At 47.3% G+C, this 131346-nt stretch overlaps 1 protein-coding gene and 5 non-coding genes across 6 annotated transcripts; 1 reads left to right on the top strand and 5 right to left on the bottom strand.

Annotated features, from left to right (window-relative positions):
• Positions 1–46540: 46540 nt before the first annotated feature.
• On the bottom strand, positions 46541–96736 carry LOC119433539 (glycine dehydrogenase (decarboxylating), mitochondrial). Its single transcript, XM_037700789.2, has 23 exons — positions 95227–96736; positions 87406–87484; positions 79454–79754; positions 77907–77984; positions 77185–77332; positions 75457–75653; positions 74090–74292; positions 71516–71655; positions 69086–69166; positions 68783–68883; positions 66919–67003; positions 66447–66488; positions 65655–65797; positions 64457–64532; positions 62802–62927; positions 59949–60028; positions 58413–58595; positions 56668–56927; positions 54228–54323; positions 50799–50906; positions 49900–49964; positions 48268–48348; positions 46541–48010 (listed from the first exon to the last, which is right to left on the bottom strand). Exons 1-23 carry the CDS (start codon positions 95437–95439, stop codon positions 47894–47896), a joined length of 3003 nt encoding a protein of 1000 aa, XP_037556717.1. The 5' UTR covers positions 95440–96736; the 3' UTR covers positions 46541–47893.
• A 20975-nt stretch (positions 96737–117711) lies between these two features.
• Positions 117712–117814, bottom strand: LOC119434220 (U6 spliceosomal RNA). The gene has a single exon (XR_005188592.1). It is a non-coding gene; the product is annotated as a U6 spliceosomal RNA (small nuclear RNA).
• Positions 117815–118985: 1171 nt separating this feature from the next.
• LOC119434169 (U6 spliceosomal RNA) lies at positions 118986–119088 on the bottom strand. The gene has a single exon (XR_005188565.1). It is a non-coding gene; the product is annotated as a U6 spliceosomal RNA (small nuclear RNA).
• A 1140-nt stretch (positions 119089–120228) lies between these two features.
• Positions 120229–120331, bottom strand: LOC119434223 (U6 spliceosomal RNA). Its single transcript, XR_005188595.1, has one exon. It is a non-coding gene; the product is annotated as a U6 spliceosomal RNA (small nuclear RNA).
• Positions 120332–122995: 2664 nt separating this feature from the next.
• Positions 122996–123098, bottom strand: LOC119434222 (U6 spliceosomal RNA). Its single transcript, XR_005188594.1, has one exon. It is a non-coding gene; the product is annotated as a U6 spliceosomal RNA (small nuclear RNA).
• A 797-nt stretch (positions 123099–123895) lies between these two features.
• LOC119434221 (U6 spliceosomal RNA) lies at positions 123896–123998 on the top strand. Its single transcript, XR_005188593.1, has one exon. It is a non-coding gene; the product is annotated as a U6 spliceosomal RNA (small nuclear RNA).
• The last annotated feature ends 7348 nt before the right edge of the window (positions 123999–131346 follow it).

The following is a 131346-nucleotide window of genomic DNA, read 5'->3' as shown; positions in this document are numbered from 1 at the left end:
GGCCACAAGTAAGCAAACATCCACCAATCAGAAACTGGTATATAGAAAGGTCGCGAGGCGAGGAAAGCGGAAAACACTTCCGACGTGGCTCGACGATTGTGCAGTTCTGATCTGGTCGAAAACCTCCAACCCACTGCCTGGGGCCCCGGCAACAGTCACGGACGCTGCGCGCGTTCGGTGCGCACGTGGGATAAACGCGGATGGCGTCGACAGCAGTTCTACGCGTTGCTGGTGCTGCTACATGGGCTCCCAGCTAGTGAAGAGTCCCGGTGAAAGTCGGGAGTATGAACGATGCGGAATAACGCTTGCTGGTTGTAGCCGTGGAAGCGGTCAGCGGATGCAACGAAGTAGCGGTGACGGGCATGAGAAGGGAGGTAAGGTCTGGCATTGTATGGGGCAGTGGGTCTTCAATGATGGCTGCTTTAGGGTGGTCAGTAGAGATGGTGCCGTGACGCCCGAAATAAAAGTCGAAGGAAAAATTGAGACCCTGGTGATTCCATAATTTCACTCAAAAGAATGGGGGATTGAACCAGTGACCTCGAGCAATGCCCTAGAAGGCAAGCTACCACGGCGGGCACAGAAGTGTTTATTTGACGTGCGACCGCTTCCGCCGTGTCGCTAGATCCTTCGGTGTTTTAATGCGGCTTTGCGTCTGCACGCCCTTCGTGAATTGTTCTCTTGACAAATTTGCACCGTGCTTTTCTTTTCAGAAATGGCAGAAGCATACCATATCATACCTTCAGTTTGCCCGCAACCACTGTTTCCTTGCCTTCACACGTCAACCTTTCCCTCTCTCGCCCTCTCTCCCTGCATGGGAACTGCCAGAGTCACAAGGCTGCTATTTACTCGTTTCGCTGTTATTTACTCGTTTGTGCCGACTGAGTCTAATTCAACGATACTTGGCACAATGGCGCCTAATTGGCGCTTCCGTCTTTAACATCTACGAAGGAGAAGATGCGCTGCGGTACATCACAGACGCTATTAGGGATAACTTCGGTACGAAAGAAAGAGTAGTTCAGTCAACAGATCCAGCCTGAGATCAAAATTTAGCATAGAAAGGTTTTATTAAAAAAAGGCCGCTGAAAATGTCCCTAATAGGACGGCAGCAGGACCCGGTGAAATCACAACACAACTAATCCTAGATCCAACTAATCCAACTAAACATCGGTCTAAAGTGCAAGGCACTGCTGACTAATGCCATAGAGCAAGTACTTAGAACGAAGAAAATTCCAGTTGGGTGGCGCGAAGGCAAGATGAACCTCATCTATAAAGGCAAAGGAGATAGGGCAAGACGAGCTCGTATACAGGCCAGTTAAAGTAACATCGGTGCTATACAGAATTGAAGCCATAAAATCATAATTGCCGAAGTGGGTGGAGAAAATTGATTTACTGGGGGAACTACAGAACGGGTTCAGGCCAGGCAGACACTTTAGGATATTTTGTGTGCGCTAACTCAGTGCATACTGATTTCAGTAGATCAGAATAGACCTTTATCAATAGCATTTCTAGATATTAAAGTAGCCTATGACAACCTAGACAGGGAATTGGTATGGGAGATTCTTAAGCAGGAAGGCATATATGACGATTTCGTGAAGCTGCTAAGGGAGATAGATGTACGTATAGAGACATACAAGTACACGTTGTATGGTAAGCTGGAAAAGGTAATGAAGTGAGGCGAATTCACAAAGGACTGAAGTAAGGATGTCCTCTGTCTTCATTGTTGTTCACACTTTATATTAGTAGTAAAGAAATACGACTGGAAAACTGCGAATTAGTATTTGATTTATCCTACATGTGCAATGTACAAATGGTGCAACAGAAGGTCCTTGGACTGATGTATGCGGAGGACATAGTGCTACTAGCGGACAATGCAAGACATTGCATTTTCTAGTTTCCAGGGACTTGCGAACCTGCGGTAACGTAGCGAACATCTAGGCCTTAAATTTAGCACAGAGAAATCAGGAATTATGACCTTTAATGACGAGACGAGTAATTACGTGGTGTCAATTCAACAAGTAATACCCGTATTCAAGCGATATAAGTACCTCACCGTATATATGAACCAAGAAAAGACTTACTCAAGCACCCATAAAATAGAATAGATTGCAGCAGCAAGATTAGCAATTAAATTAGAATGCAGCAGAGAAAAGCTTGATACGACCTGATTTCATCTGATCGTAGGTAGCGGCACAAGGCAGATGTTGAGGAAAAAAAAAGATTAATGAAATGTATACAAAAATGCTTGATAAAAGCATGCATATAGTGCAGTAAATAAATCAAACACGCTAGGTAAATAATTGGTCACCGCACCGTTTCAATGGGAGTGCTAATTAATCATCATCATCTTCGTCATCGTCGTATGGTCAATGCGCAAAGAACAAACGGTGCAATTGAACGTTCTCGGCCTGACGTATGGGGACGACTTAGTGCCACTAAAATACAATGCAAGATATTTACAGAAACTTCCGACTATGTGTGACAATGCAGCGCCAAATTTAGACCTTAAGCTTTGCATATAAAATCGGTAATTATGATCTTGAGAGACGAGTCTTCACGTGGTGTCCATTCAATAACAATACCCAAAGTGAAGCATTATAACTACTTCGCCGTATACATAAAGGAAGGAAAGACTTACTTGTGCACCCACCAACATAATCTGAAAATAAAGGGGCAGCAGTATGCAGAAATAATGAAACAGAGATCAATTGCGGAACAACTAATGAGGTGGTGCGTGGAATCTCGAAAGAAGTATAGGTAACAGCGCTTACGTTCGCAAACGCCATTCGGTTCTCAAAATAAGACATCTTGTAACGGCGAAAAGGTTGCGATATATTGGTAGGCCACTTGACTTTGAGAGCCCACTATAATACCACAAGTGAGACAGTGCAGGCTGATATGAGTCAGACCTGTTTTTGAAGTCATAGAATAACGGGGCGGAATTAGTTTAAGCTGCAGCAAGAAAACCTCAGACCTCTCTGCACATCCTTAAGTAATGACAAGCGATTGACTCAATGAGACTCTTAGTTAATGTGTACCTACCAGGGGCGCTTGAATATAAAGTTGCGGTCAGCATTCGAGATACGTAAGAAACGTTTAGAGGATTGATGCGAAAAAAAGCAACGAAGAGCTTCATACGACCGAATCCGGTCGTATACAACAAGGTGCACGAAAAGTGACCTCCATTCATATATGAATGGAGGTCACTTTTCGTGCACCTTGTTGTTGTGATTGAATGCTTGCGGTCTTATTAATGGGTTCGCATCATAGTCCAAGGGAATGTTTTCATTTTATTTTCTCTGCATTTTCTCTGCCAATGTTTTCATTTTATTGTAATTGCCTATTTTGTTAACCTCTCTTTGTCGACATGGATGAAATTATAATTAAACAACGGGATCCTTCGCACACAATTGGTGTTAGGTGCTGAAAATAAAGATGCTTCAGGCCGTTTGACTTCCGGCACAGAGCGAAGAAGTGGGCATGGTGCTAATATTGGAGGAAGAAAAACGACCACTTATTGGTGCGGCTTCCTTTGATTCGGCCCTGGTGATGAGCTTCTACTCAATGTCCTGCTATGTCGTCATAGAATCTTCGACATCTTTTGCCAACTTCTAAATCCAGAATACTAGAGACTCATAGCTTCTCACTGCAATACCTGATGGCTACAGATGGCAACTTTTCCCTTCTCTATTTGTTGCACGCAGTCTGCCACACGTACAAGACACTCGCCGCTCAGCACCGTTCTACTATGGAGCCTACATGCAATGCCGTTTTAGGGTAGTGACGGCCTTTGTAAGGGTACTTGCCGCCGCCAGCTTAATTGGCGGGTTAAATCTGGGGCACAAAATGGCGAAAGACCCGCCGACAGACCACCTTTCCCCCAACCCTTGGTGACGTGAAATAAATAACTTCTTTATTAAACTTTGGCCTCAGCAGCCAGAGACAAATGGCGCGTCAGAGCGCCGTACACAGCACGTCTACGTTTTAGTTAAACAGACTAGTAAGGACAGTCTTTATTACAGCACACTTCGAAAAGCACCCTTTATATATTATGTACAACTCGAAGGAAACGACAATGCTTAATGCAGTTCACATTCTTGGTGTGAGATAACACTACCACGAGCACGCCATCGTGCCTTATAACTTGTTGCTTTACATGTGTCGCACGACGTGCAATAGAAGAGCAAGTTTGATGTGTTAAAATAAACGGAAAAGGCCACTAGTATATTAAAGATGTATGCAGGTTTCTTGTGCGCATTGGCGCAAAACTAAAGAAATTTAATGGATCGCGTGCCCACATGAGTACATTAGAGCGTGACAAAAAGAGGCAGAAAGACTGGGGACCAAAATGGCTACCCACCAAATTTGGCGGTAAATCGTGGTCAAAATGTTGGTGTTGTCACCACCCGAAAACGGCGTTGCATTTAGGCTCCCTACGTTCTACTGAAATGCAGCGCCATTCTTAAATAATGATGCGGTGAAGTACTGAACTATGCTCCAGGCTGGTCGGCCAGCACACCTGCTCTTCTAGCCTCCATAGAAATATCAATATTTCCCCGCGATGACTACAGAAAACCATGTGAACCAATATCTACGGCTCAATCCAATTTATTATCCATATATGTCACACACTTTAATCGGAAAACACTTTCGGTAATGGCGCAGCTTTCAGAGAACGTTTCCGGTGTGCAATTGGATACAGTGAAGACGTTTTGAACGTATCACATGAATCTGAAAATTGGCACAAACTTTGTCGTCATTGACGTTTCATACAATACTAAAGCCAAGCTGTCGTGGAGTTGACGTTCATCTTCGTTTCTTCGATGGATATATTGTTTGGACATATAATCATGTATCATAAAATTAAATTATACGTTATATAATCTTACATTCTATATATACCAACAAAGACCAGTATACACATAGCCAGCACAGTATCTTGTGTCTCAAACTGTGCAAGCACAAGCATATATATATATATATATATATATATATATATATAAACGAGAAGGAAGGAAACTGGGGGGACCCATTTTTGTTAGTCATATTGTAAGAAGTCAACAAACAATGACAGAAAAGTCAGAATAGCGGATATAATTTGCAGTTCCTAATCGAAACGAAGAAAGTATAAATAAATGAAAATGAAAGAAGATGAAAAAACTGCTGGTTGGGGCTGAAATACGAGCCAACGTTTTCGCATTAGGCGTGCGATGCTCTTAACAAATGAGCCACCGCGGGACCGTTTTCCCCTCCACTTTCGGGAGTATTTGTGTCTGTCTACTTGTAATGCCAACCCTGGGAGTGTTAAGGAACGCCACCACTCACAGTCATAGTAGTGGATGTGGAACACATCTATGTACCGTTGGCGTCCCGTTGTGCGTGAATGTGTTCATAATTCTGGTACATCTATACATATTTATATCTTGGGGGCCCTTCACATAGTGCTGGGTGCATGGGTGGGTGCTTTAAAGACAACATCGGCGCTGCATATCTATACTGGGCATGTGCCAGTCTCGACTAATCCCTCAGCAGTGGATGTACTATAAAATAAGTGCCATAAATTGCTTAGTGCTATTACATGCGCGTTTTAGTTGCACAAGTGGGGAAGAAACGAGTATACTGCTGTGTATATGTGAGGTAAATAAGCATGAGCGTCAAAGACTTGCAGCTAGTGCAAGATACATTAGATTTATTGATTGTGTGTAATCGTTTGTAGTTATTTCAATGTTAGTGTTATTTTTATTTTCCCAACAAATATAACACCTTGGAAAACAATAAGCTGTTCTAGGATCACTAAGAGTTAAATTTTTCCTACGCCTTCAAAGTTTTCTTGCAGACACTTCACTGTTTGTACATACAGGAAGCTTTTCTAGGAGGCTCATTGCTTGGCCAATCTTGGATAGCTATTTTGCTCCACTGATGACATTCCTGAGTGCAATAAAGTATTTTTTACAAAGGCTACCTCCCAATAAAAGTATTTGAGGCACTTTTCGAACTACTGGAGATGTAGAATTCAGAAATGTAATTACACCTTGAACGCCCGAACGGACGCACAGTGCAATAATTTAAACTTGGCATCTGTTTCACTAATAACCCTTCCTTACAAACAAAAATTATACGAAATGGATGTGCGGAACCGCTCAGCTGACCCTATCCTGAATATCCCCGCCTGAGTGACGTTCGTAGTTATCCGTCTTCCTTCAGCGTAAATCAAGCGAGGCGCCTTTTCTTGTTGCTAACGAAATGCTTTCATGCTTACTAAATCTTATCAAAATTACCAGTGTTAACCATTTCATTTCCTGGAAATGTTTATAAGCCTATCCGATAGCGTACTAAAAGTCCTTAATTTGTATCTTTCCCACCGCTTTGTGGGAAAAAAGTGGGATGCATGCAATCAAGGCGAAAATACACAATAATAGAATTTAGAACACATTTGGAACACATTCCGTAAAAACGCTTTTTTATTAGATATCTTTCTAAAGCAGCTTTTATTTGACATACTTTTCATATATACGTGATAAAAATAATCTTGCGGCCTTTGTGACGAACCAATGCTGCTCTCATAGTTATAATACGGATGATGTATCCGTATTATCCGATGTATTAGTCTGTGCTCAGATATGGTATTTCAGTTTTTGGTTCCTGCTCACAAACGAAAGTAGATCGAGTGGATAAGCTATTGCATAGGAAAGCTGCGAGCATACTGTATGGTACTGCTCATGACTGTTCAGACAAAGACGCAAGAAGTAATATTGCAGGTGTTGAGTCCTTTTCAGATTTGTTTGTACAAGTGATACTACTTCGTAATATTTTCTCGAATCGCCACAAAATAATACAGAGTAAACCTAAAGCGCTAAGAAAAACATACCTTTATCAGTTACCGCGTATATACACCAACTACGGTAAAAAGTGTCGAGAATATTACGTTCCTTTTTATTTTAACCAGTTGCCGAAAGAAATACTTCAACAGCATTCCCAAAAAGAAGCCAATCAACAAATTAAAGAATGGTTACTTCATCGTCAAAATATTTGACACGTATTCTGTGCGTCTGTTATTTTTTTTTGAACAGTTCCTATTTTATTTCACGATTGTCTTGTAAACAAAATATTGTTTTTTTATATATGTATTTCTGTCATTTTTGCCATTTTCCCCAATAAATACCGGGAAATCTTTATTTTAGTTTCTTTTTTCTCACGCTACTAACAGTAAAATATCTCGTGTTCTTTCGAAGCTGTTGCCACATGTATAATATGTGTTGTACTTTTGTCTTGTTAGCAGTGAGCTAGCACCTCATGTCTGCCGTGACCCGCCGACAAGCGACTTGCGCTTATGCGGGCACGAAGTGTGTAATAAGTTGTGAGCTGCGGAAATAAAGGCGTATGTATGTATGTATGTATGTATGTATGTATGTATGTATGTATGTATGTATGTATGTATGTATGTATGTATGTATGTATGTATGTATGTATGTATGTATGTATGTATGTATGTATGTATGTATGTATGTATGTATGTATGTATGTATGTGGTAAGAATACGCTGGTAGGTGATTAGAAAATAGCGAAGCCTGCATTCCTGTTCAGAATGCGACATAGAGTTTATCAGAGCAAAGCTTCTGCAGCTTATGGGTATAATGATGAGTCCGGGGCTACCAAACATTTGCTTGATGCTAGAAATGTACAGAAAAATTTTGTGAATGATGAATGCACGACACATATTCATTGAAACCAAAACCGCTTGATATATATATATATATATATATATATATATATATATCAAGCGGTTTTGGTTTCAATGAATATGTGTCGTGCAAAGCCTCTGTTCAACTTGTTTACACTAATTTTACATCTAATGGGCTCTGCAAAGGAATCATGAGACAGGCGTTTTTTGTACGTGCTTTCATTTTGTGCTAGCTATTTGCTATATGTGAGCTAGAGCACTGCACGGGCTCGGGCTTACCCAAAAGCCCAAGCCCGGCCCGGCCCGTGGGCCGGGCCGGGCTGGGTAGCACAGTTTTTTCACGGGCTCGGGTTGGGCTCGGGCTCGGCGTGTGCTTTTTGACTCGGGCCTGGGCCGGGCTCGGGTTTTTTGACGCGGGCCCGGGCCGGGCTCGGGCTTTCTGGAGGTGTGCATGTAACGTGCAGCGAGTTATTCTCGGGTGTCTCAACTCTGAAAAACATTATTTTTCGGTCTCGGGCCGGGTTCGGGTCGGTTTCGAGTCGGGCTCGGGCCGGGCTCGGGCCTAAGGTAAAGGGGTGTCGGGCCGGGCCGGGCGGGTACCGTAGATTATTTCCGGGCCCGGGCCGGGTCTCGCCATAAAAGTTTTGATCGGGCTCGGGCGGGCCGCCGAACGTAAAAACGGGCCCGGGCCGGGCCCGGGCTGAAAAAATCGGCCCGTGCAGTGCTCTAATGTGAGCCGCTGTTGAATTCCTTCACGTAGCACCCGTGGCAGTTTTTTCAGAGTTCAGCTTCGAATAAACCTATTTCTGAGCGAAACGTTTCCATTTTAGCAGTTCCTGTTTCTCAATATTCGACAGAGTAAAATTTGAAGACAGCATGACGTCAATTCGACATGTGTTATGGTGTATGCGTTTCATTCCCGCCAAGGGCACCTCGACCGTGACACGCGCGCAAGACGCCACGGCTATACAAAGCAACCTTTCGGAGGCATCCGTTTTATTTTTTTTAGTTGCCGCTAAGACAGCACACTCCTTCTCAACAAGACGGATCGTATTGAAAGTCCCGCTCTATTCGGTTACCTTAAGAATCCTCTATACTCGCGGACAACTTCCTGCGGCAATGAAAGGAAAGCTACAGAGTTAAAGCGCTCATAAGTGAGGGTGCTTCTGAAAAGAGTGCCGCGCTTTAATCCACGTTGGCTTAGGCTGGGGAAGAGAAACCATAAACAGTCAAATAAAACAGAACACACCACTGAGTGTAAAAGTGTACTTATTTTGCAGCTTTTTCCTTCCGCGTTTGGGGAAATGCGAAACCATCGCAGAAGCTGCGTCCATTCGTCGTCTTTTCCGAGCTACCAAAATACAGTGTACTAGAATGTTTTACAGTGGGTCGAGGGCAGGCGCGTCCTATACACCTTTTCACAAACCGACGTTTGAGCAGCGCCATTGGTCACCACGTGCGACGTCTAGCGTCACATGTTATGCCGCCATTTTGGACTGTGCGCCTTGCGAGAGCAGGCCGGCCGCACTTCTGTTGTGTGAGCTTCGCCGCGCATTATTTCGATTGTTTTCTTCCGCATCGCTTGTCTTGTGCCGCTTGACTAGTTACGCGTTTCACGTGCTAGCGCGAACGCTCAGTGTAGTGTGCCATGGCAACAGCAAGCCCAGCCAGTGGATGGGTTGTTTCGTCGTCGGTTGAGGCGGCATCCGCGTCTGCTTCGCGGAGACCTGGCGTGCAAATCAGCGGTATATTTCATTGTTAGTGCTCGGCAAATGTGACCGTATCGTCGATTGAATCTGATCACCATTACGTATCGCGGTTGAGGGTTGCCTCATTTAGCGAAAGCAGGCGCGTACGTAGCTGTCGGGCAATGCTTAGAACCAGGCGCCGGCGGCCCGACGACGCGTGTCAGTGGTTACTAAATAAGCGGTGGTTACTCCATACGCTTCCGACGCAACTGAACAGCTCAATCATGCAAAATTTATTGGATCTGGTGCGGTGCAGGGTGCTTACAACCAAATGTCGAAGAGCGTGGCGATCGAGCAGCGCCGTACCTGCAGCGAACCGACGCGCGACAGTGATCACAGATGCCAGCGCAACTGATACAGCCCAGGTGCTAGATCTTTATTTTTAGTATTTAGTATTTATTTATTTAAACATACTTTCAATCCCAATAGAGATTATAACAGGACTTGTTGTAAAGATATATTTGTTTACCTATTTATTACGTTTGTTTACCTGGAATGGATTTTCTTTCAAATGTCTGAATTTGGAACAAGCTTCGCTCATGGTGAACTTTAACGTAGGTCGTGTGCAAAGTTTGTATTGAAAATATCGCGTACGGCAAGAATTGTTCGTGTGCGCTATCTCTGAAGCGAAATAAACCAATAATATTGCAGCGTTAGGGCCATCTCTGCTCTTTCTCTTCTTTCCCTTACACCGTCTCACTGTGCTATGCTCAAAATAAAGTAATGTCGAGTCTTAAAAATTGTCGAATAAACACATATGCATATGATTGTAAACCACTACTGACTGTGAGTGAAAAGCGCTTAGTGGTCAGCGAAGCGGTCACTGCATGCAAGTAAGTATTTCACTTGATCGACTGTGCGAATAATTTATTTAATAATAATTTAGCCGCGGGACGTGGAGGATCAAGCCCGGCTGGTGCAGGGCCACTGGTGTCCTCCTCCTACTCAACTCTTCGACCTCGACGCCATTCGTTCACAGACTTGTTGTTCTCTTCGCCCAGTCTCCTATCGGACTTCTTCCTTTTTCTCTTCTAGCCATCTTTTTGGTTCTTTCAGACCACGTCAGCCTTCTTCTTCTTCCTTCTTCTCTTTTCTCTTTTTCTTCCACTTCAGCTCGTGACACAGAGACGGCGCGGAGTCCGAGGTTTTATCTGTCGCCACGTTCGTTTGGGCTATTTCTTTACTCTGTTGCGTCGTTTCCAGCTGTTGTATTTTGTTATTTAGTCGCGCCTCTAACTCTTACATTTGCTTCTCCAGTGATTTTCGTTTGCGTTCGTCTTCTAAGAGCTGTTCTCTAAGTCGCGCGTTTTCCTTTTCCATTTTCTGAATGCGTTTATCATTTTCGCTAGTGTTCTGTTTTGGAGCCGTGGGAGAAACAACCGTCACCCAGCTCACCTGCTGTTTTTTAGGCAGTGGTGAATTCGACCGCTGCGAAGCCCTGGAGCTGGAGGGGTCCCTCGAGGGGGTATTGCTCTTTGCTGCGCTTCGATGTGGCGATCTGGATCTCGATCGGCGTCGACAGAAGTCCTCCTCCTCCGTCGACTCGAACAAGCGCCCCGGTGCCTTTTTGGTCCTCTATTCCGACCGCTCCCACGATCGAGACTGGCGAGTTGACTTCTCGCGCTTGGCGGCAATCAGTTTGTTCGGGCACCGAGGGGTCTCGTGCCCCGCCGCCCTGCACACGGCGCACCTCACGTCACATTCGTGTCCTTGTTGAAGTGGATTTTCGAGTGCGGAGCCCCGGCATATGTTCTTGGGGTTCGGACACGTCCGAGCGGTGTCCCTCTTGCATGCACTCCAGGCACATTTGGACTGTCGGCCTGAACTCCGTACACCGCATTTCTACTCCCATGTAGTACACGCATTTGGGGCGCGTGCCGCCAGAGAAGATGAGGAGAGCGGTGTTTGAACTTCCAAGCATTCGGGCCATTTCGATGGTCACTCCTTGGGTCCTGACTCGCAGGTGTTGCTGGAGATCTGCTGATTCGGTGTGTGCTGGGAATCCGTAAACCATCCTTTGTAGCTATCATCTGGATCCGCTACGTACACGTTGAAAGGGTGTTGGTTGCCTTGCAGCTCCATGCATGTTATTCGATGAATGACGTCCGCCACCTCCAGTGAGGGTGCGGAGACGATAATGATATTCGTCCCTTCTCGGATTCGTAGTATGAAGTCCTCTTCGGTAATTTTTCGTTGGTTCAGTCGGCTTCCTGGGATTATCGTCCCGGAAGAGCGAATAATCGCTTGTGGTATTTCTGTTTTTAGGTATTTCTTGAGAGCTTGTCCTTTGCGGGGTTTCAGTATTATTTTGATGTCATTCTTCGGTAATGGTGGTAGAGGCTTCCCCCTCACCGGGCGCATGTTGCGACGACCAATGCCCGTCTCCTTTCGTGCCGCCAGATGATGGCCCTCCGCGTCAGGTAGATTTTCACCAGGTCTGTGGCTAACATGAAATGTGAACTAAATTTCGTTGTTGCGCCAAAAGTCCGTCTTTCTCGGGTAGCAGCGCTCGGCGATTGGCGGGCGTGCTGGCGGCGGCGGCGCTGGACGACGGAACTGCGTCGTTACGGAGCCCTGGTGCGGGCGCGGAGGGGGATCTTGATGGCGGGCGACGGTGGCATATGTCATTGCTTCCAGCTGGGGTTCCGGCGACTGCGGCTGCAAATCGGGAACTCCAAGTGAGCGCTCAACTTCTTTGATGATGTCGGCGATAGATGCCTCTTGAGGCTGCGACCTGGGAAAGACGTTCTGCAGTTCCTCGCGAACGAACCCTCTGATGGTCTGGCGCAGGTCATCGCGGCCAAGTGCTTGAACGTCGATGTTGTTCGCGGCCAATGTTCGGCGGGTATATTGCCGTCTCCGCATGTCGAGCGTCTTCTCAATGGTTGTGGCCTCGGAAACAAATTCAGCAACAATCTTGGGCGGGTTGCGCATCAATCCGGCGAATAGTTGCTGTTCGACACCACACATCGAGAATCGAACTTGGCGGAACAGGCGAATCATCTTAGTGAAGATCGCGATGTTCTCGTTCGGCAATTGTACTCTGGTTTCCAACAGAACATCTGCCCTTTCCTTTCGTACGACACTCGTGAAGGTTCTAACGAAGTTCTTACGAAATAGCTCCCACGTAACGAGGGTGGTCTATCTGTTCCCAAATAAGGTCCGAGCAGCGTCATCCAACAAAAAATAGACATGGCGTAGCTTGCCGTCATCGCTCCATTTGTTGAACGTATTGGGCCTCACGTACGTCTCCAGCCAGGTTTCAAGGTCTTCGGCCGACGATCCACGGAGAGTTGGTGGGTCTCGAGGTTGTTGCAGCAGGAGGGGGGAAGCTGGGGCTAGAGCACTGCACGGGCCGATTTTTACAGCCCGGGCCCGGCCCGGGCCCGTTTTTACATTGGGCGGCCCGCCCGAGCCCGATCAAAACTTTTATGGCGAGACCCGGGCCCCGCCCGGGCCCGGAAATAATCTACGTTACCCGCCCGGCCCGGCCCGCCACCCCTTTATCTTAGGCCCGAGCCCGGCCCGAGCCCGACTCCAAACCGCCCCGAACCCGGCCCGAGACCGAAAAATACATGTTTTTCAGAGTTGAGACGCCCGACAATAACTCGCTGCACGTTACATGCGCACCATCAGAAAGCCCGAGCCCGGCCCGGGCCCGAGTCAAAAAACCCAAGCCCGGCCCAGGCCCGGGTCAAAAAGCACACGCCGTGCCCGAGCCTGGCCCGAGCCCGTGAAAAAACTGCTCTACCCTGCCCGGCCCGGCCCACGGGCCGGGCCGGGCCCGGGCTTTCGGGTAAGCCCGAGCCCGTGCAGTGCTCTAGCTGGGGCTGCCATTGGCTTTGTTGACTTGGCCTTGATTGCTGTGGTACTCCGGCAGCAGTCCTTGCTGCCTACGGCTAGCTCACTGGTCCTTGGCGACGCTGGTGTGGTCCTCTGGTTTCGGCTTGGATCGCGGCTTTTCGGTGGCGTGTGGTGCATGAACACACTAGCACCTCCACCAGATGTCACGTAGTAGTGACGGTGAAGAAAAGAGACGCAAAACTCCGAATGACGAGATGGTCTTTAATGCGCGAACCTGTGCCCACAAGAGCAAGTTGCACTCGAAGCAGAATGATAGCGGCGAAACGCGTCGGCTTTCATCCATGAGTCGTCGAAGATTCCAGAGTAATCCCTGGTTCCCGCGTGTCTTCCAGAAAGTTCTAGACAATTCACGTAGCTCATACAAACAGATTACATAAGCGTCGGTGACAACAGACAACGGATAGAAGCATCGATAGCGTTCGAGAAACTTCCGATACATGCAGGCGCGTCCTGTGCCTAGCGATAACGTTTCGCATGTGTTAGCCGGTGAAAAGCGGTCACCGGTGAAAGATAAACATGTACATGTATCAATGTTCCGTTGAATCATGACCGCTACATTTTCCTCGATGATTTCGCGCTCTTTATGAGACACGCGAAATGGCAGCCGGTGAACAATGCGGGAGCCGTCAGTGTGTACGCGATGAGTCGCAGCAGCTATCACACCGAGGGCTGGCGAATTGATGTCGAACAAGGAACGGTGTTTTTCTAATAGTGCGAGCTGATCGCGACTCTGGGCAGTGCTCAGGGCAGGGCTTATGGTTGCCGACAGCGGTGTGAAAAGAGCAGTGAGTGGCGACGACGTTGACTCTGGTAGCACTGGCGAAAGGGCAGCAACTGCATTAGGATGTGTATCAACAGGGTAAGTGACACTTGATGTACGGAGTAGCAGTCGAGGTTCGGTAGTCTGGTTTAACGCGGTAAGTAATGCAGAGCCATGAGAGAAGCGAACAAGGCTAGGAGTAATAAGAATTCCTCTAGATAGCTTATGACCGTAGGGAAGAAAGGGAACGTCGCCATCCCGAATGTCACTGGAATTGCCACATATAATTTCTTCTCTAGATGGCCAAGCAACATAATAGGAGGAGGTGACGAGGCGCATGCGTTCTTCATATTCAGGAATAGAGTAACCGGTGGCATTCAGGTGTACGAGTTGCTCACGACAAGAGATAGCAGCGGACGCCGAAGAAAAGAAGTCCCATCCTAAAATAACTTCAGGGAACACTCGGAAAGCACAGCAAAAACAATGTGATGACGCATTCCGTCAATGAACGCTCGAACTGTACATTGCGTGATGGCACAAAGAACGGCGTTGGTCGCTGCACGAAGAGATGGGCTGCAATAAGGCGTAATCACTTAGAGTAGGCGGGAATAAAAGTGTGCCCGAATAGTCGAAATGGCGGCACCTGTGTCAATGAGAGCTTCGACGGGCGCACCTTCCGCAAACACTTACAAGTTTGACGGTCACTCTGGTGGAATTGTAGGTTGTCCAGTAGATACAGTTTCCCCTCCTAAAACTCCGTCGGAGAGTTTTCGCAGTGGGCGTTGGGGACATGAGCAGCAGGTCGGAGCGGTGATACGGAATGACGACGTGGAGAAGGTGACCTTAAGCGAGACTCCCAAGAATTGAAAGGCGCATTGGAGAGGGTGATCGGTGAAATGAAGAGTGGTAGGAGGTTCTCTGGTAGCCCGTTGCTGGACGGACGCCTGTTCGCTCTTTGGGTGTATAACCAGGTTGCTCATCCTGTTGACGCCTTCGGCAGAACCGGGAGATATGTCTGCAGTGGCCACAGTAGTAGCAAATGGGTCGAGCAGGAAGCGGAGCGTAGCGGTAAGGCTGCACGCGCACTGGTGGCGACGACGAAGCCAGAGGGACATAGTGGTCCGTTGGTAGATGGGCGTAGTGACTGGAGGCAGAGCCGCGACGTCGGCATATGTTGGCACCTGTCGAGCGTAGCGACCGTCGGAGCATGCTAGACGTGACGCAGAGACGATCTCATTATTGATTATCTCACGTAAGCCGGTCGGAGAAGCGGCGACACCAGGTTCTGTCGCACAGGAAGAACAAAGCCCGTAAAGTTCCTCCCGAACGATATCACGTATGAGCGTGCGCAATTCTACTGCTGAAGGCAGACGGAGGTCTGTGTTATCCATGCATAGCCGTAAAGAATGAAGTTCCTCTAGGCGCTGGCAAGTGGCTATTACATCTTGGATGGCGGTAGGCTTTTGTGTGGCGAGTGCGCTAAAGGCGACGGTGTTCATGCCTTTAATAATGCGCTCTATGAGGTCGGTCTGGGACAGGGTGGTGTTCACACGTTTGCACAAAGTTAGCACATTTTCAATGTATGATGTGTACGATTCCCCGGGGCACTAGACGCGCTCACGGAGCTTCTTCTTCGCAACCTCAATGCGAACAGCGGAAGCGCCGAAGATCTTACGAAGTTGCTGCGTGAACCTTTCCTAGTCGGGGAGATCAGGCTGATGGTTCCAAAACCATGTTTTCACACCGCCAGGTGAGGTAGAAGGGGACATTGTACAACTTCTGTGAGTTATCCCACTTGTTGAACTCGCTTGCCAGGTTGTAGTTCTGGAGCTATTCCTCGACGTCATATCCCCGCAGACCAGCGAACGCTGGTGGGGCACGGTGGCGGTTGTGGATGGCCACGACGGATGGCGAAGGCTGTGTTGGGGTGATAGTAGCGGGCGTGCTCGGATCGTCTTGACCAGAAATGGCAGTGGGTGGTATGCGGCGACCCGAGCGGAGCTCCAGTGAGAAGGGTGAGCGGTCTCGGGGAACAAAAAGCACCTTCCATTACTTATAAGGAACCATTTATTCCAGCCGAGCTCGAGCTACGACGAAGTTGTGCGGCTGGTGATGATAAATTCAGATGAGGAATTCGTAGAAGTGATTGTGATGTGTAGCGATGAAGAAGAGTCAATCATGGCTCGCGCTCACTATATGCATATATATATATAGACAGATAGAAAGAGGGTTGGATGGTTTGGACAGCAATAGTAAACACGCCACTGATTTTACATTTACCTAGACTGGCCGTTCAACAATATGGTTGTCGTACTGCATTTCAGTTTGTGCAGAAATGGTTTTATATTTTTTTTATATATTTGTGCATCATGACGGAGAAATAAAGCACTAAAAGTTTCCATGACCTGTCTTTCATATTTCATCGGTAAATGGTTAAAGTGCAGCTTAATAGTTCCTCATCACGTAATTCTACTTGCATTGTGCGCCCGCTGCCATGAAACCGCGAATAGCAACGCAATCACTAAATCACCGCCATAGATCGTGGTTTCCTACACTACAGAAAGTGTTACTAGATTTTATATCCAGAATGAAGTAATGTTTTCAAAAAGAACGAGTCATGCCAAAAAGCCCATTTTGTTCTCACTTCAGGAGTAGTGACCGTCAACACTCCAGTCACAACACCCTTACATCCGTGATGCGACATTATCTGTCGAAGACCCGGCTGATAATACAACATATATATATATATATATATATATATATATTGTGATTTGGAATATATTGTGATGTGGAAGTACGGCACCGTGTCTAGGCTGCTTGGGCAAAGAGCGAGGTGCAAGAAGAGGAAGTTGGCAGATAATAGAACAGCTGGCCCAGGAACGGGTGCTGTCTCTGTGTCTCTCATTCCGTTACAATATATATATATATATATATATATATATATATATATATATATATTAGAAAGGGCCCTACGTCCTATGAATTTTGAGAACCGTGGCATTTCGCATCGATAAACCGAAATTCCGCATTCAGAGAGCTTTGCCACGACTTACCTAATTGAATTCTTTAATTTGAAAGTTACAGAATAATTGGAAAATTCACTAAGCGAATTGAATGCGTGGAACATCGCTCATATGAGCGCATTTGATTATCATGTTTGCTACCGAATTCCGGCATATTAGCATATATCGCTACGTAAAAAAGATAATGATGGAAATATGATGATGATGATGATAATGATGATGATGATGATCATGATAAATGGGGTTTTCTGGCGCAAAAACCAGTGGCAAAAATTGCTGCGCGAAGCACTCTTTGGAATACACACAGCGTGTTTCACTGTGGAGCTCCTATAAAAGCCTTTGAACTGATGGCCTTCTTCAAGGCAAAATAAAGAAAACAGTGATTTACCTTGTGCTCCGTGCCGATGGTATCGGATGCCAAGGATGGTGCTTCTCTGAAGGAATGAGATTTTCAAACAGATTTCGAGAACAACAAAACAAGCCGGGTACTAGTAAGTTCACTGCGGGGAAAAATTATTGTGCTGATAACAAGCTGTAACAAGTAACTAAACAGCTCACTTGCATATATGCTCCTTGAAAAGTTTTATTTATGTGCTTAAATGTGAATATTTTGCTAACAGCAATTCTCATATACAAGAATAAATGTTCCGCATTTTCTTTGGATGTACCACCTCCAAAGAAGACGATACATATAAACACCGGATGCTACATAGAAGTTTTCCTTTTCATCAGCCACGGCTTCGGCCTGAGTTCTCACAGTCCGATGTATAAATGGTTGTAATTCCCTTCTTAACATATTCAGAATATTTGTTATTACAGTCAGTTGGAACCGGTTGATTAGGATCCTTTACTACAAGATTGTAATACACTACTGGGTCTGTAAAAAAAGGTAATCAAAATAATTAGAAACGTGTCTAGGATATATTACACGGAGAAATGCATGTGTACACTATAAATAAGAGAATGAAACATTGTGAAGTCGCACTTTTATACTAACATAACCCTATCTTCTGCGTGATACCAATGTGAAAACAATCAGTACAATAGTAATCCTACCGAAAAAAATCGACCAATATTAAGAGAAGCTTTACCATCTGATAGTGAAGTGGTGTTTTTCATCTCTAAAGTTATAATAAACGGTAAAACAGAATTTCTTCTCAATTGAAAGACTTACACTGAGTGCTTATACAGGGTGTCTCAGTGAACACTTTCAAAAATTTTTTTAAGTTGCCCTTGGCAGAAAGCACAATTCTTTTTCATGAGATCGTCTATTCGAAGATGCGGACATTACTTGGGAAAAAAATTCATGCAGAATCGAATATTTAACAAAAATTATCCAATGAAATTTTTAACTGATTACCGTATCGCCCATATTGCAATTTACAAATTCTCGCCGTGGAGATCGCAAGGCGGATCCACCTGGAACGAATTTTCAATGCAACACTAGTTTCGAGATGTTAATTCCCGAACTTTGCGGAGAAATTTATAACTGTTCGAGTTACTTTCCTAAGAAAACGTTGTCTTAGTCATTGAAGCACAATAGTAACTGCAACGTCGATGCATTTCTCCGCAAAGTTCGGTAATTATTATCTCGAAACTGGTGTGATCCCGAGACTACGTTACAAGTGAATCTGCCTTGCGGAACTCCCGGGCTAGAATTTGTATATTGCAAAATGGGCAATAAGATAAAAGGTTGGAAACCCAATTGGTAAATGTTTGTTAATTTTTTCGTCATGCATTTCATTTTTCTGTGAAATAAATGTCCAGCTGTTCGAGTAGACCAGCCCATGAGCTAGAATTGTGTTATCTACCAAAAGCAACATTTATAAGAAATTTGAAAGTGTTAGCTGAAACACCCGGAAAATTTCATTTCTTAGAGAGATTTCTTTCCATTATAAACACATATATCCAATTGGGTACAAGGAAAAAAGTTAAAGAATACAGCAAATCAAGGCAATTATCAGAACAGTCTATCATGCTTCTGTTAGTTCGCAATAGTTTTAACTACGGCAACAGAAGAAATATTCTTTTTACATGACAGTAGGTATACGGCACACAAAGAGCAGGAACGTCATGGGGGCCCCTGTTTTGTACGTCTTTCTTTAATGGCTTGCGTTCGCGTGAGTGCCACTCACATAAGCGATGGGGTAATATAAACATAATTCTAGCGGCGCTGAACAGCGCACCTGGCACTTATATGTTGCTTTTTCGGATAGGTGCTAAGGGTAATATGAGATCCGCTTTAGTTTCCAAGGACAGGTGATTTTGCTGTCATCGCATATTTACACCACACATCCTATCGCGTATAAACAGGGCTTCTATTCTCTACAAGTACTGCTGCTAAATGAAGGCCATTTTTGACCACGTTTGCCTACTGTTTGGGTTTCGAGAGCAGCGTTTATTGAAATTTGTGCTGAAGAAAGAGACGCAATGCACAAAGCGCATCGGCGCTTTTATCAAGATGAGAAAACGTGACCTGAATCTGCGCACTTTCTCAAAGAACTTTTTTTTTATAGTGCTTGGCAGAAAAGCTGCGATATTAGCCTTCAAAAAAAGCGAGAGAACGGTTGTCTATCTGCGCGCTGCAATGTGTGTTTTCTGTAATATATAATTTGACGTTCTTAGCGGTCATCATGTCGGCTTGCTCATTACCGAAACAAAAATCATGTGAGTAACGTCCTTGGAACCGCCATGTTGCACCATCATATTCATGTTCCATCACATCGCACTGTGTTGCCATCTCAGTCATTCTCTGTCTTAATTCTATGAGGCACTGAGTGGCCCGAAAAGTGCTAATGAGCAGCCCTGCACGATGACGGCTGAAAAATTCCTGTATCGTCGCGTTAGAGCCGTCGTTGGCTTGGGGCCATCAAATGTATTTGTTCCTAATTCATGACTGCGGCGCTTGAGTGTGTCTCTAGAAGTGTCGGCAGTTTATTGTCATGGCGTAACTTTTTGCAAAAAGGAGCATTTATTTAGAAAAACGTTTCGTTCTGCATTACAGCACTCATCCGTCTTATCACACATTTCCGTGTGCCATAAGTTTTGTAATTTGAATATCTGTAAAACGAAGCTTTTCTGACGTGGGTACTTAAATACCGTAAAACTAAAGCGATGTGTCGAATATCCTTAATCGTCCTTCACAGAAAGTGTAATTTCACGCAATGTTTATGTTTAAACACCATACCTGTCGCCGCAACCTTAATGTGGCGAAATGTTAATGTTTGCGTACCACATTGTTCACAATCTAAGCCGAGATGCAAACAGAACATCATGCGAATGCGCACTATAAGACTGTGATATCACGAACACTAAGGTAATAATTGTGGAGATAATAATGGTGAGAAAATATCTATGCTGAAAGAAGTACGATGTGAAAAACAAGGGTCAGGTAGCTTACTAATTCGTTCGTGCGTCAATCTTCCTGCGTCCAAGCTGGTGCACATGCATACCGTCGCATAACCTGGTCTTAGGCTCCCGTGCTACTTGACGTGAGGCGCGTGTATATTCTGCAAGACAGCAGCCAGGGTTTGGAAACTAGAAAGTTCCCCATGGCATGTGCCGTGCGTTCAACTCTCATATGATTAGGAGTGGAAAGTCCTTTGATATTAATAGGGCTTACTGGATAACTCCTTATATTTCCGGTTGTTTGCGCGATGGTCAGCAATACGTGTTGATTATGCGCAAATTTGATCTCTTCTTGGTTCAGGACAGGGTCCGCAGTCCTGCTTCGCCAGCTGTTGTACCACAATAAAGCAACCTTTGACCTGAATGGCCGGTGATTTTTCTGTTGGGTTGACATACGTGATGTACTCTGGCAAACGAGGCTTACTTTTTTGTGTGTGAAGAAAAAATTCTTTGAGGGAGGTTCAAAGAGGCAGAGATTTTGTTGGAATGCTTTCTTCTTTTTTTTTTGTACCTCGGCAGTTCTACTGAAGAACTGCCGTGGCATTCAATCTATCTTTTGGTGGCGTCGTCATGTTGGTTGTTTGGGTCCTTGCTATCCGCTGGGGCTTCTCCTACATATGCGGTAGGTCTGCGACTGCTGCGTGGGTTGCGAATTCAATGCGTTCAGTGCGGATGGCGCTGTGCTCTACTTCCTTGAAGAGAGCCCCAAGCGCTCTCTTCAAGCTATATACGATTGTAGTGTTTACCCCATGATTGCCCAGCACGTGACCTCCACAGCACAGTACGTGCATTTCTGTCGCATAGGAAGGCAAGCACAGCACGTGCCATGTACGCAAAAACTGAAAAGCTGGCGTGGCGGCGCTGGTCGGGATGTGCGGAGGCGAGCACAATCTCCTGGTGTGCCAAGAAACCAAGCCCGTGTGAGCAAGACCTATCGTTAATGTATATGGCTCACGCAGGGATCCATATACAGTTCCTCTAGCAAAACCTCGGGAGCCTACGTGTAGGCTCCCTAGCAAGACTAGGAAGTGAGCGCCATCTGCTGGTGCTGCAAGAAACCCAGCAGCACGCACGCACAACCATCACAGCAGCAGCAGCGCCCGGAAAGTGGGGAGAAGAGGCAAAGAACGCTTCGCGTTAAAACTGTTGCGCTAAGTGGCGCAGAAAGGCAACGGCGTCGACGGGCGAATCTCGGTTTAGTCCTGTGAGAGATACGGCAGCCTAAAGCAGAACGCCTTCGTGCGTTCGCGGCGCACGTTTCCAACTCTGCCACTCAGATTCCTGAAGCTGAGCGCGTCGCAAGTGAACTGGCTGCCCGAGACACTACGGAGTCGGATCAAACTGCTCGTACCGTCGCCGAGGCGACTGGGCAGCTGGACGCCGCTCACCAACAGGACGTCGGGCGTCAGCAAACCTGCAACAAGGTCGCGGGACCGCCAATCGGGCGCCTTCACTGCAGCGGACCGTGAGTTCACGACTCAAACATGGAACAGCTTCTGTGAAGAAACGTTTCACTTTTGCGTCCCACCGATTCCTATGAAAGAGGGACCAAGCATAATTTTATATAAGTGTCACGCTTCTCTCTGCACACGCTTCTTCGAACAAATATGCGCACGACAAACATGATACATGGTATTTTTCCTAATCAGATTCCTTAATTGACTTCTTGCATTGTGAATGCGCATAAACTGGTGTTTGCATTTCGGCACAGCTCATGAAACAGTGTACAGAATAAACATAAACATTGCATGACTGTAAAGTTGTGCCCTGTGTGATTTATTTAAAAAATCTTAAAGAGATTACATCTTTGTCTAAAGACAACTTTATGCATTGAATTTATTTTATTGCGCTTAATTATTACATTGGCGAAACCTTCGTTTCACATAATTTCTCATATATGCGTTGTATCACCATTATTCTTTTGAAGTACAAGATATATGCGAAATGAAATATTTTTAAAAGATGAATTTTGCAGTCATCTGAGTGGCGTATTATTCAGCGTCATTTGATTGTATTTCGAGAAGCGCGTGCCCATTACCCCAGCAATTTTACGCACCAAAGAAGCGTTGAACGAGCACTCTTTTTTGATTTCGACAGTGGTTGCTCGAAACTTTGTTAAATGACAGACATCAAACAAGATTGACACAAAAACAAAGGGTCATTTACTTAGATGGTTTCACTCTGCGTATAAACCCTGTTCATCAACATGTGGTACTGTAATTGTGCACAGCTGTGCTGAGCTATTCTCACCTGTGATGCCAAACGAATGGTAATCAAAATGATTATCGCTTACAGCTTCAGTAAGCAGCGGGAGCTCTGCAAGAGATGAAGGTAATAAATATCCTGCGTCTTCTGTTGTTTGCGCGCCAATAAACGTATTTTAAAAGAAGCCACATGCTAGATATCGTGGAGCAAATATCAAACATCATTGCAGCAATAATATTCACTGTAATGTTACTTAGAAACAGGTATATTAGAGACACATAAGAGTTATAAGGTACGTGATGACATTTTCTTCGGTTTACGGGCAATGGTGGGCCGATGTGCCCAAATGTGGTATCAGCCGAGTGACTGCTAGTGTGTGCAGCACTAGAAGATACGGTAAAATTGAAACTGTTTTTGCGTGATAATATTTAAGCAGCCAGATGTTATTTTGATGGTGATGTCATCCAACAGGTCGAAAGTGAGAAGCGTACGAAAAAAAAAAACGTACGTTTTTGCCGGAAGTTGTCATACCACCGAATTTCCATGATTTCCCTTAAACTGTCCCGGGAATTTCGTGAGTCGCTTGCCAATAGACGCCCTGTGCTGTTGACTGTCCTAGCGGTGACGTATGCTGGAGCATACAATAATCTTAAAGGGAATAGCATTATTAGAAGGCAGATGTCAAATTGTATAGAAGTGACGTGAAGCAAAACAAATCAAATCTTGCACATCTGAAGCATTTTGCAATTACTGCTGGTTTAGATCAAACGTACCATCAAGCCATTTGTGTGCGCCTGTTCCAATATATATATATATATATATATATATATAGTTTAGCGGTGGAGGTAGCCTTGTGTTGAAGAAGAAAAGAATTGCCCAGACTCTGATGTCAAATCAAACGGAGAAGCCCAAACAAAGGGGAACATTTGTGAAAACTATAGACCAAGCGCTAGCAATATCACTAGAAAGCGCCTATAAGAAAACTGACCTGAAACAACAACACAGGTTCATGGTTGTGCTCTGTGGACTTCCATAGAAGATCATAGGAGGGACAAACGTCAAAGCTACTTCAACACGGTAGGGTGGCTGATTGGTCAGGTTCGTGATTTATAATCGCCACTGTACAGTGCTTGTACTTGCCACTTGTGTCATTCAGGTTAAACGCTGGTGCTGTACACTTACATCTACTTCCACAAAAAGCTCTTGGGCACCACCCAGGCGTCCTCCTGGGCTTTTATTGATTAAGGTTCGACGGAGCATCCTATCTTCTCCATTCCTGCATCCTGTCTTCTCTGGACATTCGCAACATATCAGTACATCCCGACAATTGTTTTCGTTATTAAATTCTTTAACGTGGCTCATTAGTTCACTGAAAAACAACCTTTGAGTCATGTGATCCCCTAATAGAAATTGATGATGCTTTTCACGTGGTCTTCGACAGCATTGAGGAACAGTTCATTTGGCGCACTAGTACGGTAAGGCATGACTTCCTGGTTGCAGCAGCGCGAATGGACATAGACTGAGCTAAACTGGGGATGCTGCATGCAATCATAACGATATGCCTAGTCACCCCATTTTCTATTCCACTGAAGGGAAGGGAGCAGGTCTGTTACGATAGCACTTATGATGTTCCAGAGGCTTTATTATCCCTCGAAGAAATATGAGAAAAACTGGAAGTCGCGTTAAACGGAGGATGTCGAGTAGACCTATAGACTAAAGAGGAAGCTTTAATTCGGGACTTGCTTGAGTTTTTTCTATTCAGAAACACGTTAAACGCAGAAATGCTTTAGTGAGACCACCGCTAGACAGATTTGAATGACATTTAGTCATGAGAAATTTTAATGACAATGTGGTCTCTGTTGATCATAAAGGCCACATTGACACAGCGGCTGTCCGCTACGTGTGGCCGACTCGCAGACCTTGTGTCGGAACCATGTGTTAAAACCGCCGCAATTTTGGTTTCTGTTTCGCTCTTCTAGCGAAGCATTCTTGTACGCCCAGAATTCCGCGTTGTCTTGCCTCACTCTCTTTGACGCTGTCTGTCCCGCAGGTGTTGCATCATTGTGGCTGCATCGCGTTTTTACGATGGTTGACATACATTAAACCTAAAGTTTTTATATTGTTGTAGCCGTCTGTCCTCTGTCCGAACAGTGGCCGCTTCATCAACGCGCGCCATGGAATCGGAACTGTAAAAATGCGATGATCGCCAAATCCACAGCTCCCGCACGAATCGGACCCCGCTAAGTGTCGCCGCTGCCCTTCGTCTCGTTTCAGGCGCCGGCCGCCTTGCATCGTAGTCGTCATCGAAATGGAGCCTTCAGACCTTTAGGCGGGTTTGTCTGAGCTGAGCCCAGACCGCTCACCCTTCGAACACGCAGCAGAAGAGAGGCTGCCGACGCTCTCATGTTCAGGACACTCGACGCGGTTTACGCGTTCCGGACACTCAATGGCAACTACATCGAGCATGCTGGTGGTGGTGGTGGTGGTGAAAAACATTTATTTGCTGTATTTACAAGTGAGAGATAGGGACGGCCTTAAGGGCCGACCCTTTACAAACTCTAGGAGGAGTCCCTAGTCCGGGACCCCTGTGGCTTCCGCAGCGGCGCGTGCCCTGGCCACGAGGGCTCTCTGGCCCTCCTAGGTCGAGCAGCCGAGCAGGGCAGCCTCCCAGCTCTATCCTTCTCTATCCGCGGAGGACAGGAAGTTTTTAAGAATCATGGACACTGAGTGCTACAAGAATAAATCGGGCAACTGGGTGGCGCCACTCCCTTTTCGTTCTCCGAGACAGCGGCTTCCTAACAACAAGTGACTAGCTCAGGTTCGCTTTACCACCTTGAAACGCACGCTCGAGAAGAAACCAAAAGCAATGGAGCCTTTCGTGGCATTCGTGGAAAAAATCTTCAAAAATGATCATGCGGAAGAAGCTCCACCTCTTAAAGAGGGGGAAGAATGCTGATACCTTCCTATCTTTGGCGTGTGCTATACACAGAAGCCACGCGAAACTAGAGTTGTGTTTGATTCTAGTGCGCAGTAGGAGAACACCTCTTTGAACAGCGTTCTGCTCACTGGATTAGACGTGACGAATAGTCTGTTAGGTGTGCTCATCCTTTTCAGGAAGGAGCTTGTCGCAGTGATAGCGGATGTACAATAGATGTTCTATTGCATCGGCGTGGACGGAGAATATAGAAACTACCTACTTTTCTTGCGGTTCCGCAATAACGACATTCACGACGTCATTGAAGAGTATCGGACGACAGTGCATGTTTTTGACAATAGTCCGTCGCCAGCTGTAGCCAACTATGCCCTTCACAGGATAGCACGCGAAGGGAAAGAGGAATTCTGCACGGATGCCATGCAGTTTGTGGAAAGAGAATTTTATGTTGACAACGGACTGAAGTCCCTTCTCACGGGGCAAGAAGCTGTCAGCCTACTGAAGCGCACACAACGCATGTTTGGAGCTTCGCACCTAAGCATGCACTAGATCGCTTCTAACAGCGTTGCAGTGATGGAGGCGTTCCGAAGGGACAACCACGCAAAGAACCTGACACCCCCCTCCCCCCCATCCAACGCAGTTTGGGATTCTGGTGGGACTTGAATGGAGACGTATTTACCTTCAGGGTTCCAAAACAAGAGAGATCATTCACCCGGCGTGGTGTCTTGTCGACCGTTAACAGCTTTGATGACCCTCTAGGATTTGCGGCTCCCGTCACGAGCAAAAGAAGGGCTCTTCTCCGTGAGCTTATCACAGAGACCTGTGACTGGGACACCTCACTCGCTGATGAGAAGAAAAAAGAGTGAGAAAACTGGAGGGATTCCTTGAAGGCGCTTGAAGATTTGCTGAAGAAGCGTACGTATGTACCCACATCGTTATCTACGGCCCGTCGGAAGGAAGCGCACATCTTTTCAGACGCTCATCATGGCGAAATATAAGCTGGCGCCACGTCCTGAACACACTGTTCCTAGGCTCGAGCTCTGTGGTACAGTCTTGGCCGTGGAGTTGGCAGAGATCATAGAAAGAGAAATGGATATAACGTTGGACTCTGTAGACTTCTACTGTGACAGCAAGGTCGTCCTAGGCTATATATATATATATATATATATATATATATATATATATATATATATAGTGAAACAAGGAGGTTCTATGTGTACGTCAGCAACCGAGTACAACGCACCAGAAAATCAACTCGGCTGGATCAGTGGCACTATGTTCCGTCAGACCTGCCGATGGAGCAGCTCAGCACAGACGCCCCTTTTACCTATGTGAGTCTGGATGTTTACATGCCATGGCAGGTGACTGCACGCCGTACTAGAGGTGGTGAAGCCCATGGAAAGCGATGGGCTGTGTTGATCACGTGCATTAGCGTCCGCGCAGTGCATATCGAAGTCATGAAATCCATGAATCCACGCTTCAAGTTTCATGAATGCTTTAGGAAGATTCTTTGCCATTAGAGGCCTGGCAAAAGAGGTACGCTCTGACTGTGGCCCAAATTTCATTGGAGCGTGCTCAGAGCTGCTGCTCAATGTGGGTGGTCGGGACACCGCAAGAGTCCACACATTTCTCTCGAACTTGGGATGCACTTGTGTATTCAACCCTCCCCACGCCTCTCATATGGGTGGAGTCTGGGAAATAATGATCGGCCTCGCCCGCCGCATCTTAGACTCCATGTTGTTAGAGCACTTCCCCGGCCGTCTCACCGACGAAGTACTCGTGACGTTTCTCGCTGAAGTTTGGCCATTATAAACGCAAAGCCTCTAGTCTCAGTCTCGGCAGACGTCGAGTGCTGGGAAATTTTTACTCCCGCAATGCTCCTGACCGAAAAGACAGGTGCAAACACTCTGGAACCTGGTCTCTAATTGTGCGGATTTTGATAGGCGTCAGTAGCGTCAAGTGCAATGGCTCACCGACTCTTTCTGGTGCCATTGGCGGCGTGACTTCTTGACCACGCTGCAGAGTCGCCGCAAGTGGCAGTTCTCAAAACGGAATAGCAAGTGTGGTGACCTAATGCTCCTCAAGGACAAGAACGTTTACCGCAACGAGTGGCCTAAGCACGTGTAGTGAAAACGTTTCTCAGTGTTGATGGGAAAGTGCATAAGGTTGAGATGAAGACGGCTTGCAGTGGTGTGCTGGAGGCATTTTCCCGTCCAGTGACCGAAACTGTTCTTCTTGTAACGCACGAGGACTGATATACTGTTGCTTATCCCGCATAGTAGTATCTTGTGATACCAGGCGGGAAGTGTGTCGGAACCATATGTTAAAACCGCCACAATTTCGGTTTATGTTTCGCTCTTCTAGCCTCGCAACCTTGTACGTCCAGAATCTTTCTTTGTCGCTGTATGTCCCGCCGGTGTTGCATCACTGTGGCACCACCGCGTTTTTACGATGGATGACATACAATAAATTTAAAGTTTTTATAGTGTTGTCGCCGTCTGTCATCTGTCCGAGGAGTGGCTGCTACATCAACGCGCGCTATAGAATCGGAACAGACCTGGCCGCACGTGTTCCTACTCTCCCATCGCCTTCTACCACGGCTCCGCAACATACTACATCAGCTGAACACACGTCTTCCATTTTCCTCACTCTCGTTGTGAATTACTCGTCAGGTATCCCCTTGGACAATACCTAAGCAAAGAAAAAGATCGCTTTGAAAGCGTTTTTTTTTTTGCCAAACACACATTCGTGTTTAGCCCACATACACAAAAGATGTTCAGGGCCACTAGAGATTACAGGGAGAGCTACTTGCTGCACGTTGAAATGCCACATTCTGAATAACACATCACGAGGAATTGTTCCTTGAAAATAACTTTAATTGCGAGAGCAATTAAGTGGACACTTCAAGTGCATTTCAATCATAGGCGTCGCCGTCGCCGTCGCCGTGAGGTTCCGTATAAAGTCCAACGGCGATAAATGGTCGCCGCGCTCCGTACGCTGTGTTTGCGAGCGAAAGCGTACGAGGGTGAGCCGGCATTCGTGGCTCAATGAAGCGCACGCGAGAGAGCAAGGCAAGCCGGAAGCGCGCGTTCTTCTTTCGCACTCGAGGCACGGGGGCGAGGCGACGCTGAGGGAGGGGGGTGCGTTCTGCTCCGCCTGCTTGCGCTCACAGCAATCCACGCGGGCGCCGCATCTTGAAAGGGATGTAGGCGAAGTTCGCGCCCGCCCGGGTCTCATCTATAAAGTGATCTGCGATGTGGACAAAGTAAATGCATGCGCCGAGTGCCGGTGGCTTCGTATGCACTGTGCTTTCGACGATTAGTTCGCGTTGTAGCGAGACAAAAGACAGCGGGAAGGTCAATTGGCCCGCTGCTGGCACGCTTTCTCACTCCGGCGTTTTCACAGCGAGTTTCCGCAGTCATCAATTGAGATGTGTTCATGTTTACCTGTACGCGCGTGACACCGTTCTTGTCTATTTAGTTAGTAAGCGAATTCTTACAACTTTAAAAGGCCCATTAAACTACTACCCTTGTTTCGTATAGCTCTCCAGTAATTTGCTATCGCAATCGATGCTTCGTCTTTAGGGCGAAACAGCGAATTTTTTGTGTTGCTAGTTTTATGTGGCTATACGTTGTCGTGGTGGCGGCCTATTTTCTGCCTACACAAGAAGGAAAACGTTATGTCCTAGTGGCTCAACTTCGTTTCCTCCCAACTTCGTTTTCTGGATATCAGAACGTATATCATAACGTATACATATATAACGTATTCCGGATGCTTAACGTATTGGAGTGTGCGCTCTACGCTTCATTACGGGAGGCGTGTTTTCACCCTTTATACCTGGTGGTATGGAGAACGTTGCAAAATAGCCACACCACGCTGCATAACCTCACTGAAACTGCCTACGACTGTCACAAAAAAGTCGCTGTTACGCCCGAGAGGCGAAGCATCGATGGCGATAGCAAACTATAGCAGAGAGCCATACGAAATAAGGGTAGTAGATTTATCGGCCGTGTCAACTTGTAAACATTCGTGGCTAACTAAATTAACAACCATGGTGTCAGCTCGCAGAGTAAACATGAAACCATCACACTGGCTGTCAAAACGCTGGCATGAGAAAACGCGGCCGCAGCAGCTAGTGAAGTGACCTTCGTGTTGTCTATCGCTTCAACGCAAACTCAGTGCCTAGAACACACATCACGCAGCTTCTGCCCCCCCCCCCCCCCCCAGATTGCTTTCAAGATAACCCCGCGCGACCCCGCGCAGCCACCACAGACGCAGTTGCAGCCGAAGTTGAATGCTGCCTCCCTACCCGCTCCCTCGACGCCCCCATGCCTCACAACGTTGGGTGCACGCATCCCGCACACGGGCGAGATTAAAACGTGATCGTTGGTTGTCCTTGCGTGCTTTCACTCGCACACACAGCGTAGGGCGCACGGCCACAGTGTTATCGCCCTTGGATTTTATACGGATACTCACGGCGACGGGGAAGGCAGAAATGCTCCTAGAGTGTCCATATAGCCGCCACCACAAAAAAAAAGCCTTTTATTGCGATGGCAATTATATGGACACTGCAAGCGCATTTCTGCTGTCGCGGTCACCGTAATGTTCCGTGTAAAGTCCAAACACGATAACATCGTGGCCACGCGCAGTACGCTCTATGTGAGAGTTAGAGCTTGGGGGGATGAGCGGACGATCGTGGCTCAATCTCGAGCACACGAGGGAGGAAGGCGGGGCTCGGCAGCACGCCTTCTTTCTCGCGCGAGGCAAAGGAGGACGCGAGGGTAGGGTTGAGGCGTTCTTCTCAGGCGGCTGATGCTTATGGCGCGGCCTCTCGGGTGCCGTATCCTGGAAGCGATCTGCGACGTGCACAAAGTACGCCACACCGAGTGTCGGTAAGTTAGTATGCGCCGTGCTTGCGAAGTTTAGTTCGCGTTGAAAAGAGAGACAGCACGAAGGTCAATTTGCTCGCTGCTGCTGCCGCGCTTCTCTACATCACCGTTTTCACAGGAAGTTTGCGCGGTCACACAACGAGGTATGCTCATGTTTACGTGTGCGCGCTTGACACCGTGCTTGTTAATTTAGTTACTAACTGAATGTTTACAAGTTTATACGGCCGATAAAACTAATATCATTAGTTTGTATATTTACCCAATATTCGGCTAACACAATAGATGCATAGCTGCGAGTCGGCCTAGTTGGAACAGATTCATTTTCTCAAAATTTTTGCGCGCAAATAAACAGGGACGAAGAAAAGGAGACACAAGGACGAGCGCTTTCTAACAACTGATGTTTATTATTGAAGAACCACCGGCTTAAATACCCACAGATCTGCGCGATCCTGTCAATAGAACATGTCAAGAGCGCATAAAATAACGCTTGTCATGAAATGCCGCTACGCGGTCAGCATAAAAAGCAGCAATGTTCATAAAACAAGCACAAAAGGCGAAAACGCGTTAAAGATATGATGACAGCAGCGAATTCTCTTTATCTAACAATGAAACAGAAGGATGACTGATGCATTTTATTGCGATAGCAATTATATGGACACTCAAAAGCAGATTTCTGCCGTCGGCGTCGCCGTCGCCGTCGGCGTCGCCGTCGCCGTCGCCGTCGCCGTGAGGTTCCGTATGACGTCATTTGGAGATGAAATCGTCGCCGCGCGCCGAACGCTGTATGTGCGAGTGAAAGGGCGCGAGGGGCGCGTCTTTCACGGGGAGTGAACGCACGGCGGAGAACAAACGCGCGTTCTGCGCCGTGCTCGCTTAAGGGCTGCAGAAGTAGGCGTCTCTTTTCTCCTTTACAATCACCATATATGTAGAGCAAACGCGCCTTCTTCGGACGCGCGAGAGGCCGTGGGGGAGGGGGAGGGAAGGGAGGCGACGTTTAGCTGCGGCACCAAGTGCCTATTTATATCAGAGGCTCCAGCAACAGTCACCAACGCCGCACGCATTTTGAGCTAACGCGGGCAAAACGCCGATGGCGTCGACAACAGTTCTGCGTGTTGTTGCTACCAAAGCCGCTCACCTTACTTCGTATGACGTTGCTGTGTTGCTATCGCATTCATTGCTTCGCCCTTAGGGCGAAACTGTGACATTTTTCTTTTAGTTTTTCAATCCAGTGAGCTTCCACAATTTCTCTCGCGGTTTGATTTCTATGCCTAAGCAAAATGGCGGTGCTTTCAAGACAAGGTGAGCACGCATGTTCTTCACAATGCATCGCCAAATGCGTACTAGGGCGACCTTTGAGACTAGACAAGTGTTCCCTTAGTCTCGTGTTAACGCATCTCGAAGTCTGCCCTACGTACACATGACCACACGTCAAAGGAATCTGATAAACAACGTTCATCGCGCAATCGACAAATTGGTTCTTACGTGGATGTTTTATACTACATCCTTTCTTAGCATCATCCTTACTTTCATACTTACTTTTGACCTTAGAACACACACTGCCTATTTTTCACTTCTGAAGTACCAGTAGATAATAAGCTACAGTTTCTAGATGTCAAGTTAGAATTTCTACCGGAACATGTGTGTTGGTCATTCTCGCCCCGAGATGGAAAACCGCTAATGAACTATGCCTCTAACCATTCCAGGCTTGTGAAGAATGGTATAGTCATTTCATGTTTCAGGTCAGCGTTGTTGAAATCATGTTATCACACTGTAAACATTGCATTTCTTGAACAAGTCAATCGGTTGAGAAAGGCTGGATACCCGCTCGCTGTGATGCTGGCGTCATGCTCTAGATTAATGAAAAAACTAAAACAGGATAAAGAATCATGCACAAGTAATCAAAGACAGAAAGATTTAGCTTCTAAGGTGTCAGTGATTCCGTATGTTCATGGCCTTTCACACAGACTTAAGAAGGTGGCTGGGAGTTACGAAGTAAAAGTGGTGTTTTCAGCAAAAAACAAAATAGGCAGTGTGTGTTCTAAGGTCAAAAGTAAGTATGAAAGTAAGGATGATGCTAAGAAAGGATGTAGTATAAAACATCCACGTAAGAACCAATTTGTCGATTGCGCGATGAACGTTGTTTATCAGATTCCTTTGACGTGTGGTCATGTGTACGTAGGGCAGACTTCGAGATGCGTTAACACGAGACTAAGGGAACACTTGTCTAGTCTCAAAGGTCGCCCTAGTACGCATTTGGCGATGCATTGTGAAGAACATGCGTGCTCACCTTGTCTTGAAAGCACCGCCATTTTGCTTAGGCATAGAAATCAAACCGCGAGAGAAATTGTGGAAGCTCACTGGATTGAAAAACTAAAAGAAAAATGCATCAGTCATCCTTCTGTTTCATTGTTAGATAAAGAGAATTCGCTGCTGTCATCATATCTTTAACGCGTTTTCGCCTTTTGTGCTTGTTTTATGAACATTGCTGCTTTTTATGCTGACCGCGTAGCGGCATTTCATGACAAGCGTTATTTTATGCGCTCTTGACATGTTCTATTGACAGGATCGCGCAGATCTGTGGGTATTTAAGCCGGTGGTTCTTCAATAATAAACATCAGTTGTTAGAAAGCGCTCGTCCTTGTGTCTCCTTTTCTTCGTCCCTGTTTATTTGCGCGCAAAAATTTTTGAGACAATAGATGCTTCGCCTTTCGGGCGAAACTGCGAAATTTTTTGTTAGATGCTCTGAGAATTAATTCCATGTCATGGAATTCATGACATGGAAACACGCACATTCATCGACGCCACATCTGACTTGACTACTCAGTGGTTCTTGTGCCTACGTCGTCCTGACGGCATTTGCGCAGCACGATTTCTCATCCTTGAAACACTGGGTGTGGAGTAACCTGGAATTACTCTGAGGGACCTCTCATACCCCTAACTGAACAAGGTTGGTTGGGTCGCAACAAAATTTCGAGGCGATTCCAATGGGCTTCACCTGCTTTGCAGTGTGAGAAGTGATGTGCTGTTGGACACCGCAGTCGCGACTGTCCTTGCACTCCACCGTTCAATAGTTCGTCTCTGTTATTACCGAGGGCAGCACCTGGAGCCAGATTTAGGCCCACCGTTTTTCTCTTAAAACATGATCCAACCTACCGACTGTAAAACCGTGGTTTGAAAATATTCGTCCTGTTTCGGAAACTCTGATAGACACGTGCACGAAAATGTTTCTTCTGCATGACAATTCTCTTCCAAGCTGACACAGTTCTAGATTGTCTCACCAGCCTCCTAACTTCTTCACTAGTCTTGGCATTGAGCTTTGGAACTGTCGTACCAAAGCTCAATGAGATTTGCTTGGCTGTCAGAGAAACAGTACGACTACCATTTGTAGTAGTGCTCAACTTATGCGTTCCTGTGATCTTGGGCTTAAATTGGGTCACGGCTACAGACTTCTGTTTAGAATTTAAAGGCCATCGCTACTGCTGCAGCGGCCTTCACAGCCCAATTTCATATCTGGTTTTATATACTGTGCTTTGGTCTGATGCATACGTTGAAGAAAATGTGCACGTTTGCCATAAAAAAGTGGTCTGCTGGTACCAGAATTTTGTATCTGGCAAGCCATCGCACAAACGCAGCAATGAAAAAAGCCATCCAAATAATTAAGCGGCTGCCACCCATTTTCTTATGTTTCAAATGCAAACAGATGTCTACGTGGAGACCAGATCCGGCGCCGTTCTCGTCGTGTCGTCTTGACATAACTATCGCCTTCGTTTTCTGGGTTCCTGTTTGTTTGGATGACAGTAATATTTTTAATGGAGACGTTTTCATCGAGGCTTTGTTAGCTCGTGTGCGTGCTCTTATAACACCACGAGCCATTATGTATTTTAATGCACCTGGAAGAAGAAGTGGCGATAGAGAACGTCTGTGTTTTCGGCTGTTCCACATTTCTGTAGTTTTTTAATATTGTGTGTACACAGTGATCGCGTCATCCTTCGGAATGGCGGGCACACGTCCCGTGCAGCTTCCCGTCGACGCAGTCGACCAAACTGCTGCTCGGCCAGCTGGTGCCTTCTTTGCTACGGCCGTCACCGACGTGGAGCTTCCAGATTCGGCGGATGACTCCACGGTGACTGAAATGGATTCCGACAGTAGCAGCTTCACGCCTGTTGAATCGCGCCGCCTGAAAAGGAAGTTGCGCCGAACGTCAACAGCTGGTGAGTCAACTACAAAGACTGTTGACAAACCTGGCGTGTTGCGCCGGACATCAGCAGCGAGGGAGTTGCCTACAGAGAATGTTGACGCACCTGACGGGTTTTCTGTGGCTTTCGTAGCCACAACGGAGACGGCTAATTTAAATACCATTAACAGACAGCGGTTGACCCAATTTTTCGACCTGGTGATTCCGGGACTAGTCCAAGGGGTCAGAATCAACGCATGGAAGAATGTCCTTACCGTAGATGTGAAATCTCAGGCGTCGGTGGACAAGCGGAAAGAAATTGGAGTGTTAGGCGGTATGCCGGTCCGCCACTATCTCTCTCATGGAAAACAGACTTCCACTGGAGTTATTACAGATCTAGATCCTGAAATAACTGACAGTGACCTGTGGACACTCATCAATTCTACGGCCAGGATTGTCGACATCCATCGTTTTGGCCGATGACGGTGTGGTAAAGTAGTTTTTGAAACCGACTCTATCCCATCCCACGTCAAGGTGGGCTATTTGTGGCATCCTCTCCGTCTGTATGTTCCCAGGCCTGTTCAATGCCACAAATGCAACAAGATTGGCCATGTGAGTGCTGTTTGCAGAAACCAAATATCCTGCCGTCGATGCGGCGGCTCACACCAGCATGATACTTTCACGACAGAGACTGTCAAGTGTACCAACTGCTTCGGTGTTCATGAGGCGACGGCTAAAGACTGTCCTATGATGAAGAACGAGAGGCTCATCCTGAAGAAGATGGTAAAAGACAACTCAAGTCACCAAGAAGCGGCTGCGTCTATTCGTTGCCGCAAACGTCGTTCCCGAAGCCAACGCTCGAAGTCACACGCCACTAGTTTGGCTCAGCCACCGTCACAGAAACTCTCAGCTCAGGTGCCTCAACGTCTTGAGCTACAGAATAAGACACCGCCTGCAGCAGCGCCCCATGTTACCACGGTGGTTCAGAAAGATGCAGGTATATTATCCACCTCCTCTGATGTTAAATGGCCTGCTGTGTCACCCAAGGTCGTCGAACCAACGCGTCCAAGATTCCATGCCGTTCCAGCGGACAATGTGGACAAGCCGGAAGGCCAGCAGGTGAACGTTCTTCTGAAACAACTTGTACACTCCATGCGCACGCTGCTTTCAGGCCTCAATACGCCAACAGCAAGGGTTGTTGTTCAGTTTTTGGACGCAATTGAGCCGCTCTTGGCGGCACTGCACTAATTCGTTATGGCGCTACCACACAGCCCCTCCTCTGTGTCGATGCGCATAAGTCGCAGTGTAGTTATGCAGTGGAATGCCCGAGGTCTGCGTGGTCGCCTGAGTGACTTCCGACAGCGCGTCCAGAAATACCGCTTCCCTGTGATTGTGATATGTGAGCCCAACATGCCTTCTGCTTTCCGCCTTTCTGGATATGTATTGCTGTGGTCTCGAGAAGCTGATGAAACCAGCAAGGTGTTAGTGTGCATACGCCGAGATATCTCACACTACCGCCATGTCCTACAGCCCCATAACACAAACCACTACATTTGCTCGACGTTAACGCTTAAAGGACGGGTCTTCTCTATACTCGGCGGCTACATTCCACCCAGAGATCACATTGATTTCTCGTACCTGTCTTCAGCAATCCAGAGTTGTACAGCTCCTCATATTATTGTGGGCGACTTCAATGTTCATCACCCCCAATGGGGAAGTGCAGTAATGAATAACCGAGGCAAAGCCCTGTCCGACTTTATGCACTCCCAGGATTTCGTGAATATGAACGATGGCTCTCTTACGTTTCTGCGTGGCACATCCTATCGTAGCTGCTTCGACCTGACGTTTGCTTCCTCACGACTACAGTCCTCTATTAGCTGGTTCAGTGATGTGGAAACACATGGCAGTGATCACATACCAACGTATATCTGCGTAAGTGGTTTGCACCTACTTCGTCTCATGTGCGGTGCACAGACTGGCCCACCTTTAAGACATTCGTGGAGAATTCCTGTGCGGATCTCGAGTCACCAACCCAAATAGAAGGCTTGATCACGTCCGCCCTCGGTGAGGCCACGCGGAACATATGTGCACCGAAGCCGGGGTCTCCTATCGACAGTGGAATTCGAGAGGTTACGCGCAGTCCGACGGCGCGCTGAAAGGAAATACAGAAGGACGAAATCTACGTATGATCTCGCCCTTTGTCGCCGAGCTCAACGACAAATAAAGCGCCATCGAGAAATTAGGAAGGAAGCACTGGAGGAAGTTCTGTTCATCACTGGATCCTCGCAAGCCGCTGTCACGTATTTGGCATGTAGTCAGGAGCCTGCGTTCTCCCCCACAAGAAAGGTACCCTTTCAGTGCCCTGGCCCTTTACCAGCGTCGCACTGATGTAGAGGTAGCGGACGATTTCTGCAAGATGATTGTGGGCACAACTCGGCCAGCCTCAATTCAATTCGAGGTTTTTGCGCCACCTTCCCCCAGTGACCACTACGACTTGCTCTTTACGATGCCTGAATTAGAGGCTGCTCTTGCGTCGTGTCGTCCATTCATCTGCCCCTGGTCCTGACGGGATTTCATATTCGTCTCTCTCTCACCTTGGCAGGGCTGGTCGCACTGCGCTGCTCAATTATTACAATGACACATGGGTCACCGGTATTGTTCCGGAGCAGTGGAAGATCAGCCGCCTGGTTGCTCTCTTGAAGCCAGGAAAGACTCCTTATGAGCTTACCTCATACCGGCCAGTTGCATTAGCCAGCTGTGTTGGAAAAGTTATGGAACGAATGGTCCTGGCGAGACTCGAATGGTTTCTGGAGAGAAATGATCTTTATCCGAACATGATGACCGGCTTTCGGCGAGGTTGTTCTTCGATTGACAGCGTCATTGACCTCGTTACGACAGTGGAACATGAAAAACATCGACGCCGACTTGTCGCCGCTGTTTTCTTAGACATCAAAGGGGCCTACGACAACATCCTTCATGAAGCCATTCTCGATGCCCTAGATGACTTGGGAATTGGTGGCCGGCTCTATCTGTGGATTGTGAGCTATCTCAGCGGCCGTTTCGTTACATGTCCACGCCTGACGGAGAGACTAATCGTCATCAGGTATGCCGTGGAGTTCCTCAGGGAGGAGTCCTCAGCCCAACATTATTTAATGTGGCCCTGATTGGCCTGGTGAGCGAACTTCCAGCTCACATCCACATCAGTGCATATGCAGATGACATCTGCATCTGGGCTTCTGGTACAACACGCCCACAACTACGTGCGAGATTACAACGTGCTGTGTCATCTACTTCACGATACATACGGCGTCAGGGTTTGCTCTTAGCTGCTGAGAAATGTGCTGTGGTTGCATTCACGCGAAAATCCGTCTGCCGCTATCCGATCTCCATTAACGGTGTTATAATACCTTATGTCTCCCACCACAGATTCTTGGGCATTATCATTGACCGTGGTTTGTCGTGGTCGAGGCATGTGAATATGTTGAAGCAAAAACTTAATCTGTTTTGCCATGTTCTTCGCTTCGTAGCAGGCATGAAATGGGGCCCCACGGAAGGCTCCCTACTACGACTTTATCAGTCTCTATTTATAGGCTACATTCGATACAGCCTCCCGATACTCTCAAATTTGAGTATTTCCTGCTTACGGACATTAGAGAGCGTTCAAGCACAGGCACTCAAAATATGCCTCGGCTTGCCACGGCGTGCCTCCAACAAAGGCACAATTGAGGAAGCCCGCGTATGCCCATTATCGGTATACCTGTCCCACGAGCCACTTCGAGTATATCTACGCTTACTTACACGACACCATTGCCATCCATTGACGTCGGTTCTACATGAGCGGTCGGACAGCAGTTTCACAAGTGCACTCCGCAGCCATCTACCCCACATAACATCAGGCTATGCCCTTCCATATGACCCCGTCAAACCACCGTGGGTGATGACTCAACCTTCGGTATGCGTGAACGTCCCCGGCATACTAAAGAAATCAATGGTTCCCGTTAGCGGACTACAACAACTTACTTTGGCATACATCTGGTCAGAATACCAGACCTATGTTCATGTTTACACAGACGGGTCCGCGTCATCAACGGCATCGACAGCAGCTGTGGTGATACCAGCCCAGCAGATGACTCGAGGTTTCATTCTAGATCATAATTCGACTTCAACCGCTGCAGAGCTTGTGGCTATACGGGAAGCGATTCGCCACATCTGCGGGGAAAGACCTCAAGAGTGGTGCATTTTCACGGACTCAAAACCCGCGCTGCAAATTTTGAGATGCTTCCTGCGCCACACCGCATATCAGGTTCTGGCACTGCAGATCGCCGAGCTACTTTCATGCGCTCAAGAAAAACACCACCGCATAGTGTTCCAATGGATCCCAGGACACTGTGGGCTCAATGGTAATGAGATGGCCGATGTTGAAGCAAAGCGCGCCCTCAGCAATGGCCTGCGAACTGTAGTGCCGTTCTCTAGACCAGACATCACATGCCTCCTGTCGAAATTAATGAGGAGTGCGACGAAAACATACTGGGCCCAGCCAGACGCTCGTCACGTTCGCCTTAAAAGGCTGGATCCCGATATGCAATTTCCTGTTCTGCGTGGAATTCCACGCCCTCATACATGCTTGATACACAGACTGCGACTAGGCGTCGCTTTCACGCGCAAATATTTGCACATCATTGGACGGACAGACTCCCCGGAATGTTCAGTGTGTGGTGTTATAGAGACTATAGACCATGTGCTCGTGGTGTGCCCTGAGTATGCACGCGAAAGACTCACACTGGCAGCCACCTTGAGGCATTTATATAATAGACCACTGTCGGAGGACCTCTTGCTAGGCGCAGGGCCACAGAGTTGTCAGACAACAGAGGCAATGCGTGCTTTTTTACGCTTCTTAGGCGACACGGGCCTGGACTCACGCTTGTGATAATCATCTGTGCAATGTGTCCTTTCACCTAGTTCCTCCCATTATCATCCCCCATTGTGACTCTCTTTCTTCCCCTCCTCCCCTTCCCTTACGTAGAGTAGCAGGCCAGATGCTCCATATTCCGGCCGACCTCTCTACTTTTTCACATCAATAAACTACTTCTTCTTCACTTTTTAAATGGCATTTTAGTGGGCGGTATGGTCACCGGCGAAATGTAGGTAGTAAATGTGGCCTTTTTTCTCGGCTTATAAGTAACCTGCGCTTTCTGAGCAAACGGCGAAGTCGTTTGCTCAGAACACACACACACACACACACGCACCTCAGTAGTCATGCGTAGTTATCAGGCATTCTAACATACACTCCCATAGAACCCCATGTATACCTTCGGATGCGTGCTCCAGGCATAGATTATGTTGTGGTAAAATAAATAAATAAATGAAAATACTAAATAGCTACTATAAATAGTTATAGCTACTAAATGGTGTGGGCAGCGATAAATTACTTAAAAGAAAATGAAAGTTATGCCCTGCGTGCTGCACCAAAGTATCGCCGGCTACCAAATTTAAAGAATGTGAATCGGGCTGGTGGTCAAAAGAAGAAATTTGAATAAAAAATAGACATGATTAAATAAATAAGGGCAACGCTACTATCTATTGGAACTACGGCCGAAGGGAGCGGACCAGCGGGGCAGACAGCATTTTATCACACGTTTATTAAATGATTGACAAGTTCCTTCTTTATTTTTTTTTTTTTTGGCAAAACTTCCAGGTCAGGTCGGGATGCCTCTTCCTGACTTACAGTATTCTTGAGGGTCTTCACAGTTGTTACTCGATTCCTTGGTCTTCTGACGATGTCTTCTCTAGGTCTTCAGAATTGCTGGTTGGTTAGACAGATGGAGAGATTTCCTAGGTAAGTATAACCCTAGTATGCTTACGCAGTAAAAAAAATAAAATAAAAAAAAAAACATTTCTGCCTCCAGGCGAGACTTTCCGCGCCGCCCAGCAAAGGCCAACTTCAATCTCCGATATCACCTACGACTCTTATCGGCGCGCGCTCTGCTGAAAAAAAAGGCCGCGTTCACCGAGTCTTCCAGTCTCCCCCACCCCTTTGCTGTGACGTTAAGGTTAACGCTCTTTCCTCGCCTCACACACGAGCGCCGACGGAAGGCCAAGTTCATTGAAAAGGGATGCTCTCGGACGACTTCTTATCTGTTCCGCGCGCTCGAGCGTGCTTTGCGGGCCCGCACCACCATAATAGCGCGGAGTGTTTGCTTTGTCGTTTTGTGCGCGCCACCGCGGTTCCCTTTCGCGATTCGAAGCAACAGCGCCCTCTACACGGCGATAACGGAGGGAACGCAGGGGTGAGCGAACTGCGTCCTCTTGCGGAAGACCACCCCCGAATCGCGGAAGCGTCCGTCTGCCATGTTTGCAGACAGCGATGATGTACGGGAGTATAAACAAGGGAGAGGGAGAAACGAGCTCCACGATGTAACGGGAGGACAGCGAAACACGACAAGGAGAGAGAGAGGGGAGGGAGGGGGGGTAAAATCCCTGTACGCGGAAACGGCCCCTACAAGTGCGTTTATCAGACGGGGTAATCACAGTGCTGAGGCCCGAGTTCTGCTCCGAGTCCCCGTTCGGGGACAACGTATACGTCGACACGTTTAATATGCACTCTCTTACACTGCGGAAGTCTCCGTTGACTAATGCTGAAGCTTGCAGTCAGAACTCCACCAGGGCCGACAAATGGAGACGCTTTTTGACGATTGTTTCAGAATTGAACACAGGCTCATTGCCTTAATATCCTTCTCCATGCCTTTCCTGTGCTCTTTACAGCCGATTTTACCGCATTTCTAAATTTTGATTAATTAACGAAAGTGCGCACATGAGTATCTAAACGAGTTAACGGGGCAATCAATCTAAAAATTATAGGGAGATGATCACTGTTATTACCGGAGTCAACAGTGTTCCAGGAGGAGACATAAATGCTCGAGCTAGCAAACTTAAGATATAGGGCAGAGCGTGACTGACCCAGAACGAAAGTATGTACTCTGGAATTTAAACAGGAGAAATGATTTGATAAAGCGCAATACCATAAGCGTTTGCCACAAATACCCGGTCCGGAACCCCACGATACATGATGAGAATTAGATCACCTACTAGTATGATGTTCTTCGGACTGCAAGCAATAGAGGTATCTAGATAATGGGTATCTTGCACCCCAGTGGGGAAGCACGTGTTAATTAGAGAAAATGGCATGCAACCAGGAAGTGTTATATCCAATACTGACATTTCACGTTCTGGTGACATTATTTGATGTGCTATCGCAGCTTTATGGTAGATGTTTGCTGACACAAAGAAAGCTAAACCACCGCCTCGGGAAGTGCGATCCAAACGAAAACATCGGGAATTGTTTAGAGGAAAAATCTGACCAGCAGCAAGCCCAGTTTTCTGTAAAATAATGATATCTGGAGAATGTTTAGAAGCAATATATAATAAATGTGTTGCAGCTGAAAGTTCGGAACGGACCTTTCCAGTGAATTGCTGCTGAACTTCCTATGGTTAAGAAATCCGAGAAGCAGAGACCACTTGGTCTAAAACGCTCTCTTTCAAGAAGTGTTTCTTAGAAGGAGACTCGCGTACAGCCTTGGAGTTGGTGAGAAGGCTAGACTTTTTATTTATCGGTGACCTTGTGCGTTTAAGAGATCGGGGGTACATTTCTGCATCTTGATTTCCCATCCCGTCTTTGTCGGAGAGACAGATGTTGTCGACTTTCTCAGAAGTTGATAGGTTTCATAAATCGTTCTTAGTCGATGGCTGCGCTGTCGACACCTCATTGGGTTGACTCCGCGGTAGAATAGGCACCTGACCACCTTCACTGTTGTCTTTATTAGTAATTTGAAACCACTGACCTATTTCCCTGGGAACAGCCCGAACAAGGGTATCGGTGAGATTTACCATAATGCGTTCCATTGCTTTTTTCAACGCCTTTTCTACAGAAGCTGCAACAGCGTGATTCAGATTTGGTTTTCCATACGTGATGTTTGACGGGCAGTTGTACCAGAATACCCTTGAACCCTGCTCTGAATTTCTTCAACGGCCTCGCGACAAGAGCATCGACGTCTATCAATTATCTCAAGGCAATGCAGTTCTTTTGACCTTGCAGTACAGTTAGGCTCATCTGCAGGATGGGAACGCTACAAAGGCAACAGGATTCATTGCAAGAAGGACTCCCATTTGACTTATGGACTTCTTCACAAACCCGGCACCTTGTGTTTGACCTGCAACCTTTTATGGAGTACCCAAACCACCAGCACTTGAGACACTGAGGGACAATGGGGTGATAGAGGTTCAACTCGGCATATCAGTGGTCATGCCTTGATTTCCAATGGGCGGTTCATGCCAACAAACGTACGAATGACTGTTTCTGCGAGCACGCGCTTATTATCAACGATAGGGCTACAACGATACACAGAAATCATGCCTGCCGCCGAAAACATTTACAAAATTTCTGCGGGCCTTAATGTCGACACCGCGGACTAGACCTTTGGTACATCTAAGGTGACCAGGAATGAAGCTGCTCACAGGATGTGTCACAAAAACATAGTACTTCAGTAAACCTTGTACGCAAGCCTGGTCTATCGAACAGCAAAGAATGGCCCTTTGGCCAAATTGTCGAACCTCGGTGATATGTTGATATTGGCCGAGGCCATCCGGAGTTTGTTTTGAATTACCTAGAGATTCTTCATGCAAATCACTCCGCCATCACTCGGGACCAAAGCAACAGTTACGCTGCTGGTACCACGGCGTAAGAAAAGCTCCACCGGCAAATCATGGGGAGGAATAGAAGCCGACCAGGAGTATGCCTACTGACCAACTTCTTGGACAATTTCATCTGTAAACCGAAGGTTCCTGAGGTATTCATCGTTGATCCTCACTCCTAAGCCTTCCCAGTCTAAGAGCTTCAATACTTCTAAGCATGCAGTGAATACCATTGGAGATATTGCGTCTCCTTGCCCGACTCCTTTCTTGATAGGTAACTTTCTACTTTTCTTGGGGAGAACCAATGTAGCTGTGGAATCTTTGCAGATATTTCACAAGATAATCACGTATGCCTCCTGTACTCCTTGATTACGCAATGCCTCTATGAGTGCTGGTATCTCTACTGAATCAAATGCCTTTTATAATCTATCAAAGTCATAGAGAGAGATTGATTGCACTCCGCAGATTTCTCGATTACCTGATTGATGACATGGACGTAATCCATTACGATGGATTACGTCCATCGTAATGGATGCAAGCCTGTTCTCTTGATTGACTGAAGTGTTGCCCTGATTCTATTGGAAATTATCTGGGTGAATATTTTAGACAATACTGAAAGCAAGCTAACGGGTATATAATTCTTCAGTTCTTTAACTTCTCCCTTCTTATGGATTAGTATAATTTTGGAATTCTTCCAGTTCACTGGCATACTTGAAGTCATTAGGCATTGCGTATAAGTGCGGCAAGCTTTTCAAGTATGATGTCTCCTCCAGTTTTGATTGAATCGGCTGTTATTCCATCTTCTCCTGCCATTTTCCCTCGGGTCGTGTCTTGCAAGGCCCTTCTAACTTTGTCGCTAGTCATAGAAGGAGCCTCTTAATCTTGTTCATCACTACTTCGAATGAAGGTAGCATGACTGTTTTGCGTACTGTACGGGTGAGTATAGAATTCTTCCGCTGCTGTTACTGTATCGTCGAAAGTGCTGATTACACTAGGGTGCTTATCTTTCAGTGGAACGAATTCTATCTGGTCTCTAGAGTTGGACGTTTTCATGCTTTGTCGTTTATTAGGTGTTTTATTATTTGGGGGAGCTTACCTACTGGTTGACCTTGGTGCCTTACCTCCCACTTGAACTGCTGCTTCTGAAATCAGCCTAGTTACGATTTCATTCATTACCTCTATGCTATCTGCGCTTCCTCTTCTAAAGCGGCATATTTGTTTGTGAGCACCAGCCTGAATTGGTCTGCTTTTACCCTTACTGCGTCTAGGTTGGCCTGTTTCTTGACTAATTTTATTCTTTTTCTTTCTTCAAATTGAGGGAAATCCCAGACCTCACTGACCTATGGTCACTGCACTTTACCCTTCCTAACACTTCTACATCCTGCACTATGCTGGGATCGGCAGAGAGTATGAAATCTATTTCATTCCTTGTTTCTCCATTAGGGCTTTTCCAGGTCCACTTCCTGTTGCTGGGCTGCCTGAAGACAGTATTAATTATTCGGAGCCTATTCTTTTCCGCGAATTTTACTAACATCTCTCCTCTTGCATTCCTAGAATTGATGCCGTAGTTGCCAATTGCTTGCTCACCAACTTGCTTTTTCTCCACTTTTGCATTGAAGTGGCCCATGACTACAGTATACCGAGTTTGCACCTTTCTCATTGCCAATTCAACATCTTCATAAAACGTATTATTATTATTATTATTATTATTATTATTATTATTATTATTATTATTATTATTATTATTAATAATAATAATAATAATAATAATAATAATAATAATAATAATAATAATAATAATAATAAGCATTAAACATCCGTAAGTGTGCACCAAAAGGACATATCGCAGTCCTGCAGATTACAACCTTCGGAGAATTTGAAGCGCACAGATGTGGTATATGAATTTTCAGCTTCCGTAAAATTGTTAAATAGTTACGACAGTTTTGCAAAAAGTCCCACTCATAAATTAGTGGTATATTTCAGAGTGGTATATAGTGGGCCAATTTTCTCCGCTGTAGACGAATATTGCTTCGTGCATTTGACAAATTTGTGATATCGTTATTTATTGTTGAGTTAGAGTTGTAAACATACTTGAACTTTCTTTTAAATGGTGCCGTTTTTGAAACTGAAATGAACAAATAAATGAAAGTGGTGGAATTGAAAATGCACTCCCTAGAGTTCCCAGATTGCAACTTTTCTTAAATTCCGCAAGCCTCAGAAGAATCGATGCTGTGGTTGCCAAGAAAAACGATTTCTCCGTTCATGCGTTTAGATAGGAGCTCCAGAGATAAGACTTCCTCCAGACATCCACCGTCTCGCAAATTATTTCCGTTGGCGGGCAGAAAACGGCGCAGTCTAGCTAGCGATTTCACCGGCTGTAAGCATACTTGCGAAAGTAGAGGATTCGGCCCCATCGCAGACATGTCGTCAGCGTCATGCTGCCGCAGCTGTCATCATCGTTGCAGTCGTGTCGTCGCTGTTGCGAAGGGCGATGAGTGTGCGGCAGCGTCTGTAGTTCTTTACGAAATGTGGCGCGAATGCAGAGTCACCAGTGTTCTTCGTTTCCTTGTTTCTATGTCTCCGAACATGGCTACGTTCGACACTAACTTTTTGTTACAGTCCACGGACATAGTTGTACTCTCCATACGGCCTCTTATCCGACGCCCCCGGAAACAAGCCAAGAAATAAAACTACCGTTCGTGCCTTCGCCTCGGTGACATCAAGAATACTCCTGGGGGGTTGGCCATCAGGGGGCGTGGCCATCAGGGGGGTGACCATCGGGGGGCTTGCCATCAGGAGATGGTGGCTATATCATTATTGCTCCACCACGTTTTGATATGTCTGCAGAGACAGTCTTCGTCAAGGGCCTTCTGCATCATATACCACAGGCCGGTGAACTGCTTGCTCATAGTTTTACGTGTATAATATAGGGCACGTATCATTTGGGAGCTTTCCATAGTCGATTATTTCTGGCATTAAATGCTGTTATCGCCCATCGACATTCATTACGATGAATTTTTTCACACGCGTGACAATTAACCTAATGAGCAGGTGATTCAACTTTTCGCACAAAAACAGCTATAAGCTTACTTCGACTAACGGTTGGTAGGTTGGAATGAAATAAGGTGACCCACGCACGGAGAAAAACACACAAGTGACACATCTGTGACGGCATGTAGGAAACTTCCTTTACAATAAACATATATAATTTACAAAGGATGTACACATGGCAGCATAGAAATCTGCATAAGAACAGACGGACGAGTAATGGGTGGATTTACTTGTTTCCGCCTGCGGCCTAATGAACTCCATTCGCGTCAAAACAAAACAATGGTTCGTTGACAGTTACATTACTCACCGCGCACAGCAAAAGACCCATCATTCTGGAAAGAAATTTTGCATATCAGGAAGCATCGTAGGCAGAGCTGCCGAAAAAAAAAACATTCTAGTAACAGCGATGACGTCTTTGTGGCATCACACCGTGACAGGACACCTAACGTATAGCTTGTCAACGCTGAATCACAGCAAAAGAACAGAAAGTGACCGGAAGATTGCAAGGTGGAAGACAGGAAAACAACAAACTGGCGTGTTAGTGCATTAAAGAGGGTGCCTCAATTTTTTTTAGAGTTGCTTACGCGAACAAAAGAGAACTCAACGCCAGTTTAAACGCCGTAAGTCGTTATAGGCGCACGAATGTTGCGTTGCAGCTCCTTGAAGGTTTCATACGGATGCAGAGATTAGATAGGGGCGCGAGTTGAAGTTTGTATGCCACGGAAAGTTGCTCGCGCGTTGCTTAACAACTCGCCAGCAAGCGTAAGAGTCGCACTCAAGATGGCGACGGGAAATAATCGCTAGCTGCAACACGTTGACAACCCTTTAACAAATGCATTACTGATTGTGCGTTACACCTTGTAGAGCATTTTACTAACGTAGTTCAGTTCTGTTCACGCTCCTCTAACGCGATGTCATACTATTGTCAACCGGCAACAACCACTAGCGAATGAATTCGGATCGTACGGCGAGGCACTACCTCAGACACTGTCAAATTACGCCGCATTGTCAAATTAGTAACCTTGCGAGCACCGATTCGCTCGCAGGGCAGCTACGTCGTATCCGATTGATTTCAAAGCGGAATTTGGCGATATTGCCAAATATGACAGCGTACGGAACAACATCTCCAGCGCCAACCTGTGCAGAGCAAACCTGTGCAGAGAAAGCAAAAACAAGCCACTCCTAAAAACTTGACACGTCCGTTTTCTCGGGATGTCCGCGAAAACAAACGCGGCCAGGTCTGTCCGCCTGCTGCTCAATACACATGACGTCAACAGCCCGCAAGCACTGCATTGTTCCGAGAGCCACTTTGGGCGCATGTTTGCTGCGGAGATGCCATGCGGGCCCATTGCCACCGAGGACGAGTCTCCGGCTCACACCAGGCTACTATTCAAGCGCAGTTCCGGTCGATGATGACTGGGATCCCGGAGAGGTCGCACGAAACGGAGTTGAAGATGCGAACAGGTTGGACGACTAGAGCGACTCGTACGTCTCCATGGGCGGGCAGCTGCACATGAGGTTGGTGTCCCCGTAGATGTCGTCGATGCGACCCACAGTCGGCCATATTTTCGTCTCCGGCGTCACGAACTTCTGCAGAGAGACGGGAACGACACGTGAAAGGTCACAGAGGAGCTCCTGCGCCTGACGGTATTTTAATGAATCAATCTTCATTTTTCGCTTATACAGAGAAAATGACTCTCTTGAATGAGACTAGCAGTACTGTAAATAAATGAAGACAGAGGTGGCTGAACAAAAGCAAAAAAAAAAAAAAAGATGTGTCGACAGGATGTTAGTTTTAACATTTTTATTGGCGCTACACGAAGGGCGCGAGCAAGAGAAAATCTCACCGCTGGGAATGCCGCCTGTTCCCTGGTGTAGGGGAGGTCCCACTTGGAGCTGACGACCACCTTTTGGGGATGTGGCGCCATCTGGGAACATGGCCACAAAATGGGGGGTGAGATGGAAGAGAGAACACACTTTATCTCCTTCAGTCTGCTTATCAGGACAGTTTCATCCGACAACACGAAGAGCAGCCTCGTGGTGACATATCGGTGGCGCAGTGTTGAAACTAAACTGGCCTGAAACACTGTTTTATTTCATGACTCTTCATGACGGTAAAAAAAAAAAAAAAAAAAACATGCAGCTTTTGGAAGTTTACGTCTGCATGAAGACATTCACATCGGCAGGTCAGAGCACATAGTTATTATAAGCAATATAGGCCCACACGGTTTAGGTATTCCGGGTATAATATATGACTAAAGCCAGTGTGTCGGAACGGAACGAAAACAAAAACGAAAAGTGAAACAAACGACATTTGTTACCGCAACGCAAACGTAACCTGATCATTATTTATTATTTTGTTTCGGAGTGAAGCCGAAATATATTTGATCGGTTTTCCATCCAACGGGAAAGTCAGCAATCCGAAACAACCGACGTCAGGCAACGTCAGAATTAGCGCGCATCTCAGCGGTCCGCATAAGCGCGTGTCTCAGGCAGGCATAGTGCGAGCGATAGACGGTCGAGCGCTCCACTAATCTAAGCCTGCCGCTCGGTGCACTAGCAGATCCGCATCGTAGGAAAACCCAGAGCTTCCACGCTAAGAGCTTATCGTTTCGTTTTCCACAGGTACGACGCTTTGTTACCGAAATTTTACACTTCTTTTGTGTTCGTTTAAGTTCGTTTTATCGGTACAGCGGTCTCCAATTACGGCGAGTACGCTCGATGACGTGCTGTTCCTGAGATCATGCTCAGTGCCTTAACTCAAGGCACGATCTCATAATTCAGAATTCGCTGAATGAAAAAAATAATACTACGTTTTTATTGCTACTTTGCTTCGAAAATATTTGCAAGCGAACCAAAATCGTTATGTACCGTTAGGGATATTTTTTTTTTCGTTCCGGAGCAGAACCGAAACGGAACTTTTTCAGTGGAACGAAACCAAAACCAGAACGAAAAACATTTCGTTCCGACACTGTGGTACTAGCTGCAACTGGCTGCAATGAAAACGATTGCGGAAATCCCTTTGAACATAAATATCACCTTCTCATACGAACACTAATCACTTTAATGTGGCTGGAAGTTCGACGTGTTGCTCTGAACACTGCAAACACGTACACTTTCTTGTGCAAAAAAGCCCTAAAATGACCAATAAGTCAACTTATCAACAGTCGGTCATAATTCGTGACAGTCATTGGTGCTCTTAACCACAACAGCCGTTTCTAAAAGGAGCCAAGTTCCGGGTCTCTCTGCAGCATTGCCTTGGACTTCGTCCTTCGCGACTAGGCAAATCAATAGCGCTCTAACACAAGAGACCTGAGTACGCGTCGTCCGAGGTTATCAGATAGTAGTCTTGTAGGACCCCCCGTCCCACTAAAAATAAATAAAAAGAAAGTGAGAGTACACTGCGTTCAGGAACTACAATTCTGGCCACCGAGTTTCACGCAGGTGGGAAAAAACTAGAGTGCAGAGCACGCACGTACCTTGAGAGGGTTGAGCTTCATGTCAAAGTTGCCGTTCTCGATGTCCTGGATTTCTTGCCGAATTGCTGCGCAGGAAAAAAACGAAGGAGAGATCAGTTAGGAGCATAGGTGGGTGCAGGCAGACAACTTCTGCGGACAAGCGACAAGAAAGGCAGCCGTGTGGATGACGACGATAGCAACAACAACAACAGCAGTTGCAACAACAACAACAGCAGTTGCAACAACAACAACAGCAGTTGCAACAACAACAACAGCAGTTGCAACAACAACAACAGCAGTTGCAACAACAACAACAACAACTGCAACAAAAGCAACACCAAGAGCAAAAACTACGATGACAAGAGCGGCAGCAACAGCTACAGGAACAATAGTGACAGTTCCCGTTGGGAGCAGCATGCTAGGCGTGCCGCTAAGCGAACCTCTCAACTTTTTGATTTTAGAACCCTCCCCCTTTATTAGCAATAATGACGACAAAGGCAGCAGCAACCAAGGGCGCATCTAAGCAATTACTCAGGGAGAAGCCAGCTTCCCAATATCAGTGATGGCTATGATAAATCAATTTCAAGAAACGCAACCGTATACTCAGCCATATAGGAAAAACACAGCTCCATTTACGGAACGTGGCACGAGAAACCAACACACTTATTAATTGCCAATGCGCCCCAGCAGGACTCAATTGAGGCAAGTACCCTGCACAGTTGAGTACGTAGATGCAGAGAATGGTTGGCGATTGAGTTTAAGCGAACTAGCAAAAATATATCCCACGCGAACGCCACGGCAAAATTGTTTGACATCACTTTTGAGGACGGACTAGACAGCACAGCCATTCGGAACGGAGGTCCCAACATCGGAACAGTCTCGCCTATTCTCACACGTAGGGAAGGAAACGGATTGCTCACAGATCATGGCGTCGCAGAACCGGTCGAGCTCCTGCTTGTCTTCCGACTCCGTGGGCTCAACCATGAGGCAACCGCTGACAGGGAACGACACCGTTGGAGCGTGGAAACCTGCGATTAAAGAAAAGAAACGCACAGATAATGTAAGGTATAGGTCTTTTTAGCATGAGAGAGAGAGAGAGAGAGAGAGATACAAGTTACAGAAAACACTAAGACCAGTGCTGGGGATCGTTACGCTCTCACGGGGATGATGTCTAATAACGTGGATTTGTCTAATCTCTGTGCTGGCAGCTTCAGACGTTGCTGCGGCTTCGTGTATTGTGCTTCATCATCTCGAACTTTCTAACAAATCATATTTTACTAAACGAATCAAGGCAATCAATTTCTGCACTCACGCGTAAACATTGCGAAGTGTTGCATTTACGAGTATAACGCGATGTTTTGTTAATGATCAAGTCGCCAAGCCGTTTGAAAAGCTAGAAAGACCAAGTTTAGGCGAATCCATGTGCTAACCACCAATCCCCCGCTGGCTGAGCCAACATGCTTCCAGCTCCGGTAGGCACTATTGCGCAATAGTTACCTCTAGTAATTATTCTAGGAAACTCTACGCTTTCTAGAGCCGGCTGTGCCAAATACACTACTCTTATCTCAAAAATAAAGAATTTGAAAAGCGAGATAAAAAATATGGAACGAGAAGCGAAGAAGAAAGTTTCTGAAATGAATGTTACGACACGGCAGACAGCTGCGCACAATATCATCCCAAAATGATTAATCCGAAAGAAAAATATGTCGAATCAGGATAGAAATGTGAAGATCATGCGCCATATAGAAGAAATATGTAAGCGCCTGACTATGGAACTTCGACGCACGTCCCACCGCAGTTTGTCCGCCGAATAAACTGCGCTCTAAAATGACACCAAGCAAAAGTTATTTCAAAAGCTTTTTTTGTTTGTTTGTTTGTTTGTTTGTTTGCGCTCTTGTTTTAAGTGTCTTGTTCACGCTTCGTTGTCTACACTAAAGTAGAAGAATGAGACAAAGATGCAACTATTGAAAGGCGGGAAAACTCGGGTATAATTTCGCTACCGCTAATTGTCAAAGTGTGGTAGAGGATGCTGACAATGGCGACGTCAGAAGCAACGCACACGCTGGAATCAGTGTCCGAGCGAATGCTACAAAACATTTCCTCTTCTGCACAGATTTTTTTCAGAATATCGTTCACTGGGCCAAACGTATAGCGTGACAGCGGCCCAGTTTACAGCTACACTATCTCCAGGATCGGGCCCACTTCTTCCGACGTGCGGTAGAGGTCGCGGCCGAAACTGCACACTCCCGTTTATCGAAGTGATGTTTCCGTGCCTCGTCTCTCTTACAAACTTGCGACACTGTGACACGCTTGCTCAACCCACTTCGAATTTTCTCTTAGATGTCACCAAAGTGGTTGGAAGTCCGCCTACAATGCTATAAATAAATGCACGATCGTACTGCACTACTTGAACATCACCAGGCTAGACAAGACTTTAAGAGGGAGAGAGAAACGAAGAGGGAAATGTAGGGAGGTTAACCAAGGACGTGGCCGGTTGGCTACCCTACACTTGGGGAGGGGGAAAGGGGAAGAATAGATAAGGAGAGAAAAGAAAAAAAATGGAGTCAGTCATTGGCAGAGACAGTCAAAGAAGAATCTCCGCTGTCACAAGCGTTCGTACAATCCAGTACTCTTCACGAACTGGAAGACTTTGAAATCACCACTGTGTTAGCGTATATATGCATCCCTTCTTTCTGTGCTCACATCATCTTTCATCACCCTTTTTTCTCCTTTTCTTTTTCCCCTGTGCAGAGTAGCAGGCCAGAGCATGCTAGCTCAGGCCGATCTTTCTGCCTTTGTAATAAATTATCGCCCCCCCCCCTCCTTTCCACGATCGCACACTCGCTTCTCTCGTGTTGAAATCGCTCTTTAAAACCTCAGGCGCGTAGGTCACGTGACAGTTTCTCGCATTCCTTCCTCGTGATAAGGTAAAAATTCTTGGGTATTACGTGCCACCACCACGATCTCATAAGGCGCGCCGTAGTAGGGGGGGGGGGGGGGGGGGGGACTCCGTGTTAATTTTTACTACCTGGGATTATTTAACGTGCACCCAATGCACGGAACACGGGCGTTTTTGCATTTCGCCCCCATGGAAATGCGGCCCGCCGTGGCAGGGATTCGATCCCGCGACATCGTGCTTAGCAGCACAATGCCAAAGCCACTAAGCAACCACGGCGATAGCTGGCGCTTCGCTTCGAGACATTGTGTTAGACTTACCACGGCCTTAGGGATCGGCAATATTTTCCGTCAGAACTACAAAGTTGCTGAGGTACGACTATCACGCTATCACATTGAAAATGTTCATCCACCTGCAAGTAAACTGCCACAAAAGTGCGTAGTGTACTCTCACCGTCAGCAGCCGTAAAGTCAGGCTACCAAACAAGCCCGCTTGAAATGATTCATGTCCTCCGTCTGTTTATCCCAGAAACACATTAACACCTTTTCTTGCTATACTCAACGAAACACATTATAGTGTGATATGTACGTCGGTGCGCGAACTAGTCGCCGTAGAGCTTCATGTCCGTAATTATTTTTCTGTCTCGCCAATCTATAAATCATGAATACTCATTGAAGTGTTTGCCTTTAGCACTAGGTTTACATGCCAGAATATTAGCGCGAACAGCAAAGAAGAAGACAAAAAAACATTGACCGATTGGTTGGTTAACTGAGTAATCGGCCTTAACTTCCCAAGGTCGTACATTTTCTACTAAGTATGCCAGCGTGCAGGAATCATTTTTGGCCATCTGCGTAAAAATTCTCGGCCCACTTTTCGTATTCCATCTCCGTCTGCACGGGAAAACGTGGACAGAGCTCCGACCTGATTTCGACAATACCCGAGGTTCTATAACGATCACCCAATGTACAGTGGTGAGCACCGTTAGGGTGAACACCTCATTAGTATTCAAGTTGGTATAACTTCAACATACCTTCTCTACTTCAAGGGGGAAATGTGCCGAATACGACGCCTAATGATGATACCGATAAAGAATAATAGTTTTCTTCATTTTGTGCTAAACATCAAGTGCTATAGGCTCGTGAATACTAATGAGGTGTTCACCCTAACAGTGCTCACCCCTGTACAGTATACACCGGTGTTTTTTTTTTTTTTTTTCGCATTACGCCCGCATCGGAATGCGGCGCTGCCCAAATCAAACCCACGACATTGATCGTGCTCAGCAGCACAATGCCACAGCCATTGGTCCATATACCGCGGCGGCTTGCCGGAGATTTGATGGCAGCTGCGTGCATCCATTAATATGGATGCTCAGAAAATGCCGATGGCTTTGACGAAGTTACGAAAAAAAAAAAAATGTTCTCGTTCGAATACATGTCGGAGCTTTTTCACTCACCGTAGTCCTGTAGCCTCTTGGCGATGTCCATGGCCTCGACGCCGGTGGTCTTCTTGAAGTCCCGCATGTCCAAGATAAACTCGTGCGCCACGAAACCTGAGTGCAAGAAAACAACCCGTAGATCACGAACGACTTACGTAAGAGTCAATGCGCATCAGCGCTGTGCCGAGAGTTAACTATTGAGAAGGTTTCAATCATGGAGTAAAGAGCATGTTCCGTCTATACGTACATTGCCACGCGCCGTTTTACGTTCTGTCGGTGTCCATTTTTCATAGGACCATCAGCGTCCTCAAGTTACCACTCGGCCGCAAATACGCGACTATACAGTGTTCTGAACATCTTGAACGTTGTCGGCGGTTAAATCATGTCTGATCAGATTGCGCGCGTAGCGAATAGCGTTGTTCGTTCTCGCCCCGCAAGCACCATCGATTAATTTGGAATGTACCGTATCGATGGCGGACAAATTGGACTCGGGGAGATCGATCACTATACGGATGACTACGCTCCCCGCTGACGCTGCGATTTCAGTACTGCTTGTCCCTTCTGGGCACCCAATAAACGGTTCGTAATTCCTGACATACACGTTTGGCTGTGTTTTATTTTTCACCGTCACTACAACGTGACGATATTGCACTTTAAGTTGCCTCATGCACCAGTTCTCCGACCGCGTGTACTTCAACGAACTAAGAAAGCGTGCAAGCCGGCCGCAGCAGACTAACCAGATCGTAGTCTCATTATAGCTTTAATTACGACGTCTTTCTTTAAGTACTACTCTTCGGACGTCGTGGACGTCACCAGAATTTATTTTTGGAATTGGCGGGCAACATAGGGGCCTGAGGCCATGCTCTGTTGCGAGTGTTTTTAATTTTCAATCTTCTCAACGATTCGTCATAGGCTCACACGCCACCACTGCCGCTGCGATCACTCAAAAAACGTTTAGTAATATAACCGCTATGCTGTACGGTGCCCATTTGAGAAGTCTACTGTACAACATACAATTGATCAATGCGCATCTGTTCATTTCTTCTACTTCCTTTTTTTTTAAGATCTGTCTGGTTTTTGTTATATGCAAATTTCTGCGTTTTGTGCCAATGTTCGATTCATTGTATAATCGATATTTTAACCGATTGTAATGTATTGTAACATAGCCCCCCTCACCCTATGCCTCTTGGTAGGCCTGTGAGGTCTTTCTAAATAAAATAAATAATATGTCGGCATTATGTCCGTAGAGTTTTCGGGCACCGTGTGAACATATATAATTTAGTCTGAGTAATATGCGACACCATATACATCGGCTGCAGTGATACCTCTGCCGCATATGTATTGTTAACTTGGGTTGTTATGTCACTCGGCGCCTCTGACGGTAAAAAAAACAAGGGCAATCAAAGAAGGAATTCTTTTTTTTAAAAAAACATCTTGAGGCCAGCGGCCGCAGTGTGACCCGCAGATATTTCTTCCTAATTTCATAATAATGAAGCCAATAACAAGCTTACAACATATGTATGGATTACAGTGCTGGTTTTCCAAGTACCTGGGCTTTCCCAAAGGTAAGTCAAGGCTTCCAGGACCTAACGTCGGTGAAACGCGGACGGTCGAGTCGGATCAAGGTGCACCGGACTTGGCTGCCAGGTTATGGACACACCACGTATAGTGGATGTCCCTCAACGTTTGCTCATTTCCGAGTCGATCTTTGCTCCCCCCCCCCCCCTTATTCTCTCTTCAGATGAACGGTAGCCGAGTGTGATCATGTTTGCCTAACTTCCCGGGCTTCCATTCCCCCTTCATTATTTCATTCTCTCTTTCTGCGATAACGTCGAGTGAAACATCACTTTGCATAATAGGGAGCTCTAGAAACAGCGCCCCCAGGCGGCTTTGCGTGTATCCCGAAACCGAAACTCCTTCTGTACTCTCCTTGTGTTCTTTTGTAGCCCTAGTCGTTGAATATCCGAACTTTAAATGTGCGTATTGCTGGGCTATCGATGTTCAGTCCAGAATCCGGCCGGACTGAACATACTGGGTTCATACTGAACAGTAACAGATCATAAGATTTATGGCCACTTAGCGCGAAATGGAAACCGAAAAGGTGAGGGGACGAGGGAGCGCTAACTTTAGGTTCCCTATTTCTGAAACTCCCTAATAACCTATAGTCGGGTACAGATTAAGAAGACAGGAGACGCCACGTCCAGCTTACCAAAGCGCGGCAGGCGATTGCCTCCGCGAATAAATAGTCCCGCTTAGGAAAGTCGGGCTGCAGCTCGAAGCGCGAGCTGCCATGTTCTCCGTCGGCGGGGTCACCAGCCGTCCGCCTCATGACGTCAGTCTATAGTGCACGCCCATTGGTGGAGGCCCACGTGCATCCGCCTTTGAGGGGGCAAATGCCGCTGCCTTCCAAAGTTGTACCCCACTATGTAAGCGAGGCCACAATCTCGGGGCCACGTACCGTTCTTTCCGAGGTAGAGCACCTTGTAGTGGTCCTCGAGCCGCTTGCGCATGTAGTTCGCGTTGAGCATAGCCACTTCGGTGGCTCGTCGCAGCCCCTGCGACCCCATCATCTTGATGTAGGCCCACGAGATGGGGAGGATGGCCGAAGAGCCCCACGGGGCGGCGCACACGACGCCGAACGAGCTCTGACCGCCGCCGCCCAGCGACCACGGGTCCACGACGGGGTGCGAGGGCAGAAACGGTGCCAGGTGGGCCTTCCTGCGCGGGTGAACATTTTACGGGCGTATCCTCCTCAGATCTTGAGAACCCGTCACGTGATACCTCTTAAATTCAGTTGAAGAACGTGACAAACTACTTCCTGGATCAGACGTCATGGGAAGAGGCTCATTGCAGCAGCTCCATGTATGTGGGCAAATAGTCCTGTTTTCCAGTTTGTTCAGGTAAAAGCTTGTTTTGTTCCCTTAAGTTCAACAAGTCGTTTCAGAAGAACTGCATAGTGAGGCATGGATGCCACGACCACCTCAGCCTGTGTGTGTGCATCGAGGACAGTAACAACTTCTACAGCGAATTCAAGGTCAGTGAGAGCATGAGAATATTCGCCTGCACCGGCTGTTACAGACACGGAAGGGTATTTGCTGCCCTCTAAACTCACGGCGATGACAGAGAGCCGTAGCGGTCCTCTACGCCAAGAAGCCAGGGATGTTAGGGCCAATAAAACCGGCGACACAACAGCACAGACAAGTAAGGAGATGGACATAACTAGAAGGAAAGCGTTCAAAAAATGCTGAAGCGCCTGTTAGGGTCAATGCGCGTGATTCTCAGCGGTCTCCAGAATCTGGCGCTAAAGATGCCCTGCAGGTGCTCGACGTACTGGAGCCGCCGCTTATCGCAGCTCTTTACATGCTGTAAAGCTTTTGATTGGCGCCTGTGCTGCTCACGCAGGACAATCCCACACACCAGCTTCGTCTTAGCGCCTTTATCTGAAGGTTCATTTGAACTAGCGACTACAGGCAGGATATAGAACCCGGCAGTGGCTTCATGGATTACATTTCCGAATGTTTATCAACAGAACGGTGAACTTGCTTTCACCGTTGTGCATCCCTATTTCTATGTTATCCTCATTCCTCATCACACCTTTATATCCTCGTCCCCCCTCCCCCTTCCCTGTGCAGAGTAGCGGGCTACAGCGCGCTAGTTCAGGCTGGCCTCTCTGCCTTCTTTCAAATACGTTTCTATCTCTCTATCACACATTTAAGGGGGTACGAGGCACCTAAAATTCCTTTTTTACTTTCTTAAACAATTTGAGTGAAATTTGCACTGTTAATGAATTTTCACCTCCTGATTTCAAAAATGCAACTATTTCTTTCCTATGATAAATATTTTTGTGATAACCGAAACAGGGCGTCCTTTGTTTGGGTCCTAATTAGCTAATTAACACCAACTTGCGCGGTAACACACAGAAAACGGACTCGATTCTGAATGTTCATGGTGTGTCGTAAGCTATAAATCGTTGTTTTAGGCCATTTTGAAAGCGAACTTACACAGGTTGTCAAACTTAGTCATAAAAAAATGACCATCTCGATAATTGAAAAGTATTGTTCGTGACTAAGTTTGTGATGCTCACAGCCAAACGCCGACGTGTGCATTCTAATGGGCATCGACGGTGCTTCCACCTATATCGCGATGACTTGAGCGTGCTGGCGTGGCTCAGCGAGCCCGAGCAGGCTACTTGAGCGTACTCACACTCCGATGGGTCCCATGCCGGGTCCTCCACCGCCGTGGGGTATGCAGAAGGTCTTGTGCAGGTTCAGGTGGGACACGTCCGAGCCGTAGTCGCCGGGTCTGCAGATGCCCACCTGGGCGTTCATGTTGGCACCGTCCAGGTACACCTGGGCGCCCGCCGCGTGCACCAGGTCGCACACTTCGCTGCAATGCGCAGCCGCAACAACGACGCGCAGCTTCAGACCACGTGACACAAAAAATTTGAGAGCTCAGACAATGCTATACACAGCTGAGGAAGCCCAACCTACTCCTTAGTGACTGACCGCAGCCGCGAGTAGGGAATCGAAATAATGATGCAAGATGAAACACGAATACCGAAGAGCGGCGCTGGCAGGTATGTATCGAACGCGTGCTTTAACCTTCGTGAAGGACCGTATCATCACGAAAACTGAGTGTTTTAACGTAAACATAATTTGTATTTACCCAAATATTATATTACATTCATATATTTATTAGTTCAAAATGTCATTTAATACTTGCAAATAATAAAAGGCCTGTAAATATTTAAGGAAACAGTGCAACATCAAGAAAAACTACCGCATGTGCATGCGCCAATGTATATCATCATCAGCCTATATTTATGTCCACTGCAGGACGAAGTCCTCTCCCTGCGACCTCCAATTGCCCCTGCCTTGCGCTAGCTGATTCGAACTTGCGCCTGCCAATTTCCTAAATACATCACCCCACCTAGTTTTCTGCCGTCCTCGACTGCGCTTGCCTTCTCTTGATACACCTTCCATATCTCTAACGGTCCACCGGTTATCCATCCTACGCATTACATGGCCTGCCCAGCTCCACTTTTTTTTTCTCTCTCTCTTAATGTCAATTAGAATATTGGCTATCCCTGTTTGCTCTCTGATCCACATGGCTCTATTCCTGTCTTTTAACGTTAGGCCTAACATTTTTCGTTACATCGCTGTTTGCGCGGTCCTTAACTTGTTCTCGAGCCTCTTTGCCAACCTTCAAATTTCTGCCCCATATGTTAGCACCGGTAGAAATCAATGACTGTACACTTTTCTTTTCAATGAAAGTGCTAAGCTCCCAGTCAGTATTTGGAAGTGCCCGCCGTAGGCACTCGGACCCAATTTTATTCTTCTATAAATTTCCTTCTCATAGTCAGGGTCCCCTGTCAGTAATTGACCTAGATAAGCGTACTCCTTTACAGACTCTAGAGGCTTACTGGCGATCCTGAATTATTGTTCCCTTGCCATCTTATGCAACCATAAACTTTACCGGGAAAAGCTTGCGGCGAACGCTACGCAGGAAGGCGAGCTTTCTGGTTCTTTTTTTTTTCTTTCCCCCGCACGGCCAGCACCGCCGCGGATGGGCGGAGGCGAGTGCCATCTGGTGTTCTGTGATTATGATTGGTAGAGAATTTTCGCTCACGGTCGACGCCGGATTTCTGCGTAACGGGGCCCTTAAAGCTATCGCCTTGAAAGTAACGTATCATAAACAGATTTGCCCACATTGGGTGCGTTCCACTCGGAAATTCCGTACCAGATTGTCTCCTCATAGATGCCGTTCGTGGACGGGTACGTGATCATGATGCAGGCCACCTTGTCACCGTGTTGGTCGAGCTGGAGTGGGAGCAAGAAACAGAGACGATATTGACATAAAGCGCGACACGCTCCCTGCGCACTGTTCGGACTGGGCCAACTTACCATTAAAATATGAGTAACCACGTACCAACAATGGATCGCGTCGCCATTACAGGTCAAACATTACTGTGGCGTGGTTTTACGAAATCAGTCAATCAGTCATTCGTGCGTAGTGCAAGAGAGAAATAAACGATCCGCGATAAGAATTGATTGATTGATTGATTGATTGATTGATTGATTGATTGATTGATTGATTGGGGATAACGTCGCGAAGCAACACAGGGATTATGAGTGACGGTGCAGTGCAGGGTTTCATGATAATTATGAGTACCTGGGGTTCTTCATCGTGCGCGTGAATCCAAGTACACGTGCGTTTTCGCGTGCCGTTCAAATTAGAATGCGGGCGCGGCGTCCGGCATTCGAGACCGCGACCTCGTGCTCAACACAGGAGCCTTCCCTGTCTACGTCTTTTTCGCACTTAGAGCAAGGTAAATATACCTGCTAGCGGGCTTCCACAGAAGCCCATACGTTCAAAACCTGGCGGCTTATCGGCGGTTAATGGGGCTTAGCGCCATCTGTGTGAGGAGGGAACACTTCCGGCGGAAGAAAAAATAATGGGACGTCATATCCGTTAAAAACAGAAGTGACATGATTTTGTTCGCAAAGGCGCGAAATTTGTTTTCGGAGGCCATGCCATTAGAGCTGTATCTTGAAATGCCCCGCCATTCGACTTCACGGGCGTTCCGAGCTTTCAGCGCTGGAAAGCGATGGAGGAAAAGGTCAGCCGTACGGGTGTCGAAATCGCATCCCTGCACAGAACATACTTTCTTTGGAGGCCGACGAACGCTTTGGGCGTAGAGTGCTGGTCCAATCGTCGGACGCCAAGCCCGTCGGCCAGCGCTGTCGCACGAAAACAACTAAATAAACAAGTATCTGACGGTCGCAACTCAATGCTTTTGACTGAACAGATTAAGAAACAATGAAACTACCCGCGTCACCAAATTTAGGCAAACGTCGACGAGCAAAATAATATAACATGTGAAGGGGGGGGGGGGGGGGGGGGTGTATTGTAACAGGTGAACTTTATCGGGGAGGCCTTTCTGCACACTTCAACAGCTTCATTGCATTGCAAGTGATAGCGGCGTCAACGCACGCAGCTATCGGTGGGCGCTCTTACGGTGGGCGCTGAAAAGAGGTACTTATTGATACTGATCAAGTAAAATAGCGTTCTCTTTTCTTTTCTCGCCACGCATATATAAAATTTAATTAAGAATTTTACTTTCGTTGAATGAATGTAACTGAGTATTTCTTTAATTATAAAATGCTTTTTTTTTTCTTTCCCAATGTTTGTTCCCTCCAAACATAGTCGCGCTTGAATCGCTGCTCCCATAACCACCCTTGCTGATGTCGGTGACAATTCATTCTGAACCGCTTTTCACCCGAAGCTTCGCGACCTATGTGGATCGACCTTGCTTACAGTGTGCATTGCCAAGTCCCCCATGATTCTGTACTATTGCACTATTTAATTTGTATATAGTACTTTAGCTGACAGAGTTCAGTTTGCGAAGGGTGCCAGAAAAACGCAGAAGACAAAAAAGGTGACATCAAGACGATCGCAAGGCACAACCAACAAGTCCAAGCCGCTGCGCAGGCGTACAATGCTATCTATTGCTGTAACTTTTTCTCCCCAACTTGTCGATTAAATTATGGGGTTTTACGTGCCAAAACCACGATCTGATTATGAGGCACGCCGTAGTGGGGGACTCCGGAAATTTGGACTACCTGGGGTTCTTTAACGTGCACCTAAATCTAAGTACACGGGTGTTTTCGCATTTCGCCCCCATCGAAATGCGGCCGCCGTGGCCGGGATTCGATCCCGCGGCCTCGTGCTCAGCAGCCCAACACCATAGCCACTGAGCAACTACGGCGGGTCCAACTTGCCGATAGTTACTTATCAAGGAAGATAACTAAGCTTGATTAACATTCGGACAGAGGCTCACTCGGTTGTGTGCTATGCTGCTACATCGGTCCTGATGAGTGGCGAGCATACCAGGTGACTGAGCGAGCGCCAAAACATCACACTGCCTTGCTCCCACGTGACCACAGACTGCGTTATGACGTCACGACGCAGTAGAAACGAAACCGCAAGTGGCTACAGAAAACGTAATATATCAAATTATCTACGGCGTTGCGAGGCTCGACAATTCTATTTTCTGGCAGTTGGAGGTGCATGACCTTTACAGCGAAAAAAGAAAGGGCCGGCAGATCCCACGCCCTGCAGGAATCAATGTTATGCGAGGCAGTGTGCGGGGAGCCTACCAAGTTAACGAAACGACAATCAGAGCACCAAGAAGCAGGCGGCTGTTTCATGACCTACGTGACACACATGTTACGACATCATCTCATGACCTATATTATTTATGTTCGTCATACACTCTTGTCATACTATGCCAATTTGGGTAGATGACAAGTTAACGAAACGACCATGAGACCACCAAGACGTAGGGGGCTAGATAGATAGAAACTCTCAAAGTGCCAAATGTTCGCCAAGAAAAGCTTCGCATTAAAAAAAACTAAGTAGTTGGAAATAGCGTGCCAGTAGCTCTTTGACGGCGGTCCCGAATGATTGATCCGAGAGAGAAGGCCAAGGAGTAGATGGTACGCTACACGATCACACAGAGTTGTCACACATTGTCATACACACAATTCGTGTGGGAGGGAGACATGGCCCCACAAGCGTAGCAAAACGCACCTTGGCCTTGAGATGCTCCACGTCCACGCTGCCGTCCTTCTTGATGTTCACCGGGTCGACGGCCATGCCGGCCATGTGCGCACTCGCCGGATTGGTGCCGTGCGCAGACATCGGGATCAGGCAAACCTGCGCCAGGAGCGCGAAGGAGCCGGGAGAGGGCGTTCTGTTCAAGCGCGCGAATAGTACTGTAACAACGGCACTGTACTGCACCTGCACTCGACTTCACGGCGACTGAGTCAACCGCAGACTATTTCTAGACGCACTGTTTGCACTCCTCATGTATGTACAGTGCTCAGCGATTAAAATAAGACTCTCGGAGCGCGTGGCTCCAGGCACTTTGTGCGCCACCGGCGGGAGCTCTGGGGACACCGACCTCACGCAGTGTGCTTTACTATGAAGAGAGCCTGTGCGAGGCATTGTGACTGCGTTTACACGGCTGTGACAAGGAAAGCTGAAATTACGTCAAAAATGCGTTCCGTCTACATTTGAGCACCGAACAGAGATGATTATATATATATATATATATATATATATATATATATATGTGTGTGTGTGTGTGTGTGTGTGTGTGTGTGTGTGTGTGTGTGTGTGTGTGTGTGTGTGTGTGTGTGTGTGTGTGTGTATCTATGTGTGTCTGTGTATGTATCTATGTGTGTCTGTGTATGTATCTGTGTGTGTCTGTGTATGTATCTGTGTGTGTATGTGTATGTATGCATGTGTATGTATGCATGTGTATGTATGCATGTGTATGTATGCATGTGTATGTATGCATGTGTATGTATGCATGTGTATGTATGCATGTGTGTGTATGCATGCGTGTGTATGCATGCGTGTGTATGCATGCGTGTGTATGCGTGTGTGTGTATGCATGCGTGTGTGTGTATGCATGCGTGTGTGTGTGCGCGCGTGTGTGTGCGCGTGTGCGCGTGTGTATGCATGCGTGTGTGTGTGCGCGCGTGTGCGCGTGTGCGCGTGTGCGCGTGTGCGCGTGTGCGCGTGCGCGCGTGTGCGCGTGTGCGTGTGTGCGTGTGCGCGTGTGCGTGTGTGCGTGTGCGTGTGTGCGTGTGCGCGTGTGCGTGTGCGTGTGTGCGTGTGCGCGTGTGCGCGTGTGCGCGTGTGCGCGTGTGTGCGTGTGCGTGTGCGTGTGTGCGTGTGCGTGTGTGCGTGTGCGTGTGTGCGTGTGCGTGTGCGTGTGTGCGTGTGCGTGTGCGCGTGTGTGCGTGTGCGTGTGTGCTCGTGTGCGTGTGTGCTCGTGTGCGTGTGTGCTCGTGTGCGTGTGTGCTCGTGTGTGCGTGTGCGTGTGTGCTCGTGCGTGCGCGTGCGTGCGTGCGCGTGCGTGTGCGTGCGTGTGCGCAGATACCTCACACTGTTGCTATTCATTGTTATGTCAAGCATTGTACAGGTAGCTGGCTACCTAGCATCGTTATACATTTCACTGAGGGTGAGGACATATGCCATGTATACATGTGTGATCTAGCGGGTCGATCATCTGACTATAGCACTCGGCGACCCTGCTCCAAATATCGCTATCGGGAACGTACTTTCTTTTTTTTTTAGACAGCTTGTGTGACACCGCCCGTTCATCAGAAGAGGCAAAGAAAATTTGCTTTCATAATGACCCATATTTGAATGCAGATGGCGTCCATTACACTTACCTTCCTTTGCTTCTGTCCTTTGGAGGAAAAGTACGAAGAGATCGCCCTCAGGCCGGCGTACTCGCCCTGCGCACCGCTGAAAGGATATGACGTCACGTGTAGGTTACACGGTGATGAAGATAGGGAAGGAGCAGAGAGAAACCTCACACTAGCAGGGTGCACTCAGTTCAGCACGGATGGCCGTATAATGTCCACCTTGAAAAAGCGCGTCTTGAAACTGAAGCGCACACCCATAGAAAGTAAAGCTTCTTAACAGAATTTGCCAGTTGTGTAAAAAAAAAGTTAACCAAAATTGCAGCCAAACTCGACCCTCAAAAATAAACTGGAGCACGTATATTGCTCTTGCGAAAGTCGTTCAGAGCCTGAGGAGCTTATAGCGTTTGGAAATTGCACAGCACTTTACTGCAGAGCTTTTGAGAGAGGATGAAGTTAAGGCTACTCTATTCTCTAGACTGCTGGAGGTCCCCGCTGCAAGTTAATCTGCATAGTTATGATAAGGCAAATGCCGCTAAACGAATATGTTTTTTACTGCTTGGTTTTGACTGCCCAAAGCTACGTCTACGCAATGGAAGTCACCACAGTGCGATGATTCGGATTAATTTGCGCCAGCTGGGGCTCTTAACGTGCACATAGATCTCCCTGCATCACAATTCTCCGAGTTCTAGATTCATCAGAGTGACACCGCCAAGTCCTGGGGTCCCAAATTCCGTCACAAGTCATTTCAAATCAGTTCCAGAGCCAGGATTCGCCAGGACAGACGACATCATCGCACTATGGCAGTGGTGACGGCAACGCGATGACCCCAACCGCCCGCAACCACCTCCGGAAGTGAAACGATATGAATGCGCCAAGGGGGCCAACTCTTATGCGTGTATCAAGCCTCACGTGGGTATGCGAAGGACTCACGACGTTCCGGTGCAAGTAACGGTCCAAGGAAGTGACGTCATTTGACGACTGGGTCCGACCCACGGACTAACGTCAAACCGACGCTTAACTCACAATGCAGCTTCACGTGTGAGGCTTCCACAGGAAACCACACTTAGCTCGATCTTCCTCAAGCACTTCCCCAAATAGGCCTGAGCCATCATTTAAATATAATATTATCTCTCTCTCTCTCTGACATCGTGTCAAGCGGTACAAAGCGGCATACGTTTCAGTGGCTGTTGCAAATCCAGCATAGAAGACAGCGTGCACAGACCTGTTGGGCTGCAGGGACACCTTGTCGTAGCCGGTTATCTCGCACAGGTCCTGCTCGAGCTCCTCGAACAGCCGGAGGTAGCCCTTGGCCTGCTCCAGTGGCACGAACGGGTGGATGTTGGCGAACTCCGGCATCGAGCACGGCTGCGCGGCCCCGGTGGAGGAAACAGAACGTTGCCCAAGGACAGAAGTTGGAGCACCCGATGTGCAAAAAAGCTGCGAAGCTGAATGTCCGTTTTACAATACGATGAAATTCACTGTTTCGTGTGTAAACAACTGCCCCTTCAGTCGCACACTGAAATCTATGACGTCACACGCAGCTAGTGCTACCGTTTCCCTCACTTTCCTTCACCTTCCCGTACGCGGTTTACCAGCGCATAGAATTGGCGATTAATTCGGCCTCGTGCGGCGGTTTGCTAGAATCTCGGGCTAGCTCAAAATGTGTAAGCGACCGCCCCGGTAAGGCGTTGGTCTTGGGTTCGGTCCTCCGGACCAGAACAATTTTTTTTTCTTTGACCGCGAAAATTTCAAGGTGACGTGGCCGTTCGTCTCTCACTTTTGTATCTTGTGACCTGGAAAATAAAGCTTCCCATGTGGGACGTGTCTGCATCGTACCATAACCGGATTATCATGCCTCATTTGTCGAAAATGTGATCATAGCATATGAAGAAGGGTAATCTGCAAAATACGCGTCAATAGATACTTTCATAAAGCGTACCTAGAAATGGCTGTTGTTTTTGTATTAATTATTACTGCAGAACCTTACAGCGAACAGGAAGCAACGCCTACTCACCATCATTTCTACGGTGCTGTTCAGCTTCATGGTGCAAGAACCCTGCGAACAGAAACAAAATATATGCGAAACTTGAGTTTCCTGTTTATACGCGCTGTTTTACAGCAAAGCTGTATACCTCTCGTTGGTCGGAAAATTCTGTGCGGTAATTTATTTGCAATCAGGCATACAACATACATATACACACATACATACTTAGTGACGTCACCACGCTGTCATATATAAAAGGGAGACCCGTCTAGCAACTCATTCAGTTCATTCTATGACTGCCATGGGTAGACTAGGGAAGTCAACGACACCAGAAGAATAGCGTGAATACAGTGCTCGACCATGTGTGGTGTTTGCTATCGCATTAATAATTGACATCGCACTAATTGCTTGTAATTAACAGCATACGCCTCGTAGTAAGCAGCGAAAAAATCAAGAGTGTCAGCTGCACGCACTGTACGTAGTGGGAGTCAAATGAGCTCACCAGAGGTATCATGGAGTGCACGAGCGAGATGTCCTTGTTCTCGAGATGCTTCATGAACCGCACGATCTGCGTCTCGGAGTGGTACCTAGAAGAGATGGTGGGAATGACGACATTGGAACAATGCTGAGTGGAACAACGTTGGAACAATGCTGATCACACGGTAGCCTTTTATACGCCGCAGCATTCGATGGCACCTGATCACCGTCTGTCTCTTATGTTTGTCATACGCTTGAAAAAAAAAAAGTCAGCAGAGCATTAACGATTACTTGGCAAGTTCTGACATGCGTGAGGAAAAAAAAATACTGTTCGCACTTAATTGACGCTAAAAGTACAGAAAGTAACAGAAACATCGCCAATTTCGCCGGCTTTTTTCTTAACACTTTTTTTTCTTCCGTATGTAATTGCCACGTATAAATGTTTAGTAGACGCGTATGCTCTCGGCTAGCTCTGATTTCCTATTCAAATACATGCAAAAATACGGAAATGTTCTCCTTGAACAACTGCTGACCCAATTCAAGCGTAACTTGTTGAATTTAAAAAGAAGGAAGTTCAATCATGATGAGTATTAGTATAGATATCTTAAAATTAGGCACTCGACTTTTTACAGACATTACTTAAAAAAAAGGAAACGTTAAATAAGATAGCACATACTCTAACTGCACAACAAAACCAATTTACCCCAAGTGTTAAAATCACATTTATTAGAGAATTTAAATTGAATAAACTTGATATACCTTCTTTCGCCTACATTATATAGGTAATTCACGAACATGACTGCGGCAGAACTGGCGTAAGTAACGTCACGAATGCATGTAAGCAGATTTAATGTTCTAAGCGTTTGCGCCAATATTTCTGGAATTTGAACACTCCCGACATTTTTTTGTAACTTTCAGTTTTTTGAAAAAACAAAGTTCCATGAAGAGGGACTAGAATGCAACGCTTTCTTCGAAATGAAACAGATGTCACTCCAATCGGCTCCCAAAGGAAACATTTCCTGCCTTTCACATGCATTTCTACCTGGAAACCCCGAGCTACAGTTACATCTTAAATATATATTGCATATTGATTAGCGGATGTGACTATGTTTCTGTTTGTCGCCGCGCAAAAACTCATTTGTTGCTTTCCAGAACATGGTTGGTTTGCATCTGCGATCCCAAGCTGCCCGCAAGCTATAACAGAGGTCGGGGCGCAGAGCTTAGGTAGCGTCGGCCCAGTTTATTCTCTCTAAAATGCGCCAAAAAGCCACCACACTTGCTGTCCTGCAAACTGTCGCCATTCACTAGCGCCCGAAGTGCCCGGGCGTGGAATCCGAAACTTTGCGCTTGGCAGGGAGGCGTCATCCAGTCAAGGCAGAAATCGAGCGTGAACAAAAGTGATTCGCAAGCGAGGTACCCACAAGTGCCATCGTGTTTCAATTCTTCAGAAATAGATGCTGATGACGACGGAGTGAGCGCAGTTTTGTAACGGGCTGATCTGTTTTAGCGTAGGCGCATACCGGAGCAAGAGAGCTGATGGCGACCACGTGACTTGCGACGCGGCATTCAATTAGAGTGGGTTAGAAACACTCTCGCCTTCCCGAGTGCGTCCAGATTATTACTAAAGAACACGACTAACAAAACAACCAAGAGTAAACCATAATTACTTTGTTTAGCACATTCGCCAGCACACATGCTGCGTGAACGCATTGAAATAAAAAGTTCTGCGCGCTTTATAGTTCAACCTAACGGCACGAGGTGTCGTCACCATCGTTTCAATTTCCACCAACGCGCACCGGTACTGCAGTTATCACTCAGTCATTGCTGCAGTTGTAAATCTACGCTCAGACGCCCTACCGCGGTGCCACAACTAAGCCTAAGGTGCTCACGTGTTGAAGACGGGATGCGTGAGAAACGGGGAGGTCCTCTTGTGCTCGCTGTACAGCAGACTGTCCGTGGGCTGCTCGGGAACGTCGCTGGCCAGTTGAGCCTGCAACCGACCCAAAGTTTCAATCGGCTCCTAATCTTTTTCTGTAGACAGTTATTATCTTCTTATTTTTTGCTGCTTTGCGAGAGAATGTAGTAACGAAACAAACCGTATCCACGGCTTGTCCGGGCCTTCCCGGTGGATCAGGGAAACAACAACAGCAACAACAGAAACAACAGCAATTAAACCCCCTTTCCCCACTCACCGCCGTCTTTTTACTCTCGAAGATCCAGAGGAGGTCGTCCAGGTCCTTCTCTGTCACGGTCTCGTCCAACGAGACGCCAACCTGCGACATAGGACACATGTCACAGAAGCGCACCGCTACAGGTTCTACGTGACACACAGTCTTGAGTTCCCCTTGTCCTCTTATTTCGTGACCCATGTTGCGCAGCACGCAGGTAAAGCTCACGTTATAGCAGTTAGCTTAAGAAATGGCCTTAATATCAAAGCTAGAAGCTGCGTCACATGCACACGATGCCGCTTAACCGTGTCCTAATACGTCCTAACGAGCGAGCTCCGAATAAGGGGATCCTTGCGGCTGGATTTTTTATTGCTACAGACAATGAATCCGGAAAACGCATAACGACTCGTTTGGGGGGGGGGGGGGGGGTATTGTTGAATTTATATAAAAATATAAAATGTAGGATTGATAAGATATGGCTAAGTGAAAGTGGACAAAAAGATGACTCGCAACAGGTGGGAACCAAAACCACCCCGTCAGCAAGCATTACCGGTGTGGTGCTTGCTGATGGCCACCCTCTCGCTCACTTTCTTGGGTGCTTGCGTGCGCGTACAATATTAGCACTGAGAGTGTTAGCCAGCGTCGCTCACGGCCAAGGCGGCGAACGTGGAGCGTCCTTTCTTATTGTTTTTAATCGCAGGGCGTCACGTAGTGCGTGAGTTTAGGTACAGGCAGCTGCCCCCCTGCCCCCCCCCCCCCCCCCCAAAAAAAAAAAGAAACGTATTGCAGCTTCTCACAGATATACTAAGACATCACGCAGTGTTAACAAAGTGAAAAGCAAAAGATTATTTAATCACAGCACAGAAGAGTATCGGGCCGAGGCTAATCTCCTTCGACATGCTCACACGCGCAGTCCTCACATTTAACTACAGACCATCACTTGCCGCATTAACGTAACGGCTATGACACTGCGCGCTGAGCGCGCTGTGTGTGCGTGCGTGCGTTTTCCATTCGCTGAAAAATACAGTAGACTCAGCTTAAACGGAACTCGGAGAGAAAAATCTATTCCGTTTATCCGAAGTTTCAATTTAGCGAAAGACACAAAAATCCTCAACATTTGTTTTATTCGCAAAGCATCCTCGTGTTTGATATTACTGAGATGGAAAAAGAATACTTTACTGCCCTCTGCTTCTAATATTGTAGCTTTTTTGTGTGTGCAAAGTTGCGCTTATGCGCGAAGCGATTCCCCATTCTTCTGCAGAGTCCTCGCGTTCAAGATAGCACTGCAGGCTTTCAAATGCATCTCTTATTTTTGCCGTCTGGTCCGAAACATATACCGCGCACGGAACACTGATTACTATAGCTTCGTCAATTGAATCATAGCCTTCGTCACGAACTTCACCGATCATATTTTCAACTGACTCCTCAGAGCGAGTAACAAGAACATCATTTGAGGTCTCTTATGTGCTTGGCGGTGCGAACGGAGCAGTAGTGGTGGTCTGACTGCAAGATCCGTAGTACTCACTTGCTCCTCAGGGGTCATTACTTGCCTTAGCAAAGTCCCCATGGTGGGAACACCATTGCAACTTCGACATATTCAATTTGTATTAACTTTCCCACAACTGCCTGTTGAATAGGATTTCGTTTCACTACTTATAGCATCACCTTTTCATATGTTTGTCGGACTTTTCCTGTTCCATATATGCCAATGAAGTATAGGTTATAGTTCCGTTTAACCGAAGTTCACGAAAGATACGTTCCATTTAACCCAAGTTTGTTAACATTATGTCTATGGGCGGTCGCGAAAAATTGATACCATTGTTTCGTTTACCCGGAATTTTCGTTCAAGCGAGTGTCATTTATTCGCAGTTCATTGCAATTACTTCGCTAAATGAAATCAAACTCTAGGCTGCGGCGGTGATCTAACCGCGGTGGGCGAATGCAGACACTAGTGTGCAAATATTTAGGTGCTTGTTGGAGGTACGCAGGCGTTCAAAACGCAAAGCTGTCCATCGTACGTCATTGACTACATCGGACCTCGAAAAGCAAAACGCACGCACGCAAGAACTAAGAGCACCAGAGTACCAGTTCTAAGCGTACCAGGTACTCCTGGTACTCTTAGAACTTACAAAGCCACGTGCAGCCAATAGCTGTCTTATTCCTCAGTGCTGTTCAACCCTGAGTAATTTCACGCGCAACATTGCGAAATCTTGTCAAAAAACCTACCCACTCTGAATGATCACGTGATGGCAGCGAAAAACGAAATGCTTCTGTTTTCAATAATAAAGAAACTACATTTGCCGATCCACCTCTTTGTGTGCGTTTTCTGTTTTTGAATAATTACAAGTGGCTTGAAGAGCGAAATATACAGCAAAATAATTCTACTGGCCACACGCAGCTGTAATTTAATATCGCCAGGTCATGCCTATTGCACGTTTAGTGAACTGTACTTACCGTGCCATCGACGAAATACCGGAGATTAACTTCCTTCTCAGTCGCTCGTTTCTTAACAGCCTCCTGAGAGTTCGCCGGCTTTATCTTGAGGGTGTCGAAAAACCTCGGGTGGACCACGTGATGACCAGCGCTTGCGGCTCCTGCGAAATACGCACGGACAAAAAGTACAGTCTTAAGGGAAACAATGGGAAACTGGCTTGAGATTGCTGGACTTGCTCACGCCAGCTCAATGATCCGCGATGATATCTTGAGCGCCATGAAATTCCGTGACGTCTGCTCTTTTGAGCCAATCAGATATGCCACGATTTTCCCTCTAGGCCAGTCAAGAAAGCTTAATTGCCAAATTCCATAACAATGCCGGTTCGAAAATTGTCCAGAATAACCACCCCAATCGATTTTGCACTATCATTATTGAAAGAACGTTTGCTACAGGCTTGTGAGTATTAGCTAGACCCTCGGTAGATGTCTTCGATGTGCCTGCCTGCCCTTTGTAAGTGCTGTAACACATTTATGCTATCAACATTTTGGTGTAAACCGAAACCATAATGCTAGAAACTGCAAGTGTTCTTGGGCATTTGCTGGTAAATACAGATGACTCGAAGCCCTCGCGACACGCCCCATAGGCGCTCCATGCCTAACTCCTTGAATCCCCAAGGGCAAGCGTTGACGGGTGGTGCTGCGTTATTGAAGTTTTACGGCGCATTACAGAAGAACAACAGAGTGGACACAATCAGCGCTCTGTGCGTCCACTCCGTTGTATGTGTCAATGCTCTCGGAAACTTCCTTCAAGCCATGCGTGCGTGGCTCCGTGAAGTTGGCTTCTCCGCAATAATAATCCTTGAAAGGAGAAGCCCGCTTTGCACATTTCCTTTTGTATTGTAGGTGGTGCCGCGACCTGTGTAAAATGAAGTACTGTTCTAGCGTGCGTGGGTGTAAAGGAGAACGTCACCGTGTGCAATGAATAAATGAACCCGAGCTGACAAAACGAACTCTCTCGATTCTGACATCGACGCTAGATCGAAAGATGCAACAGGACGCATATAGGCTGCTCCAAATGGCGCGATTATCACTAAGCGACACAGCGGTTTACGTCGCTGCACGCCAACCTCGACCAGTCGTAGCTTCCCGCGATTGATTTGCATAAAGTTTGTCACGCCGTCGCAGAGTCATAGCGATTGGCGCGATTTTGGGCAGAACGAAAGCAAAACACCGTCGACACAGAAGCTATTATGACCGCGTCTGTTTTACAACGTTCTTGTGTCGGACTAAGCAGTCATAAATACAAAACGCTATTAAGGACCACGTAGCTGTCTGCTTATATTTTAAAATAAGCAACAAAATTATAATCTGTGACTTGTTTCCATGCTGTTTTTATTTAACGATGCACGCGCGAATACTTTGTGAGCTTTGTGATTTCCGTCGTTGCGACGGAAAGCGTGCCGTCGCCGACGCATGTGAAAGCTGTCAGCGAAAGTCACTCTGCGACGCTTGTGACAGCAGACACTTTTTTTTTTTTTGCACAAGTCGCTGTATACATATATATGTGAAACAGCCTTATGACGCGCATGCGCTAAAGGGATCCCATGCATCGCAACGCAGAATGCAGTGCGCTTGTCACCAGCAGAAATGAAGGATCCAGTGGGGACATTCGATCGAAGGATAGGTTAGGGGACGTCTATAACGGACGTCAATAGGACGTCCATTACGTCACTGATGATGATGATAATTGTAGAGTGGCAGTTGCGTGAAATATGGGATCGCGGTTGGAGTGTTTAAGCAGAGAAAGAATTCACCGTCAATTACGATGCTCCCTAACGCGAACTTTGAGCGCAGATCTTCAGGTGCTTTGAATTCCACGGGTTGCGTCGCTCATTTTTCGGAAAGCGCGAAGAACACGGGAACGCGTGTCTCGCGCATTCTCCCGTGCCTTCTCTAGCGGAGGTGGCGGTGCGGGCGAGGCACACGCCGGCGAAACACACGGCTCCGAAGCACAAGCCAGCGCTTCGTTTCCATATGTGGTATCGGTGGACGCGCTCGCCCAGCGCTCGCCGCATGCCTCAGTAATCACGTCATCGGCGCACTACGGCGCACGCTACTATGGCGCTACCTCGTTGTCGCGTGCGGCATTCTCCTTTCCTCCTCACCCTTTCGCCATACTCTCCTCCTCCACTTTGCGCCTCATGCTTTCACTGTAGCCTCCTCATCCGCTTCCTTCCTCACGCTCTTGTCCCTATCGCAGTCTTTCATCCCCCGCTGCGCTCCGCGTTCGCTCTTTCATTCTTCACTGTGCTCGTTGGCTCGGTTACGCCGAGGGACGCCGGCGATCAACCGCAGGAACAGGTGCCTAAGAGCTGCGCTTTAAAAACATGCGAAAACACGCACGGGATGTAGCACGCAACTCTTCTGTTGCAGCTCACAGAACATGATACCGGACGCTCTAGGTCTGCGGAAGTGACGTGCGGTAGCGTATGCGACTCCAGTTATATCCGGCAGACGTGCATCTCACAGACCATAGTGAAACGTGGCTACAGCCGTCGAGCCTGTTAAAAAAAAAAAAAGGAGGTTGTTTGTTACCTCTGGCGAGAAGCAGCGTGGCGTTGTGCACCCTGGTGGCGATGTCGCGCAGTCCCTCCGGCCCGTGGTAGATGGCGTACAGGGCGGACATGTTGGCGAGCAGCGCCTGCGCCGTGCAGATGTTGCTGGTCGCCTTGTCACGGCGGATGTGCTGCTCGCGCGTCTGCAGCGCCAGCCGGTAGGCGCGGCCGCCGGTCGCGTCCCTGCGAGCCGTCAATGACCACGCACGACGGTGTCACTGTCTAATTGTGCAGACCCCTTGGCCCCTCAAAATGGGTTTCGCGAGAATCGTGGAATCAAGGAGGACATCGTTAACGACAGTAAAGGAAACAATGATGGTTTTTTTTTTTTGCGTCCAAAAAATGACCTGCGTTTCATGAGGCAAGCTTTATAAGGCTCCAGAATAATTATGGCTCCTGATCATTTTAAGTGAGAACCTAAATTGGGCGTTTTTTTTTTTAGTTTGCCCAAAATTAGAGTGAAGATGTCGCGGTCGGTAATCGAGCACTCGCGTCCAGCCCATATTGTTTCTTTCTCCTTCTGCTTGTTTTCTTCAATTGTGCGCTGCCAACTTATATGCGAGCTGTAGCAACCAACCAGGCCGTTTTTTCGCCTCGACGGGAACCGTACTCATAGTCCCTTGCTCAGCAGAACAACGTCATAGCTATTGAGGGGGTTAATGAAAAGTAGAGGTGTGCGAATAGTGATTTTTCAGAGCGAATCGAATACGAATCGAACAGTGCTAGAAGCGAATCGAATACTTTTCGAACAGTTTTCGAATAAGGAACATCCGCTATCAAAATTAATATAAAACAATGTTCCCATTCCAGTTTTCTTAAGGCAGCAAGGCTATGTCATTACATAGTACGCTATGATGCGTTGTTTATTAAAAGCACAAATGGAGCATAAGGAGCAAACAAGTAGTTCCTTCGCATGCACAGGGTTCTTCAGAGGGCGAATAATCACTCTACAGACTGTTAAGTATGGCTATACCTAAGTGACGTAGCCTGCTCCACTACGCAAGTTCTGATGCTTTATGTCTAAGCTATGCCCACAGGTGTGAAAATTTACCGTACTTTTCCTCTAAGTTTATGTTTATTTTGGCACAGTTGACGTTTAGAAGTATTCCAAAAGTGTTCGAAAAATATTCGCATTTACCAATAGTGACCATTCGATTGGAAGACCGAATCGAATAACACACTATTCGATTCGGTATTCGAAAGTTTCGAATATTCGCACGCCCCTAACGGAAAGGCTTTATCCAAATTCGCATCTGTTGTTCGAATCCAGCCACGAGTAACGATTGGTGGAAAGCAAGTTGGACGCTCCTTCCCTGAAAGCTCACTGGTCTACGTTCTCCCACTCGCCTGGTGACGCCGACAACCCTGCCGGGCATGAGCCTCATGAGCGAGCTCCGCACAGCGAAGAATCCGGCGTGCGGTCCGCCGTAGTTGAGCGGCACTCCCAGGCGCTGGCTGGTGCCGATGGCGATGTCGGCGCCCAGCTCTCCGGGAGGCCGCATCACCGTCAGCGCCAGCAGGTCCGTGGCGCACACTGCCAGCGCCTGTGAACCAGAGACGACGCCGAGGACACGTTTTGTAGGCCCGGTAAACGACAACGTATCATCTGGGGTAGGTCGACCCTTATCCAAGACACACCAGCAAACTAATTTCGGCGATTAGAGGACGAGGATGCTCTAAGAAAATTAGAGTGAAACACCTTTACAGGAAAGCTTGTCAAATCCACTTCCATGATCCCTCGTTATACAGGTCACTTCATTGTAAAGATCGCGCGCAGTACCTCTCCCAATAAAGCAAGGTACGCGCATTCAGCAAAGGAAGACATTTATTTAACATGAATTCGATGGATGCATAGTGAATGAAGTCGCTAATTTTCAGATGCACATTTGATCTGACCGACAGTGTAGCTGTAGGCCGTATCATGGCATCGACGCTCAAGGAATCCTTGGCGGTGAAACCTGATTTGCATTCAGGATACAGCTGCGAAACACTGAATGTCACCATTACATCCCTTGTAGTCAAACTGCTTGGCTTGTCTACAGGATGGCAGAGGATACCATAGCTTTCGCGTTGTCCGAAACTTCTCGCATTATCATTATTGTGGTGTCGACCAGCGCGTTCAACACGCACCACAACTCTGAGAAGAGGATAGCCTCTGCGTGCGCTAGTTGTGAAGCAGGAAATCAGCCGTAGGGGACGCCTGGATTCCTTCGTTGTGCAGGCTAATTCGCTGTAGCGGTCTTCGCTGCAGATGTACTCACAATTCTTACGAAAGACAGCCACTCGACCAGGCTGTGCTATTGCTTTGCCATCACGCTATACACTTTTGGCATCGTTTTGTCTTTATTAATATTTTTGTCTTTGTTGTTTTTTCTACCTTGACTTTGCCATAGTCGGCCGGAACTGTGGTAAAACTTACTACATTTTACATCTCATAAACCGAGACGGGGCGTATGGAGCTCTTTTGTTACACAGGTGATTTCGTTGTAGCGGGGTTTGACTGTACGTCCAAAAGAATGAGGAGGTAAGGCTTAGTCTCTTCTGGCACTGAAATACATGCCTTGCACGTACACCAGTGAGCAAAAGTATACGGACCAGGGATTGCGCGAAAAAGCCGATTTTTTCAACTGCCTGCGAATGAAACTTAAAATTGAGTATTGCAGTCCAAACTTTGGCATTGCGAGCTTTCCAGGGTACTCGTGAATTTCAGTTTGCGCGTGTTAATTACGAAGAAATTCATTTTTTTTCGGCGACCCTATGGGGTCCGTATACATTTGCTCACGGGTGTACATGTCCTGAAGTACATACATCCCTCTCCGCCTCGTTAAACCTAGCGAGATACATTTAAGGAGACACTGCGTACACAGCTGCACGCATAAGCAGAGGAAAGTTTTGCGTTCATTTTCTTCGTTAGCAACAAGCCTCTTTAGCCAAATGAGCCAAAGAAAGGTTTTGAGAAAAAAAGAATGCTCTGCTAGCCTAAAGTAATTTAACGTTTCTCATGAGCGACCCTTAGCACGGGCGATAACTCTTTAAGCATATCGCCTTGTAGATAGCGGCTGTCCGCCTGCTTACCTTGGCGTCGTGGCAGGCCTTGATAAGGCCCTCGAAATTCTCGATGGATCCCTCGGTGTCTGGGTACTGGTAGAGGACACCGCACACGTCGCCTCTGGAAAAGTCCATCTTCGCGAGGTCTGACACCACCACGTCGATTTCCAGGGCGCTGCGAAAAGGGTGGGGTGCAAACTCGGTGCAGTTATACAGCTAATGTAGTGATGACGGACGCTGCCGCCAGAAATCGACCTCGCTTTGACTCAGCAGAGCACAGTCAGACAAAAACAGCTAATATTGCAGTAACCAAGCGTATTTCACTTTGCGCCTGGTGTAAATTTTCGGCAGCAACACAATTACGCCACTGCCGAAAATTTACACCAGCAGCGCAGTAGAATACACTTGGTTACTGCAATATTAGCTCTGTGTTTGTCTTACTGAGCTATGCGCCACAAGGTGGCTGCACCACGCAGGCCGCTCACGTTTACGCCTCCGCCCCTCCGGCAAAACGTCCAGTACACCTGCGTTTAGCGGAATACTGGAAAAGCTAAAACTCTTGCCAACATGTGGAACTTGAGAGGACCGAAAAGTGTGCAAGCTTGGAACTGAGCAGACAGCATCAGGGTGGGTTAGCTGACAAGCTACAGACGCATTCTAAGACGCGTTAGATGTTAAGAGGCGTTGTTGAGCTTGGAGCTTTTACCAAAGACTACATTTTTCCTCAAATCGCAAGCGTTCACACTCACTCTGCGCGCGTCTGAACCACAGCGAGAGTCTGCGGATGCACCTTGTCCGAGATGAGCATCGTCTTCTTCTTGGTGAACCTGCAGAAACGAGAGAGATAAGATCAGAGTCGCTGTGATCTCACGCAGAGCGGAAGTTTTTCCCGCAACAAAGTGTCTCTAGTGGCCTACAACGACCGGCTTGTGCAGATGACATCTCATTAATAATACTGGAAGAGATCGTCGTTAAAAGCGACGGTTATTTTAACAAAGGCGGTGGTCACGTGCTGGTGCATTTACTTGGCGCACACGGATGTGGACACCGCAACCTGGTACCACAGAGAGAACGCCAACGTGATTCATTTTTGTTGACTGAACTAGGTTGATATACTAGCGCTATTCTCATTTAACAGCCATCACCGGTTACGCTTGCTGTAAAACATGCCTTGCGCAAGCGTATACTTCACTTCGTTTAGGCCCCCAGAAAATTAGTGATGCACGAACAAGTGCTCTGTCATGCGTACATCGATGAAACGCTCGAGTAGAACGACTGCAAACTGGGTAAGTTGGAACGAATCCATTCTGAAAACAGAGCGAGAAATGAAGACACTAAGCAAAGAAAAGCATGGACGCAGGGCTCTAACGACTGTAGGGAAAAGAATCCGCAGTCACGTGCACAGAAATGTCTTGAACAGACATTACATTTAAGCATAGAAGTAGAACGACCCAGGTAACTATAGAGGCTTCCCACCTTAACTGACCAGGTGACCACTGTGAGTCAGGCTTCGATTGCGCTGACGGAGGAAGACGATTTTATATCCCAAGCTGTTCGTAACTGGGAGGTGAAGTTTGGTAGGATCGGGTTTATCATGGAGGCCTTTCTTTGTCACATGCCCGTGGGAGATACCAGCCCGTACAATGTAGTATGCTATTTTTTTTGCGTGTACATATGTCTGCCTTGATTGCTAATTAACACTGCCGGTTGCGCCAAAATAAACGTCGTAACAGTACTGTGCCCGTGTCTTTCCCTGCTCAACGACTTCGCTTCATTACGATACGAATTACACGAACGCTCGAGGCGCGTTGGCGCTGTCGGCGACGCCGTGTTATCGCAGGAGTGACGGTGTAAGCCCCGCTCTGCCCGCGCGGCCGAGCGCATGCGCGAACCGCGTGCCCTGCGTTGGAGGTGGCGTGATCTGCCGCAGGTTACAGGGCGAAGGGCGAGCTCGAGAAAGCTGGCGGCTTGACGCGCGCTGTCATCGCGCGCGCGCGCACACTGTTGGAGGTCACGTGACCTGCCGAGTTTTTGGTGCCGTGGCACTGCTGTAACGGCGGAAGGAGTGGTGGCACGGGATGCTCGCTTTGGGACAAACGCGCAAGTCTGCCCGCTGCTGGCACTGATCACACTCAGTTCACGCATGTCTCTGAGCGCGTGACGCCATGCTTATTGCAATTCATACTGGCCTCGCAGTCACGGTCACCGCTTCGCCATTCGGGCGAGACTGCGACATCTTTTTTTTTTTTTTGTTTCCCCGTCTTTTTTTTTTTTTTCAAAGTAAACCCTCGAGTACCTGGTGCAGAGTCCCATCGCCTCGGCGGCGGCGGTGCCTTCGTCGAGCAGCGACGCGTTGGCCAGGTCCAGGCCCGTGAGGTCGGCCACCATGGTCTGGTAGTTGAGCAGGTTCTCGAGACGGCCCTGCGCGATCTCGGCCTGGTAAGGCGTGTACTGCGTCGTCCAGCCGGGGTTCTCGAACACGTTGCGCACTATGGTGGCCGGGGGCAGGCAGCCGTAGTAGCCCATGCCGATGTACGAGCGCCACATGGCGTTCTGGGAGGCCAGCTCGCGGGCGCGCTCGAGGAGCTCCTCCTCGCCTGCGGAGAGGGAAACAGACATACAGTGCTCAAACGCTTGTTACATAACAAGGACGAGGGCAACGATGCCAGAAAGGGGGACATCAAACAGGATGCAGCAACGACAAGAAGAGGAAGTATGCCTAAATATTACTAAATATGATTTTCGTACTGCGCAACCTTTGTCAGAAAGGTCGTAGGACTGAGGTCTTAAAAAGTCATTTATTCGACTTACAAACTACTTATTCTAGGTATTGTATACCCCAGCACAGCTGCCACGGCTTCTGGAGGTCATGGAAGCAAAATCAGACAGCTTCATTTGGGATGATGCTCTTGAGTACATCAGCGCCAGCAGTTTAGATTGCTTGAGTTTTTGGATTGCTGCCGCAATTTGGATATTTAAACGACGTCTTGATTTCGGTGGTGATTTCACACAGAGAAACGAAAAGAAACGACAGGTCCCCGGGAAGCACAAGTTGGCTACTATAGTGCAACTTGAGCAGGCTAGAAGCCGCCAGCGCTGTCTCAAGCTATAGTTTAGACATCTTCAAGATGGCTAGCACTTCATGTCTCCAAGCTATGCATACTAGCAATTGTGAAGACGTTTAGGTAGGTATGTAAAAACTATTTTTTTTTTTGTCCGGCAATTCAATAGGGTGGGCTTCACCCTGCCTAGGCGTCTGCCACGAGCCCTTGGGCTCTGGCGGCGTCGTCGGCCCCCCTAGACTGCCCACAGTTGATCTTCTGGGGCTGAGCTGAGCAACACAGCACACCAACGTACGCGGAGCCTGTCTCCCCGTTGCTACTCGTCAGCCCTTTGCCTTCCCACAGCATATGCTCAAGAGTTCCTCTTGAGCCGCATAACTTACATTCGTTTGTCTTGTTTATATTTGGATAAAGTACATTGCGCATTACTGGATTACAGTATGTCCTTGTTTGTAACTGCTGCCACTGGACAGACCGCAATTTAGTTTTTGATGAGGTGGCGGATAAATACACCTCTGCATTTTATAATGTGCCGCTTAGTTAGAATAAATAAGTCAAAAAGTTTCGAAGCCAAGGCTAACACTTGATGTCTCCAAACCATACGCTTCTAGCCATTGTGCAGACAATTAGAAAAATTGTCAAAATTTCGAAGGCATTGCCAGTGAGTATCCAGGGCAGCCTCAAAGAATTAGGGGGGGGGGGGGGGGGGGGGGGGGGCGCCACGATTAATTTTATGAGCGCGGAAGTTGCCGGCAAGCTTCGGAAAAGGGGAGGAGATATTGTATTGATACAGGCCATATGAAACCCCTTGTAGCGAAATCAGCACCTATCTGTTGTCCCCAAATGGAGCGCGCGGAAACCCGATTATTCATAGATTTCCTACACAAGTTGTGAAGCACGCACGTCCGCCGCTTCCATGGCCCGCTCAACTCTGGCGCCATATTGACGGAATGCGGCGAGTTGCATCCCGCAAAGGGGGCGCGCTATTTAAACGGTACATAAAGAGCACGTAAAAAAAATATGCTGTTCAAAAAAAAACATAGCTGTGCATTAAAGTTGTTTCGAAGTGAAAATATATAAGTATGAAAAAAGATTAGGTAGCATTATTAAAGCGCAGCGTCGATAGCGCAGGTTGCGCCACATGCGACGGTGGCGACGGCCTCCATTTCTCGCAGTCAGTGTGACTCAAAACCACCTGGAATTGCACAACTTGCTTTTCGGCAATGAAAAGAGGCGCTTTGATGACAAGTGACCCTCAGATTATAAACATTGATGGTTAAACTATGTGAGCGGAACGAGAAGATAATGTTGCTACTCCCGCTCGTAGCTATAAGGTTGGTGCTCTCACTGAAGGAATGAAAACCGTGAATGCGATTGAAAAGTCAATCGAGCTTCTGGCTGAGAAGTTTGACAACATACTTGAAAGGCCGGATAAGCCGAACAATAACATGATTGCCTTGTCATTGAAAGTCAGCTATACTTTCATTTATTGGTGGAGAACCTTGTAGTTTTTTCATTTATTTATAAATACAAGTCTAAACTATAGCTTGTCGAATTGCGATGTTTAAATGTCAGTAACGCTATTTGTCAGTAACGAAATAGGACTTTCCCTTTTGAAATTTACCATATCCAATGTGAACTTGGCATCAAAACAATTATGATGAGGTTGTCATTGTTTGTGCTGACCAGAGAGCACTTAGTTTCTTTTTAGGAGTATACCACAAGATTTTTGTTTCATTTTTGTCTTATTAATGGATAGCTGTCAACTCAGTAATTATGCTATGGAGCCTCAATTCCTTGTTTAATTATGCAGAAATATTAATAACTAACACATTACCTTTTAGTGTGACAGCTGGAAACATGCGCCAAATGTAGTGTGACTTCCGACGTGAAACGGAAGCGTATTCATGTCACAAAAACTCGACGTGGCAGTCTCATGGTAGCCGACACAACTGACGCATACACAGGCGCTATGACTATGCTACGAAAACAGATCATTAAACACTCGACAAGATAACAGGGGAGAAAGCGCTCCTGCATTTAAGCAAGCAAGCGCGCTCAGTTTGACGGCGTTTAGTGACAAGGTCATTATATCACTGCAAACAACTCGAGCACGAGCCAGTCGGCACTGAGCCAACTGGCTTGAGCTGTTTGCGACACCGTATGAATGCCAACTATTGTTTCGGTGGTATGAATAGTCTCCTGCATCACGTCTAAAATAGTGCTGCACTAGAAGCACATTTTAAACTAGCTGCACAAAATGTGACGCAGTGATAATCATTTGTGCTGCTCGAGGAATTCAGGCTCCATGCCATAATTATGGGGTCGGAAACTACACAAAAAAGCACAAAAGTGGGACACAAAATTTTTGTGCCAGTACTCTCTCAATCAATTTCTCCTAGGTGCACTGCTTGATTGTAAAGGAGAGTAATAATTTTGATGCACAATTTGTTTTACACTGTTGATGTGTTGTTTTAACTCGTGCAGAATACTAGAAACCATTGAGCCCGACAATCCCCGTGTAAGCAGCTGCATCTTTCCCTGAGGTGGCATGAAGAAGGAAGTTCCGTACCAGTGATCTCGTCGACCAACGTTTTGCATGGGAATACCGGTTGTCAGTAGACGATTGCAACGAAGTATTCCGGGGTGAAAATCAAGCCTTTTCGATCAGCAGACCTGGTGGGCCTCCTAATAAAAACATGGCTTCAGGGCCCACAATGACCTCTTCGTGGCAGACCAGCCACAGTTCAGTTGTAATTCCAATTGGTAACTTTTGAATGCCGCACAAATATTTTGTGTGTGTGCGCGCGCGCGTGTGTGTGCGTGTGCGTGTGTGTTGTAACAGTGATACAGTTATTGCAGCCATGATTTAGGCTAAATAAGTCTTAAAACATTGGTTACTGGACAGATTTATTCAAGAGAGCATTGCTTATGCACCTTTGCTGCCTTTTAAGCTTACAATTTCGTGCAAATATTCTCCTGTTCTTTCTCTGCACTGTTTGCTTTACTTAAAGATCAAGTATACTACATTTAGTGATGCTCAAAAAAAAAAAGGCTAATTGGTTCCTGTACCCGTTTTCAAAACATTAATTACCGTTTTTACTGAGGCAATTTTTTCATTATTAATTAAGATTTCTAAGCTCTCTGCAAAACGTTGCATTCAATAAGGACCCACTGTATTAGTCATGTTTATGGCACCCATACAGAATCACATTTGTATTTATGAAATAAACTGCATTTTTACTGCTCCCTTAAGCATCTATGAGCCAATGTGGAAGGTTGCGTCTGTGCAGAGACAGGAAACAGCCTTTCTGCCAGCATGATCTTTTCCACACACTTGCACTGAGTTCTGCCTCCTTTAGTACTGCGTGCAACCGTTTAGACTGCAGTTTACCTTAGATGATGTTAATTCTTGGAAATGGCATATATGGCTTTTACATATGCATCCATGCATTTTTACACCAGTGCAAGTCTACTGGCACATAAGATGCACATACAGTGCAATCTACTCATGGCTTGTGGAACAAGGGGAATAGAATCGTACATTTGTCACAATACTTCAGACAGATATGCGTATCAGGTGCACTGCTACAGCCGACATACATGGTATAGTATGCTAATACTGATCCACTAGTGTCACTAAACAATGGTCCTTTCTGACTCTGGAAATGTAGAACAATTTACAGGCATGGTGCTCGAAACTTGAGAATGGCTGAACAAAATGAGTGGACTGCAATGTATTATGTACATTCAGTGTGTGCTTCGGCTGAACTGCAACACCTGCTTAAGCTGTATCTTAAATTCATAAAATAAAGGGGCATAATTAAATGTTGCTTTTTCTGCCACACATGCGCAGCAGCAGGCGTCAGACTTTGTATGAATCCTCCAATAATCTTTCATTACCAACTTTGGTACACATTAAAGTTGGTGTGCGCCGACGTCATTTTATCACTAGAAATGCTTATACTAACGCGAGCTTAGGCAAAAAATTTTGTCTTGCAGCTTATAAGGGATGGTGTGGGAGAACAATATATAGAGCCACAAATACATTTCTTTGTGAACGTTAGGATAACTTTTTGGTACTGGTGCTATGTATTGACAAAAAAATATTTTGTTGCACCGTATTTATTACTTCTTTAAATGACTGTCAATTTGGTATTTGGGCACTAATACAGCGGCATGAAATCAAGGGCTTTACAACAGCTCATGTGGTTGATATTTAACTCGGGACAAGAAAGACACTGCCCAAGCCTAAGTGAAAATTTTACTATGGTCGTTGCCTTTCTTGTGCTTTTGCAGTGACATCTACAATAAGAATTCAACCTTCCAGGATCGTAAACATGGTTAAGTAGAGCGAGTTAACTACAATAGTGCTTCCCAAGGTGACAATTAGCCGTAAGTGAAGGGAGCTCTAGCTGAGCTACCAGCTCGCTTGTATAGGTCTAGGGCTAGAGCACAGCTTACAAAAGACTGCTACTAGAGCTAGCTGCGTGACTCCTGGGTCGAGTCGTACGGCGACAGGACAGCCTCCAGTTTCGAGCAAGTTGCTTGACAGTTTTCGCTGAGCAAGCCGAGGCACAACACGAGCTCGCAGCGAACCCGCCGAAGACTTCACTTTGCTCGCGATCCCACGTGTGGGCTAGGTTCGCGCGCCGCAATCAGCCCCGATTACAGCACTCGACTGCCTTTGCAGCTCATGTCCATATTTGGATGCCGGCATATCAGTGTCCCCATTATAGCGTTCAACGCCGACGCAGTACAGAAGCAATGTGTTGAGAAACACAAGGACTTCTCCAAAGACCCTCCATGGGCAGCGCACTGTCGCAAGCGACGCCGTTGTGGAGAGAGCCTTATCGCATTTTTTCTCCACTTCTGGCACCTCGTGGCTCCCGGGCGACCAGACGGACAGACGTCATCGCGCGCCCTTGCGCCTAGTCGGCTCCCTGGCCCATAGAGTTCCGATAGTGAAGACTCAGTGACGCTGTCATGTCGACGTTATCTGACCCGCGTCTCGGTGAGAAAAAGGGGTCAACCGCCTCCCCGTGGTAGTTGACAAGCACCGACTCAGGCAGGCGGACACACCTGCAGGGGCCTCCCAACGCCTCGACTGGTCGCGTGGCCGGGTTGCCCAGTACAGTTGCACGGTCGGTGAAGGTCACAAGAGTGAACAACAATCAGTAATAATTCGTGCGGAAGCAGCATCGAGCATTCTTGACTCGTTTTGAGACTCTTGACTCACTTTAGAGACGGTACGCAGGGAAGAGACGTAGACTCCACCAAACGCCGGACTGCATGGCGTGCTGTTCGGAGACTAAAAGGCAACCATGATGATACTACTCCTAGCGTGCTTACTTTCGATGACTGTGCAATATGGTGAAACTTATTTGGCTGGCAAAGTTGATGATTACTTCTTAAATACTGGCGCACCATCTCAGTCGCATGGCCGAATGGAAGAGCTGGAAAAAATGCATACGCTTTCAGAGCCCCAATACGATTCTCCTGCTGCCATGCAGTGAACTTGAAGTGTTTTCTCTCCTGAAGTCCTTGAGAAATAATACTCCAGCAGGAACTGATGAGCTCAAAGCCGAACCAATACTAACCATTTCTGGTGTTCTGTCTGGCCTAATATGCCATACATCTAACCATTGTGCTATAGCCACTGGCTTTTTTCCTGATAGCACGAAAATTGACAGGCTAGTTGTCTTGGATAAGCGAGGCTCCTTTAATGATATGAATAATTAGAGACCGATATCTGTCCTACCTTTCTTCTCTAATGTATTAGAACAATTTTTGAAAACATGGCTAACAAAATTTTTGGATGAAAAACGAGCGTAATCTTGTTTCTTGTTCTTGGATATGTCGCCTATCCGCTGTGCAATGCACGGGTGGCAAAGTTTATTCTGCCTTTAGCCTTGTTATCCGAGACGATCTTTGTGTCTGACACGATCCAAAGTTAACTTCTTTTTAATGTTCCGCTTGTAGCTTCTGAGGAGTCTCTGTTCTCACGTCTCTTTTCACGCCATTGTCACGAACTGCTGACCTGTGTTATTTTTTATACGTTCTGTTACCAGCGTATCAAGCATCTCTTTATTTACCCACAAATCCAGCGAGGAAACAACTAACACTAAAACCCAGGGTTAAAGGCTACGAAAGCTTCGTTCTTACCCCACGTACACCAGCAGAACAGACTATACGAACACGATTCAAAATGTTACGGCGCGTCCTCGACCAAGGTCGCGCTGCTTTACATTTAGGAATCATGCATAACCAACCAGCTCAATCTTTGACGTTACAAAGAGTACGAACCTTCGATCTGTAAGTTTTTTTTTTCAGGCGTCTAGAAATATCGGCCTTCTGCCTGGACACTTAATGCCGCCAGCTCCCACGCATATCAGAAGCAAACCTACCTCCAAATGTAATAGGGCAGTGTATCCGAAGTTTTCTTATTTAATTCTCTGTAATTTAGCCACGCGGTATCAGCAGCTGGGTGTGCGCCCATTCTTAGCAAATCATTCAGAACTGGTACGTGGCCCTTCGACAAATGCAATAGAAGTTTTGACCTTTGCGGTGTATAAACAAAACCAGTGCACGAGATTACGCGTTGCACAGGATGAAAGTAAACAGCGTCAGTTACACACAATCCATTTAACCACTTCACTAAAGCTTAGCTTCCCATAGACTCCAACATGTACATTCCATCTGCATTTTTTTTTCGCAAGGCTAAAGAAAAGTGTTGAAAATAACATTTTTAACATACAGATGGAAACGTTTTTCTTGATGGAGACGTTTTAGTTCTTAGCAGGTATAAGTACAGTTTCGGAGGCGCTGCCGCGTCGAATTTAATTTAACAATAGAAAGAGAGTGGTGAACAGTGGTCGAACCGCGGGTGTCTAAGTCGGGTACCAACGTTTCGACAACGGGTCGACATGCCTTCGCCAGGGGAACAAGACAGGTCCCCTAGTGGAAACGTCGATTGTATAGCTCGAGACGTTTCTTGTTCGAGCACTGTTATTCATTTGGAGCTCGCATGACAACGTGTTCACCAACGACGGCGGCTCGTAGAAAGAGCCGTTCCCAAAATGAATGCGATCGCTTTCTCGCCCTCTGGTTGTGATCGTTTGTCCCGTTTCAATCGTTCGATAGGTCACTTGTGGGAGCAGAACGAAACGATGCAAGTTGGACTCACGGAGAGGTTGGTCTATCTTCATCTCCCTGTTGAGTCGGATGCCGGATGGGACCGTCTTGTCGATCAGCTCGCCGATGTTCTGCGAAGCAAGATTACATGGAACTCAAGTAAACAGAAATGTTGATCAAGAGTGCAGTAGCCATGCATTTAAGAAATGAAAATTTCATTTGAAAAGAAAAATATCCATCGAACTGAATGTAGGAAAATAATGAGCAATCAGCAGGAGGGTAACATTTTCATTTTCCTACATTTTTGTTTTTTGAAATGACGAGAGCCGTTTTTTTTTTTACGCGATCATTAAAACCGTTCTCGCTAAAGATGCCTTGAGTGTCGGTTTCAGTGCCATAGAAAACAATGCTTAGCTTATTATTTTTTTTTCTAGCGGGTTATGAATCCAAAGCTTTCCGTTTGCGAGCGAGGTTCTCTTACCACTGCATTCACCACGGCATCTATTTTGTTCTTTCGTGCTATGTAATACATCGAATAAACAAAAACATGCACAGAACGACCTGATAAACGAGCGACAGTCAGAATGACGGACTTAATGACGTAACGACGCAATTACCAGATAAGCAAACTAATGACATGGCGGGCGCGCACACAAGCACACGCACACAGAGAGAAAGAGAGAGAGAATGTTCATACTCTCGAGCGAAATGTTTTTTTTTATGCCTACGTTGCACTAAAAGGTGGCAAGGATAAGCAACATTACAATACCTCTTGGAATATTTTGCATGCTGTCCTATCACTTTTTTAGCCTATGCGAAACGCGATGTAGGTAGGGAATGTCCATTCTTTCCCGCGCGCTGGGATACCGTTTTTTTTTTTCTTCGTCTTCTTCTCTGCTCCACAATAACTTTCGAACTGGCGTGCCAAGGCTTGCACCGTGAAAGAAAAAAGAAACAAAGAAAGAAACTACACAAGCGCATAGGAAAACAGAAACCGTTTTATTGACTGTTTGGAGGTAGTCGTGTATCGCACTCCCATCTCGTGTGTGTATTGAGATATGTAGGACAGACTGCTGCATGCCTAAAATATCAGACAACAGGGGAAAAAATTAATATAAATATGCACAAGGGTATATGATGGTTTTGCGCATTGTATTGCAATCGGTGTGGCCCTGTTCTACTGGTTCATTACACGTCGTTGCTAAATATGCAAACGATCGTACAAGGAAGATAGTCGACCCTTCCTATCGTTAAAGAAAAAAGAAGGGGGGGGGGTGAGGGGAAGGCAATATGCCAAGTCAAACGCAAGCTCCACTCAAACCCGGTGAGGCATTCGCGGAAAAGCCAAGTGCGAACATCACTTTCCTGGTCGCTGACGGAGACAGTATCTCCACATTTCATCTGTCTTTTTCTTCTGATTGTTATAGATCGCGTATAGAGGCCGACCGCATTCACGCCGACCACTCGAAGATATGTCGATCGAGTGGCGCGATATCGCCGATCATCCGACGCGAGTCAGGGAGAACGACGCCAACATTTCGTATGCGCTAGCTTCCATCAGGTATCGTCGGTGCTTTCGAGCGTGCGACGATACGGACGCCTGCATTACGCCGCAAATTGTGACAGCAATAACGGTTATAGTATGTCTTAGCAACTGGCCTAATTTAGCATCCTTCTAAGCTTGCATCAAAGGAGGACGAGGTGAAGATTTAAAAAAGAGACAAGGTTAACTAGGGCATAGAGCGGTTGGCTCCCCTGTGCTAGGGTAAGGGGGTAAATCGAATTAAACGTGATAGAACGAGATACTTGCAAACAAAATTTAAAAAACACCGCTCCTTCCACTCTTCAAGATGGTCTAACAGCGAAGCTCTGCTGGCTGAACGGCGCCACTTGCCGGGGATGGGACGCGTCGGCGTCCACGGGCGACAGCGTTCCTAGCGCGTTCCTCACGTTTTTTTTTTCGTTTTTCTACGACGTTCCCAAACAAGAGTCCTTGACTAAAGCTCCGTATATACAACCAACGTTAACGCGGACTCCTCTCACACCCCAGTCCTCCGTTTACCTACTTTTTTTTCTACACCGCCATTGGTTGGCGCGCCTCACGCTCTCCCCATCCAGCGCGAGTATTGGACGGCTCGACTTACGTCAACCCCCACTACCGATTCTCCTTTTCATCTGCACGCTCTCACAGCATTCTCCACTCCAACTCCTTTCCCACTGTTGAGCTCTGCTTTCCTCTCCTCTCCCGCTAGGTCACGTGGTCCCTTTTTAGCGAAGTCCGACGACGGTACAGGGTCCACATAAACAGCTTCGCTGTAAGAAGCACGCAGTGCGACGTAGCGCACAGCAATTCTCAGTGTGGCATTGAGTCATCATCATGTGGACATCACGTGTTCCATAAGTTCATATCATGAGGACACGTGGACCCACGTCAGGAAGAGCAACAGCGCGTTCAACGCCTTCTGTGCTACGGACGGCCTGGACCAGTGTCCTAGGATTCTGTCTTCTGGTACAGGCCGATTGTCCAGGCCTATCTCTAATGCGGTTGAGAGTTTGCACACAGGAGAGGCGTAACAGTCTCCTCGTGAAACCAGAGTTGTCGCATGTAGGGCTGTCGACCATTCTAATGCGGAATGAATATGCGCTTGCGAAAGCCAAGGCTGCAAAGTACCGTGTTTGTTCGGATCGTGATATCCGAAGCGTAACACGAAGCTGTAGACGCGGTGCCAAGCTACATGGAGACTGGTGTGGGTAAATTTCGTCGAGTTCCATAGTGCCAGGGCAAGTTCGCTCGCTAGCGAGCGAACCCTTGTAGCTTCATCGCTCCTTGACAGGGATAGTGCTGTCCAATACAGCATGTCCAGTACAGTCAATGCTGTCCAGTACAGCCAATGCTGTCCAGTACAGCCAATGCTGTCCAGTACAGCCAATGCTGTCCAGTACAGCCAATGTTGTCCAGTACAGCTTGTGGGGCAGCTCCAAGTCTCGTCTATATCATTTTCGCGTAAAGTGAACGTACCCCTACATTCCTCTACTTTATCAGGTCGATTGTCCTGCGGCCACACAATGCTCTAATGACAAGTCGCACGGTGCGGGGATTAGGAGGAAATGGAGTGATAGCTCTTATCGTGAAACCACAATCGAGAAGAGATATGCGGTGAAGAGTTCACAAGCGTCCTCATTAAGTGTCGGGGGCAGCGGCAGCGCGTTGTCATGCACCGGCGCGTCTGCAGCGATAGTGATAAACGCCTTAAAGGCCCGTGTCGTAAAACCCAGAGGATTATATACCACATAGCATACGGGAACTCCAAATGCTTTCGGAGTGGACGGAACGCCGTTCACTCGGTGGGATGCGCGACAAAGGAGTAACTCCTTGTTGGACGAGGTCACTTGCAGAACGGGGGATAACCCTTAACCTTCATGAGCCCCAAAGATGACCACGTGTGCGCAGCTCGCGACTAGAATAGGACATGTCTAAAAGCTACATTGTGCCGCATCAAGGTCAAAGTGTGAAGTGACCAAGGAAACCGCATAGGCTTCGGAAACCTGCTTACTTTCTCTTACAGCAACCATTTCTTGATTACGACACCTGACCAGACGAAGTTTCGTCGAACTTCTCGAGCAAAGCACGTGGAACATATTTCACGGGTATGTACGGCGTAGCGTCGCCAGGCGTCGGGATATTCCTTGCGCGCCCCACGGAAAAGCCGCGCCTTTATCACGACTTTATTGATTGATTGATTAATGATTGATTGATTCCAGTAAGTCGTCCAAAGCAGCGAGGGCGATAAAACGACGACGGTTTGGGCACGATGGTGTAAGGGGTGAATCAGCCTGCCCAGTTCCCAGCTCTTAAAGAAGCAAGGTATACGAGATTGGGCTGTGGTTGGCTACGCCAAGCAGGTGGGGGGGGGGGGGGGGGGGGGCGACGAAGGCGACGAAGACAAGTACTATCTTCGGAGTACTGACGATTTTTTCCGATTTAAAGTATAACAGCGCAACTTTATAACAAGCTGATAATCCGAATCGCTTGTCTGCTCTTAGGTTTTCGTCCTCAACTGAACTAGCGCTGATATATTTCGAATCATACAGAACCAACTAGCCCTATCTTTGACGTTAGTTAGATATTTCCGAATTGTCGTTTCTTCTTGCGTGAAATAGAGGTTCAAAACGCTCTAAACCCACACACACAAAAAATCGGGCAACCACGAGAGCCCCCTGAATAAATTACTTAATAGACATTCCTGTCAACGTATGGAGGTCCCAATACAGTCATTGACCGTGGGAACCTCCGTTTATTGCGATAGCAGTTATATCGACACTTCCGGCGCATTTCCGCCGTCGGCGTCGCTGTGATGTTCCGCATAAAGTCCAAGTTCAATACCATCGTCGCCGAGCGCCGTAGGCTGTATGCGCGAGTGAAAGCGTGCGAGGGTGAGCCGACGATGATGGCTCAATCTCGCGCTCGCAACGGAGGAAGGCGGGGAGGTAGCGCGCAGTCTTCCATCGAGCGCAAGGCTCCGGGGGACGGGAGGGAAGAGGGGTTAGGTTACAGGTTAGGGGTTACAGGGGCGGTGGCTGCGTATGGCGCGGCCGCGCGGGCCCTATCTTAAAAGCGATCTGCGATGTGGACAGAGTGCGCCGAGTGCTGATAGTTTCGTGTGCGCTGTGTTGCTTCGTTCGTGTTGAAGCGAAGGACAGTACGAGGGTCAATTCGCTCGCTATTACTGCCACGTTTTCCGGCTCCAGCGCTTTGACAGCGAGTGTTGCGCGGTCATCGAGGGAGATATTTTCAAGTGTGCCACGTGACACCATGCTTGTTAATTTAGTTAATAAGTGAATGTCGACGTGTTTACACGACCGATAAAACTAATATCCTTAGTTTGTTTAGCTGTCTTCTAATTTGCGATCGCAATCGATGATTCGCCTTTCCGGCGAAACTGCAACTTTTGTACTTCACATTTGTCAAAACTTGTCACCACTTTGCAAAGTGATAAATTGCGAAAATACTCGTTGATAACAAAGTTTCGGTTTCGGTGCCCCGAAGGTAGATTATTCGTGACGTCACAATACAGTGGCTGGCTCCAATCCTGTGATCGCTGCGACTGCCACACACGCGAGCGCAGCCGTAATAAACGCGCGCAACATTCTTGGTTATGTTTTATCACGCCGTATAGAGACGCTGCAGGAGGGAGAGGGGGGGGGTAATTATTACCACCTGGGTTTCTTTAACGTGCACGCAAACCACGGTGCACGAGCTGCACTCAGGCTCCTGTCGGACTGCGACGTCGTGCTCAGCAGCATGCACAACGCTAAAGCCACCAAGCTACACGTCGTCATTGAATTTGGTCATGACGTCACGATAACGTCGATGACGTCAGATGCAGGCACATCGATGCAACTTCAGTACGGAATCAAAATATCATATATAAAAGTGTTTCCCCACATTCATACTCGCTAACTGGCAACCTTTTAAACTCGAGAAGAGTTTATATACAGCTTTAAAAACAGGTGTCAGTAGTGCCTTTAATGCTGCCGCAGTAAAGGCAAAGCATGAAAAGCATCGAAGATGTGTTTTCGAGCGCCCGTTTCCTCTCGACTGCAATCGCAGCAAAACCAGCTGAGAGTTACCTGCACTGACTTCCAATTCCTTTTTTACAGGCAAAAGTAAAGACAACAATGGGGTGTTCGACTTCTACATCACGACATCACTCAGTTCACCACGTGCTAAGAAAGAGCGCGCTGCCGCTTCGCAAATAGATAGATATTCCATGTTTGCGCGAAGGCTGCTATCTGCACACCCACCCTTATCGTAAAGCCTACCCTACAGAGATTTTAAAAAGAGAGAAGAAAAGTTATAAACCACCGATTCGAGACGAGGAAGTCAGCCAACTCCTCTATCGCAGTGGGGAAAGAGCGAACATCATCGCGACAGATTATGGTGCGATTGGGCAACGTCTCCACCGCTGTTGTACACACACAGTCTTGCTATGCATAGGTTCCAGTAAGCTGAACATAGTTACAAAAAAAAATGTTCCACCTGGTTAAGGGAACTTACGTGGAAGAAGATTAGGAGTGCCCGACGCGCTAGATAGCCGAGCGCAGCACAGTCTTCACTGAAGGCGCTGTTGTATAAAGCCTAGTAACTCACTCAAGTTATTTTTGCCTAAGGCTCTTTAACAACCATAGCATTTCGCACTAAAGACTCCGTTTTGAAGGAAGTGTGGCGCTATTAGTGTCTGCACGCAGTGACGTGGCTCAGCAGTCATCGTAATGACGAGCATTAGGCGCATGAATGAGTTTGCGCTACAGCTTTTCCTTCCGGTAACAAACATCCTTGCGTTTTCTACCATTTAGGTTTGTTAAATGTCATTTGATATAACTATGCTCGCTATATGGTAAGAGTTGGCTTCATTTAGGTGCTAACATTCCGCGGTTTGTAAAAAACTGCAAAGAACGGTTTTCCAAATCAATCTCCCTCTTGGGCACTAGCCATGTGTGTTGAGGCAACGATAACAACAACAACGACGACGACAGGTCACCTCGGTGTGACCGCCGTTTAGCATAGAGCGCCCTTGTGTATACGTCAGCGTCGCCATTCAATGAGTTATTGAAAACAGCTTGACAGCACGAATTAGCTACAAACACAAAATATGTCCCTTCCGCAAGCAAATACTGCCAAGTGAGCTCGCAAGATCCAACTTGATAAAAATGTTAAGAAAACTGCAATATCCTTCTTCAATGCGACCAAGCGAAACCGTAGAAAAATACGTGTACTGCACAATTCTACAACATCAACATCGTATACAGGCAATAACTTTAGCACTTGCTCATCGCGGCTGCAGCATAGTCTCATAGACCGAATTTCAGTGCGGTCCTTACAACACCAATCAGATTATAATTCTGCCGTAGTACATTTGTTTTAACATTGCCATGCGGGCGCATCATCATCACCATGCATCAGCTCGGGTGTGGCTAGCGCCCACAGGTGGCGCAACAATCGCCGGCAGCCATGGGATCCGCGCATCACGTTTGAATCGCTGAGCACAGTATCTCGGTAACAATGAGTTTCACGGCCGGCTCAGTGGGCGAAGGGCGTTCAGCGTCAGACGATCTAGACAGCCGCCCGTTATCACAAGAGGGGAATTCTTAGAAGGGCAGTGGTCTCGACTGAGGGCACTGCCGGACAGCTTTTTAAATGTGCTGACTTTTTTCGACAGCGTGACAGCTGCTTATCTTTCGAACGTCGCAGCTTTATCGGCAGAACAATGAGTCGAAATCGACGCTATAGGCGGGCCATTTTATTTGCCGGCGAGACGTCCTCCGAACTAGATCGGAAACGCGCAGCTGTGCTTTCTCCCTGTTTCAAAGCTGCGAGTAAGCTGACATTATTTAACTGTATCTGCATTATCGGTTGTTCTTATGCCCCGGCACAGATGCAGCGCTTAGTCGTTTAGTAGAACACGGTACTGCGTCGACTGAAACCTTACTTCTGGTGCCGACGATTCGACGGTTGTCTGCGATGCTGACAAATGAAAGTAATGAAGTGCAATGGTATATTCTCGTGAACTGTTGGGCTCTATAGGCAGGCTTCATGTATAGTGCCGGTAACGAATAGCTATTTAGCAATGCATGGTCGCCAGAATATTCAGCACCGCGAGAAAACGGCACTTTGGTCGGGGCAGGGGCTTGAAGCCAGGTATAGGTACGCGTGTGCTGTTGTTGCCCCCGAAACGACTGCGCCTGCGCAGCGGCCCCAAGCTATAGTTCCAGCAGACGCCAGGCCAGCCGAGCATCCGCGCTTACATGCAGACGTATACTCCGAACAGCTGGAACAGAAATCTGTGCAACTAAAGCGCGTCATACTGCTTACCTTGAGTCCTAGGTAGTCCAGCATCGCCTTCTGGTCCTTGGTCCTAGGTCCCAGGTGCCGGCTGCAGAAGTCGTCGTGAGTCGGCAGCAGACGTTCGAGCGCCGGCGTCGACGACTTGGCCCGTCGCAGCAGCAGACGGCGCGCCGTCTCGCCGAGCTCGCGTCGCCCGGTAAGCAGGCCTAGCGACGCCGAAATCCTGGGCAACCGCTGCATCTTCGACGCCTTCGTGCGAGCCGCGGTCGCGGGGCAAGGGCTTCGCGGCGAGGAAGGTCGTCGGCGTCTTTCGCTCGACGCACGCTGCCCGATCGACAAGGCTGGACACGTCGGCGTCGACAACAAGCACCGACGATGCGAGGCGCGCGATAAGATGGGCGGCCGCTAATCAGCGCGGGCGACAGCGAGAAGGCCCGAGTATAGCAGACGACGCGCGGGAGGCAGACGACGCGAGCGGGAACTGGTGCAGACGACACGGGGCGACGAAGCACGCGAAAGCTTAGCGACGGCCGACGTTGAACAAGAGTACCGCAACCAAAGGGTCTCCTGCGATTCATGCGACCTCATAATGCAGCGGCGTCGAAATCAAGGAATGATCGAGCTACACGCCGGACCTACCTAGCCGTGTGCTGCCGACTAACCAGTTATGGTGGGAGTGGCTTCTTGGCAGTCAAACGCGCAACCAACAGAAGAGTCACACTCGAGCAAAGCCAATCAGGTATCTTCTATCAGCCACAAAATCCAAGAAACTAATCAGATAAGACGAGCTGGTCAAAGAAAACTCGAAGAACTCAGTTATGCGGGCAGTTTCGTACGACTGTCTTTACAGAAGTTGAACGGTGCGTGAAATATATCGATGGTGGTGAATATTGCGACACTACGCACCAGAACTTCGCGAGAGCCTGCATAGATGCTGACGTTTCAAGTCAAGCCCGGAAAATCGTATTCGCAAGGCAACCATGGACTTTTATTTACAGCAGGACTATACGACAAAACGTTACCTCAGATTGTCTCATATTCGCGCAGTCGAAGCAAGAAATTATATCTACTACACCATGCGAAAAACACAGACGCTCTGTTCACCATCGATGAAAGAAGAACTGCGACTAGAGGTCTTGTGCAGCTTTCAAACGGTGAAACGGCTTTGGAATAAACGCACATCGGCCGATTTCTTCGATGTCGTCAGTCTCAGCTAGTTCAACAAAGGCGGACACAGCCGACACTGGACTTACCGATGCAGTTCAACCGCCGAAGAAAGCGCAACACAACACAGGTTCTTGTAAAATAAGAATCCCCGGTCGGTCCAAAAAACACCTGGCCACAACTTTGTGCAACGCAAACGCAGCATCTACGTATTAACACGAAGGTTTATGCCTTCTTACTAGATCTCCGAACACACTATTTTGCAATACGCACAATAATCGGCGCCCAGGAAATGCCCACAAGCATTGAGATGGTCATTGCGTTGTTGGCCCACTGCTTCAGCTCAGACAGCGTGCCTACGGACGCTGGCGAACGCCGGTCCGCGTTGTTGGCGTGGCCCATGGTTGCCAGAATGTGGCTTGTATTCGCGCTCAATTTAGCAGATTCCGGTCACATCTGTTGATTCTGTTTAGACCCGCCGCGGTGGCTTAGCGGCTATGGTGTTGCACTGCTAAGCACAAGGTCGCGGGATCGAATCCCGCCCGCAGCGACCGCATTTCAGTGGGGGCGAAAGGCAAAAACGCCCGTGTCCCGTGCATTTAGGTCACGCAAAGGTCCCCTGGTGGTCAAAATTATTCCGGAGTCCTCCACTACGGCGTTCCTCATAATTAAATCATGGTTTTTGGCAGGTAAAACCCCAGAATTCAATTCAATTTCATTGTGTATAGGTTTAACTTCCATAATGAAGCGAGGTACTGCGCTAGGCCGGGATGGCAGTACGGTCACTCTCCTGGCCAACCTTCCCGACTCAGCATACCTCTCGCTATTACATTTGATCAACACAGTATGGGAGGGAGACCCCCTCCCCGCGGAGTGGACTACTTCGGTGGTCACATTCATTCCCAAACTCGGTAAGCCCGTCAGCATTCAGGCATTGCGCCCCATCTCGCTCATCTCCTGTGCTGGAAAACTCATGGAGACCATGGTCCGCGACCGCCTCTCCACATACCTGGAAAGGAAAGGCGTTTTTGCTGACTCGATGTTTGGGTTTCGCCCCCATCTGTCGGCACAGGACGTCCTTCTCCAACTCCAGCGCGACATCATTGTACCTAATACTATGCGCCACAATGACAAGGCCGTTCTGGCCCTCGATCTCCGAGGCCCTTCGACAATGTCAAACATAGCAATATCCTTACCAACCTTGGCACCACGAATTGCGGCTCTAGGGCTTTCGGGTACATCTGTGCGTTCCTCTCACATCGCACCGCCTTCATCCACATCGACTCTGCAGAACACGGTCCGTACCCACCGGGGTACACCACAAGGAGCGGTCCTTTCACCGCTCCTCTTCAACCTAGCCATGCTCCACCTTCCTTCGCTCCTCGCCCAGGTAGAAGGCACACACCACGCTCTATATGCAGATGACATTACCATCTGGACCAACTCCGGCTCCCCCGCACATATTGAAGACCGCATGCAGCGTGCCGCGCTTATTGTGGGCACCTCCGCCATCATGTGGCCTGGAATGTTCGCTTACCAAATCATCTCTTCTCTCGGTCTCACCTCCACCGCCGACTCAGATATCTCTCCCTTTGGGTCCGATACAGGTCGTCTCAGAACTCCGCATATTAGGCCTCCACATCTCCTCTACTCTCAACCCCGGCTCTACCATTGCTCCGTCTTCGACGCACTAGCGAGCAGGTTAGCCGTATGATTCTGCGGGTCTCCGCCAAACGTGGTGGCCTCCGCGGCCGGCATTCCCTCCGCTTGGCTCAAGCGTTTGTGACCAGCAGAGTCCTTTACGCCACTCCCTACCTTCGCTTGCGTCGCCACCACGAGAACCAGCTGGAAGCACTGCTCCGCTCGGTTCACAAGCGAGCACTAGACCTTCCCACTGCTACCTCAAATCGCCGCTTTGCGGCCTTGGGAGTGCACAACTCGTATGACGAGTTGCGGGAGGCCCATCTCGTCAACTAAATCAACCGCCTCCAGACGACTCCTGGGCGCCGCCTTCTGGATAGGCTATCGCTGAACCCGACCTCTACCCCACCTCTCCCTGCCTCCGTCCCGGAGCTATGGCGGCACAAACTTTGGGTTGAACCTCTTCCTCGCAACATGGATTCCACTCAACACACAGGCAGACGCTTAGCCCAAGCACACTCTCTTCACACTCGGTACTCCGACCGTCCTGGCGTGTTCTGTGTACGTGTCTCGGGACCAACTCCCTCCGGGCACTTTACGGCCGCAATGATCTCCGAGGGTCACCACACTGATGGCCTCTCTTTCGACTCGTCGGACGCAACACAGGCCGAAGAGGACGCAACCTCACGCCGCCTTTACACCAGACCCTGCACGGGGCCTCTCTAAAGCGGATGAGAGACTTGTGAGACGCTTGCTAACTATCACCTTCTTGTGTCCTGCGGCCGCCCAGCATTTCATGCCGGGTATGCACGGCTACTGTGCGCATTGTGGGGTCCTGGCCGACACCTATCACATGATGGCAGTATGCCCCTCCATACCCCTTCCTTTTTCATCCCCCTTCCCCATACCCACAAAAGAGGCTTGGGAGGAGTTCCTGCTTGGCTGCTCTACCCTGGACGCTCAACGCTCCTTGGTGGCCGGCGCCCGAGCGGCGATTATTTCCAGTGGACTTCCGGAATCGGGAGACCACCCAAGTGCCTCTGTAGTGCAACTCTTTGTACTCTTCTGATTAAATATTTTTCCACCACCACCACCCAAAGAAACACGTGAGCAGACATGGGTTATATGAGAGACGCAGTAGCGAGGACTTCTGGCTAATGTTACCCACTAAAGATTCGATTGATCGATCAATAAATCATAAGCTTTATTTAGGCAACTGAAGACATGCGTCTAAAATAAATTCATCATCATCATCAGCAACAGCAGCCTATATTTATGTCCACTGCAGGACGAAGGCCTCTACCTGCGATCTCCAATTACCCCTTTCTTGCGCTAGCGGATTCCAACTTGCGCCTGCAAATTTGCTAACTTCATCACCCCACCTAGTTTTCTGCCGTCCTCGACTGCGCTTCCCTTCTCTTGGTATCCATTCTGTAACCCTAATGGTCCACCGGTTATCATTTCTACGCATTACATGGCCTTCCCAGCTCCATTGTTTTCCTCTTAATGTCAACTAGAATATAGGCTATCCCCGTTTGCTCTCTGATCCACACCGCTCTCTTCCTATCCCTTAACGCTAGGCCTAGAATTTTTCGGTGCATCGCACTTTGTGCGGTCCTTAACTTGTTCCCGAGCTTCTTTGTTAACCTCCAAGTATCTGTCCCAAAATTTATATATATATATATATATATATATATATATATATATAAGGACCAAGAGGAAGGGGGAAGACAGCAGCAGGACCCTCTGAAGCGGGGCGCCTCGCTGAGAGATGGCAAGCCGCCCTCCTCAGCGAGGCACCCGAGGACCAGGAGTGGGCCGTCCAGCGGGCCAGGGCCATTGCCGAGGATCTCGAGAGAGAGAAAGAAGAGACTTTATTTGCACCCGTCAACTAGATGGTGGGGTAGAGGCTTCAGCCTAAACCCAGACTCATCCTCCCTAACCGTCGACCGGGATCCCTTGGGACGCGGCGGCGGTCAGGGCGAGACCGATGACTTGCCGTTGTGCATTTTCTTCTTCGTTGAGTAGCAAGGACTCCCAGGATTCTCTGCATCTATCTGGCTCACCAAAGTTAGGACAGGTCCAAACCATGTGGACTAAGTCCGCTATACCATTACAATGTGTACACCGAGGGCTATACACCGAGGGATGCCATTTGCTCAACAGTTGTGGGTTCGGAAATACCCCAGTTTGCAGTATCTCGAAAGATTTTTTCTCCGGTGATGGACCCCTGGCAGCGGGCACCAACAGCCATAACCGTTGGACAAATAAACTTTATTTTATCCTATTGTATATAAATTATATATTATATTATAATATATATATATATATATATATATATATATATATATATAAAATTTATTATAGGTCAACCGTGCACATGTTTGCCCAACGAGTTAGAACACTGTTTAATTGAACTAGCAATAATTAATGGAAGAAGAGTTATCACATTTAATTAATTTAGACAGTCAGAAAAGCGTTTACATGCAAGGTCAAAGTTTCAGGCCATAGCATCCGTTCCAAGTTATCGCGCCAAATAACTCTAATAATCGTTGAGCGTACATATTGATGAAATTGACGAGCGCATAAATAAAAAATCTTCTGCCCCATTCTGTACGCCGTCACCGCAATTAGAAATAAAACGCTCAATGTCGTCTTCTTTCTTCCTTTTTATCTTTCTTTTTCTTCTTTTGCGAAAGTTGCGAATAATAATACATCATCAGAATCATCGGTGCTACTCCGCACGATATGTCAATTCTCATGGAAATGCTGGTCCTCTCTGTTACTGGAAACTGGAGATATGCGAGCATCTATCACTTGTCGAAGTATCGTACTTTTATTCAAGCGCGTCATCGTGATGAGCAGTGCAGCAGTGTTTTAACCACCGCGCTTTTAATGTAAACTTTCATCGTGTTGTTACCAAGGTGCGAAGAAACTCCGCTGTACCGGCTCTGGCTATGTTTCGCGTTTACGAAGCCAAACCATACTCGCTGATAACTGCGTGAGCGGATATACCCCTATACTCGCGGACAACTTTCCCTGGCAATGAACGGAAAGCTACGGAGGCAAAGCGCGCACAAGCTAGAGCGCTTCTGAAAGTAGTCCCACATTTTCATCCGCGTTAGTTTAAGCTTGGAACGGAGAAACATACACGCCTTATTAACAACAGCAAAATAAAACAAAAGCACACCATGGACATATTTTACGGCTTTTCCCCTCCGCATCTGGGCTTCCCTGCTGGAAGCTGCGTCGATTCAACGTCTGTTTAGAGAAACGAAAATCGCAGCCAAACACTGCCGGACTACTTCGCGCAGTAATACATGTACCGAAGCTCCGCCCCCGTAGCTTTCCCGAACTTTCCCAAACTTTCGTGCACCCTGCGGGATTCCACAGAACTGATTTGCCATATTAAGTGACCCTGCGCTTTCGAGTTGTCGATTAATTCTCCCTCGCGATGCGATCTGCTAGCCTCCTGGTTAGCTCAGATAGCAGGGCGACCACCCCGGAAAGGCATCGGTTCCGAGTTCGAATCCTGGCCCAGGACCAACCTCCTCGGCCAGTACCAAGGAGGATTAAAAAAAGAAAATTAAAAACTACTGGAGTGGAGATTATGCCCTGAAGGTGAAGCCGGCCACCGCCATCTTATCAGGGGAATCGATTAACGTTGGCATTTGGCCGAGAGCAGCAAGTGTATTCTTCTCACTTCCAATGACTATCAGAAGGTCAATTTCGCCGCACAGGTGCTTCTCGATGTGCCTGTCTGTCTGTGTCGCTAGTTTTAAGTGGAAACTTGAAGCTCTTGGCAACTTGTATGGGAGACTAGGGTGTCACTACTCAGCCTATGACAATAGTTTAGCCCGAGCCAACATTCTATTATTTTCCAATTAGCCAAAAATGTATACTAACAGATCAAGAGCAGCTGAACTGCGACTGTTCTCCGTGTAGCGACTGTTCTCCGTGCGCTTCAATCCTTGAAGCTGGCAGCACGCTTTCAAGGCTGAAGTAGGGGCAAGCGCTGGCTTCACCTCTGCTGGTAAGAATCTGCACGGGCTGGCACTTCAGGATTTCTTTTGTAGCGAGAGCTACATTGGCCGTATTCTCGTCGTTGCGCTGTGGGCGATGGCCACACCGCGAGCTGAGCCGTTGCCTAGCAGCCGCCGCAGCTGGCAGCGCCGCTCGCCGTGCCATCTGGCATGACGTCAGAGGAGGAGCCGGTGAAACCGCGTTGCAACAACAGAGGAGGAGCCGGCGTTGCATCGTCTATATAGAAGGGGCGGCTCGGTGAGATTCGTCGGCAGATATGCAAAGTGAGTCGGAGAGACTGAACGAAGCCAGGCTTCGTCGTCGGAACGAAACCAAGAGGAGGCAGCGAGCCGAGGAGACGGAGGAAGAACGAGCCGCACGCCTCGAGAAGCGTCGTAAGTACGAAGCGGCCAGGCGAGTGGATTCAGATGAGGATGGTTCGTCGTCAAGTTCGGCATCTCGTGCCAGGGCCGCGGATCAAAGACGTAATGAAACCAGGAGGAGGCAACGAGCTGCAGGGACAGAAGAAGAACGTGCTCAGCGTATCGAACAGAGACGGCAGAGTGATGCAAATTCGGAGAGCAGCGCGCCTAGCCGCCGATACAACGCAGTTGGAGGACGTAATAGCTCGCCGTGTGACGGACCATGTGATTCGGCTGGCTAAAAGTTCAAGTGCGACGCGCATCTTCCAAACGGACTTTACAGACAATCCGTTTAGATTTGCGTGCGACGTTTGCGAAAGACTTCGCTATATGCGAGATTTGAGTCCCGTGAGTAGCGCAATGCGTGAAACACTTGGTTTAGCCGTACCTGAGTGGGGTGAGGAAGGAGGACCCATGGCGAGTGTTTGTGCTACGTGTAGGAACTTTCTACAGAATGACGTAATATTTCAGCGGAAATCCGCTAGGTGGAGATAAGTAATTAAAAGGGAAACTGAGACATCCACCCAAATGTAGCAACTTGCTAAAATGGAAACCCAACCGGGTTCCTAACCGAGTCCCGGACCAGGACGAATTTTCCTTCAACTGCGAGGCTTTCTTTCGAGGAACCCGGTTGGGTTTCCATTGTAGCAAATTGCTACATTTGGGTGGATGTCTCAGTTTCCTTTTAATTTAACTTTCTACAGAAGCAGAAGATCCCGCTTTACAGCGTGAGTAACGGGTATCATTACCCGCCGATGCCACCAGGTCTACCGGTGTTGAACGACGTAGCGGAACGTTTGATTTCGCCACTCATCCCCTTCGTTCAGATCCGACCCCTCATGAACTGGAGAAGCGGACAGTTTGGCATCAAGGGACCCGTGGTGAACGTGCCGGTCGACACCGACGAGACGCTGAAACAGTTCTACGATAAACAGCTAAACGATAAAGATGTAACCGTACAGAGAACCAAGCTAAACAATAAGATTAACCGTACCTCTCGCTACGCACACCCAGGCGTTAAGCCACAGTTAAGCCGACTGTTAAGCCACAGCCTGAGTTAAGCCACAGCGAAATTTTTTATAACCCCTTGGTCAGGACGAATTTTTTTCCCTCAATTCCGAAGCTTTCATTCTGGAGAAATCCGTATGGGCATCCTTTTTGGCGTCGTGCAACCATCGGCTGGATGCCTTTTTTTTTTTTTTTTGCTTTCACAAATATTATGTAGTCGTGCCACCTCGGTCGGACGCTGAACAGACACCAAATGAGGTCTCCTTTCACTTAAGGACGCGCGTGCGACGTACTTGGCAACATAAGCGACCACACGTAAACATCTCGGAGCCTCGCGTTTATCGCGTAGATATCGCAGGAAGTCGTCGAATGTGTCGCAATATGTACAACACACAGCGTGATGGAACAACATACTTGCATCCTTGACGGCGTCGCGGGACAAAATGACGGGGACGTGATAGGACGGCGCACCATGACTGCACAGGCCGCGTCCATGCGAATATCTATTGGGTCGAACTCAGAGATCGCGCGAAGTAGACCGGACTCAGAGATCGTACTCAGAGGCCGATCTCTGAGATTGGATCATTCTTGTTTTCTTGTCAGGCTATTGAACATTACTTGTGTCTTCTGCATATTATGCAACCCCACTCTTGCGATTTCTCTGTTAAACTCCTAAAAATTAAGGGGTTTTACTTGCCAAAACCACGATCTGATTATAAGGCTCGCCGTAGTGGGAGCTCCGGAATAATTTGGACCACCTGGGTTTCTTTAACGTGCACCTAAATCTAAGTACACGGGTGTTCTCGCATTTCGCTTCCATCAAAATGCGGCTGCCGTGGCCGGGACTTGGTCCCGCGCGATCTCATGCTTAGCAGTCCAATACCATAGCCACTAAGCAACCACGGCGGGCGGTTAACGTCCTCAATGATTTGTTGCAATTCATCTCCAGTGTTGCAGAACAGGACAATGTCATCTGCAAACCGAAGGTGGCCGAGATATTCGCCGTTTATCCTCACTGATTTCATGCTGCGTCCATATTTTACTTCTTCCTCAATCTTTTCCACGCTATAATTTCGAATATCACTTACTTTCTTCTTCTTGATCAGTTTTGACAGTTCAGCGAATTCTGTCTGATCTCTCGAGTTAGACAATTTCACGCTTTGTCGTTTCTTCATTAGTTCCTGTGTTATACTGGTTGGCAAGTTGATGGAAAGGATGATCCTCACGCGCCTCGAGTGGTTTCTTGAACATCACAATGTTCATCCAGACGCGACGACAGGTTTTCGACGTGGTCGTTCGTCGGTTGACAACGTCATTGATCTCGTGTCGTCGATTCAACAACAAAAATCATCGAAACGCATCTCGGTAGCGCTATTTTTAGACGTGAGGGGTGCTTATGATAATGTCTCCCATGAAGCAATTCTTGACGCGCTCGTGGCAGCTGAAATCGGAGGCTGCACTTTTCGGTGGATTCGTAGCTACCTGATCCAAAGGAGCTTCTTTGTAGTCACTGAAGATGGTCAAACTACCGACCACTATACCAACCGTGGGGTTCCACAAGGTGGCGTTTTGAGCCCAGTTTCGTTCAACCTGGCTCTGATTGGGCTGGCGGAATCCTTGCAACAGCCTGTCAGTCTATCAATTTACGCAGATGACATCTGCATCTGGGCTTCCGGAGTAACTCGCCCGCAAGTTCGCGCAAGGTTACAAAAGGCTGCAACGATGACGTCTACTTATCTTCAGAGACAAGGTCTCGGCGTTTCAACAGAAAAGTGCGCATTAGTCGCCTTCACGCAAAAATCCATGGCCGAATATCCTGTGTCTATTAATGGCCAGCATATTTTATACAAAAAGAACCATCGGTTTTTTTAGGGATCACTGTTGACCGCGACCTCTCCTGGAGCCCCCATGTATGCTACGTAAGGAAAAGACTCCTCTCGATCAGTCACCTCTTCAAAGCCATTGCCGGAAAAGCATGGGGACCGTCGGTGAGTTCTATGCTGCAACTATACAAAGCGCTCTTTATGGGTTTCTTGAGTTACAGCACCCCGGTGTTGTCAAGCGCCCGGAGGACTAACCTCAGAGTGCTTGAGAGCATGCAAGCTGAAGCACTTAGAACTTGTCTTGGCCTACCGCGATGCGCTTCAACAGCTGCAACAATTGCCATCGCCAGGGAACATCCCATCAGAATGTATGTCGCCACAGACACCCTTCGAAATCATCTTCGACACCTTTCCCGACTACAGTCTCAACGCCTTGCTTCTCTCTCGGAAAGTAGACCAGATACAACTTTTTCAGGCATTGTAACCTCCTATCGATCTTCTCTTCCATCAGACTTCACGCCTGCCGCAAGACCACCTTGTCCTTTGTGGTGTCTCCGGCAGCCACAAGTGCGACTCTCCATTCCAGGAGTTACAAAGAAGTCCGACTTGCCAACTTGTGCCCTGAATCAAAGTGCTCTACATCTGCTCCATGATTCATGCTATGATCGAATTCACATTTATACAGATGGCTCTTCGACTCTGACCAGCTCTACTGGTGCGGTAGTTATTCCGTCGGCATCATTCTGCAAGAAGTTCAAGATCAGCCACCTCACAACATCGACAGGGTCTGAACTTGCCGCCATCCGTAGCGCAGTGCTTTATGTGCACGAACAATCACCAAATGATTGGGCTATATTCTGTGATTCAAAGGCAGCCCTACAGTCACTTTTATCAGCTCTGCGCCGCAGCCCACATGAACAATTGGTAGCAGAGATACGATTACGCTACCATCAAGCGGTGGCCAGAGGCCACGACATTGTATTTCAGTGGCTACCTGGGCACTGCAACATCACTGGCAATGAATGTGCCGACAAAGCTGCCCGTGAAGCACATGACGAATATGAAAGAATCCCAATACCATTGTCAAGAACGGATGCAGCACGGCACCTCAGCAGTGTAGCCCATGCTATAAATCTAAGAAAATGGAATACACCAGGGTTTACCAACCGGCGCCTATATGCCATGGACTCACAGATGCAATTACAACTTTTACCCGGTTTTAAACGACATGAAGAAACTTTACTGTGCCGCCTGCGATTAGGAGTTTCTTTTACAAACTCCTATTCATTCCTATTTGGAATGACGGACAGTGCCAATTGCAGCACATGTGGTGTTAAGGAAGCCACCAGACATATCTTATGTGACTGCCTACGAAGAAGAGAGGATTACCCTTCGGACTGCTTTGGGGCACTTAGACGACAGGCCTTTTACGGAGGAGAAGATCTTGGGTCCGTGGCCTCGTGCGTCTTCTATGTACAGGCGCTGCTGCGTTTTTTGAAGTGCACAAGCCTGTACGACCACCTGTGACGAAACTCAGCGATGAACGCTTGACTGTAAATGGGTGACTGTGAACTTCTCTCTTCCTTCTCTTCTTTCAATCCCTTCTCCCCTTTCCCCAGTGCAGGGTAGCCTACCGGGCTCAGCCTGGTTAACCTCCCTGCCTTTCCCTTATGACTTTTCTCTATCTCTCTCTCTTACCTACTGGTTGCCTTGGTGTCTTACCTCCCACTTCCATTGCTGCTTCTGAGATCAGCCTAGTTACGGTTTCATTCATTGCCTCTGTGTTGTCTTCACCTTCCTGTTCTAAAGCTGTATATTTGTTTGCGAGCACCAGCCTGAATTTGTCTGCTTTTACCCTTACTGCGTCTAGGTTGGCCTGTTCTTTCTTGACTAATTTTATTCTTTCTCTCTTCAAATTGAGAGAAATTATAGACCTCACTAACCTATGGTCGCTGCACTTTACCCTTCCTAACACTTCTACATCCTGCACTGTGCTTGGATCGGCAGAGAGTATGAAATCTATTTCATTCCTTGTTTCTCCATTAGGGCTTTTCCAGGTCCACTTCCTGTTGCTGCGCTTCCTGAAGAAGGTATTCATTATTCGGAGCCTATTTCTTTCCGCGAATTCTACTAACATCTCTCCTCTTGCATTCCTAGAATCGATGCCGTAGTTGCCAATCGCTTGCTCGCCATCCTGCTTTTTTTCCCACTTTTGCATTGAAGTCGCCCATGACTACATTATACTGAGTTTGCACCTTTCTCATTGCTAATTCAACATCTTCATAAAACTGTTCTATTTCTTCATCATCGTGGCTAGAGGTTGGGGCGTAGGCTTGTACTTACTACCTTCATTTTGTACCTCCTATTCAGCTTTATTACGACGACTGCTATCCTCTCACTAATGCTGTAGAATTCATTAATGCTACCCGCTATGTCCTTATGGACTAGAAATCCTACTCCGAATTATCTCTTATCTGGAAGACCTCTGTAGCAGAAGCCAACCGGCCAACTGATCTTTGGTTAACTTCCAACCCCGACAAGATATCCGATTTTAGGCATAGAAACGCATTTGCGAACGTTAGCGCTGCCACGATTACTCCTTTCCACATCCCACGCACCACCTTATACTTATTTTGGCCCCACAGTGCTCCGTTTTTCATTATTGCTGCATTGCGCATGCGCGAAGGTGAGCGCCATCCGGTGGTGCTTCAAGGAACACAGCGGCCCCCGCGGCGTGCACCTCCCGTTGATCGGCTGTGACCGCGTGACTTTTTAAAGCGAAGCTTTATACGTCTAGGCGAAATTGTATATGGCTAGGCGAAATCACCTGTGCACAGAAAACTATCATCATCAGCATTGGCTCGAGCGTCGTCGTCTTCTTCCACAGCTAGCTGCGTTGCCGCTCATCATTCCAGCGTAGAAATTAACTTCTCTTCTGTTGTCGTAATGAGGAGGCCGCGTTTACGGGGGTATGAGCCATTGCCTAAAGGGGTATGAGCCATTCGTTGTCTTACGTAACGGACAAGTTTTAATTTCGAAGCAAGTTAATTTCGAAGAATCGCAAGCGGCAACGGGCGGGCGAATGCTGCTAACCACTCCGCCGAGCAAACTCGAGACATCGAACGCAAGCGACAACGGTGGACTGCGGGCATACCATCAGTGACGTCATTCTCCCCGTCGCAGCAGAACGTGTGTGTAACCTCGTAATTGAGACATACTTTAATGAATCCTCGGGATTAACCCAGTGATAAAAACCGGGGCCGAACGTTTCAGCTTCGCTGGTTAACCATCTTCACGGAGTTGAAGGGCCGAGGAATTTTTTTTTTAACAAATACAAGCGGAACGTTTATATATTAGGATAAACAGTTGGCAAACTGGCAAAGAACAACGGGTAAACGTGAGCACGCTGTCACGCTGTGGTCAGCTGGGAAGTCACGTCGTCGAAGAGGCGCTGACGTATGGCACAGGTGGTGAAGAGAGATTTCAGCTAGGCCAGATGGACCGCAGAGTATAAAGAGAGCGTTGCAAGTCGCACATTTCAAGGAAACCTACTTATTGCCAGATATGTGTAAATTTACGTCACCGAAGAGTGGGCGCCCAACGAATGCAGTATAATTACTGTCGAACCAGTGTGTCGGAACGGAACGAAACGAAAAACAAAACAAAACTATATTTTTGACCGGAACGAAAACGCAAGCGAAACGTCATTTATTATTTTGTTTCAGAGTGAAACAGTGCTGTTTTTGATCGGTTTTCGGTTTAAGGACGAAGTCACCCATCCGCAACAGCCGGCGTCAGGCAAAGTCAGAATTAGCGCGTATCTAAGGGGTCCGATCAGCGTATATATATGGCAGGCACAGTGCGAGCGATAGCCGGTCGAGCGTTCCACTAATCTAAGCCCGCCGCTCGGTGCACTAGCAGATCGGCATCGTAGCAAAACCCAGGGCTTGCGCGATAAGAGCTTATCGTTTCGTTTTCGCAATTCGGTAACAACGCTTTGTTGCCGAATTTTTATCCTTTGTTCATTTAAGTTCGTTTTATCGGAACAGCGGTCTCGAATTACAGCGAGTACACTCGACGACGAGCTGCTTCTGAGATCATGCTCAGTGCCCTGACTCAAGGTACTCAGAATTCTGAATTCACTTAATGAGAAAAAATAATACTATGTTTTTATCGTTACAATGCTTCGAAAACGTTTGCATGCGAACCAAAACCACTATGAACCGTTACGGATTTTTTTTTTTTTTCGTTCCGGAGCAGAACCGAAACGGAACTTCTTTCAGTGTAACGAAAATAAAACGAGGACGAAAACCATTTCGTTCCAACACCCTGAGTCGAACGCACCTACAATGAACGCATCTGCAGCGAAAAGACCTGTATGAAAATTAAGGACCGATGATGTCCTGCCTCATTTCCTACCTTTGAGACGTACTGTGAGCGGCTCTACAACACAGAATTTGTCTGTACAACGAACGTCTCGAAAATATATATATATTTTTAATTTAGGACGAAAAGGACTTAGTTCTCTTTCAAATATTCTCCAACGGAGTCAATATATATGCCTGTCCAACCTTTTCTCCCACTGCTCGAAGCAACTCTGAGGCTCCTCAAGCTTCATGCTGTTGAGTCACGCCTGCGAAGTCGTCTTCACCTCGAGCACAGTGGGAAATGTAATTTCTTTATTGAATTCATTTCTTTAAAAATGAAGCATAAGAATAGCACGGGGCACTGTACGATTATACATATGATGCGTGGGGTACGCCGTCCAATCCCTTTCGAGTCACTTTCGAAATTATTTTTCGAATATTGGCCCAAACTCAAACAAGCGCCCCGAATAAGCCACACTTCGATCCATACCAACTCGCCGATTTTTTCGCTTTTGATCATTTTGCTCTTTTGTCATCTGTGAGAATGCGGGAAACAAACACTGTGACAACGAGTGCCATGCCTGTTTCTGCAATCAATATCTAAAAATCCACTCACAAGAGCTTCCACTCACGCCAGCAGCTTCTCAAATATTGCCAGTTGTGTCGCAACCACCCTCGTAAATTGTTTTTTATCGAACTGTTTTAACAATTTCATAGGTGTGACTGCTTGAAGGTCAGCCGAAATGAGAATGTTCTTTAACGCACATTTATCGTCTTGGAAACCACTCAAGAACTCGTGTACGGCTCAGTGGCTCTTCCATGAACGTAGTTTGGAGTATTTGAATTGCTTCTTTTTTTTCTGTTGCTTTTTGGTCGTTTTTATTTTGTCGATGAAATGCCCGGCCGCTTTAGTCACGTTGGCAAGTATCACTGGGAACTGGTGCCTGACTGTGCTCGGTATCACCAGCGATCGCCGTAGTTACCGCGTGCAAATACCAAAGTTGTCAATGTTCGTAACGATGGATAAGGAGACGACCAGCGTGGTCGTACAGCGCGTCTTCCCCTCCTGTAGTGTGGGAGCAGTCTCCCGCGCTTATCCCAGAAAGTACAGGGTACATCCGTGTGAAAGGACACATCAAATCGGTATACTCAACCAACGACTACGAGCAAAGTGCAACCTCAGAATTCGCTCGTATCGTCTCTTCCTCTGTCGTTCGTCCGGGTAGCGCTGCCCACCCCTAAGAACATGTTCAGTTACCAACTCGCCCAGCTTGCTGTGTTAACTCAGAATTCACTCGTTAGGCCTTGCTAAGTGCTACGTTTGTAGAAACACATTTCAGTGCGGAAATAATTAGACACAGTTTGCTGCAATGAATGGGGTCAGGCGTTCCCTTTTATAACTGTTCCAACTGCACCTGCTAATGGCTGCTGCCAAAAAGAAGGGGGGGGGGGGGGAGTGGGAGGGATATAAATTTACGCAACCCACTCACGATATCGGCGAAGACGTCAATGACCGCTCATCCGCTCCACTGGCCTCGTAAGTCATAGCCGCCGGGGTAGCACAAGAATGCCTCCTGGCACCCTGCGGGTCCTTATCTTGCGCAAACACGCACAACGCGAGAAACAGCCTGAGATAACGCGATCGCGTGGCTCGCGCCAACCTTGACAGCGATGCGCTGGCTTTGTGCGTGGGCCGACATATCGCGCAAGTCATGCCACGCTGTCTGATCGGGGCCGAGGGCACCTGATAAGAAACTAGAGGAGGGAGGGGGAGAAAAATCTTGTCGGCTGCAACTAAGATATAGAGCAAGACGCTCTGGCAGCTGTGCTTGTAGCACTTGTAGTACGGCGACGTCTGCTCGGGGCGCACCTTGGGATCTACAATCTACCAGACGCTCCTGAACGAGCTCCATGGACGTCTGTGCACATGTGACGTCATCACGGAGCGCCTTATCGCAGCGGCCGATATGTTGTTCGTTTCCATTTGCACGGCAGGAAATCTACGCCGCCCAAGAACTGTTCCTTGGGTGGCACACACACTTGCACACGCACAAACACCCACACACAAGCACAGTCAGAAACACAACACACACACACACACGAAGATACCGCGCACATACATAAGCACACACACAAACACGCACACATACCATTCGCACAAACACACACAATCACAACCAGGGGCGTAGCCAGGGGGGGGGGGGGGTTGGGGAGGTTCAAACCCCCCCCGCCCCCGAAATTTTTTCCGCATCCCCCCCCCCTCGCCCCACTTACCCACCCTTTGTTCACGCCGCTTCGCGCTGACATAATTCAAGGAACCGGTGCTACTATATCACAATTTCATTCCTGGGCGCTTCCGTTTGGGTTGGTAATTTACAGCGAATCATTTCTGCATATGGAAACAAACTGTCACCGTGTTTGTCAAGGCTTTGACGCTCTCTGAGGTTTTGGGCGAGAATGTGGCGGCCGCATTCTGAAGCAACAAATGCGACAGCCGCATTTTAGATGAAGGCGAAAATGCTCGAGGCCCGTTTACTTAAATTTAGGTGCACGTTAAAGACCCCAGGTGGTCGAAATTTCCGTATACATTTCCGCCGCTTCCCTTCAGGTGCCGGTTAGGCCGCGCTCGCGCAGGATCTTAGGCTACGTTCACACTTGGTCTCGGAGCTGTCGGAAGCGGCAAAATCTTGCAAAAATCCACCCGCCTTGGCGGCAAAACAGGCAGAAAAACAAGCGGCGAGCCAAATCGGTCTCGGACCGATTTTTTCGCTGTGGCGAAGCGGAAACGCGGCGGAAAGTCGTTCTGGTCGACCGGAAGCTACACTAGCATGTAAACAACCGGTCGTAAAATTGAACATGGCACCAAAAGTGTAGGCTGCAATACTGATCGACGCGATCAAGAATCACCCCTTGCTCTACGACAAGAGTGGTACTAAAACGTACTGTCAGCAATACTCGCGATAGTATTCAATGTCGCGCGACCGGAGGTGCGGCAACGAAGCCTTGGCGTGACCCAACTTCTCACGCTTTTGCAAAGCCAGGCGAACCCACCACCACCGTTTCCAAGGTGTCCGCGTCTTCCGTTTATTCATTGTCGATTTCTAGAAAACAAGTAGGTAGAAGTATAAAAGCCATTCTTCTTCCACTTCCATGGCAGACAATAGTTGGGCAGATTCCTCGTTGGCGCTCCATAGTTCGTGCACGTGCACGGTATGTTGCTGAAGTCGCGGGGTGCTTTTCTCGTCGCGACGATAGATTGGGAGCGTAGGTCTCACGTAGGACGCGCAGGCTTTGGCGAACCCCAACTCAAGGGCCAGCCCGGGTTTTAGCTTTGGTGTTCCCGTTGCCGCTTTGGTGTCCTGGAGGCGCCGACAATAATACGAAATGATGAAATGTTATTACAACTTGTAAATAAACGCTATTAAAGAAATATAATCACGCCTAGGCACCAACCTGTGACTCAGCGCTACCGCGCTCGTGTGAGGAGAATCACGGAACGCCAACGAGGAATTTACCGAAGGTCGCAAATGACACGCGAAGTTGCACAAAATGATCACTTTTGATGACGGGTGGGTCAATGAATGAACATACCGCTCGAAATAATGCGATAATGAGCGCCACCACGCCGACAAAAGTACGCAGACTAGATGGATGTGGACGAAAGCGGCAGCGGCGGTAGCAAAACAAATGTGAACAACTTGGACATGCGGCCGCTTTGGCCTTTCCGCCCGCTTGCCGCTTCCCAAGTGTGAACGTAGCCAGTCTGCGCGCGAAACGTCTCTTGTATGCGATTGCGCCCCTACGGAAGGCTGGTTGTTACTGTTGTGTTGTTGAATCCCAAACCAGCAATTGCGCAAGGCTGGTAGTTGCTGTTGTGTTGTGGAATCCCAAACCAGCAATGTACACACGAAGGGGTTGATGCCAGCAGTGAAATTCCACCGACTCGCAACAGAATGAACGAAACAGACAGCCGACAAGCATGGATTACTGCTGTGTGCAATACAGCGTAAGTAAACTCTTGTTGCAGGCGCTGACAGTTCTCGTCGGAGTTCACGCGTCCTGAGAAATTGATTATGTGCACTATGCACTGAACATGCCCGGCCTGAATATGCCCGGCCTGAGCCCGACTCGAAACCGGCCCGAACCCGGCCCGAGACCGAAAAATAATGTTTTTCAGAGTTGAGACGCCCGAGAATAACTCGCTGCACGTTACATGCACACCACCAGAAAGCCCGAGCCCGGCCCGCACCCGCGTCAAAAAACCCGAGCCCGGCCCGGGCCCGGGTCAAAAAGCACACGACGTCCCCGAGCCCGGCCCGAGCCCGGCCCGAGCCCGTGAAAAAAAATCACAGCATATCCACGGGGTGAATGATGATGAGTGGGCGAAGCTCCGGAGGGAATCATCGGATCTCCCGCTTAAGGGGACGCTAGCACAAACGCGTTAGAAACGTGCAGTACTCTCTAGTAAGGGGGAGCGGCCACAGCGTCTTACGCAGCCATTTACACATGCCGGAACGTGCACCGCGTTTGCCGACGCCATCACATGACTGCTGAGAGAGTATACCCCCCCCCCCCCCCCGTATTCATAAACGCTCCTCGACTTGAACTTGACTTGCCACCGCTTTGGGCAGCGCGTTCGAAACGCGTTGAAGGTAAGGCGGAGAGGCCACAGCGTCTTACACCAGCTTCTTACACGGGCCGTAACGCGCTAGCACAAACGCGTTAGAAACGCGCTAGAAACGCGGCCTTTCGTTAATGTTGGGTATTTATTGCCATCGTGGTGCGTGTGTCCATGTCCGCTTCGTGGCGTAGTGGGCTAACGCCGCGCGCTCGGAAGCGAGGGGTCCCTGGTTCGGTTCCGCGCTACGGACACAACTTACGAATTTTTTTCTCATTTTTCTCAGACTGGTTACACACTACTACTACGACGACGGGGACGGAACGGGTGCCGCTATAAGGAGCTTCGCCCCTAAAAAAGTTGTCGCAGTTTCTCCTGAAAGGCGAAGCATCAATTGCGATAGCAAATTTGTAGAGAGCTATACGGAGTAATGATAGTAGCTTTATCGGCTGTATAAACTTGGACATGCAGCAGCACCGGCAACACGCAGAACTGTTGTCGACGCCGTCGGCGTTTTGCCCGCGGTCGCACAAAATGCGTGCGGCGTTGGTGACTGTTGCCGGAGCCTCTGATATAAATAGGTACTTGGTGCCGCAGCTAAACGTCGCCTCCCTTCCCTCCCCCTCCCCCCACGGCCTTTCGCGCGTCGGAAGAAGGCGCGTTTGCTCTACACATATGGTGATTGTAAAGGAGGAAAGAGACGCCTACTTCTGCAGCCCTTAAGAGAGCATGGCGGAGAACGCGCGTTTGTTCTCCGCCGTGGGTTCACTCCCCGTGAAAGCGCGCGTCCCTCGCGCCCTTTCACTCGCACATAGCGCGTTCGGCGGTGCGCGGCGACGATTTCATCCCCATTGACGTCATACGGAACCTCACGGCGACGGCGACGGCGACGCCGACGGCAGAAATCTGCTTTGGAGTGTCCATATAATTGCTATCGCAATAAAAAACTGCTCTGCCCGGCCCGGGCTTTCGGGTAAGCCCGAGCCCGTGCAGTGCTCTAATAACTAGTACACCAATCAGTCGAGATTCTGTGAGGTACAAGGCTGCTTCCTGTTTGCACCGGCGTAAGTGAAGCAGAAATGAGTTGCACGCACTACTTAAAGTGCGTACACATGCCATATCTATGCTGTGCGGTGAAATATTCTGTACAATTCTGAATCTGTTGACGTAAAGGCAAATGACGGCTGCACACTCGCACACAGCGGAAGACACAGCGGCCCATGCACTTGCCGCAGGAAATGCAACCCTCTCGTATGAGGGAGCAGGGTGACGAAAGCTTCGAAAAAAAAAAAAGCCTTCCCCGTTTGTGCGCGTACTTAAGTTTTCTAGCGCAAAGACGCAGCGAACAAGCTATTGCTATGGGAGTAGGTATAGCCTGGTCACGCATGCATTTTCAGGCGTATAGCTGTCCTTGACTTGTGAAACGCACTTCCCCCGACGAGGACGACGCCATCTACGCTTAACGGAAATTAACATATAATGATGTCTTCTCCGTTCGGGCGGGTCGTCTCAAATATGCGTTTTCGAAGACTGGTCCATTCAGTGGCCGTTGCTCCAAACGCCCACTGTACCTGTCGTGCTTACTGTATTTTACTGAGCTTGCTTTACTTTTTACTTAATTTCTTCACAAGCACACGCGAGGGGGGGGGGGGGGGGGGGAGGGGGCCTCCGTCCCATGTCTTTGATATACATGTATAGAGTCTGCATAAACTACCGATATATATTAACGATCACGTCACGTAGAGAAAAGCAGACGCATGCCCCCCCCCCCCCCCCCCCCGAAAAAAATTTCTGGCTACGCCCCTGATCACAACACAAACACTCGTGCACATACATGCACAAACAGACCCACACACAGAAACACAACACACACACACGCACACTGTGGTCGTGCTGTCGGAAGCCGAGTCCATTCAGCACTCGACGCGACAAGAGGGGAGGGCGTGTCCGCCTGCGTTTCCGCTTGAAGCGCATATTTGGAAGGGCCAATTTGGCGGCTTTCGGCGACGCGGCCATTGTACGGCCTTCATTCAAAGCAGCGCACTGAGCGGCGGCTCTTCATTACGTTGTTTGTGATACCACGTGACCGCCAACTCCACTTTTGGTGGTGACGTGATGAGTCCTTTCTCACGTCCGAAGCCGCGCTGCGCTTGACGGGCATGAATTATTTGTGGCACTTTCGAGGAATTGAGGATCCGTACCGCAATCATGGAGCCGACAGCTACCGAAAAAAATAAATAGAAATTGAAAGAAACAGAAAAGTGGGATACAAAATTTTTATGGCATGCAAGAAAAGCTGATTGTTCTGGTTCATAGTTACTGAAGCGTAAATAAACGTAATGACATACACTGGTCACCGAAAGGGGTGCTTATATCCAACAAGCGCTGCGCAGGAGAGTACGGTATTCAGGAAAGTAATAAGATTTATGAGCACTTCTGTATACGATTCTGCACGTGCACCGGTGCGTACCAACCGATGTGTCACCAAGCGCGTTACAACGGACGCCGGCGACTCCGCGCAAATCTACAAAAGTCGAACTCCACGAGGGCTGTCATTATAACACTGCGCATGTACTTCCACTCTCGAGCTAAGGTGATTGTCGGTGCCCCTACACCTCCAAGATAAGTGATCTAAACAAGACATCTATCATAATGCGCACTTCGAGTATCAGCGCAGTGATTCGTGTTTGCTAAAGTTGCAATTGTTTTTGAACAGTGAGATCCCGATATTTTCCTTGCGCTTCAAAGAGCAGCGGTCCTGAACTCTGGCTCTTTGCAAACGCCTTGTGATCGCGTGTCTTAACGCCTCGCACTCATGTATGACGTAAACTTATTGAAAATATCTTGACGACTTGCTTTACATCTTGCATCTCGCTTTACAGAAATTACAGGTACCTAGTCACCCAAAGTACGGCGATTTCTCGATCATCGTGATATGGGATCGCGAAGTCACAAGAATAACAGCTAATAAAGTGCCAGTAGATTTGGAGGCTGCTGTGGCGGCTGCGGTTAAGGTCCTCAACCATTTCTTGTAATTCGTCTCCATTGTTGCTGAATAGGACAATGTCGTCTGCAAACAGAAGGTTACTGAGATATTCGCCGTTAATCGATGCGCTGGGGTCCCCCCCCCCCCCCTTCTTTTTTTTTTTTTTTTTTTTTTTTTTTTTTGCGCTGCGTGCGCGCTACAAAACGTGGGGAGCTTTGACGCGAGCAGGTCTATGGCTAATTCAATCTCCCGCAAGTGAGGCAAAAATTTGCAGAAGATGCAATTGCACGTACAATAAGAGGTAAAAGAAATAGAAACAGAAGTACTCGTAAATAGAAAACAAAATGTTAAGCGATGCTTAGGCGATGGTTTAACACCAGGAAGCAGACCCGCGGCTACAAACGCAAAAAGTACGGGAATATTGGCTATTAAAGTCTGCAGAAATCGCAAAAAGAAAAAAAAAAATGTGGAACGCTTCACGATTTTGCGTGTCATCCTTGCGCAGGGGCCATGCTAATCTTCTCTGTATCGTTCCAATTTTAGTATATGTACTTTGGAAGTACAACTACCATACCTGTCTTCCTGTATTTATAGCCATCATTTTGAACCCCCCTACAGTCTGGTGGCGGAAGCCAAGTGAGAGAAAATTTTTTAAACGTCTATTACCAGAGAAGTTTACTCTTAAGCTCATTACGTACTGGATCTAAATTCACACTAGCCTTTTTACGTAAACAAGGAAATAAAGTTAGGATTAGCTTATAAATCGCTTTTACGTTACCACAAATCACCGCTCCAATGCCTTCAACAGCCAGGTGTGGTGCCGCCACCTAGCGGACATCCCAAAAAATGGAATTGACTGGCGCTTGGCCTCCGTGACTGGTATGCGTGGTGCAATTTTAGAGGCTAGGACTCGGACCCGCGCCATTTGAAATTTCATATGTACGGCGTCGTCGTGTTCGTGTGGTCTGTTGCGCACCGTTTTCTCTTTTTTTCTCTCTTTATTTTTTTTTTCTCTCCTTTTCAAGCAGGCAATCGCCCCTTTTAGGAGACAACAGCACAACAGCTAGTTCGCTTCTTTTTCCCTTTGTAGTGTTTGTATGTGTTTACATTAGTTATAATAATAGTGAAGCGGCTATGAAGTGACGGCAGGAGAAGGAAGGCGACTACGCGGCAAATGCGGTCAATGTCGACCCCTCCTCTTGAGGAACGAATGACGGTTACCACCGAGTGTTGCACAAAAGTATGCTTCTCCAAAGTTTCCAGCAAGATGTAAGAACGGCGGTCGTTCCACTTTTCGTTTTACGCGGGTCACGGAGTAAACATTCGTAGGCAGAACGCCAAACTTGTTGACTCTATATATATATATATATATATATATATATATTTTTTTTTTTTTTCTGTGCACGCCATGGTGCACGCTACGGTGGGGAGCTCTCACGGGAACAGGTGTATAGCTAATAAAATCTCCCGCAAGTGACGCAAACATTTGCAGAAGATGCAATTGCACGTACGATAACAGGTAAAAGAAATGGAAACAGAAGTGACCTTAAAGAGAAAACAAAATGTTAAAATCTGGCTTACACTGTATGTCAGGTTTGACAGCAGGAAGCAGACCCGCGTCTACAAACGCAAAAAAACACCGGAATATTCGTTATTAAAGTCTACATTAGTAGACCTATGTCTACAAACGTAAAAAAGGACGGGGAGATTCGTTATTAAAGTCTGCATTCGCAAAAAAATGTGGAACGCTTCACGATTTTGCGTGTCATCCTTGCGCAGGGGCCATGCTAATCTTCTCTGTATCGTTCCAATTTTAGTATATGTACTTTGGAAGTACAACCACTATGCCTGTCTTCCTGTATTTATAGCCATCATTTTGAACCCCCCTACAGTCTGGTGGCGGAAGCCAAGTGAGAAAAAATTTTTTAAACGTCTATTAACAGATAAGTTTACTCTTAAGCTCATTACGTACTGGATGTAAATTCACACTAGCCTTTTTACGTAAACAAGGAAATAAAGTTCGGATTAGCTTATAAATCGCTTTTACGTTACCACAAATCACCGCTCCAATGCCTTCAACAGCCAAGTTTGGTGCCGCCACCTAGCGGACATCCCAATAAATGAAATTGACTGGCGCTTGGCCTCCGTGACTGGTATGCGTGGTGCAATTTTAGAGGCTAGGACTCGGACCCGCGCCGTTTGAAATTTCATATGTACGGCGTCGTCGTGTTCGTGTGGTCTGTTGCGCACCGTTTTCTTTTCTTTTTTCTCTATTTTTTTTTCTCTCCCTTTCAAGCAGGCAATCGCCCCTTTTAGGAGACAACAGCACAACAGCTAGTTCGCTTCTTTTTCCCTTTGTAGTGTTTGTATGTGTTTACATTAGTTATAATAATAGTGAAGCGGCTATGAAGTGACGGCAGGAGAAGGAAGGCGACTACGCGGCAAATGCGGTCAATGTCGACCCCTCCTCTTGAGGAACGAATGACGGTTACCACCGAGTGTTGCACAAAAGTATGCTTCTCCAAAGTTTCCAGCAAGATGTAAGAATGGCGGTCGTTCCACTTTTCGTTTTACGCGGGTCACGGAGTAAACATTCGTAGGCAGAACGCCAAACTTGCTGACTCTATATTTTTTTTTTTTTTCGTGCACGCCATGGTGCACGCTACGGTGGGGAGCTCTCACGGGAACAGGTGTATAGCTAATAAAATCTTCCGCAAGTGAGGCAAACATTTGCAGAAGATGCAATTACACGTACGATAACAGGTAAAAGAAATGGAAACAGAAGTACCCTTAAAGAGAAAACAAAATGTTGAAAGGTGGCTTACACTGTATGTCAGGTTTGACAGCAGGAAGCAGACCAATGTCTACAAACGCAAAAAGCACCGGAATATTCGTTATTAAAATCTACATTAGTAGACCCATGTCTACAAACGTAAAAAAGGACGGGGAGATTCGTTATTAAAGTCTGCATTCGCAAAAAAATGTGGAACGCTTCACGATTTTGCGTGTCATCCTTGCGCAGGGGCCATGCTAATCTTCTCTGTATCGTTCCAATTTTAGTATATGTACTTTGGAAGTACAACCACTATGCCTGTCTTCCTGTATATATAGCCAACATTTTGAACCCCCCAACAGGCTGGTGGCGCAAGCCAAGTGAGAGGAAACTTTTTAAACGTCTGTTCACAGATAAGTTGACTCGTTAGCTCATTACGTGCGGGATGTGAATTAACACCAGCCTTTTTACGTAAACGAGGAAATAAAGTTAGGATTAGTTTATACATCGCTTTTACGTTACCACAAATCACCGCTCCAATGCATTCAACGGTTAGATTTGGTGGCGCCACCTAGCGGACATCCCAAAAAATGAAATTGACCGGCGTATGGCCTCCGTGACTGGTACGCGAGGTGCAATTTTAGAAGCTAGGACTAGGATCCGCGCCGTTTGAAATTTCATACGAAAAGCGTCGTCGTGCTCGTGTGGCCCGTTGCACACCGTTTTCTCGAACACAATGAACAGGCTATTCAGCAGCATTTAGTTTCGTCCTTTGAATAACCGTATAGTTGGATGGATGGATGGATGGATGAAGCTAAACCCTTTAAATCGGGCGGTGGCACACGCCGCCTAGCCTTAACTATTGACATATTTTGTACTTTGTGGAGAGTGAAATTTCACCCCTGCCTTGATTTTAGCCACCAAACAGATAACCTCCGTTTGGTTATTTCTACCCGCTCAACATATAGTTCGCCTCCACTGTCCCTAAAGCCTAATGCTTTGAAAAAATCGGCCCCGTTGTTTTGCACTGCAGGGTTAAACCCTTTACAGAAAGTAAAGTTGCAGGTGGTGTTTCGTGTAACATTGCTACCATGCAAATCGACCCACCGACCTTTTGAGATAATTGTCTAGTGACCTGCATTCGTCTCGGTTTTCATCTAATTCAAATTTAAGGCGCAGAAAATGAACAACAATAAGAATCGCACATTTGCACAAACACACACGCACATACATAAGCACACATAAACACGCCACACACACGAACACACCACGCACATACAAACACTATGCACACACACGGACACGCGCACGCAACACACAAACAATAACGCAAGCACACGTAGAGACAGAACACACACAAATACAAACACACTGATAGGCACACACTCGGAAGGGCCAATTTTGCGGCTTTCGGCGACACGGTCTTTATTGTACGACCCTCAATCACCGCAGCCGACTGACTGGCGGGCTCTCCATTAGGTTGTTTGCGGTACCACGTGACCGCCAACTCCACTTTCAGTGGTGACGTAACGAGTCCTTTATTTTCACGCCCGAAGGCGCGCTGCGCTTGACGGGCGTTAATTATTTGTGGCATTTTCGAGGAATCGAGGCTCCGTACCGCTATTACGGAGTCGACAGCTACCCAAAAGAAAGTAAAGGAAGAAAAGAAAAGCGGCACACGAAATGTTTCTGTGGCATGCAAGAAAAGCGGAGTGTTCTGGTTAATCGTTACTGAAGCGTAAATAAACGTAATTGCATATGCAGCTCGCAAAAAGGAGTGCCTATATATATCCAACGGACGCTGCATCGGAGAGTACGGTATATAAGTCGGAGAGTAATTAAATAAATCAGCAGGTCGAGTTGCACGATTCCACATGCAATACGCCGCTGACAACCCATATGTATCAAACGTGGTATGTACAACAGATGCCGGCGACTTCGCGCAACTCCAAGTTAGTCAAAGTCCACAAGTACTCTCACCACAACACTGCGCATATACTTCCATGCACTCTTAATTTGTGCTGAGGTCGCCAATGTAAATTGACGAGTGCGAATTCGCTGAAAGTGTGCGAAGCAGCAGTATATGTTAGGATACAGAATCGGAGCATGTCGAGAGAAGTACAGATAAGAAAGGGAAAACAGGACGCGACAGCTCTGTTCAATGTCCTGTACTTTTTTAAGCTTTGCGCGGCAAACAGGTCTCCACAGTCGCGCGTTCCAAAATATTTGAGACCGAACGGCAATCAATAAAGTAAGTTATGAGCGCTATGAAGAGGACGGCAAAGTCAGACCAGCTATAGTATGTGGAACACGAATCTTTCGAACAAGTGTGATCTGGTCCAATAAGAATAGCGCCGAAACAGTCTTTTTCGGACTTCTCATGCATTACCGGAAATAAGAGAGCAATGGACGATACACATATGTTAGAATTCTTCGAAGGCGACACATGAGGCAGCAGCTTCAGAACCGCTAGCAATAACTATGAGCACTGTTTAAATTCTGCAGTTTTACGCGCCAAAACCAGCTGATATGATTACGAGGCACGCCATAGTGGGGGGGACTCCGGACTAATTTTGACAACCTGGGGTTCCTTAACTTGCACCCAGTGTACGTTACACGGGCGTTTTTGCATTTCGCCCCCATCAAAATCTCGCCGCCGTGGTCGCGGGATTCGATCCCGCGACATCGGTCACGGCACCGCAACGCCGAAGCCACTATGCCAACACCACGGGTTACGAGCAGGGGGGGGACTCCGGACTAATTTTGACAAGACAACCTGGGGTTCCTTAAAGAGAAGAAAAATGTTAAGCGATCTTGCATTGTATGTAAGGTTTGACAGCAGGAATCAGTCCCAGGTCTACACACGCAAAAAGCATCGGAAGATTCGTCATTAAAGTCTACATTAGCAGACCCATGTCTACAAACGTAAAAAAGGACCGGAGAGATTCGTTATTACAGTCTGCATTCGCAAAAAAATGTGGAACGCTTCACGATTTTGCGTGTCATCCTTGCGCAGGGGCCATGCTAATCTTCTCTGTATCGTTCCAATTTTAGTATATGTACTTTGGAAGTACAACTTCCATGCCTGTCTTCCTGTATATATAGCCAACATTTTGAACCCCCCTTCAGTCTGGTGGCGGAAGCCAAGTGAGAGAAAATTTTTAAATATCTATACATATATAAGTTGACTCGTTAGCTCATTACGTGCGGGATGTGAATTCACACCAACCTTTTTACGTAAACAAAGAAATAAGGTTAGGATTGCTTTATACATCGCTTTTACATTACCACAAATCACCGCTCCGATGCCTTCAACGAAGCCGCCTAGCGGCCTCCCCAAAAATGAAATTGACCGGTCCATGGCCTCCGTGACTAGTATGTGATACAATTTTATGTTTTGAAGCTAAACATTTCGACAGAATTACCTGTCTGGTTGGGAAAATTTTATGTTATGTGGTATGTGGTGCCACGCGCTCTAGTTCCTGTCAGATCTCGGTCACGCCTTAGTCGCTCTGCCAACTCGAAGACGCTAGCCTCTAAAATTGCACCTCGCGTACTAGTCACGGAGTCCATGCGCCGGTGAATTTCATTTTTCGGGATGTCCGCTAGGTGGGACCACCTAATCTAGCCGTGAAGGTATTGGAGCGGTGATTTGCGGTAACGTAAAAGCGATGCATAAAGTAATCCTAACTTTATTTCCTTGTATACGTAAAAAGGTTGGTGTGAATTCACATCCCGCACGTAATGAGCTAACGAGTCAACTTATATATGTATAGATATTTAAAAATTTTCTCTCACTTGGCTTCCGCCACCAGACTGTAGGGGGGTTCAAAATGTTGGCTATATATACAGGAAGACAGGTATGGAGGTTGTACTTCCAAAGTACATATACTAAAATTGGAACGATACAGAGAAGATTAGCATGGCCCCTGCGCAAGGATGACACGCAAAATCGTGAAGCGTTCCACATTTTTTTGCGAATTTTGGCCAAAGTGCTGGGGCCCTGGATTGAAGGCTCCATATAAAGTTCTCTCTCTCCCGTACATTTTGCGTTTGTAGCTGTGGGTCTGCTCTGAGCTGGAGCGCGACGTTATGAACGAAGCAGGTGCATTTCTGCTGAGCGCTCGATTAAATTTCGACTAACCAAATGCAAACGGCACAGCGAGAGCGATTTTGAGCGCTCAAAAGCGACCTGTCGAATGTACCTGTCGACCTGTCGAATGAGGATGGTGCGTCTCGTGAAGTGAAGCCGGAAAAAGTCGGCCCAGCACGTGACCATGCACATAAGTCGCAGTAGGTTGCAGTGTTTTACATCGTTGTGTGCTATAGTGCCTAGCATATATACTTAGCTGTGCTATGGTGGTAACCGTGCTCAATGAAAAGACAGGTACGTGTGCACCCCCCCCCCCCCCCCCCCCTCACCCCGGCCCGCGCTCCCCGGAAAAAAATTTACTGGCAACGCCACGGGTACGAGCGACAGCAACGTGCGGCTACCACGTTATTTACACAGTAGCACAGAAACACACGGACGGCGAAAGAAACAGACGGGACACAGTGCTAACTAACAACTGAGTGTTTATTGCACTAGAGCAGATATATATATATATCACCGCACAAAAGGAAGGGAGAACGAAGACACACACGCAAGTCGACCCAACAAGTTCAACTGACACAGGCGGTTAACGCGACAAAAACAACATTCCTTTCTCTGATAAGGATATACTGACGGGCAACTAACACAATTCCTGTTCCTAATATCTGCAGCTTCTACTATTTCTCTGGTGAGCTAGTCAGGGTTTCTGGCCAGCTAATGAGTGAGGTCAAACAGAGGCTTGCATCCGCAGCGAGCGCAATGCACGGTAAGGTGGCCTAGCTGAGGCTAGTTTTTCAACGTTATACGTACCTGTGCTCACGTAATCGCTCATTGATGCGCCTGCCCGTCTGTCACACATACTCTTTGCCACAGTCCAATGGTATATGCAGTGTACCACCCGTTCAACACAAGAAACAAACGGTTTGCGGTGCGTCTTGTTGCACCCACGAGGCTTGCGCGCGCGTGCCAGCGTTCACCCTCGCGCACGAGCTAAACAACTTCAAAGGGGCAGAGAATGCAATATCTACACCGACACGTTTTCCGATCTTTTTCAGATTGTGACCAATCTTGTGCAGGTAGGGCAAGACGATTATTTCCCTTTTTTCTTGTGTCACCTGGTCAGTGGCATTGCGAATATCGTTCTTACTTTTCTTTAGAATGCTTCTGCGCTACTTACATGCACCTTCTCAAAGCTCCTTGAACATGTCATCCACACCCAGATCATTAATTATCTTGAAGATCACAACATCATATTTAAATATCAGCACGGTTTTCGCAAGGGATTTTCTTGCGACACTCAGCTTTCTGGATTTACTAACGACTAATTTACTTTAATAGACGCCGGGATTCAAGTCAAGGCTTTGTTTCTCGATTTTTCTAAGGCATTTGATCGGGTCCCCCACCTTAGATTACTACTCAAGTTATCGCATCTCAACATTAACCCTCAGGTTTTAGCATGGACTAAAGACTTCCTCTCATCTCGCATTCAGTTCACTGCTGTTAATGGTTCTAACTCTTCAATGGCTCAAGTCACATCTGGTGTACCCCAGGGGAGCGTGCTTGGTCCCCTGCTCTTTCTAATATTTATTAATGATTTACCTAACTGTGTATCTTCCCAAATTAGACTGTTCGCTGACGACTGTATTGTGTACTGAGCCATTAAAAGTGAAACTGACCACCAATATTTACAAACTGATCTCGATTCAATTAACACTTGGTGTTCATCGTGGCTAATGATCCTAAACCACTCTAAGACAAAGCTCGTCTCCTTTACAAGAAACTCTTGCCGCATCCCAACCACATACACTATTAGCGACTTAACAGTTGAGACAGCTTCTACTTACAAATATTTAGGTGTTCACCTACAGTCTGACTTAACCTGGAACTATCACATTGATCTGATTCTAGCAGCTGCTAACCGTTCTCTTGGCTTATTAAAACGTAACCTTCGACATGCTCCTGCGCCTGTGCGTAAACTTGCTTATATCACCTTAATCCGACCTAAAATCGAATGCGCTTCAGCCATATGGGACCCGGATCAAGCCTACATCACAGATAACATCGAATCCCTGCAAAACCGTGCTGCTCGTTTCATTTTTTCAAATAACTCGCGTTTCACTAGCGTCACGGCGTTAAAAGCTCGTGCTAGTCTTGTTAACCATCGTCGCAAACTTGCTCGCTTAACTATTTTTCACAAAATTTACCATCATCCGTTGCTTCATGACGATTTCTTTCAATCACCATCGGCCCTCTTTCCCTGCCGTGACCATCCTTTCAAGATCAAACGCATCATTTGCCGTACTTCATCTTTTGCGAAATCATTCATACCCAAAACCATTATTGAGTGGAACCAGCTGCCTGCTACAATCGCAACTGAAATGAACACATCGAAATTTCAAGAACTTCTAAAAAATGAATGCGATGAGTAGCTTTTCTTCTGTTCTGTCTACCGCAACGCGTAAATTTTTTTTGTGTGTGTTCTGTTTATTATGTTGCGTTTTTTCATTATGGTTCATTGATTAATTGTGCTGTGCTGCCACATTTTATTCTTGTTGCCTATTCCTTCTCTAGATTGTCATAGGATTTTTGTCACCCCCCTGTCACCCTCGTTGTGAGGGCCTTTAGGGGTTTATTGAAATAAATAAATAAACAATAACATACCAACTAGCCTGCCAGTCTCACCTTTTCGGCTGCCATGTGCTCGAGCGTTTCAACTGAGACAGTAAATGCATACGTTGCAATAAATAACCGAAGTTGCACAAGCACAGGCACGGGAGTGAAAAAAAATGGAAGGGGAAAGCATTACGAAGAATTGGGTTGAGCAGGCTGGCCGCATAACGTCATGATCCCTCCTAGTGTCTTTCCTCCTCCCGTACTCCGTCTGGCTGGAGCCATGTTTTAGAATGCGGAGGTGCAATATTGGAACTTTTGTAGGCAAAACTAAATTTCTCTGGCTAGCTGTCACCGAGTACAGCTGCCTCAGATTCTGAAGTGGCAACTTCCATGCTTGGCATCGTTTCCTGAGCAGGAGAATGCAACAAGCTGACATGTTTTTGCTGGATGACGACACATGATGTCAAAATCAAAATGTGCCAAAGTTTGGATTTGTGAGCTCAGATTCATGTCGCGAAATTGGAACAGGCTTGAACAGGTTAATGATCAGAAGGTACATTGGTATCTTCTGATGGAGCACACAACCAACAGGAAACTTGGCCACAGTAAAGGTTACCAAGCAATAAACTGTTTTTAGATCACTGAGGACTTCAGTGAGTTTGCTCTTGATTTCGCTTACTTCAGGAACTTCTCTGTATAAACTTGCATGAAGCGAGCATATACCTCTGGCGTCCTTTCACCTCCAGAAGACTTCCGACAGTAGGTTTGAAAGTTGACGAGTGAAATTTCTCGTGAACTGAATTTCTTTTTCGTAACACCTAACACAACAATCATACATACAGGTAGAACAAGCCCAAATTCATAAACTTAATGGAAAACTTGGCAGTTTGCAGGTATGCAATTGAGATGGTCTGCAATGTGTTCTGAAGTGCATTTCTGAACTTGAAAAATGTACCGCTGGGCAATGTACATACATACATCTGTAAATGTTGTCTACCAATACCTGCCGTGAGCTACAGAGCAAGGTTAAAGAATGCGATTCTGTTGTTTTGTAGTATATACCTTGCTACTTTTTAAACAAGTAAGTCTGCTTTCACATACATATATAGATGTTTCCTGTTGTAAACAGTGCAGGCTGAAGTTAGTTCCTTTCCAAAAATGGCAGGCTCTTTAGTGTGAAAAACAATGTCGACACGAACAGATGAACCAAAGATGAATGCTCTAACAAATGAAATTTTTTAAGAGAAACACACATACGCACGCACACAAAAATATAAAGTTCAGGCATTAGACAGTGCTCATACTGCCCTTGAGTTTCTGTCATCTTCGGTGCTGATTTCAAGTATGCAGGTATTTCAACTGGCCCAACTTTCTACCTTAGTGCACTTAATAGGCTTGATGCTCACATGAACTGCGCCTGTTTGCACACTCAAGGGGTATAGAGAAAAAAAAAAAAAGAAAGTCAGTATAATAAGCTGCATTTGTGCATCTACCCCTTCAAGTCATCGATGATTTGACACTTCCCCTGCAGAATGAGAGGAGCCCGTGATGCTTTTTTCGATGAAATCGTGGACACTTGCAATAAACCCAACAAGGAAATATTCCAGACGTGACCAGTTTCAAGTGAGATAGGTGCCCTTGGCAACATGATTTGATACAACAGTTTTGTGGCACTTTAGTGGATGGACCCATGCTGGGTGCAGCCATATGTTTATGCACTCTTCTGTGCATCCTCCACCTTAATTTATGGTCACATAAACAAAAAACAACTTGAATTGCATGGCATCATGTCTTCACTGGCCTCGTAGACTTCAATTAAGGCCAACTGCAACGAAATTAGTAGCTGCGTAAAAGCTCTAGTATCTGACACTGTAGACATAAAGCAGCCTCTGTGCAAAACTGTTTTACGTTTGGAATACGAGTGAATGCGTCACAAAAGGCTTGAAAAGTAAATGTTTTTGATAGCAAAACTAAAAGGCCAAAACACTGCCATTACCACTCGCCGGAAGTGATGCACGAGTAAGAACGCACGAGCGACTTCTTGGCATGACATCCGCAATTAGGTGCAGCCTGTGGCACGCAGAAAAATACTACGAAGCCACATTCTGGCACTTTCGTCTTATCTGCTAACCATCAGGTGCACGCATTGCCTGTCCCCCCCTCCCCTCAAATTCTGTTGCAATTTTCCTTTAAAGGGATGCAATGGCGATAGTATAAATTCAGATTTGTGCATCTAAAAGTCTCAGTGACAGGTCTCAGCTAGGGGTGCAACTTATTTGATGGGAAAATTGTGCAAAGAACCTTTCGTTCTTGAAGGCAAATTCTTAATTCTTAATTTTTCTGTTCTTAATTACTTAATTAAGAACAGAAAAAATTTCAAGTGCAGTGCCAGGTACTTGTGCAGTGTCGATAATCTCGGATGTCATATGCTCTGCCAAGCTCTCTCAACCGTATAAGCCAGAGCGCGGGCACCCAAAAGTGTGCCACATGACCTTGATTACAAAAGTATTATGCAGGGTACCTTAGCAACAAGATTGTGAAAAGTAGCACTAGTGGAGCCACGAGGGGGGTTCCCAAGCATGAAAAGGATCAGCGTCTAGTGTGATAAGGACGGCTGTTGAGTGTGATGGGTGGCAAAAGCCGACACAGTAGTCTTTGCCAGAAAGAATCAGCTGGAGTGAAAAAGCGAACTTTTTACATGGGACAAAAGTTCTAATCTGAGACAATTCGTCCGGTATGACTTGGAACATTTCCAACAGAAGGACGATACATACAGCACTGCGCAGTAAAAAAGTTGGGGCAATATATGCAATGGAAGATAACCATTGTGACAGAGCAAATTCTATCCAGCAGCTGCATCTGGCACATATTGTACAACAGAAGACGTGAACATGTCACATGAATTAAGACCTGCACTGTAATTACACTCATGGCATTTTTTAGTAAAGGTAGAAACTACGGAACCGAAGATCGCATTGCTGCTGGAATGGTCAATTTAATAATTTGTGTTTTCCAATGCAACCCTGCAATGTGCAAATGTGACTTGTACGGCACTGGCTGAGCAACACACTAGCGTCCTATACCACTCAATTTGAAGCAGCATATCAAGGCCACGTAATGTGTAAGATGGATAACCGGTGGACCATTAGAGTTACAGAATGGATACGAAGAGAAGGGAAGCACAGTCAAGGACGGCAGAAAACTAGGTGGGGTGATGAAGTTGGGAAATTTGCAGGCGCAAGTTGGAATCAGCTAGTGCAAGACAGGGGTTTTTGGAGATCGCAGGGAGAGGCCTTCGTCCTGCAGTGGACATAAATACAGGCTGATGATGATGATCAAGGCCATTGAAAAAACTTTTTTTTTTTCAGTGTGCCTGGTTTCTAAACTTTTGCTCGTGATTGTAAGAAACAGAGTCGCTCGAGCCACTATGGACACTCGTTTCATCTTGCTCTTTCAAGGTTCGGCATGCGCGGGTTTGTTGCAGATTCATCAAAAGGAAAATGTCATTCACATTGTCTGGCAACCCTTTGCCATGCACTGGCTTGCCCAGACTCATGGCCTTATGACAAGCACCAGTCACATATGACTCGAATGTGCAACGCTTATGCCAATTTAACACGGTGGCTACCTCAGTCAATGCTACACAAGCCACTCAAAGGAAGAGGAACTGAAACTATCACTAAACTTGCCATAAATATACTTGATGCAGCAAGTCACAAGCAGAAGCTGTGCTCCATAGCTTCGTCTTTGTAGCAATATTGCCGAAGCATATTAGTGCTCCACTTGAACACCTGCAAGTGCAGTGCTTTTATAAACAATAGAGGGTTTTAGCTCGCCTGCTCTTTAAGGAAATACTGGCTTACCGTATACGTTGATCGCAGCAACAACGCTGGTGGCGACATCTTGTGAAACTTTTGTTCAACAACACGTGAAACGCTAGTGCTGCATGGGTGTTCTCATTGAAGCAATATAAAACAAACGGGACTGCATGTTGTCGATTGCATGGCTGCCGACACTTTACACCAGCAGACAAACTGTGCCACAAGATGGCACCAACCAGATTGCTCACGTTTATGGCCATAGTAAGCCAGCATTCCGTGTACGATATAAATTACGTATACGTACAAGCCAATGATCCCCTAATGTAGTCAGAGGCAAAAGCAAGAACACAGAAACATGAAACTTTTCAGTTGCCACACAAAAGAAAACTCCATTACAAGCACACATGTGGTTACAGTGATGCTCTTCTTACTTTGGTTGTTGGCAGTTAATGTTAAGCTGGCCTATGTAGGTACCGTGTACGTAGCTTTCAATTGCACTATTGTTTGGTATAGTGGAATTTTCAGAGTTGTGTAGAATATTTTCAGGTTCTTCATCCCAATTTTGATGAAAATTCTCTCATGATCCATAGCACTTAGTTCCCAGGAAAAGAAACGATGCTTTCTGCATCTGCAAGTTGCCCAGTAACAGTCCCTTTCTTCCTGCCATAAATGCATGCTAAAAGCAAATCTTGAATCCAACTACAGTATAGACCACTTATAATGTAACTGCTTATAGCTCAGGACCGGATATAATACGGGCTTTTCAGACTCCCGTTAATTTTCCCATAGCACTCT

The sequence above is a fragment of the Dermacentor silvarum genome, chromosome 11 (assembly GCF_013339745.2).
Source record: "Dermacentor silvarum isolate Dsil-2018 chromosome 11, BIME_Dsil_1.4, whole genome shotgun sequence".
NCBI lineage: Eukaryota > Metazoa > Arthropoda > Arachnida > Ixodida > Ixodidae > Dermacentor > Dermacentor silvarum.
The sequence above is the reverse complement of the archived record's forward strand: the minus strand, read 5'-3'. Positions and strand labels throughout refer to the sequence as shown.

Coding starts and splice junctions, on each gene's coding strand:
- LOC119433539 (XM_037700789.2), bottom strand. CDS start 95,439: ATGCAGCGGTTGCCCAGGATTTCGGCGTCGCTAGGCCTGCTTACCGGG. Junction 71,656..74,089: donor CACGCTGCTTCTCGCCAGAG/GTAACAAACAAC, acceptor CGTATTTCGCAG/GAGCCGCAAGCGCTGGTCAT. Junction 58,596..59,948: donor ATCTATGAGGAGACAATCTG/GTACGGAATTTC, acceptor TGCGCATTGCAG/CGAAGTGTGCGACCTGGTGC.